The sequence below is a fragment of the Dryobates pubescens genome, chromosome 8, assembly GCF_014839835.1.
Source record: "Dryobates pubescens isolate bDryPub1 chromosome 8, bDryPub1.pri, whole genome shotgun sequence".
NCBI lineage: Eukaryota > Metazoa > Chordata > Aves > Piciformes > Picidae > Dryobates > Dryobates pubescens.
Window position 1 is genome coordinate 31,034,337 of NC_071619.1, and position 134,886 is coordinate 31,169,222.

Genomic DNA, 134,886 nt, shown 5'->3' on the forward strand with positions numbered 1-134,886 from the left:
GTGTGGAGGCATTGTTAATTAACAGAGGATACCCATTTGAGTATGCAGAACACCAGGTCTCAAGGATTTTTCAGCAAGTGGCATGATGCTAAAATGGAAGGCATAAATGTGTACAAATATTTCTGAAGTATTAGATCATTTGTTAAGTACTAGGTAATAATTTCCTACTTCTACAACACCTGCCTGGTGCATGCTGGTAGCTTTCTGCTCCACACCAGCAAGATTTCATGCTGCTCAGACTACAGCTGTGCAGGTAATTTTGGACTCTTAAAACAACCTTTCATATGCAAGACTAATACCAGGATTTGGTGGGGTTTGAGTGGCTGAACACTTCTCTTGGGTTCACACCTGACAGGCATGACCTGTCTTTTAGCAGTTGGCAGAACTATTTCAGGGCTGTCTGTTGGTAAACCAGAACTATTTCTTTGCTGTGTTTTAGTACCAGAGTGTGGGGTGATGTAATGTATATGTGTTTTCTGTTCTGAAGCATTATGGCCTTCTTTTCATACCTAGGTTTTAAAATATCTGAACTCCTCTGTGTTTTACTTTTTCAGTTGTGTACTACTAGATGTCTTACTGAATCTGTTCAACAAGCCTGCTACATTCTGTGGCAATTCTCCCACATCACATGAACTGTATCTATTTTAACCTCTCTAGACATTGGTTTGGGTCTCTGAAGACCTAGGGAATAAAAAAGACACCAAACAAATCACAAGTGTAGTGGGTTGAAGTTTCCCTCCAGCATTAACTTTGCCAGACCAACTCAGTTAGAAGCAAATGGAGCTGTGTTTACAAGCAAGATCTACACTCTACAATGGAATGCAATGAGTGTGTACAAAACATAGAGGATTGACCAGATTATACAGATATCTACAATTAATAAACAGCACAAGGACTCCCCTGGCCAAGGACCAGGGGAAGCTACTAGCTTCTCCCTCCCTACCTCCCTTACCCCCCTGTACAAAAGGGACAAGAGAAAGGAGCAGAGGAGTTAGACTTAGCCAAAGCCAGCTGACAAGCAGGTTCTCTCTCCCAAGTGAAGCAAAACAGCCAGAGATAAGAAGAGAACAGAAGAAAGGGAAGAATTGTTATGGTACAAGGTTCTTTCTGTGAAGAACTTCTTCCTAACATCCAGCCTAAACCTCCCCTGGTGCAGCTTGTGCAAAAGAAAACTCCATCAGCCCTAAATTTTTAGTTCAGTATGAGGGGTTAAGAAATTTGAGTGCCAAGGTAAATGTCTGTTACTGTGAAGTTTAGGTCCATTTCTGTGGAAGTCTCTTGGCCCTGGAGCAAAGGGTAAGTAAATAGGGTGGTTTCTGCCAGGAGCTGTCCATATAATAAAAAATCAGGTAGGAACTGTCTAGGTGTGTTACTAAAGAAACTTAGACTAGAGTAGAATTAACCAGGTTGGAAGAGACCTTGGAGATCATCGAGTCCAACCTATCACCCAGCACCGTCCAATAAACCATGGCACCAAGCACCCCATCCAGTCTTCCTAAACACCTCCAGTGATGGTGACTCCACCACCTCCCTGGGCAGCACATTCCAATGGCCAATCTCTTTCTATGAAGAACTTCTTCCTAACATCCAGCCTAAAACTGATAAATTCTGGTCTGGCTTTGCTTTCAAATGTTGGCATGGGAGGGCAAGAATGTCAGGTTGCTCAGCAGAGGAGGCTTATGCAGCACCAAGGTTCATGTCCTCATAGAATGGTAAATGTGTCTTTGGAGTTTACATGATAGAGTCCACAGTAATAAGCAGGGTGCATAAATATTGATTGGTTTTATTCCCCTGGAAAAATGTGCTGCTTCAGTCTGCTGTCCTAAGCTGAGTGCTGCTGAACTCTGTTGGCTTGCAGATGAGTGCATGGACACATCAGGCTGGGTTCTTTCACAGAGTATCTTTGGTTGGAAGAGACCTTCAAGTTCATCTGGTCCAGCTTTCAGCTTTTCCTGGGAGTGCTTTTCCAGCTGGTAATGAATAGTGGCTAGTGGAGCTAGCAAACAAATTGATGCCTATTAAAACCTTGCTCCCAAAACTGCAGCCCTTCTCAGTGGAGCAAAGACCTGCAGCTTTTTACAGTTAAGCACAGCAGTAGCTGGCTGTGTTCTGTGGCTTTGCTTCTGCACTTCCTGATGCTATCAGTGTGCAACATGGCTCTGTAAGAAGGTTCCCTGTGCAGCTCTAGTATTTTTGTTACAAGCTCTATCCAATGTGCTATTGGACTTCTCTCTCTCCCCACAGGCTCATGCAACGCAGAGAGGAGCTGGTACCAGCACAGCAAACAGCTCAGCAGCAGAGTCGATTTTTAATTATCTGTGTTCTGTCAGGCTGTCAATTGCCTGATTTACAAGTGCAGAGGCTTGTGAGCTGTCTTGGTTCACAGCAGCCTCACTTCTCTCTCAGGCACTTTGTACCTGGAAGAAGCTGCTTTTTGTTCCATGTAATCTGGAGGAAGTTCTCCATCCAGCACGTGGTTCTGTAGAGCTTTGTGCCTTATTTCAATCCTGCTGGGACAACTGGTTTTCTTCAGTGTGTTTTCTGTGCTCTTGCTCATTGACCTGGTTTAGTGGCCACGGTGGGGTTAGGTTGAAGGTTGGACTTGGTTGATCTTGGAGGCCTTTTCCAATTGCAAAGGATCCTGTGGGTCTGTGATTTTTGGTGTGCTTCCTGGGGCTAAGGAGATAGCAAACAGTTTGGAATTGATGTTCTTCAATTCATCATCTATTGTATGTTGTGTTCATCTTACCTTTATCTTTGGTCTCTGCCCTCTGCGTTCTTAGATCTTTTTCTACCCCCCTGCTAGTGGTTTATTTTAGGCTTTTATTTTCCCCTACTGCTCCATCTCCCCTTCACCACTGATTCCAAGTGACAGCAGCTTACCATGTGCTTTTCCCTGGTGGAGTCCCTGCCTGCTATTGAAATCATGGAACTTTCCTTGTGTGCTCTTTGAGTCTAGCAGTGGAGCCTTTCCTAACTCTGGGGTACAACAGGCTGTGGGATTGAGCTCTGACTCTTGGATGAAGTGCAGTTGATCATCCTTGGGCCATGAAGCTTTTCTGGAACCAATTCCCATGTAGTCATTGTCCTCCCCCCGTGCTGAAAACAAGACAGCCTTATAGATTTGGTTGAAGGGTTCGTGTGGAGATGGAAGGAGAGGTCTCTACTCCTTTTTCTCAGAGTCTATTGTTAGGAGCCAAAGATCAAGTATTTGTAGGCAACTGCTTAGTTCACACACACACACAAAATGCTTTCAATCTTGCAAAGCTGGTTTATATTTAAACTCCTCCATCCATTCCCATCTGGTTTCTTCTGAGATCTTCAGATTTGTTCACTGTCTGAGCAGGCTTCCTTCCCAACTCTCTCAACAGCTTCCCTTCTGTAGCATGATGACATGGGACCAGTCTGCTAGCATTGTGTACCCAGGGACACTTTCCTCTCTCTGTAGCACTCACATTCACCTCTCTAGCTCTCTCCAGCCTAGATCCTGGCCAGACTAGATCTATGAGCTGAAGTCAGTTGTATGAGGTTTAACAAAGCCAAGTGCTGAGGGAAAGGCACCTGCCTGGGATGGAAGAAATCTGGGTTTACCTCCTGCAGAATTTCAATACTGCAGTGCAAGCTCTGGCTTAGCTTTAAAATTGGCTTGCAAACTTGGCCCCAGTCTAGGCAAGAAGTCTTAACGGCAGTAGGAAATGTTCAACCTGGTTGTATCATAGTGGCAAAACTTGAACCCAAAGCTGTTAGGCTGATAGCTGCTCCTTGGCACAACTGTGAGTAACAAAAACTTCTAGTGTATGGCAGCAGCAAGGAGGAAGGTACAGAGGATCCTGAAGCATGTTTGGGGATGATCTGAAGTATCTTTTCAGTCAGTACACAACTCTAGTCCTAAGCACAGGGTGGGTGGGTGAGATACAAACCTCTGGGGCATTTAGGGACCAAATCAAAGACAATACAGATTACTCAGGAATGGGCATTGCCAGCCTTGTTGCTTAGATGGACTTGGAAAGCACTGCTGGCTTGCAGGGCTCCAAAACATCTGTTCCTTCTAAAGCTCTGCACCATTAGTCATGGTACTTGGGTGATGGCTGGACTCTGTGATCTTAAAGGTCTTTTCCAACATTAATGACCCTCTGATTAATGAGTTCTTGAGTGTTTGAGAAATGTGATGAAGGTGGCTTGCATGTTCCCCATTGCAAGGTAAGAAGTCTCAGGAGACAGCCAGTGCAGTTATTTGCCTGGGGGCTTTTCTGACCCCAAATGCTCTAAGGAGGGGGTGCAGGGAAAGGGGGATCTGCATCATCAGAGCCTGAAGAAACTGATAGGAGTAGATGAGTTACAGGTTTTCTTGGCTAAGCTGCTGTGGTATAATAACTGACTGCAGCTTTCTTTTCATGTAATTGACTCTCTTCTAAGCTCAGTCTGTGGCTTGTCACTTAATACCCACTGAGTAAATTTTGTAGAATCCTATTCCTCTGTACCAAAGGGATCTTTACCCTCTGGGCCACAGAGATCTTGGTCCACTGGGCTAGTGGGATCTTTAGCCTCTGGGCCAGTGGGATCTTTAAGAGGTTTGGAGAACGTGCCTGAGGAGCAAGCACCTCACACTTCTGGGATCTCCCCCACAGCAGGGATGGTGGCCCTGGATTTACCCTTTCCATGAGAGAGCAAACACTGGGTGAGTTTACTTTTTCTTCAGAGCAACTGAGCTTACAATATGGTTTAGGGTTCTGCACTGTATTAAGTTATTAAAAACTAATTTTGTGAGCAAAGCAGCTGTTGGCTTGGCTCAGTCCTCCTTCAGAACCATCTCTCTGGGTGTATTATTTGCTTGTCTCGATACCCAAGCTTTGCCTTTCTGTTGTGTTTCACCACACAGCCAGAAGGCCATGCAAACCCTGAAGGAAATCTAAAGCTGTTGTCATTTACAAATCCAGAGGCTTCTGCTGAGCCCTGGGCTGGGGCTGGGAATCCAAGGCTGCTCAGTTACCATGTATTGTTTTTAATCTTAGCTGGAAAGTGGGGGCCATTTCTGCTTGTGTGGCATATCAAGTGCCTTAATGGCTTCTCTCTTTAATCTCGGGTTTATTTTTATCACATACCTAACAATTAGAAGTTAATCTAAGCTTGAAAAGAAGCCTGTAATTAGCTTTCTTCTGTTCAGGATGTGGCGAATCAATACAACTTCTCTGTGGCTTTCTAAGGCAGCAGGAAATCTGGAGGAGCTTTTGTGTACCTTTCAGTGTCAGTTTAATCACAGGGGCTGGAAGGGACCTCTGGAGATCAAGTCCAAACCCCTGCCAAAGCAGAATCACGTCAGGCAGATCACTCAGGAATGTGTCCAGGTGGCTTTAGAAAGTCTCCAGAGGAGGAGACTCCACAACCTCTCAGGGCAGCCTGCTTCAGGACTCCAGCACCCTCATAGCAAAGACATTTCTCCTCATGTTGGGGTGGAACTCCCTATGTTCCAGCTTACACCCATTGCCCCTTGTCCTGTCACGCAACACTATTGAAAAGGGACTGTCCCCTTTTCCTTGACATCTGTTCCTCAGGTATTTATTGACAGGAGATTCCCTTTCAGCCTTCTCTTCTCAAGACTAAACAGCCCCAGCTCTCTCAGCCTTGCTTCACAGGAGAGCTGTTCAAGTCCCTTCATCATCCTTATAACCTCCATTGGACTTTCTTCAGTAGATCTCTGTCTCTCTTGAACTGGGGAGCCCAAAACTGGCTCCAGGTGTGTTCTTACCAGGGCAGACTAGAGGGGAAGAAGAACCTCCCTAGACCTGCTGCACACTTTCCTTGATGCATCCCAGGATACCATTGGCCTTCTTGGCCACAGGGGCACATTGTTGTCCCATGGATAACTTATTGGCCACCAGGACTCCAAGGTATTTCTTCATGGAGCTGCTTTCCAGCAGGATGGCCCCTAGTCTGTACTGCTGCCTGGTGTTCTTCCTCCCCATATGCAGGACTCTGCACTTGTCCTTGCTGAACTTCATGAGGTTCCCCTTTGCCCAGCTCCCCAGCCTCGTTGAATGGCATCACAGCCTCTCGGGTATCAGGCAATCCTCCCGCTTTGGTATCACCAGCAAACTGGCTGAGGGTGCGCTAAATCCTCTCCAAAATGATTTGCCTCCACAGCAAGAAGCTCCACAGAATGTGCTTCAAGGTTTTATACTGTTGGCTTTTGTTCTTCAATGACTAAAGAAGTGCCTCTGTGCCTTTCACTGGCAAGAGCAGAAGTTGATTTTGTTGGGGGAGGGGGTGTTGGACACGCTGGGGACCAGCATCCATGTGAGGCTGCTGTCACCCCTTCACCTGTTTAATGTCTGTGGCTGCAGTGCTGGGTATTTTTAGGCACGGTGTGCTTAGAGAATGCAACCTTTGAGCTGACTGCTGATGCATGCCTACCCTCCAAGGTGACATTTCTGCCTTGGAGAGGTTAACTGGCTGCTCTGTAGAGTGCCAGGGTAGAGGTTGCTCCTGCCTCTCAATCCATCAGCAGAACGTGGCTGCAGCTTTAACTCCTGACACACAGACTGTTTCTTGACCTCTGCTTGAGCACTTGGGTACCTCTGGGGAGCTTTTGCCCATATTTAGCTATTACACATTAGATATTTTCTGTTCATCTGTATAGCATGGACACATCTCCAATACTGGGTTCAGTTTTGGGCCCCTCCCTCCAACAAGGACATCAGGGTGCTGGATTGTGTCCAGAGAAGGGCAACAAAGCTGGTGAAGGGTCTACAGAACAGATCTGGTGAGTATCAGCTGAGGGACCTGGGCTTGTTCAGCATGGAGAAAAGGAGGCTCAGGGGAGACCTCATTACTCTCTGCAACTCCCTAAAAGGAGGTTGGATCCAGGTGGGGGCTTTCAGCAACCTGGTCCAGCGAGAGATGTCTCTGCCCATGGCAGGGGGGTTGGAACTAGATGATCCTTAAGGTCATTTCCAACCTAAAGCATTCTATGATTATATGATATGCTTTCTGCAGCTCCAAGGAATGGTTCTTGCTGAGTTTGACTGCAGCCCTGGCATGCAGTACTTCGATGTGCTTCTTCTCAGCCTTTTCACATGCAGATTTGTCGTCTTGGTGGTCCCCAGTGACAGGACAAGAGGCAATGGGCATAAACTTCTGAACATAGGAAGCTCCATCTAAAGGAGCTTCTTTACTTTGAGGGTGATGGAACCCTGGGGCAGGCTGCCCAGAGATGTGGTGGAGTTTCAGTTTCTGGAGACTTGCAAGACCCATCTGGACATGTTCCTTTATGACCTGCCCTAGGTGATCCTGCTTTGGCAGAGGTGACCTCTGGAGGTCCCTTCCAACCCCTACCATTCTGTCATTCTGTGAAATCAGGGGGGTTCATCCTAGTTGCATAGAAATCAAAACAGTTGTGGTGGTTGCATGTCTAAAAGTTGGTGTGAGTGGCTTGCTTGCCCTCGCCCAGGTGCTTTGTGTGGCATCAGTGATTTGGTAAGGGATTCATCTTTCTTTCTCCACTTGTGACTCACATAGAAGGCAGCTTCTGCAACAAATGCAGACAGCAGTGTCTCCTTCACCACCTGACTTTGCTTCCCTCCCCATGCAGGCCCATCTCATACAGAAGGAGGCAGAGCCCCCAAGGGAAAAATAGCATCGCAGCAGAGCACTTATGCAGGCAGGTGCCAGAGCAAGGTCACACAGCCTCCCAGTTTAGTTCTATTTCTGAAGACTGGAGTACTCAAAATTACATTTTTCCTTCCCCTTCTGCTCCTAAGCCTTGTTTATAATAAATTTAACTACTCAAGGCCTGATGAGAAACTGTCATGTTTATTCATAAGTGGGTGAGCAGAAAAGATTCAAGCTAGACCTCAAGTGCAGATGCAGTTTGATTAGCTTACCAAGCCTGCACACAAGGAGAATTGCTAGAAGCTCCAAAGCCTTTTCATGGAATCAGAGAATTGTTTTCATTAGACCTTAAAGATAAGTCCAACCATCAACTTAACACCACCATGGCCATTAAACCATGTCCCAAAGTGCCATGGCCACACATTTCTTGAACACCTCCAGGGATGGTGACTCCACCACCTCCCTGGGCAGCCTGTTCCAAACTGCAATTTCCAGAGCTCTTACAGTCCAGCCATGGACAGCCAGAGCACTGGGGTTTGCCCAAGCAGAGAACACAAGATGTGCTGGTTACAGAAACTGGGGTGTCCCCTACAGGAGGACCCTACAGGAAGGCAGGAGGGACTGTTTAGAGGGGCTTGTAGTGTTAGGATGAGGGGCAGTAGTTTGAAACTGGAGCAGGTTAGATTTAGGTTGGACATTAGGAGGAAGCTCTTTACAATGGAGATGGTAGAATATTGGAACACAAGTCTGACATTAAAGTCAGACTTGATGTGACCCTGGGCAGCCTGATCTAGTTGGAGGTGTCCTTGCTGACTGCAGGGGGATTGGACAAGATGACTTTCGGACAGTCCCTTCCAATGTGAGGGACTTGTGAATCACCTCCCCAGAATGTTTCTGTTTCTCAGAACTTAAGGTGGAAAGTGAATAGAAGAGAGACAGGAGGAATGGCACTAATCTTTGGGAAGCATTTTTTTTATTCACTGCAGTGCTGAGGTATGATAAAAACTTTACATCAGATAGTTAAAAGCTTGGCATTAATCTCTGTCTGTTGTTTGGTGATAACATTATCCTGGCCTTCTCCCAGGCTCATTAGATGTTGTCAGTCTTGGGCCAGTCTAGCAAGGATGTGTGCTTGGAGGAGAGCTCTGATTCTATGATTCAGGATATGGTTTAATGGCCATGGTGGTGTTAGCTTGACAGCTGGACTGGATGATCATAGAGGTCTCTTCCATCCAATTCCATGATTCTATGACTTGGTCTAACAGCTGTGTACGGGGAGATGTTAGGTTATGATTGGTCTCGGTGGTCTTCAGGTCTTTTCCAGCTAGGTGATTCTATCCATAATTCTCCTATTGTGGCCTTCCAGGATCTGAAAGGGGCTACAAGAAGGCTGGGGAGGGACTTCTCAGGCTCTCAGGTAGTGATAGGACTAGGGGGAATGGAATGAAGCTGGAGGTGGGGAGATTCAGGCTGGACGTGAGGAGGAAGTTCTGCACCGTGAGCGTGGTGAAGCCCTGGAATGGGTTGTCCAGGGAGGTGGTTGAGGCCCTATCCCTGGAGGTGTTTAAGCCCAGGCTGGATGAGGCTCTGGCCAGCCTGATCTAGTGTGGGGTGTCCCTGCCCATGGCAGTGGGGTTGGAACTAGATGATCCTTGTGGTCCCCTCCAACCCTGACTGATTCTATGATCATCAATTTGTATTCATAAGCACCACTATTTACTATAAAGCAATGCTTGCTGCAAGTCCTTTTTGGAGTAATCTCTGCTACTTGGCTCAGTTCTTTGCCTCATGCCTGTGCTTCCTCCTTGGCAATGTTTTCCTCTCCAAAAAGGGTGAGGCAGGATGTGTTTATTTTTACCCATTTCAAAAGGGATAAAGTTTAGATCAGGTCTGGGGCTGGAGAGCAACACTTGGGTAGCAACACTGCCAGAGGCTGATCTAGGCAAGTGAAATGGGATTTTGTTATCTTGTGTTAAAGATACAAGCATGCCAGAGCCTTTAGAACATGAAAAGCTCAATGTCATCAGGTCCAAGATCCTTCAGGCCAGCAGAGTGTCGATGTGAGTGCTAGCCACAAACCTATTTTTGTAGAACCACAGAATGGTTTGGAAGGGACCTTAAAGATCATCTCTTTCCAACTGCCCTGCCATGGGCTGGGATATCTGCCACTAGACCAGGTTGCTCAAGGTCTCACCCAACCTGATAAGAATTACACAATCAGTCAGTTTTAGTTCAGAGGCTTTGCAGCCAATTACATTTTCAAAGAAGAATTTTCAAAGTGGTTTTTCTTTGCCTGGAGAAGAGGAGGCTCAGGGGAGACCTTATTGCTGTCTACAACTACCTGAAGGGAGGTTGTAGCCAGCTGGGGGTTGGTCTCTTCTCCCAGGCAACCAGCACCAGAACAAGAGGACACAGCCTCAAGCTGTGCCAGGGGAAGTTTAAGCTGGAGGTGAGCAGAAAGTTCTTCCCAGAAAGAGAGATTGGCCATTGGAATGTTCTGCCCAGGGAGGTGGTGGAGTCACCATCCCTGGAGGTGTTTAGGAAGAGACTGGATGGGGTGCTTGGTGCCATGGTTTAGTTGATTAGATGGTGTTGGGTGATAGGTTGGACTTGATGATCTCCAAGGTCTCTTCCAACCTAGTTAATCCTATCCTATCCTATCCTATCCTATCCTATCCTATCCTATCCTATCCTATCCTATCCTATCCTATCCTGTCCTATCCTATCCTATCCTATCCTATCCTGTCCTATCCTGTTCTATCCTATCCTATCACCTCCAGGGAGGGGGCACCCATGACCTCCCTGGGCAACCTGTTCCAGTGTCTCAGCACCCTCCCTGTCAAGAATGTCTTCCTTATACCCAGTCTGAATCTCCTCTCTTCAAACTTCAGTTCTTTGGCTGTATAAACACCCTGAAAATCATTTTTCAGCCCCTCAAAGACACGAACACCTCGCCTGGGAAGCATGTTGGGAAATGTTGCTGCACATTGCTGTTGCATTTTTAATAACCCTGTTGAGCACAGAGAATATTGGCTGTTAGATAGCCTCAAGTGGGTCGATAAGTGGGTAACAGCTGCATGTGACACGCTGGGACGCCACTCACCAAACAACAGCCAAGGTCACCCTTCTGTCATCCCTGTAGCGTGTGGATGAGCTGTGGGGCTGTATGTCCCTCACCTACCCTTCCACCCAGGAGAAGTGTAAGCTCCTCATCACAGCTCTGTGTGTGAATTGGCTGCAGAGGAGAAGGAAGGCTGAGTGGCAGGAGCTGGTTACTATGGCTATGTGCATTGCTCGCTCGAGGAGGAGAAAGCCAGCCAACAATCTCTGTGTACATTAACTAACTGTGTGTGGGAAGGCAGCTCACTGCTGGCAGCTGTGTGAAGGTGCAGGGCTGAAAAATCCAACTTCCTTCATTCCTCTCAAGGACCTGGCGTCCTTCAAGCATTTAAAGCAGCATGTAGTGGAAGCAGCAAAACTTAGGCACTGTGTGGTCAAGCCCTTGGCTGCCCTTAAGTCACAGGATCACCAAGGTTGGAAGAGATCTCAAAGATCATCAAAAGTTCTTGTATTGCTCTATGCCAGTGACCTCAGGTTCCTCACCTGTGTGCTCCTTGTGATCATACAATCACAGATTGATAGGGGTTGGAAGAAATCTCCAGAGATCATCCAGCCCAACCCCCCTTCCAAAGCAGGATCACCCAGGACAGGTCACACAGGAGTGCAGCCAGATGGGTATTGAAAATCTGCAGAGAAGGAATCTCCACAACCTCTCTGGGCAGCCTTCTCCAGCACCCTCACAGCAAAGAAATTTCTCCTCATCTTGAGGTGGAACCCCCTGTGTTCCAGCTTTTACCCCCTGGTCCTTGTACCAGAGAACAGCCCAGCTTCAAGAGGACCTTAAAAGATCATTTCTCATCCAGCCCTTCCTGGGAAAGGGAGCCTAGATGAGATTATCTATCACCTTGTCAAATTACATCCTAAACCTCTCCATGATGGGGGCTCTACCATGTTCCTGGGGAGGTTGTTCCACTAGATGGAAAGAAGATGCTGGCTTGGAAGTTATGGAGGTGCTAGCTGGCCAGGCTCTGGTGCACAAAACATGACAAGAACAACTTCTGCCTGTGTTGGCTTCAGAGTTCAGCTTCTAGCCAGCTACTGACTTGTATGACTGTCACCAGAGCCACTTCACCTCTGCCAAGTGTTACTGGACTTGATCAGTGAGCACAAAAGGGTGAGAGTAGTGCAACCACAGCCTGGTTTTCTTTGGTTACAAGGTGAAATATTTTCTCTTCCCTTTTTTGAAGCTGTCCACTGAAGGTGCTGTTTCTGTGGGGTACTTAGCAAACCCAATTCCCCTTATTTTGTGACAGAGAGGCTGTCAGAGCTCTGCTTTGGTTTCCTTCTTGATGCAGTGCTGCACAAACAAGAAAGCTGGGGAGGGACCTTTTACAAGGGCTTGTAGTGATAGGACAGAGGGCAATGGCTTGAAGCTGGAAGAGGGAAGGTTTAGACTGCATATTAGGAAGAAATTCTTGACACTGGAACAGGATGCCCAGGGAGGTTGGGGATGCCCCCTCCCTGAAAGTGTTCAAGGCCAGACTGGGTGAAGCCTTGAGCAAGCTGGTCCAGTGGGAGATTGTCCCTGCCCATGGCATGGGTATTGGAGCTAGATGATCTTTCAGGTCCCTTCCAACCCAAACCATTGCATGATAAGTTTGGTAGGTGGTGGGGATTAACCCTACTAAAGGCTGTGGCTGAAGCTCTTTGTTTCTGTCTCCAATGCTCAGGCTTTCATGCCAAGCAGGAGCAGTGGGCTTGGGTACTCTTGAAAGATGGTTTGTGTCTCAGAGCCCAAAGAAATGGAGCTCTTCTACCACCTGCTCTCAGCTGTAATCTCTGATGATAAGGTTTAAAAGGTTTTTGCACCTAAAGTAGGGGCTGAATCTTTAATCTGGCTGGAAGATACAGCATATTTGCTGTAGATTTAATGGCTTGCCTTTTGAAAATGGACTTAGCTTGTTGCAATCTGCAGATCTTTATTTAGCCTGGGTTCAAGTTAATTAACTGTCACTTAAAGAATTATGTGCTTGTGGGTTTTACTGAGTTCTGAATTATCTTAATGGAATAAAACAGGCTCTTGGAACTTTCCAGATAATTAAAACTAATTGAAATATTCTGCCTGCATGTATATGAAGAAATCAGCTAATAATGAAGCCAAGTCATCAGAGATGGGTGGCTTTAATGTTACATATGCAGCACAGCACTACCCTGCTGTGTGACCCTGCTTTGGCAGGGGGGTTGGACCTGATGATCTCTGCAGGTCCCTTCCAACCTCTAATGTGCTGTGGTACTGTGACAGAGCCAGGCTAAAAACTCCTGAAGTAGAGCCACTGTGATTTTGAGGGGTAATATAATTTACTATAATATAATTTACTATCAGCCTATTTACTAGCAGCAGCTGAAATGCCAGTGGTGGGGGGAATGGCACACACAGATCCCCACTGGTGGGTTCACTGTGTCACTTAGCTTTAGCTGTTAAAGGTTAAATGGCTTAATGGTTGAGTGGCTTGCATGTTTCTGCTTGGGATGTGCCCCACACCACTGAAACCTGCTGGTGGGTATGAGGGAGAAACACAGAGAACACCAGAAGTGTGGTGCTGGTAGGACCCCAGAAAGTAGGATCTTCCCACCACGGAGTCACAGAATGCCAGGTTGGAGGGGACCTCAAGGCTCATCCAGTCCAACCTTTCTCAGTGATAGTGTAGGTGAGATGGGATGGCCCAGCACCACTTCTTTGTATGCCTTCTCCCTTTCAAAAGTAAAAAAGGAAAAGCCCCAAGCCAGTTCTTCTGCTGTAAATAAGACCCCAGAGGTGGGAGTGGAACAGGCTGCTTTGTGAGGCTCCAGCCACCCAAAAGAGGTGCCAGCCTCTGCAGAGGACTGGTACCCATCGGTTGTCTCGTGCTTCTCCAGCAGCTTTGCCCTTAAAATAGCACTCTCCTGCTTGGCACTCTGCTCCTCCAGAAGGCCAGAGATCTTCTGCAAGAGCCCCAGCTGGTGCTCCTCATTCAGTCTCACACAGCCAGATGGAAATGGGAACTTTCTGAAAGGGAGTGAAGAAAAGCAGCCTGATAAAATGAAGGGATGCAGTGGTTGCTCCTTCCCTGCATTCAGACAGGTAGAGTCCACTTTAAAAGAGTTTGCAGGGACACAGACCTTCATATCCCTCAGTCCCAATCTGTTCTGGGCATGCAGCAATATTGAGACTCTTTGAACTTCCAAGCAGTGCATTTCTTATTTCAGTGTAGTTGGGTTTCTTTTTATCTCATCTCTTAATTTCCTGGCTCAGTGATGCTTGGTTGGAGGCTAATGGTAGAATGTTCCCCACAGCAATTCTGTCCTTAATATCTGTTTTCATTCAGCTATGGAAGAAAATAAACACTGAGCCTGGAATTAGCCTGGGTCATCAGAAATCATGTTGTTGCATGTAAGTGCATATTTGATGATCTTTTCCTGTCATTGATTCATGCAGAATTATCAGAGCCTTTCAGCTTTGCTTTCATGTCAGAATCTCTTATTGGCTTTTATTTTCCTTTCATTTACATTTTATGATTTCATGGCTAGGAAGACACTCTCCTAGCGAGTGCAGGATTCCTAGTTTGCTATTTCAGATCCCTAAAGAAATGTTGATAGACATGGCAAGTGCTGAATCCTGAGAGCAGTGAGTTAGGGGACAGCGTTTGGTCAGGCTCCAGAGAAGGGCAGTGAGGCTGGAGAGAGGTCTGGAGCACAGCCCTGTGAGGAGAGGCTGAGGGAGCTGGGGTTGCTTAGCCTGGAGAAGAGGAGGCTCAGGGGAGACCTCATTGCCCTCTACAACTCCCTGAAGGGAGGTTGTAGCCAGGTGGGGGTTGGTCTCTTCTCCCAGGCCCCCAGCACCAGAACAAGAGGACACAGTCTCAAGCTGCACCAGGGGAGGTTTAGGCTGGAGGTTAGGAAGAAGTTCTTCCCAGAAAGAGAGCTTGGCCATTGGAATGTGCTGCCCAGGGAGGTGGTGGAGTCACCATCACCGGAGGTGTTAAAAAAATGGCACTTTGGGACATGGTTTAATGGCCATGGTGGTCTCAGGTTGAAGGTTGGACTCAATGGTCTTAAAGAGCTTTTCAAACCGGAACAATTCTATGATTCTGTGGAGGTCACATTGCTGGAGACATTCAAGGTCAAACTTGATGTGGCCCTGAGCAATGTGATCTAGTTGGAGATGTCCCTGCTGACTGCAGGGCAGGGTGGACAAAATGACCTTTGAGGGTCCCTTCCAACTTGATGCATTCTGTGATTAGATGGTGTTGGGTGATAGGTTGGACTCGATGACCTCAAAGGTCTCTTCCAACCTGGTTCATTCCATTCCATTCCATTCCATTCCATTCCATTCCATTCCATTCCATTCCATTCCATTCCATTCCATCCTGTTCTGTTCCATCCTGTTCTGTTCTATCCTGTTCTATCCTATTGCATTCTATTCTGTGAGGCTGTGTGGTAGGAACCTGGTGCAGTGAAAGGAGGGGAGTGTGGGGCTGGTGGAATGTACCAGGACTTGGCTGCAGTACAGCACCAATTGGTAGGATCAGTTCAGCAGGTCTCCAAGGGAGATGTTCCTTTTGTCTAGCATTGAGCTGTAAGCTTGGAGCTTCAGAGCTGGGAGGGGAGAGGTTAGGAAATAAACTTGTGTTCACATCTATAAATATTTCTATCTATATGTTTAGACACACACAGACACAGACACAGAAACCTATGTGTGCATATAGATGGGTTTTCAAAAGCACACAGCAGCCAGTCCCTCCAGAAGGCTGCTGCAGGAGGGAGAGAAGGATGTCATTTCCATTTTTGGAGGTGTTTAAATTAGTCTGATAAGAAGCAGCAAGTCATTAGGCTGGGTGAGAAGCACAGACGTGCTTTTTTGAGCTCGTGGCTCAAAGTAATACCTCTGGAAATAGATTTTCTTCCCAAACTGGCCTTATTTTTACAAAGAGCTCTGCTGACTGAGTTTCCTGGTGGAGGTGACAAGCACAGCATAGCTCTGCTTGGAAAGAAACATGTAATGGAAATGCTGAAAGCTAATGCAGTGTGATGCTTGCAGTGCCTTCTTCCTGTTTAGGAGAGTGGCAATCCCATCGGGGGGCCTACGGGCAAGCTGGGGAGGGACTTCTTACAAGGGCTTGTAGTGATAGGATGGGGAGGATGGCTCTGAGCTGGAAGAGGGAAGATTTAGGCTGGATATTAGGAAGAAATTCTTTGCATTGAGGGTGCTGAGACACTGCAACAGGCTGGCCAGTGAGGTGGTGGATGCCCCCTCCCTGGAGGTGTTCAAGGCCAGGTTGGATGAGACCTTGAGCAACCTGCTCTAGGGGGAGGTGTCCCTGCCCATGGCAGGGGGGTTGGAACTAGGTAATCTTCAAGGTCCCTTCCAATCCAAACGACTCTGTTTCTTTGAGCCTGTTAAGATTTGCAATATTGACAGAGTCCCCCCACTCCATGGCAATTATTTCCCCAGTTCAAGTGTTGCTGCATTTTTTTAGGCTCATTAAATCATAGAATCATTTAGGCTGGAAAAGACATTCACGATCATTCGGTCCAACCACGGACCCTGCTCTGTGAAGTCCACCACTAAGCCATACCCCCAAGCACCACATTTACACAGGTTCTGAACCCCTCCAGGGATGGTGACTCCACCACCACCACCCTCCAGGCAGCCTGTTCCACTGCCTGACAACCCTTTCAGTGAAAAGAAAAAGCTTCCTAATGTGCAGCCTAAACCTCCCCTGGTGCAGCCTGTGGCCGTTCCCTCTTGTAGTCTAGTTTGCAGTTGGCATAAGATAAACAAGAGGCAGAAAGCAATCCTTGGCAGAAAGTTATGAGTTACAGCAGCAAAAAATTGAAGAATCCCTTTTGACTAAAAATATTTCCTTTTCTTCCCTCCTCACTTCCTCTGAAAGATAAACCCCCATGGCAGCAAAGCCAGGTGCTCAGTAAGGGCTGCACCCAACTTAGGCCATACCTGAGGGGCAATCTCTGCATCCTTAGGGCTGGAATGTACAAAAAGGCCAGGAAAGGCACATTTGTTTGCAGGAGCCCAGTGCTGGGAGCTGGAAGCTGTTGTGTTTGAAGGCCTCAGAAGTTTTTAGGGCAGTGCTGCCTATTGAAATGGAAATGTGATTTTTCAGGTTGCTTGAGCACAGAAAGTGAGTGACAGTCACAGGCTGAAGTGTAGGGGATGAAGTGGCTTTGAAGCCAGGCTGTGGAAGCCAAACCCTAGAGAGAGGTTTATGGACTTCTTTATTTAATGTATTTTTTTCTGTGTTGATCAAGGCTGAAATACTTCTGACTGCTGTCTGCAGAAGGGCATAATGGAGCTGGTGAATGGGCTGGGGTGGTTTTAATGAAGTGCTGTGCAGAGAAGTGCTGAAAAGATGAGCCTGAACTACTCCCAGGCTTCATTAGGGCTCTTAACTCCATGCCTTTCCCTGGTGAGTATGGATAATGCAGAGTCATTTAAGGGGGGGGGGGGGGGGCAGGGAGGGAAATCCTAATCACTGATAGAGACTTTGGGGTCTCTGGAAGTAGGGGGAAGGATGCACAGCAGCTCTGCAAACATGCCATTGCATACTCCCTGCCCTGAGGAGCAGAGAGGCTCCAGAATATTGTCATTAACTTTGGAGAAATCTTAATCATATGTTAAAGAGACTTAGTGCATATGCTTTGCTGTATTTTACTCCCAAATGCACATGAATGTGGTTAATGTGAGGGGAGACCTCGTTGCTCTGTACCACTCCCTGAAAGGAGGTTGGATGAAGTGGAGATCAGTCTTTTCTCTTTAGTATCAGTTGATACCATGAGAGGCAGCGGCCTGAAACGGTGCCAGGGGAGCTTTAGGTTGGATGCCATGAAAATGTCTTTCCTGCAAGAGTGCTCAGGCATTGGAACAGGCTGCCCAGGGAGGTGGTGGAGTCACTGTCCCTGGAGGTATTCAAGAAGCCTATGGCCATGGCACTGTGGGACATGGTTTATTGGCCATGGTGGTCTTAGGTCGATGGTTGGACTCAAAGATCTTAGAGGCCTTTTCCAACTCACACAATTCTGTGATACTATGATTGGAGAGCAAAAGCTTCTCACAGAAGGGGTGGAGGAATGTCAGCTTTTGGAGAGAGAAGGCATGTGACAAAAACTTTCCTTTTCCCAAGTGCATTTACAGCTCTGAGGAGCTGAGACCATGCCTTTCGTTAGGCACATGTTTTACTCTCCTCACCTTCCTATTCTTCTGCAGGCTGTGAGTCAGGCTGAGATTGATTTATCAGGGCTGCTAATCTGCTCTCAAAGTGCTGTCAGTCTCGCTTCCAGGAGCTGAGCTCTCCCATTAAAGCCCTGACCTATTTAAACGTTCTTCAGATACCATAATGATTGAATGTCAGCAAGGGAGAGGTAGCAGTGACAGTTCTGAAATGTTTATTACCCTAGCCTGGGTTAGGAGGAGCTGCCAGTGCAGCCCAGAGCTGGGCACTTGGCTGGGGATGAGAGGCAGGGGCCTGCTGGCAGCTTGGCCAAGGGATGGATGCTGCTGAGAGCTACCAAACTAAGGAAGGCTGCTCCCTCTCATTGTTCCATGTGTTAATTCTCCACAGCCACTGGTGAATCCAGGCTGCTCAGAGGGTGAAGAGGTGTTCTGTTTCAGGGCTCTGCGTGCTAGCAGCAGTAGATCATGGATTTCAGTGGCTTAAAAGGCACTTAAAACATTTTTGGTGGCTTAGAAGTTCTTTCCCCAGGCATGTTTGTATGAGAGCAGATGCCTTCCATAGAGAAATTTGCATTTCCTCTGTGCCATCCCACCACACAAGAGCTATCAGCAAAGAATTAATTAGAGGAAACTATCTTAAATTACCTTGAAAGGAGCATGAAAAGAAGCTCCTGATACTTCAGAAGGCACACTTGTGGCCCCTGCCTGCTCTGGGCACTGCAGCAGGGGGAGCACAAAGGCTTGCAGGAACCTGAAGATTTCTGGTTCCAATAATGTGAGTCTAGTTGTCACAAACACATTGTAAAAGTACTGGTTAGAGCAAATTTTCTCATCCTTCAGAGATGTTAGCAGAACACAGCTATTTTTAAAGCTAAGCTTCTCTGCCTCTTCAGTTCCTCTTTGGGGCATCCACGGCTCAAAGAATTAAGCCATCTTTCCTTGCAAGAGAGGATGCATCCACTCATAGAGGATGGACCTGGCTTTGCTGCTGGGTATGATGTGCACATTTCCCTTCTGCCAAAACCATTTCCATGTGGATCACCTTTCTCTTTCAAAGAGCATCCAGCTAGATCGTTCTGCCTCTCTTCCACTTGCCATTGAAATGGAGACTGCAATAGCAGCAGGGACCAGTGCCCCAAAAACCCACCTGAGGTAAGGAGCAGGTTCTCAAGCTCTTTAGATACAGTCACTGAGTTGCACGTTGTGGAGAGATAGTCTTTTCTGCTTGCTTACAAGGAGCCTGACTCAGAAGACACTTTCTCCAAGCAGGTCAAGGGAGGTTCTCCTTCCCCTTTGCTCTGCCCTGGTAAGACCATCTGGAGTGTTGTGTCCAGTTTGGGGCTCCCCAGTTTAAGAGGGACAAGGATACACTACTCCAGCAGAGGCTGAGGACAATGAAGAGACTGGAACACCAGTCTTATGAGGAAAGGCTGAGAGACCTGGGGCCCTTTAGCCTGGAAAAGAGAAGCCTGAGAGGGGGTCTGATCAGTGGTTACAAATACCTTAAGTGTGGGTGTCAGGAAGGGGCCAGGCTCTTTTCACTGGTACCCAGTGATACGACAAGGGGCACAGGACACAAAATGGAACACAGGAAGTTCCTCCTCAACACGAGGGGAAATTTCTTTGCTGTGAGGGTGCTGGAGCCCTGGGACAGGCTGCCTGGAGAGACTGTGAAGTTTCCTTCTCTGGAGACTTTCAAAACCCCCCTGGACGTATTCTTGTGTGCCCTGCTTTGGCACAGGTGATGGACTCTGTCTTCAGAGGTCCCTTCCAACCCCTACCACGCTATGATTCTATGAAAGACAGGTCAGGAGACATGGGTGGGAAACCCTTTTGCTTGGTTTGCACTGCCAGGCAATTCTCTGGAGGTCCCTTCCACCCCCTCCCATTCTAGGATTCTGTATCTTGCCCTGGTGTTCTCCCATCTCCCTGCTCTTTCTTTCCAGGAGTGCCAGGTTAGTGCAGTGCACATTTTTGTTATGAGCAGTCTCAAGCTCAGCTTTTGTCAGAACCCAGCTGGCTGGTCAGCCCCTTCTCTAAGAGAATAGAGGTGGTTGATAAGTGAGCTTTTACAGACCCCAGATGCCAGCTTTTCTATATAAGCTCACAATATTGACACTATCTGAGTCTAGAGCTGATAAACCTTATTGCATTCCTTTCCAACATGTAATGTTATTAAAAATAGGTTAGGCACAAGGGCTTCTTATCAAAGTCCCTTGTTTCCCTAGAAACAGTGACCAGCCTTAACCTTTCTAAAAGTAGCCCCTGCCAGAGACAAATGTCTTTGGTTGCCACTGCTGCAGATTTAATCGAGGGGAAATGTGCTGCAAATTCTAGTTCATATCACAGGAAAGTGAATAAACTCCAGAAAGGCAGGAGGAACATGGGCACTATCAACTCACATCAGGCCAGCAAGGAAAAGCAACTGACCAGTCTTGAACCAGTGCTGGCTGTGTCTCTTTGTAAGCGACGTCGGTGCTGAAATAGCACTGGCATTAGCTACAGGACAGCAAAACGGCTACAGACAGTTGTTTGCAGCCCCCAGAAAGCAAAGGGAGGAGTGGGAGTGGGATGGGAGTGTTGATGCAGGGCTGAGGGAAGCTGAATGTCTGCAGAACAGAAAAAGAGAAAATGCAAGTGATCACAGCCTGTTTGTGACAAGCAAAGGAGGTGGTAATGGAATATTGTGTTTGGAAGGAAAGCAGTGTGAGAGAGGAGCAGGAGTAAGACTGGATTGGCATGTCCTACCCCCATGGCATGAAATAATCATCATGAAAGAATCAGTCTGCACAGCAGAATGACTGCATCCATAGCTCGTGGTGATGCTTGCAACTGACCTTGTTTCAGATTCTGTGATCAGGGGTGTCTGCTTGAGCTTCACATAACCACTGTTCACCTGAGCAGCTGAGAGAATCAGCTGCTTTCTTTTTTACCACACATGAAAGCAAAGAGGTGATGGGCTGGACCCGACAGCAACACACATCCATGCTGTGGGACACTGAGCACCTCTAGAGCAGCAGGCTAGGAGGGGTGGGAGGAAGTGATGGTTTAAGGACACAAATGAGAAGAACACAGCAGCCAGCTGAGTGATGCAGTGTGATACACACCAAACATCTTCAGCTCAAGCACAGGCTCCTTCTACAGATCCATGGAGACCTGATCTGAAGCTTGAGGAGGGTAGATTTAGACTGGATATTAGGAGGGTGGTGAGATGCTGGAACAGGTTGCCCATGGAGGTCATGGGTGCCCCCTCCCTGGAGGTGCTCAAGCAGGTTGGATGGGGCCTTGAGCAACCTGGTCTAGTGGGAGGTGTCCCTGCCCATGGCAGGAGGGTTGGAACTAGGTAATCTTTAAGATCCCTTCCAACTCAAACCATTCTATGAATTGATGAGACCATGACTGAAAACTTCACCCTGAGTTTCAGCAGAAGACCCTCTCCTTAACTTAGGTCTGTCAGCAAAGCAGTAGTGATTCTCTGTCTCTTGGTTGCATTCTCCAAATGCTAAAAATATCTGGTTGCTAAAGCACTCAGATCCTCAGAGCTGCCACATCAATCTCCCATCTCTGAGTCTACCACTTCCACAAATTCCTCTCTTTCTTACAAACCTACTTTGTCTGTGCAACCTGTCGCTGTCCAGCCATCAGGACAACAGCTTTAAAAATAGCCCACTTGGTATGCAAACATTTTTCTTCTCTGATCACAACCCAAACCACTTGCTACTGTGGGTACCTAAGAATCCAGTGAAGCTGTGGATAAGCTCCCTCCCTGCTCCCTCTTAAGTTCTTGGCATTGAGTTTTCTGAAGCCCTAATAAATTGTCTTCCTTTGTAGTCAGCAAGCACTGAAGAATGGCATGAAGGCTCTTCCAGCTCCAGCTGTTCTATGATTCTCCACAATATAGATTCATACATTCATTGAATGGTTTGGGCTGGAAGGGACCTTAAAAATCATCTAGTTCCAACCCCCGCTGCCATGGGGTGGGACATCTCCTCCTAGACCAGATTGCTGAAGGTCTCGTCCAGTCTGGGCTTGAATGGCTGCAGGGAGAGGGCATCCACAGCTTCCCTGGGAAACTTGTTCTAGAGTTTCACCACCCTTTAGAGCAGGTTGAGGTCAGGCCATTCTATGGATATCCACATTACTCATTTTCCTTTCTCCTTTTATGCTCAGTTCATGCTAGAACCAGAGGAAACCTCTCTCTTTCCACCCATGGTGGGAAAAACAAATCAATCTGGATGCGTCAGTTGTTTTGCTATTGGTGAGCTGAAGCGAAGTGAGACCTGAGTTGCTTATGGTACTTGTTCTACAAGCAAAATGAGGGTGTGAGCAGAAGGATAGAGGTTGCCTAAACTCAGTTTCATAAATGAGTTACCTGGAGAAAAGCCCTCACTGGAATTGGTGCCTGCTTCTTTTCACTGCCTGTGATTCACTTCCCAGGCAGAATCAATGTATTCCTAAACTCCTTCACTGCCTTGTCTTGTTCCTAAACTGGGAGGTCCCTGTGTATATACCAAAGCTGAGCCTTTAGGATTGGCTTTCAAGAAAACCATTTAAGAAGGGGATTTGAAGTGGTGTTTGGCTGGGATGTGAGAACTCACATCATAGATTTGTTGCTTGAAGGCAGCTTGGCTCACAGATCCAGATTCCCTCTATAATCACTTGTCCCTTGTCCATGAGCTGGGATTTTTGCACTGTAGGGCAGTTACAGAATAATAGTCTTTGTTTTCACACACCCCCCCATGCCTCAAACCCATGGTAATTAAGTTCTGAGGCGCTTGGAAAAACAATCCTTGCCCCTGTGAAAACACAGGAGCAGGAAAAGCTTCTTCCATGAAGTCATGAAGCAAGAATGGTGTGGCGAGGAGCACGCTGCTCCCCACTGACATTCCTACCCCCCTCCCTCTCACCAGCCACACATGTCCCCTCCTCATGCATTGTCTCCTCACCCAGGATCCTCTGGACAAATATAGGCATGGAGGAAAACTGCTGATGCCTTTAAACAGTTATCACCAGTGACCTTGAGCTAGGGGCATATAAAGTGTGGAGCAGGCAGAGCGGTGACGCTTTCTGTGTGCTCTCCAGGGTGAGTACCAAACTCTCTCACTTCTAACTGTGTTATGGGTTGATGTGACTAGGGCTGTCCTGTGGCTTAAGGTTTTAGTAGTGATATCACTAAACATGTAGTGCTACTCATCCTGGGATGCTGCTTGAATGCTGGAATGGCAAATAAATGTCTCTTCTCTAACATCAGAAAGAATAACCTCTTAGAAAAGTGTGTCCCTTGTGAGCATGCATCTGGGTGGACTGATTAGCCAGCTCCTGCAAGTTAGATTTTCTGGCTTCTCTATCAGCCACAAATCTGGCTGATGCAGTTTGTAATTGTAAGCAGCTTGTTGGTACAAGGAGTTTTTTTATTCCAACCTGAGTTACAACCCCTGGAGAACTGCTGAGCTGCCTGGCAAAGCCCACGGGTGCCCGCTGGTGCTGCTGCTGTGGATGAGCCCTCGACGATACAGAAGCTCTCCCAACAGTCCCAGCAAGGACCAATTCGGTCCTTTCTTTCCCCATCTGAACACATCACCAACTTGGTGGTGTCACTCAAATTGTGCCAGGGCAAGTTGAGGTTGCTGCAGGAGCGGTCAGGCATTGGAACAGGCTGCACAGGGAGGTGGTGGAGTCACCGTCCCTGGAAGTGTTCGACAAATGTGTGGCCATGGCACTCTGGGACATGGTTTAATGGCCATGGTGGTGGTAAGTTGATGGTTGGACCTGATCATCTTAGAGGTCTTTTCCAACCAAAACAATTCTATGATCCCCTGAGTGCTAGTTTCCTGCAAGGACTCCGTGTTTTCAAGGATTTTCCCCAAGTTCATATACAGAGGCTGACTCCTCTTGTGGTTAGCTAGGCCAGGTCGAACAGAAAGCAAATCTTTTTCTCTCTGCTTTGTCTTTCCCATCTACACTGTCTTTTAAAAGTGTTCTTATGGCCATAAGTTAAACAGCATTTCCAGTTTCTCACATCTGGCAATGGATTTGCCTCACTAAGCTCCCTGCATCCCCAGGGTGCACACTGGACTCTGTTGTAGCTCCAAGAAGATGAGACTGCTGGAAAATACAGAATTCTCTCCCAGCTGCCATAATCATCATAGAATCCTAGAATGATTTGGGTTGGAAGGGACCTTCAAGATCATCTGGTTCCAACCCCTCTGCCACGGGCTGGGACATCTTCCCCTAAACTAGGTTGCTCAAGGCCCCATACCTGCTCTAGTGGTTCCCCCTAGAAGAATGTAAATTGGCTAAGAAGGTGGTAGCTGAGTAACTGCAAGGTTGCACAGAAGTGGGTTAGAATGCTTCAGTATTCATCAGGGCTTGTGAGACTCTGTCCTGAGTTCTGGAGATCAGCACTAGACCGTCTCCTCTGGCACTGCAGGTTTAATGTGAGATGACACTGACATTCTCTGACACTGCTCTCTTTACATGTATGAGCTGATGTCATTTCACTGCTCAACCAGAGCTGAGACACACTCCCCATGGGAGAAAAACTTCACCATGCCAGCTTTGAGTTGAGTCTCCAGCTGGGAATTTTGGTCAGTAGGCAATATTAAAATAATCAGTGACAGTTGTGCTTCTGTAGGCTCTTAATCTTTAAAAAGGGGGAAAGTTAAGGCTAGTTCTGAGGAAAAAGAGATTTTGCTCTGCAGCAAAAAGACAGAAGGTCTCAAGCTTGTACTGTGGCAGCAAGAGAGGGCAGAAGGGCAACAAAGCTGGTGAAGGGTCTAGAGAAAAAGTCTTATGAGGAACAGCTGAGGGAACTGGGGTTGTTCAGTCTGGAGAAGAGAAGGCTGAGTGGAGACCTCATAGACCTCATTGCTCTCTCCAGCTCCCTGAAGGAAAGTTGGAGGAAGGTTGGGGTCAGCCTCCTCTCCCTAGTATCAGGTGACAGGATGGGAAGAAATGGCCTGAAATTGTGCAGGGGAGGTTTAGGTTGGAGATTAGGACTGCTGCAAGAGTGGTCAGGCATTGGAACAGGTGGAGTCACCATCCCTGGAGGTGTTTGAGAAACACATGGACATGGCACTGTGGGACATGGTTTAATGGCCATGGTGGTCTTAGGTTGGAAGGTTGGAAGGGGCCAGAGTAGGCCCCCATGAAGTGGTTTTTAAAATTACAGCTTGAAGTGACTACTTTATCTCCTGCTCTTAAGCACCACTGGTGCCACGAAGAGATTAAATTCTCCTGTGGAGATAACTGTGACCCCATGTCAAGGGTCCAAACCACCCAGGAGCTGGCTGCTTTAAATAAGCTGAGCCAGGAAAGGGTTTATCTGAAGATGCAGTGCAGCTCCAAATCTGTGTTGGGTGTTTGTGTTTCAATCTGATCATTGATTTGATCAGTAGAAGGTTGGACTTGATGATCTTAGGCATCTTTTCCAACCTTAGTGATTCTGTGGTGGTTTTATGATCACTTTGATCAGCTGTTGTGCTGGTTGTTTTGTACTGTCTCAAGTCACCCACAAAAGCAACTGATGGTTGGTTTGGTGTTGTCTTTTTTCTCCCCTCCTTTGGTAGACCAGGTCCCTTCCTTTTGCCTCACTGACCTGTGCCACCTTAAACCGCCACCATGATGATGGACATGTCGGAATTCGGGGAGGCTGCTCCCTTCCTCCGCAAGAGCGAGAAGGAGCTGATGATGGCACAGACCGTCGCCTTCGATGGTGAGTTGCAGCACCCCTTGTGCTGCCAGGGGCTGGCTGAGAGGCATCACAGAATGGTTTGGGCTGGAAGGGACCTTCAAAGGTCATCTTGTCCAACTCCCCTTCAGTCAGCAGAGATGTCTGCAGCTAGAGCAGGTGGCCCAGAGCCCCAAAAAAGCCTGACCTGGAGTGGTTCCTGGGAGGAGGTGGTGGAAGCCCCAGTGCCCACTGATAGCTTTCAGATGCTGACACCTTCAGATTCATAGATTAAGAGAACAGTTTGGGTTGGTTACAACCTTAAAGATCATCTAGTTCCAGCCCCTCTGGCATGGACAGGGACACCTTCCACTAGACCAGGATGCTCAAGGGCTTGTCCAGCCTGGCCTTGGACACGTCCAGGGAGGGGGCATCCTGAGGTGCAACAGTGTAAGTATAAACAACCACAGCATCTCACCATAGCTGCTCATAGCTGCTGTAACTGAAGACTCTAAGCAGCCACAGAGATAACTCAATGTGAATTATTCATATTGCTGTTTTTCAAGGCAAACCTCAGAAGGTGGTGCAGGAAGAAGGCTAAATCTGGTTAAATCTGGCAGCAAAATAATGTGGGCTGAATTCCTCACCCAGACTGCAGTTTTTCTCAAAATGCCTTAATTTGGGCTTGGATCTCAGTTTTTCCATCTGCACACTGGTGATGATAGCAATGGATTTCCCATGCAGGCTAAGGCTTAGCATTTTTGAAATCATGGACTCATATTTTGACACCTTGTGCTGGGAGGATATAGAGGAAGCCAAGTGGTAGTTTCAAAGGTGAACCAACATGTAGGAGCCCTGCTTTGGCAGGCAGCCCCTCAGCACTGCCCATCTGCTCCAGTGCCAGGGCATTTGTGGTCATAGAATCGTGGAATGGTTTCAGTTAGAAGGGATCTTAAAGCTCATCTAGTTCCAAGCCCCCTGCCATGGGCAGGGACACCTTCCAATAGACCAGGCTGATCAAGCCCTTATCCAACCTAACCTTTCACACCTCCAGAGAGGAGGTGTCCACGACCTCCCTGGGCCACCTGCTCCAGTGTCTCACCACCCTCACTCTCAAGAATGTCTTCCTAATATCCAGTCTAAATCTCCCCTCTTCCAGCTCAGAGCCATTGCCTCTCATTATATCACTACAAGCCCTTGTAAGAAGTCCCTCCCCAGCTCTCAGGTAGCCCTCTTCAAGTACTGGAAGGCTGCTCCAAGGTCTCCCCAGAGCCTTCCCTTTTCCAGGCTGAACAGCCCCAACTCTCCCAGCCCTTCCCCATAGCAGAGGTGCTGCAGCACTCTGATCATCTTCATGGCCTCCTCTGGACCCACTCCAGCAGTTTCATATTCTTCTTGTGCTGAGGGCACCAGAACTGGACACAGTGCTGCAGCTGGGTTCTCAGCACAGCAGAGGAAAGGGGCAGAATCACCTCCCTTGTCCTGCTGGCCACACTTCTTTTGCTGCAGCCCAGGACATCGCTGCCTCCTGTGCTGCCAGTGCACATTGCATGTTGCTTGTGCAGAAGAGGTAACCCAGCAGCCTCCCATAGCTGGGCAGGGTGGTGCTGTCTGCTGCAAGGCCACGAGCCCTCTGTCTCCTTGACTTCACAGGGAAGAAGAAATGTTGGGTTCCCGACGAGAAGAAAGCTTACGTCGAAGCCGAAATCACGGAGAGCAGCGATGGCAAAGTGACCGTGCAGACGGCTGACGGAAGGGTACGGCAGCAGTTTTGGCTGATCCATCTTGACAAGGCTGGAGCAGCAAGCTCCAGATACTGCCTGTCCCAAATTAAGCCCAGTTGCTGGTCTCATGGTATGGGCTGCAAACGGGAAGCCCCCAGTAAGAGAGACCATCTCAGACCGGCACATGAATAGCCACCAACGGAAAGGCAGCAATGACGTGGTGGGTAAGAGACCACCAGCCAGCAGTGGGCCGTCTGTCAGCAGAGGTGTGCAGCCAGCTAGCTCTGGTTTGGCCCCCAGAGGTTTGGCCCAGGCTGTAATTAAATCCCATGGCTCCCTTTGCAGCAATGCCACCATGAGCTTTACTTCTATCATCTCAGACTCCCCCCATTCTTCTGAGAGCTTTAGAGGGAAACAGTATGATGGAACCATGGAGTCACCTGGGTGGAAAAGACCATCAAGTCCAAGCATAACCTAACATTTCCTTGTACCCAACTCTTAAAGAACGTCCCTAAGCACCTCATTCAGATGTTTTTAAACATCTCCAGGGATGGTGACTCCACCACCTCCCTGGGCATCTTGTTGCATCCAACCTAAACCTCCCATGGTGCAACTTGAAGCCATTTCCTCTCATTCTATCAGCTGATTCTAGGGAGAAGAGACCAACACCCACCTCATTCCAACCTCCTTTTCAGGGAGCAATAAGGTCTTTCCTCAGCCTCTCTTTTTCCAGATTAAACAACCCCAGCTCTGTCAGCTTCTTCTCCTCTCCAGACCCTTCATTATCTTTGTTGCCCTTCTCTGGACATGTTCCAGCACCTCAGTGTCCTTCTTGGAGTGATAGAGACCCAAAACTGAAGCCAGTATTTGAGATGTGGCCTCACGAGTGCCCAGCAGAGGGGCAAGACTTCCCTGGTCCTGCTGACCATGCTGTTGCTGACACAAATGATTGTGTACATAGGTTGGGTGTGAGCAGAAGGCTTCACGCTGCAGAAGCTTCCCTGTGAGGGATGGGAAGCAGCAGGAAATCCCAACGTTTTCCCACTCTTGCTGTATGTGCTTTTTCTTTGCAGACCTTGACCATAAAAGAAGACGACGTGCAGTCAATGAACCCTCCCAAATTTGACATGATTGAGGACATGGCCATGCTGACACACCTGAATGAGGCCTCTGTGCTGTACAACCTGAGGAAGCGCTACAGCAACTGGATGATCTATGTAAGGGTCATTGCAAGGAGGGGGTATTCAGAGAGCTGCCTTTCAAGTTCAGATTTCATATCTGAAAGTGTGCTCTTCACATTCACTTTAGAGCTTTGGTGAGTCACAGAGCTGAGAGTCTTGCTCATCTTTTTAAGAAAGAAGTTGCTTGGAGTTGGCTTGTGTCTGGACACAGGCAGACAAAACTGCATGAACAAGATGCATCTGGTTCTTTCACAGATTCACAAATGGCACCAGGTTGGAAGAAACCCTCAAAGGGACACTTCCAACTAGATCACTAAGTGCCTCATCCAGTCTCTTCCTAAACACCTCCAGTGATGGTGACTCCACCACCTCCCTGGGCAGCACATTCCAATGGCCAATCTCTCCTTCTGTCAGGAACTTCTTCCTAACATCCAGCCTAAACCTCCCCTGGTGCAGGTCCTGCTTGTTCAACTAGGAGGTTTTTTACTTATTCCTTCAGCAGGTTTTTTTCACTCATGTTTTGTGTTCCTCTCCAGACATATTCTGGTTTGTTCTGCGTGACTATAAACCCTTACAAGTGGCTGCCTGTCTACAAGTCAGAGGTTGTGGCTGCATACAAAGGCAAGAGGCGCTCGGAGGCTCCTCCTCACATCTTCTCCATTGCTGACAACGCGTACCACGATATGCTGCGGAGTAAGTGGCACGCTTTGCTTGCACACTGGGGTTTTGCTCTGTTCAGCTCATGCCATTGGGTGGTGAGAGCTTTGGTTGTGTGCAATGTGAATAGGAATAGGAACGGAATAGGAATAGGAATAGGAATAGGAATAGAATAGAATAGAATAGAATAGAATAGAATAGAATAGAATAGAATAGAATAGAATAGAATAGAATAGAATGAACCAGGTTGGAAAAGACCTTTGAGATCACCAAGTCCAAGCTATCACCCAGCACTATCTAATCAACTAAACCATGGCACCAAGTGCCTCATCCAGTCTGGTTTTAAACACTTACAGTGATGGTGACTCCATCACCTCCCTGGGCAGCACATTCCAATGGCCAATCTCTCTTTCTGGGAAGAACTTCTTCCTTACATCCAGCCTAAACCTCCCCTGGCACAGCTTGAGACTGTGTCCTCTTGTTCTGGTGCTGGTTGCCTGGGAGAAGAGACCAACCCCCTCCTGGCTACAACCTCCCTTCAGGTAGTTGTAGAGAGCAAGAAGGTCTCCCCTGAGCCTCCTCTTCTCCAGGCTAAGCAACCCCAGCTCCCTCAGCCTCTCCTCACAGGGCTGTGCTCCAGACCTCTCTCCAGCCTTGTTGCCCTTCTCTGGACATGTTCCAGCAACTCAACATCTTTCCTAAATGGAAGTGCTCTACAAGCAACAGGGGCCTGGAAATCTGCATCAGCTTTTTTAATAGATTGGTTTGGTCTGATTACATTTGAAGCCCCCTGAATTTAAGGTCCCCTTTGCTCTTGTGAGGACCCACCTCAAATACCACGTCCAGTTCTGGTGTCCACATCATAAGAAGGACACAGAACTGGTGGAGCAAGTCCAGAAGAGGACCACAAAGATGATCCAAGGACTGGAGCAGCTCTGTACGAGGACAGGCTGAGGGAACTGGGGTTGTTCACCCTGGAGAATATTCTGGTGGGACCTTACTGCTACCTTCCAATGCCTGAAGTGATACTAGGAATAATTTCTTTGCTGCAAGAGTGGTCAGGCATTGGAACAGGCTGCATAGGGAGGCAGTGGAGTCACCATCCCTGGAGCTGTTCAAGAAATGTGAACATGGCACTTTGGGTCATGGTTTGATGGCCATGGTAGTATGAGGTCAATGGTTGGACTTGATGATCTTGGAGGTCTTTTCCAACCAAAACAATTCTATGATTCCAGCAGCGTGGCCAACTGAAGAAGCATACATATGCACAGTGAGGAACAGCCTGTGAACAAACAGCAACACTGCTTGGGTTGGTCTAGTAGTGGAGTAGCAGAAGGGTCAGATGTCTACTCAGGAGGAAGAGAAGAATCATGATGATGACAGGATGACTTTCTTTGCTGGCTTCTTCTCCCAAGGAACAAGTGACGGGGCAAGAGAAAAGAGCCTCGAGTTGCACCGGGGAAGGTTTAGGTTGGACATGAGGAACAATTTCTTCCCCAAAATGGTTGTCAAGACCTGGCCCAGGCTGCCCAGAGCAGTGGTGGAGTCCCCATCCCTGAAGGGGTTTCAAAGCCATGTAGATGTGGTGCTGAGGGACATAGTTTAGTGGTGTGCTTGGCAGTACTGTATTAATGGTTGGACTTGAGGATCTTAAAGGTCTCTTCCAACCTTTAAGCCTGTGATTATCGTTTCCAAGACACTGGAAAGGAACATGCATGACAGGCAGCTCTTTAGTACCAGCTCAAACAAAACACAAGAGGAGGATTCAAGGCAGGGCTAGAACTTTCCATGTTCTGCTCCATGTGATTATCTCCTCTCCTTGCAGGACTATTTTGATATAGTTAGTACTCCTTTGCAATTCTAATGAGCAATTTGAACAGTCTGCTAAGTTTATATCTCTTTTTTCCCCCTCCACAGATCGGGAGAATCAGTCCATGCTGATCACGTAAGTGCCGCTTTTTTGACTGGTTTGAGACTCTGTTGCTGCAAGAAAACCAGAAGAAGGGGGAAAAAATGGACTGAAATACAAGTTGACCCTGAAAAACTTAGCTAAATTGCCTGGAACTAGATCCAAGCCAAGCAACTGGCAATTTGGCCACCTGAGAGCTGCCTTGAGCCCCATGGGAAAGTAGCAGCTGGGAGTTTGAGGGAGGCTGGCCCATTCCTAATCCCCATCTGGTGTTCATTTCAAGCAGGCATGAGAGCAACTCAGCAGACCTTTTTTAAACACTTCCTCCAGGTTTAGCCTTCCTGTGGCTGTCCCCTTTGAACATAGAAGACTTCTTTTCACTGTGGTGCTTCTTGCTGCAGATTATATTTAAGAATGTTTTGTAGGCACACAGAGAGGGAGATGACCAAGGCAGAAAAGGAGATATGGATGTATGCCAGGAGATATGGACATAATGCCAGGTTGGAAGGGCCCCCAAGAATCAAATGGTCCAACCTTTCTAGGTATTAATATAGTTGAAATGAGATGGCCCAGTGATGATGATGATGGTGAAGAAAGAGTGGTCAAGCATTGGAATAGGTTGCCCAGGAAGGTGGTGGAGCCACCACCCCTGGAGGTGTTCAAGAATCCTGTGGACATGGCACTTTGGACCATGATTTCATGGCCATGGTGGTGTTAGGTTGGTGGTTGGACTTGAAGATCTTAGAGGTCTTGTCCAATCAAACCAGTTTTATGATTCTATGATGATGACTGCACATCATTTACTGGAAAGCAGAAAAGATGGAGAGCTGGGTGTCTCTCCTGGCAGTTCACATGTGCTGCTGGATAATTCAGGCAGATTAATGCAGCTTTTCTGTGCATTATGTAACCCATTAGCTGTGTATAGTTGTTCCTCAGATTCTCAGCCTGGAAGTTTATGAGAAAACTTCATGCTTTTGCAGGAAGCTCAGTGTAGAGTGGGTTTGTGCTAGAAGCCACAGGAAGAATGAGTTGCTGCTCTCTTCAGCATTCACCTCTCCATTCAGTCAGTTTAGGGTGACTTCCACACAAATGGCCAAAAACCAGTCAGTGATTCTGAGCACAGCCTGTGTGCAGGAGAGGAGGATGGAGGAGGATGGGTTACAGCTGTTTGACCATTGCATTATCTTCCTCTTTCTTCCAGCGGAGAATCTGGTGCTGGCAAGACTGTCAACACGAAGCGTGTCATCCAGTACTTTGCCACTGTGGCAGCCCTGGGGGAGCCTGGTAAAAAGAATGTAAGTCTGCTGAGGGCTGTTTCATTTTGGGCTTCCAAGGCTCATCTGTTGTATACAACCAACTTTACCAGTCCTCACCACACAGCTGGAAATCAACAGGCATGGCTAGCAAAAGAAACCATTGGAAGAAGGTGCTGATGCTCCTACGTGGCATTATTGAGGGCATGCTGTTCTGAAGGTAGAAAGGCAATGGTCACCTAACCTTGCCACCCTGAGGAAGCAGCAGCAAAACCCTTCCTGGTTCTGAGCAGCTGCTTGTGGCTGCTTCTTTTTCCTATGAATTTTAGTTTTAGTTTTAGCCTTCGTTTTAGCTCCAGTTTTAGTTCGTGTTAAGGATCACAGTATCACAGTATCACTAAGGTTGGAAGAGACCTTGAGGGTCATGAACATGTTAAAGCTGGTCAGAAGATGGGGAGACCATGAAGATTAAGATTTTGGGTTGGTTTGGGTTTTTTGGGTTTGTGGGAGTTGGGTTTTTTTTGGGGGGGTGGTGTTTATTTTGTGGTTTTGCTTGTTTTGTTTTCTACATGGGAAATAGTCTCTAAAAAGAGTAAGATTGTCAACAATGCCACACCTGGAGTATTGTGACCACTTCTGGGCTCCCCAGTTCAAGGACTGGAAAGAATCCAGTGGAGGCTACAAGAATGATTAAATGACTGGAGCATCTCTTACAAGGAGAGGCTGAGAGACCTGGGGCTGTTTAGTCTGGAGAAGAGCAGCCTGAGAGAGGATCTTCTCACTGCTGATCAGCAGAATAAAATCTAAAGATCATGAGGATGAGGCTGGACTCTCCTCAGTGGTGGCAAATGATAAGACAAGGGTCAATGGAACAGGTTGCCCAGGGACCTCATGGATGCCTCCTCCCTGGAGGTGTTCAAAGCCAGGTTAGATGGGACCTTGAACAATCTGGTCTAGTGGAAGGTGTCCCTGCCCATGTCAGAGGGCTGGAACTAGGTGATCTTCAAGGTCCCTTCCAACCTAAAGCATTCTGTGATTCTATGGAAGTCCCCCTGGAGTGTCAGTGCCCCTTAGATACCTAAACGTGCTAATCTCTACCTTTCGTGATGCCTTTCATGTTAGTACTCTCATTCTGTTGTTTGTTGTGGGTTTTTAATCCATTGTGTTCCTCTTTTGACAGCAACCAGCTACCAAAACTGGGGTAAGTCATAATCTTTGCCATTTTATCCTTTCCCTGTGAAAACTGTACTGGGCTCTGTCAGTTCATGTCATGAACCTCAGCATTTCGCTTCGTGTGGTTCTCCCAGAGAAGGATCCCTGGAGCCCAGGCAGTTTGCTTCAGCAAACTGGAATTTGTGCATGTGACAGTTAATGCTTTTCTCAACTCCAAACCCCACAACCATTACAAGCTCTGACTGCTTTCAAACCTAATGCATTTTAGTGCTTGTCACTGTCTCCGCTAGCCCCTCTCCTGCGTGCATTCCCTCGGATGTCCTCACACGCTTCACAGCACATGGCGAGATATGGTGATTTGTTTCCTGTGCAGATGGCATAAAATATCCAAGCTACAAAGCACAACAGTAGAATGCAGCAGATTGTTTGAGGCCTTTCAAAGCCTCAAGCTCAGCACTGACTGAGGACTTTGCTGTCGTGCCAGTCACACTGTGCCACCCCTAGGGTGGAGCAAAATCCCTTTGCTAAGGAGGCTTCTGCCTTGTACGTGAATGCATGGCTGTGGTAGAGTTGAGTTTGTGGCCTGTAGGGTCCTCACTAATATTTCAACTTTGATTTTTAGGGCACCTTGGAGGATCAAATCATTCAAGCAAACCCAGCCCTGGAAGCTTTTGGCAACGCCAAAACCCTGAGGAACGACAACTCCTCACGCTTTGTAAGTTTGTGACATCAGGTAACGATGTCCCCTTTGACAGCTCTGGAGTAACCCCTTCAGAAGCTGCTGCTTCTTTTGTCCACTGAAATGGTTGCATTCCCACACAGTGGAGGAATAACAAAGTGGGGCCCAAACAGGAAAGACTACTGGAAAGATTAAAGATTAAAAAGAAACAAAGATCCACTCTGAGAAACGGTTTAAACTGCACAAGATCAGAGAAGCACTTTCAGCAGCAATGGCAGAACCTCCCCAGGAATATGATAGATTAAATGAAAACTACTCCATTTTTTAATGAGATTTGGAGGAATTAATATGCAAATTTAATGGGCAAAGCAATGGGAAATCAGAGAATTCTTCTGACTTAAGTAGTTGCATATAAATTAGGACTGCAAATGAGGAGTCAGAGAAGGAACCTGCGTGTCTGGTGCCCAGGCTTCTTGCTCTGAGCCCTGCCTTACAGTGAACCTGCCTCTTGAAATGAAATTGGAAGCATTCCCACAGCTCAGCCTGGCACATAAGCACCCTGTGATCCTAGTCCTACAGGCTGGTTACAGAGCTGTGTGCATCAACAGAAGAGACTTAGGGAAGTTTCATATCATTGTTGGGTATCTGATATTTTACAAGAGTTTGTAGTGATTGGATGAGGAGGAATGGATTGAAGCTTGAGGAGGGGAGATTTAAACTTGGTGTTATGACAAAATTCTTGACAATGAGGGTGGTGAGACACTAGAACAGGTTGCCCAGGGAGGCTGTGGATGCCCTCTTCCTGGAGACATGCGTTCATGGCTGTGTGGATGAGGCCTTGAGCAACCTGATCTAGTGGGAGATGTCCTTGGCCATGTCAGAGGGGTTGGAACTAGATGACCTTTAAGTTCCCTTCCAACCCAAACCATTCTATGAATCTGTGAATTTGTCCCTGAAAACCTGTCTGTGCAAGGACAAAGAGCCAGCATGAGCTGGTTGTCTGGGCCAGAGAAAAGGAGGCTGGCAGGAGACCTTCTGACGCTCTACAACTCTCTGAAAGATGGTCAGAGCAAGGTGGATGTCTCTTCTCACAAGGAACAAGCCATAGGACAGTTGGAAACTGCCTCAAGTTGCCCTAGGGGAGGTTTGCACGTGAGGAAACCCTGAAAAGGCTGTCAAGCCCTGGCCCAGGCTGCCCAGTGCAGTGGTGGAGTCCCTGTCCCTGGAGGGGTTTCACAGCCATGGAAATGTGGTGCTGAGGGATGTAGTTTAGTGGCAGTGCTGGGATAAGGGTTGGACTTGATGATCTTAAGGGTCTCTTACAACCCAAATTACCTTCCAACCACAATTGCCTTCAAGCATCATTCTTTTGTTTCCCTCTGTGTATCCCATGTGCACTAACTACAATATTCTCCTGTGTGAATTAGGGGAAATTCATCCGAATCCATTTTGGAACCACAGGCAAGCTGTCATCTGCAGACATTGAGATTTGTAAGCACCAAACTTTCTTCCTTTTTAAAAGAAAACAAACAAACCACCAAAATCACTCATCTGAAAGAGTGCAGGGCAACTTTCACTCATTTTTCCTTTGTGCACCTAGATTTATTGGAGAAATCCCGAGTGATTTTCCAGCAACCAGGTGAAAGAGACTATCACATCTTCTACCAGATCCTGTCAGGAAAGAAACCAGAACTACTGGGTGAGTATGACATGGATTGAGAGCTTTGAAGAAGCTACCCTAAGCTGAATATGTCTCCATGGGAACAGGCTGGGAGAGTTGGGGCTGTTCAGCCTGGAGAAGAGAAGGCTCGGGGGAGACCTTAGAGCTGCCTTTCAGAATCCGAAGGGGGCTACAGGAGAGCTGGGAAGTGAGTTTTTACTAGGGCTTGTGATAGGACAAGAGGGAATGGATTGAAGCTGGAAGAGGGGAGATTTAGACTGGATATTAGGAAGAAATTCTTTACAGTGATGGCTGTGAGATGCTGGTGGATGCTCCCTCCCTGGAGGTGTTCAGGACCAGGTTGGATGAGGCTTCGAGCAACCTGCTCTGGCAGGAGGTGTCCCTGCCCATGACAGAGGGGTTGGAACTAGGTGAATTTTAAGGTCCCTTCCAACCCAAACCATTCCATGAATCTCTGAGCTGCTACAGTGCAATGTTCAAGGTTGTGCTGAGGAAGATGCTATTGACCCAGGCAGCAGCACTTATGGCAAATCTTCCCTTGTTCCTGGTCATGATTCTGTGAGCAGACAGTGGCTGAGGAAAGGGTCAGTGAGCAAACCTGTGCTCAGAAGAAAGCTTTATGCTTCTGTTTGAGAAAACTGAACCTCCACTTACATGCTCTTTTAAAGATATGAAATATCTTTTCAAATACACTCTTTTCAAGATGCTGCTGCAATGGCAGCAACAGAGACCATGTTTCTGTGCTATGATGCTGCAGGTACCCTACAACTGTGTGGTGCTATTACAGCTTAGACCCTGCCTGGGTCTCAGGAACCATCACTTTGAATTTGTGTAACTCACAGCCTCAAAGCATCTGGAAAGTGCTTCAACTCCAAGAGCATTTGGGAAGATAAAAATTTAATTGTCCAGATTTTCACATGAGGAGATTTGCTCACAGGTCCATGAAGAAAAGCCACTTCCCTCTTTCTGCCCCAGGTGCCAAAACTGGCACCCTGGGAGGTTCTGTAGCAAGGGAGAATATGCAAAGCTGCATGCTCCTGTTTTCCCTGGTTGATTGTGGTCTCACAGACCTACTGGAGAAGAGCAGAGAGCAGGTGAGGTCTCTCTGCTTCCTTTTCCTAATACTTTGAAGAAAACCTTTGCTATCTTCTTTTCTTCTTGTTCACTTTTCTCAAGCATGGCCAGCAGGCTGAGAGAAATGATTCTGCCCCCATGCTCTGGTGAGACTTCACCTGGACTACTGTGTTCAGCTGTGGGACCCCCAGCACAAGAGCTCTGTACTTAGATGGGATTTTTACACCTACAGGCTTACAAGGCAGAAAGTAGGGCTCTGTGGCAAATTATAGGTTGTGGGTGCTCCTTCCCTGGAGGTCTTCAAAGCCAGACTGGACAAGGCCTAGTAGAAGGTCTAGTGGAAGGTGCCCCTGCCTATGGCAGGGGATATGGAACCAGCTGATCTTTAAAGTCCCTTCCAACCCAGATCATGCTATCACCCTATGGTTATGAACTCAGTGTAAAGCATGCTTAGTAGATGTGGGTGCAATATTCCCAACTTCTTTCTAAAAAAAACAGCCCAAGCTCAACATGATAAACAGTTGTGCAGAGAGAAGTGCATGAGTTGACCTCTTAGTCTGTGTTGCTTTGGGATCTCCTGAATGAATGGTGCTTTTGACCTTAGCAATTCTTTTACAGATATGCTCCTGGTATCTACCAACCCATATGACTACCACTTTTGCTCCCAAGGAGTAGTTACAGTGGACAACTTGGATGATGGAGAAGAACTGTTAGCAACAGATGTAAGCTAATATTGATTTGACTCTGTTCTTCATAATTAGGTACATGAGGGGAGAAAAAGTGCTGGAAGGAGTCTAGCTTTGGTCACTAAAGCTACTAGACTAAGGTGAAAGCCAAAATGGATCTTAATTGCATTCACACCGTGAAGCATGAGGCCTGATGGACTGTTCTACCTCTGGATCTGGCCTTGCTCCATGTAATGCCCATAGGCACAACCTTCTCACAGCTTTGATATACAAAATGCAAGATAAAGGGAGCTCTCCTGCTCCCCAGCCATTGCTGGGACTTCAGGATGTTAGAGTGGCTGCTTTGTGGGACAATGCCCCAGTCAATATCAGTCAGCAACATCTGCCACGCCAGGCTCATTGTGTATCTGCAAAATGTTACTGCTTTTTGGATACAGAAGTGACCAAATACCTGTTTCCCTTTCACAGCAAGCCATGGACATCTTGGGATTTGTGCCAGATGAGAAGTCTGGTTCCTACAAGCTCACAGGAGCCATCATGCACTTCGGGAACATGAAATTCAAACAAAGACCCAGAGAGGAGCAGGCAGAGGCTGATGGCACTGAAAGTAAGAATGACACCTAAAATGAATCATTTCCTTCAGAAGTCTGCTGTGTGAGAAGTTATCATGCACTGTGCTGAGGAAGAAGCAGCCTGTTTGCTTTGATCTTGCACAGTGTAGCTCCTGCTCAGCTAAGAGTGCTGTGCAGTGGTTCATTCAGTGGTGGGTTACCTTACCTAGTAGAAGGTGAAGAGACACAGTCAGAGTAACCTAATGAAATCCCATTTTTATGACTCTTTGAACAATATAGATGCAAGAAGTTGTTGCCTCAGCATTCTCTTCCATGTCTTCAGGTCTTCCTTCCTTACTTTCTCTTGCACCTGAACATGGTTTAGCGGTTTTGGACATGGTTTACTGGTAGTAACTTAGCAGCAGTGGTGGGATTGAGAGCTCTAGGTGAGTGGTTAGACTTGCTGACCTCAAAGATCTCTTCCAACCTCAAAAGTTCTATGGTTCTATGAGATGTTCTGAAGAGTTTCTCAAGTGTGATTCTTGCAGCAATTGCAGTGTCTAGATGACCTTCTCTATCACAAAAGATTCACATTTGTTAGGCACACCAAACACTAAGAGACCAAGGTCTTGATCCAGTTTCTCTTTGGAAATGGATGTGCTCAATATTTTTTTCCTTGGCTAGGCATGTGTCCATGTAGAACTTCAAAGCAGCTGAAATCATGTTTCTCTTGACCAGGTGCTGACAAAGCTGCCTATCTAATGGGAATCAACTCCTCTGATTTGATTAAGGGTTTATTGCACCCTAGAGTGAAAGTTGGCAACGAATACGTGACCAAAGGTCAAAGTGTTGAACAGGTAAGGAGAAGCTCTCAGGTTGTTTGACACTTGTCCTGCAAGATTTGTGGATTGATCTGTAACTTCTGAGAGCTGCTAGAAACATTAACCTGTACCTTTAGTACATGTTGCCATTTCAGATCACCAAACTTGGGGGAACAGACACTGAAAGTGAGGGAAACTGATAGAGAGTGACAAAGGACTAGTGGCCATCATTGCCTTTGAGAGCATTGTTTTCCTGATGTCTTAGTAGCAGCCACTGGAGGAAGCCAGGTGCAATAACACCACGTGGGTATTGAGATCTAATTCTGGAGGAGAACAGTTACCTAAAAGAGTTGAACCATGAATTATTCATTCACTCATTCATTATTCATGCAATTTTAAGCTCTGTGTGACCTCAGTCAGCTAAAGGTAACATCCACTTAAAGGTATCTCTTGGTTTGGGAAAAACCCTTGAGCTAACACTGCTGCCTCCATAGCAGCATCGTAGAAGATGTTGCAGCTTTTTGAGGACAATTATTAGGAAACATTTCTTTGCTGCTAGAGTGGTCAGGCATTGAAATAAGCTGTGCAGGGAGGTGGTGGAGTCACCATCCCTGGAGGTATTCAAGAAATGTGTGGACATGGCACTTCTGGACACATTGGGGTTTCGTTGTGGTTGGACTTGATGGTCCTTAGAGGTCTCTTTCAACAAAAATATTCTGTGATTCTATGGAAATTGGTGGTGGAAGACAGGCTGTGGCACAGTCTCAAGAAGTAGAAAACTGCTGAAGAGAGGTCTCTCCAGCCTGAAGAGAGGCTTTTGTCAGTCTTTTCCTGTCACCTGCCATAACAGCCCTCAAAAACTGGAAGCAAATGGCCCTGAGCAGCCTGACCTCCCCAGAATATTAGCAATAGCTCTGGACACCATGGCTGCCATTTGGCCCCTAACTTCTAAAGCTATGTCAGGGATTAAAACACGTGCCACTTGCTGTCCAGTTGTTTCCCAAAAGGTGCTTTACTAGCACTTTATGTAGATGTTAGCATGCATGTGCATGCTCAATGTGAGGAAAAGTCAGCATAGATAAGAGGAGAAGCTGGGTGCTGTGTCAAGTTTCTCTCAGTGGTTGTAAACCCTAAGCAGGGATTGAAATCAGCTGCTACACTCAAAGCCTTGAGCCCACAGTGAATTCTGTCCCTCACAGTGGTGCTTCGAACCATGTGTTTTAGGTTTTGTATGCTGTTGGAGCCTTATCCAAGGCAGTCTACGATCGGATGTTCAAATGGCTGGTGGTCCGCATCAACAAGACCTTGGACACTAAGCTACCAAGACAGTTCTTCATTGGAGTCCTGGACATTGCTGGGTTTGAAATCTTTGATGTGAGTACTAATGTGTGAGGACATAGAAGATATCAAGTGACAGCTCTGGGTGGGTATTTCTAAGCAAACAGAAGGCGAAGTCCTGAGAAAGCCATAAAGCAAACAGCATTTGTGACTTTTTCCACGTGCTGATGTAGAACACATTCAGCATTTAGCATGACTGGATATGCTGCTGGTAGTTCCTGGGGAGGAAGAGGATGGCAACTTTTTGCCCAGGTTGTTGGTGGAGTCTCTGTCTCTGGAGGTGTTCAAGAAAAGTGTGGTCATGTTACTTTGGGCCATGGTTTAATGGCCATGGTGGTGTTAGGTTGAAGGTTGGACTCAATAATCTTAGAGGGCTTTTCCAACCCAAGCAATTCTGTGATTCTTTAGCAAAGACAACATCTCACATGCTTTGAGGTGTGTTCTAAGGTAATGTATTTTCCCTGCTCTTTCTCTTTGAGAGGAAGCATATTTTATCAAGGCTATTTCTTTCTCTTTATGCCTCAGCATACAAGGATCTATCTCCATCTCAGTTTAAAATAGCCATTTGTTTACAATGAGCACAATCATTCACAGGAACAACCTCCTCAGGGATTTCAGAGTCCCTGTCACTGGAGGGTTTTAAGATATACTTGGGCAGAGCTGTAGACAATCTCATCTAGGCTCCCCCTCCCACAAAAGGTGGACCAGCTGATCTTTTGAAGTCCAGTCTAAACTGCACTATTCTGTGATTCTATCACCACTGTAAACAAGTGTGTGTGAGGAGAGCACATCACAGCTTCTGTTGCTCAGGATCTGTTCCTAAAGTTTGCTGCTGCTGCCTCATTTTGCTTTCTGTACACAGCACAGCACAATGTTGGCTCTGCTGTCAGGGCTGGTGTGGCATGCATGCTGCTGAAGGAAAGGCATGTCCATCCTGAGAGACCTCAGCAGATCTGGGCATCCTCACACTCCAGAGGACAGTTGCTGTTTTCCCCCCTCCTTTGCCTTTGGTGTTATGCTCAGCAGTTTCTCAACCAAGTATTGGTTAGGTTTTAGATGCAAACAGCTTCCTCTTTGCTGTTCCACCAAGCCCTGTGGTGCAAATGCATCTCTTTATTTTTCTTTTTTTGTTGTTGTTTTGGCTTTTTTTGTCTCCTTCTGCAGTTTAACAGCTTTGAGCAACTCTGCATCAATTACACTAATGAGAAACTGCAACAGTTTTTCAATCACCACATGTTTGTCCTGGAGCAAGAAGAGTATAAGAAGGAAGGCATTGAGTGGGTGTTCATTGATTTTGGCATGGACCTGCAGGCCTGCATTGATCTAATTGAGAAGGTAGGTCCAGGAGTGCTAGAGTGTATTTACTGGATTGGGTTTATTCATGGTACTCCCCTGGAGGTGTCCTCAAGGCTCACTGAACAGAGTGGCATAAACAGCCCAGCAGGTTTCTTGCCTTTCTACATGCAATACAGAATGGAAGGAAAAGCACTGTTGGTGGTATCTGTGTCTTCTTGGCTTCACCTCCATAAGTCTGCTCTGCAAGCCCAAGAGTAACCACAAACTGTAGCTGAATTTGTATGGCTGCCCAAGATTCTTTGGGGTTTTACTTTTCACAGAATCAGAACCCCAGAATATCATTCTCTGTCCCTGCTGCTCTTCCATTTACTTTGTTCCATGTATGCCTGACATCAAACTCACTTCTCAGCTTCTCAGGGCAAATGCTACATTTCAGTCACCTCTCCCCAGGAGGTTTCTTTTTCTTCCATTACATGTTGATGTGCAAGCTCCTACTGGTTCTCTCTCCCCACTTCCCCAGCATGGCATGCATGCCTTTCCTTTTCTCTTCTCTGTGAGTATAATATCATTGTGGTGGAGACAGCTGTCCCTTGCTTTATCTCTTGTTCTGCCCCCTCCTGTGGCATCTAACCCTGCTGACCTGTGAGGAAAAATGAATTTTTGAGTATTGTTTTAGTGGGACATTTGGAACTCCTGGAAGAGAAAGGATAATTATTAACTGCTCTTCTGCTTGATCACTTTTGTGTCCAGAAGAGCAGGCTATCTGTGCATGATTCTAGCCCCTCAAGCACTCTGTCCACTGCTAGAAAGTTAGTTCATCTTTTCCTAGTCCACCAGATAGCCAAATGGTGGTTATGTGATGGACCAAATCAATGCTGGACCAAAATATGGTCCAACTGCCCTGAAAGGTGAATCACACCCTTTCTGGAAGCCATCATAAAGCAGGGTGGACATACTGAATAGTCAAAGGTGTGGTTACTGTTTTAACAGAACAGCCAAAGGCTCCCTCCTCAGCATGAGAGGAAATTTTGCAGGCTTAAAACTCCATCAGATCAAAGTCAAAGCCTGCACAGCTCTTGAAAGCAGGCAGCCTAAGCCTTGTCCCACAAAGATGTTCTTAAATCCACAGCCACTGGGAATCCTGTCTATCCTTGAAGAGGAATGCATGTTCCCAAAAGCTACAGACATGACATTCAAAGCCAAACTCTATGACAACCACCTTGGAAAGTCACCTAACTTACAGAAGCCCAGGCCTGATAAGAAAAGGAAATATGAAGCTCACTTTGAACTTCGTCATTATGCCGGTTCAGTAAGTTCCTTTGTTGACTCTCTGTTAGAGGTCTTCCAGGTGGGGCTGGGCCCACAGCACACAAGGGAGGGCTGAAAGGATGGAGAGGGGAAGAAAGAAACAGCAGGGAATAAAAGCAGACTACTCTCTCTGCACAAATATTGCAACACAGCAAGTTGCCACCGGACTCCAGGACATCTGGTCCTTGGATGCGTAAATAAAAGGGAACAACAGAGGAAGGCTAATGATGATTTTGCTGAAAAGAAGCCTTTTCTTCATCACTTTCCTCTAATCAGACTCAGACTGGTGATTAAACAGCAGCAGCATCCAACTATTAATCTTGGTTCCCTCTATAAAGGATCTGAGTAATTCCTGCCTAACTTCAGGGATGTGAAAAAAAAAGAACAGCTTTGCCATTGCTCTTCACTCAAACCATGACCAGCTGTCATGCCTTAAGACAGCAGTCTGACAAAGCAGCCAAGGGAACTGTGGTTAGCTCTGCTGTGAAGGTTTAGTTAACAGGCATGATACTGATGATGGAGTAGGTGAGAATGTCATCCAGGACTGTGATATCTGAGCCCAAGCTTGCCCAGTTTCAACAGTCTGTTTTCAGGCCTGATAAGCAGAAAATCTGAGAGGGACACAGGCAGTTTATGAGCAAACTAGAACTGATATGAAGGCTCAACACAGAGGAGCTGGGACCTACCTGGTGCTATTAATTTCAGGTTAGAATGGAGCATTAAGATAATGTTATGTTTACCACGAGAAATAACGCCCAGCTTGCTCCTTATCTGTAGCTGTCAGTGATTGGGCAAAGAAAATAAGACTTTCTGTCCCCTTGTGGGGTTAAAAATGGGACATATCCCACTAAATGGAGCTGCAGCCTACTCCAAGAGTTAGATTTTTAACCATTACATTTGGGAGAAAATCTTTGATTTACTCCAGTGCAGCATGCTGCTGGGAAGTGAAATGATTGAGGTGTTCAAGAGGGGACTGGATGTGGCACCTGAAGCCATGGTTTAGTTAGTCATGAGTTGTTGGGTGACAGCTTGGACTTGATGATCTCTGAGGTCTTTTCCAACCTTATTGGTTCTATGATTTGTACATTTTATAGCACAGCACCTATTAGTGGGGTTCCTGGGACAGTGATGACGTGGCATCTCCACAACCTAACTGCATGGGGTCCATGAAAAGATGGAGGGTCCAGCTAGCTTGGAAGGGAGTATGTGTGGGATTCAGATGGTAATTATTTGGAAGAGAAAACTGGGAATTAAGAAGCAGAGAATTGGAGGGGAAGTGATGAAAAATTAGGTGGCAGGTGCTGCTCTGAGAGCAACAGTTCATTGGCTTCAAGCCAAACGATGAAGAACAACTCTGAAGGAGAAAGCTGGGGAGGGTCTTTTTATAAGGGCTTGTAGACATAGGATGAGAGGGAATGAGGGGAGTGGAATGGAATGGAATGGAATGGAATGGAATGGAATAGATCAGACCAGACCAGACCAGGTTGGAAAAGACCTTCTAGATCATTGTGTCCAACCCATCATCCAACACCATCTAATCAACTAAGCCATGACTGGCTATTAGGAAGACCAGGTTGGTGAGACACTGGAACAGGTTGCCCAGGGAGGTTGTGGGTGCCCACTCCCTGGAGGTTTTCAAGGCCAGCTTGGTTGAGGCCTTGAGCAACCTGATCTAGTGGAAGGTGTCCTTGCCCATGAACTACAAGATCTTGAAGGTTCCTCCCAACCCAACCCATTGTATGATTCTGCGATTTGCAACCTCTGATTTCTTTTCAATGCCTTGCTGCAGGTTCCCTACAACATCATTGGGTGGCTTGAGAAGAACAAGGACCCACTCAATGAGACTGTGGTAGGCATTTTCCAAAAGTCATCCAACAAACTCCTGGCAAGCTTGTTTGAAAGCTACGTTGGTGCTGAGAGCGGTAAGCAGAAGCAGCTCCTGTGGGGTTTCTTTCATTCCTGGGATGCATGCTTGGGAATACGTTCAAGAAACAAACCAATTCTCTCAGCTGCAATTTGCTCAACACTAAATGAGGCAGTGACTAATTATTTAGATGTGCACAGCATCTGTAGGAGTTTGCCAGTTATACCAAGGAGCCATTAGCTCAGCTAATTTGAATGCATAATAACTCTGAGCAATGTTGGCGAGGAAATCGGAGCCTTGTCAGCACTCTGGTGGGAGTTGGAGCCTGCAAGTGTTCAGATAGGCAAGTGTGGCACACAAGCTGTTGGACACAAGTATCTGTGAAAAAGAGTAGCTCTTATCTCCCATGCTGTTAGTCCTCCTTGCTTGTAGTCCACCCTGAAACCAATAAGAGATACAGAAGAATGGTTTGAAATGTTTTGTTGGACTATAAGTCCCATGAGAAACATCCGAGGTAACCAGAAGAGAAGGCTTCTACAACTGCCCCAAAGGAGTTTGGAGCAAGGCTGGGGCTGGTCTCTTCTCACATGCAGCAAGTGACAGGATGAAAGGAAATGGCCTGAACTTGTGCCAGAAGAGGCTCAGCTTGGGAATTAGGAAGAATTTCTTCACAGGCAGGGTTGTCAAGCATTAGAACAGGCTGCCCAGGGAGGTGGTGGAGAACTCATCCCCGGAGGTGTTTTAAAGATGCATGGCTGTGGCGCTTGGGGACATGGCTTAGTGGTAGTGGCTTAGCAGTAGTGGTGGAACTGTGAGCTCCAGGTGAGTGGTTGGACTTGATGATCTCAAAGGTCTCTTCCAGCCTCAACAGTTCTATGATTCTATGATTAGTGGCAAGTAGACACTGAAAGTACTTGAACACCACTCCACATTGGCAAGGGTAGAAGAACTTGCCAACACATCTTGCTGCTGGTGTTTGTTTGTTTGCCAAGACTACACATACCTCCCCCTCACTGGAGGTGTTCAAGACCAGCTTGGATGAAGCCTTGAGCAGCCTGGTGTGGTGGAAGGTGGCCCTGCCCATGGCAGGAGGGGGGAACTGGATGATCTCTAAGGTCCCCTCCCATCCAAACCATTCTGTGATTCTTTGAACATATTGAAGCTGTCTGCATCGCACAGAGCTGTTTTATTTCTGAGAAGACAAGTAGCAAGCCCCAGGACATTGATCTTAAGTAAATAAGACTGGCATTCATTACAAAGATGTAGCTTTTATGTCCTGAAGTTGCAGCCAGTTGCAGCCTATTTATTAGTAACCTCATTTCCATAGTTGTTGTCATTAATCATGAAACACTTGCTGAGGAAGTGAGCAGGCTGCAGACTTCATAATGTGAATAAGAGCTGGAGCTGAATGGAAATAACAAAAATCCCGCCACTAGCAAATTCTTGCAAGTCACTAACTGCCTATTTGCCTGTGGGTATTCCTGTCCATCAGAGCACCACCTTGTTTCTCCTCAGTGTCAGCCTGCCCAGCTCAGCCTTTTCCAGTCTGGGCAGTGTCACTGTCAAGAAGAGGGAGAGGCTGTGGATAATCCCATCAAGCCCATTGCACTCTTCACTTCTCCTTTTATGTTGAGTATTGTTGACAGGTGACAAAATGCCAGACCTCCTGGTGATGACCTAATGGTCCAGTGCTTAGAAAGCTGCAACAATTGCTGTACATTTTGGGGTCATGTTTGGCTCCTGAGAAACTTCATAAAGGTCACATCGGAAACTAGCACTCCTTTGGAAGAGCTGAGTGATTTTGGCTCTGAAGCTTTAGGCACAATTCAGGGGATGCAAAGCTACTGTATTCCTTTCCCTTGAATCTAGGCAAATGTTACCTGCACCAGCTCAGTGTCTGCACAGGAGGCACATGAGAGTCAGTGTCTGTACAGCACAATGTGCAGTGGTGGTTTTCCATCAGCATGACCTTTCTTTCCCTTTAGCTACATCACCACACCCTACATGCTTTCCAGTAAACCACAAACCACTCTGCTTTGTGAAAAATTCTGTTTACTGGTGCAGGTTCCAGTTGCTCAGGGAGGTTGTGGAAGCCCTCTCCATGGAGGTGTTCTAGGACAGGTTAGACAGGGCCTGGAGTGACCTGGTCTAGTGGAAGATGTCCCTGCCCATGGCAGGGGAGTTGGATCTGTGTGGTGTGCAGGTGGAGAGAGGTGATTCTGACACTCAGCTCTGGTGAGACCTCACCTGGAGTACTGTGTCCAGCTATGAACCCCCAGCACAAGAGGGTCATGGACCTGCTGGAGCAGAGGAAGGCACAAAGAGCATCTAGAGGGCTGGAGCACTTTCCCTATGAAGAGAGGCTGAAAAAACAGGGGCTGTTCAGCTTGAAGAAGAGAAGGCTCCAGGAAGCCCTTAGAGCTATGTTTCAGTGTCTGAAGTGAACCTACAGGAAGGCTGTGGAAGGACTGTTTAGAAGGGCATGGAGCGATAGGAGCCTTGAGGGACAATTGTTTGAAACTGGAGCAGGGTGGATTTAGGTTTGGCATTAGGAGGAAGTTCTTCACAACGAGAGCAGTGAAATAGTGGAACAGGATGCCCAGGATGTGGTTGAGGCCCCATCCCTGCAGACATTCAAGATCAGACTTGATGTGGCCCTGGGCAGCCTGGCCTAGTTGGAGGTGCCCCTGCTGACTGCAGGAGGGTTGGACAAGCTGCCCTTTGAGGATCCCTTCCAGCCCAATGCAACCTGCAAATCTGTGAACTGGACGCTCTTTAAAGTCCCTTCCAACCCAAACCACTCTATGAGAAGTCCTTTTTCTACCTTATTCATATTGATGGACTTCCTGCATCACAAGTGATGCTGTGAAATGCAGATGCAATGCAGAAAGCTGACAGCAGTCCTTGACAGAAACCCCAAGTGTGGACAGATAGCTACAAACCCGCGACAGATCCCACTTGGTGTTCCGAAGGTTTGGGTTAATATGTGAGCAATCAGAGCCATCAGGTTATTAGCTGTGCCTTTCATTCCAAGGGATTTGTGCTATTAGAAGGATGTGTCTGTCCCCATGCCCTGTGTGCAGCCCTTACTGAGGCACAGAGAGGGATTTTAATTTCTCTCTTCTCATGTGTTTTTTGTCCCCTCAGGTGACCAGGGTGGAGAGAAAAAACGTAAGAAAGGTGCTTCTTTTCAAACTGTGTCCTCCTTGCACAAGGTTTGTTCACCTCTTGCCATCTGATGGCTTGAGTTCAGACAATTTACTGAAGAGGAATGTTAAGGGTTCTAATGGGTTCTAAACAATTCAAATCCCATCTGAACTGGAGGTAGTGAAATACTGGAGCAGGCTGCCCAGAGAGGTAGGGGAAGCCCTATTCCCTAGGGGCATTCAAGACCAAACTTGATGGGGCTCTGAGCAGCCTGATCTGGTTGTAGGTGCACGTGCTGACTACAGGGAGGCTGGACAAGATGAGCTTCCAACACAAAACATTCTGTGATTCAAGTGTGCTGATGGCATTGCACCACCTCTACTAATCTCTCTTTTCTAAATGTCTAAGGTAGTGGAATTTCTGAACTCTACTAATCCCTATTGTTTACAAGACAAAATACATTCTGCAGAGCTTGGTGACTGATCACTGGTAGGCACTGAATTACCTTATTGCTCTCTACAACTCCCTGAAGGGAGGTTGTAGCCAGGAGGGGGTTGGTCTCTTCTCCCAGGCAACCAGCACCAGAAGAAGAGGACACAGTCTCAAGCTGTGCCAGGGGAGGTTTAGGCTGGAGGTTAGGAAGAAATTCTACACAGAGAGAGTGATTGGCCATTGGAATGTGCTGCCTGGGGAGGTGGTGGAGTCACCATCACTGGAGGTGTTCAGGAGGAGGCTTGATAGGGTGCTTGGTGCCATGGTTTAGTTGATTAGGTGGTGTTGGATAATAGGTTGGACACGATGATCTTGACAGTCTTTTCCAACCTAGTCTATCCTATCCTATCCTATCCTATCCTATCCTATATAGGAACTGGCTGGAGGGCCGAGCCCAGAGAGTGGTAGTGAATGGTGCCACATCCAGCTGGCAGCCAGTCACCAGTGGTGTGCCCCAGGGATCAGTACTGGGCCCCTTGCTCTTTAACATCTTTATTGATGATCTGGACGAGGGCATCGAGTCCATCATCAGTAAATTTGCTGACGACACCAAGCTGGGCGCAGGAGTTGATCTGCTGGAGGGTAGAGAGGCTCTGCAGAGGGACCTCGACAGGCTGGGCAGATGGGCAGAGTCCAACGGCATGAGATTTAACACATCCAAGTGCCGGGTTCTGCACATTGGCCACAGCAACCCCATGCAGAGCTACAGGCTGGGGTCAGAGTGGCTGGAGAGCAGTCAGGCTGAGAGGGACCTGGGGGTGCTGGTCGACGGTAGACTGAACATGAGCCTGCAGTGTGCCCAGGCAGCTAAGAGGGCTAATGGCATCCTGGCCTGCATCAGGAACAGTGTGGCCAGCAGGAGCAGGGAGGTCATTCTGCCCCTGTACACTGCACTGGTTAGGCCACACCTCGAGTACTGTGTCCAGTTCTGGGCCCCTCAGTTTAGGAAGGAGGTTGACTTGCTGGAACGAGTCCAGAGAAGAGCAACAAAGTTGGTGAGGGGTTTGGAACATAAGCCCTACGAGGAGAGGCTGAGGGAGCTGGGGTTGCTTAGCCTGGAGAAGAGGAGACTCAGGGGTGACCTTATTACTCTCTACAACTACCTGAAGGGAGGTTGTAGACAGACGGATGTTGGTCTCTTCTCCCAGGCAAGCAGTACCAGAACAAGAGGACACAGTCTCAGGCTGCGCCAAGGGAGATACAGGCTGGATGTTAGAAAAAAGTTCTATACAGAGAGAGTGATTGCACATTGGAATGGGCTGCCTGGGGAGGTGGTGGAGTCACCATCACTGGAGGTTTTTAGGAGAAGACTTGACGGGGTACTTGGTGCTGTGGGTTAGTTGCTTGGGCGGAGTTGGATTGGTTGATGGGTTGGACGCGATGATCTTGAAGGTCTCTTCCAACCTGGTTTATTCTATGTATGTATGTATTCTATCCTACTGCCTTCTGAGTTAGCCTGGGGCCTGTGCTGGGAGATCTGATCAAGATCAGTGAAGGGAAAACATTTGGCCAGGAGAGCAACCACCCAGCTTTTGTGAGGAACAGATGGGAAAGGTGAACTCTCCTCACTGAGTAGGGAAGTGACTAGGCAAAAATGCAGCTGGCTTCACAGAAATGCTCCATAGGAGGATGCTGCATCTTGCTGCTCCTCTTCTCTCTGACATTTCTGAGGCTGCAAGTGGCATGTGTCTTCTTAAGACTCTGCTAAAAATGATGTGGGTTTCTGTGGCTAAGTTTTTCATATTTTGGTTTATTTGGACACATTTCTCAGTAATAATTTTGTATTCCTGTTGGAGGCTATTTAGAGGGGTGGCATTAATACACATAACAGCCTACTGAAGGAGCAAGGGATTGCAGTTCCACTGAACAGCTAAAATTAATTGTGGTTTTCCTGTGTCTGTCCTAGGAAAATTTGAACAAGCTGATGACCAACTTAAAATCCACAGCCCCTCACTTCGTACGATGCATTATCCCCAACGAGATGAAAACTCCAGGTATGGAAAGCACAGCACTCTGAGCACTGCAGGGTATTCGAACTATGTCATTCCAATCATTACCTCCAAGTCACCAGTTTGTACTTAAATACTGTCCTTCTGCCTCCCCTACTCTGCCCTAGTGAGGTCTCACCTGGAGTATTGTGCCCAGTTCTGGGCTCCCCAGTTCAAGGGAGACAGGGAACTACTGGAGAGAATCCAATGGAGGCTGATGAAGGGACTGAATGATGAAGGGACTGGAACATCTCTCTGATGAGAAAACGCTGAGAGACCTGAGGCTGTTTGGCCTTCAGAAGAGAAGGCTGAGAGGGGATCTGATCAATGTTTATAAATACCTGAAGGGTGTATGTGAAGAATGTGGGGCTAGACTCTTGGCACTAGTGCCCAGTGATAGGACAAGGGGCAGTGGGCACAAAATGGAGCATGGGTAGTTCCACCCCAGCATGAGGGAAAACTTTATTCTGAAGGTTCTGGAGCCCTACAGCAGGCTGCCCAGAGAGGTTGTAGAGACTTTCAAGACCCATCTGGATGCATTCCTGTGTGGCCTGCCCAAGGCGATCCTGCTCTGGCAGAGGGGTTGGGCTGGGTGATCTCCAAAGCTCCCTTCCAACCCCTACCATTCTGTGACTGCCTGCATTATTCACCTTATCCAATGGTGTTGCTCTTTCAGATGCCAACTCACATCTCACGTGGTGGAATGCAGATGAACCTCCACTAATGTGGGTTTGGTTTTGCCCCTGTAGGTGAAATGGATGCTTTCCTGGTCTTGCATCAGCTCCGCTGTAACGGTGTCCTGGAAGGCATCCGCATCTGTCGTAAGGGCTTCCCCAACAGGGTGCTTTATGCTGACTTTAAGCAAAGGTAATGCAAAGCTGTGTTGTCTGCTGTCCTGACCCATCAGCCAACATCAGCAAAGCATGTCTGCTCATTTTTATCTGAGGTCTTTTATTCCATTCAACTTTGTTTACTATTCAGTTTGCCTGAACACGAAAGTCAGAACTCTACTCTTGCTTGTCTCTGTGTACATGAACAGAGGATGCAGGCTGATTTCTCTTAAAGAACTGTGGGGGTTGGGTATTTATTTATTTATTTTAAGCTTTGAGGGAAGAAGGGGGGTGGGGGGGAAGGCAAAATCTAGGCCACATTTACTCATTGCTCATCTGTTATTAACAGGTACCGCATCCTGAATCCAGGTGCAATCCCAGAGGACACATTTGTAGATAGCAGAAAAGCTGCTGAAAAACTGATGGCATCTTTAGATGTTGACCACAACCAGTACCGGTTTGGACACACCAAGGTAACTAGAAAAGACCAGCACTGCTTATGCAAAGAGGAAAATGAAGGTCCAGAGGAGGCCACAAAGGCAATCAGAAGGCTGGAGCAGCTCCCCTTTGGGCACAGGCTGAGAGAGCTGGGGCTGTTCAGCCTGGAGAAGAGAAGGGTCTGGGGAGACCTTATAGCAGTATTTCAGTATCTGAAGAGGGCCCACAGGAAGGCAGGGAGGGACTGTTTAGAAGGGTTTGTGATGATAGGATGTGGGGCAGTGGTTTGAAACTGGAGCAGGGTAGATTCGAGTTGGACATCAAGAGAATGTTCCTCACAATGAAAGTGGTGAAATACTGGAACAGGTTGCCCAGAGATGTAGTTGAGGTCTCATCCCTGAAGAAATTCAAGGTCAAATTTGGTAGGGCTCTGAGCAGCCTGACATAGTTGGAGGTGTGCCTACTCACTGCAAGGGGGTTGGGTAAGATGCCTTTTGAGGGTCCCTTCCCACTGCGACACATTCTGTGGCTCTGTGACTGGAATAAAAGAATTCATTATGGTGCCATTCCATCTGTGCATGTACCAGGTGTTCTTCAAGGCTGGTCTCTTGGGCCATCTGGAAGAAATGAGGGATGAGAGACTGGCAAAGATCTTAACGATGATCCAGGCAAGAGCACGTGGCAGGCTGATGAGGATTGAGTTCCAGAAGATAGTGGAGCGCAGGTATACAGACCCCCCCTTAAGCCTCAGCAGAGGTCATTCTTATTTAATGATGTGTTGAATTGAGCCATTATCACAAACCCCAAGGCTATAGATAGCCCTAAATTAAAGGTTTAAAGTGGATGTAAGATAAAAGTAATAGCAGCTGGGTATTAGCTGTCTCCAGCTCTGGGAAAAAATCAGGTTTGGAAATGGTTCTTGCTCCTGAACTTCAAGAAATAAGGAGAAAGTCTCTTGTATACATTGGAACCTAGTACAGGCTCCTCATGTTCCTGACAACAAAGCCATAAACCAGTGTGAGAATGAAGGGGAAAAAAAAACAAAACCAAACAACAAATCTCACTTCCTCAATTCAGAGCAAGCCTCAGAAATGTGGTTTGTTTCCTTCCTAAACCAGGGATGCCCTTCTTGTGATTCAGTGGAACATACGTGCTTTCATGGCTGTGAAGAACTGGCCCTGGATGAAGCTTTTCTTTAAGATCAAACCTCTCCTGAAGACTGCAGAAACTGAAAAGGAGATGGCCAACATGAAGGAAGAGTTCTTGAAACTGAAGGAGGCCCTGGAAAAATCTGAAGCCAGGAGAAAGGAGCTTGAAGAAAAACAAGTCTCTTTAGTTCAGGAAAAAAATGATTTGCTTCTCCAGCTGCAAGCTGTGAGTAAAACTGTGTTCCTAATGGGCATCAGGAGGAAGTTGTTCACAGTGAGGGTGGTGAAATAATGGAATAGGTTGCCCAGAGAAGTGGTGGAGGCCCCATTCTTAGACATAGTCAAGATCAAATTCGACCTGATCCTGTTGGAAATGTCCTTGCTTACTGCAGGGGGGTTGGACAAGATGACCTTTGAGAGTCCCTTCCAACCTGATGCATTCTCTGATTTTATCCATTACATCTTCTCTGAAACTCAAAGACTTACAGACCAGCATGCTAGTGAACTTCAATTAAGTAAGGTGTTGGTCTTGTCAAAGTCTTGCCAAAAATCAGAGTGGATAGAAATTCTCATGTTATAGCATATGGGCCAGAAATGCAAATCTTAACAGGTTCTGTCCATGGCAGTTAGAGATGGAAGTAGTCTTGTACGTGACCAGGCATGCTCACTACTGTCCCTGCCCATGGCAGAGAGCTTGGAACTAGATGACCTTCAAGGTCCCTTCAATCCAAACCATTCTATGAACCTATGAATCTTGCTCTGTTCATTACTTTTCAGTCTTGTCTTCTGACACGAGGAGTAGGAAGTTTTTCTTACATTGGATCAGGCTTTCTGACCACTTACAGGAGAGGTGACAAGTGAGGAATAGGGAAAAACAGGCAGTCATTGCTGTCCTCTTCCTTGTGCCCCACCAGGAGCAAGACACCCTGGCAGATGCTGAGGAACGATGCGACTTGCTGATCAAATCCAAGATTCAGCTGGAGGCCAAAGTCAAAGAACTGACAGAGCGGGTGGAGGATGAGGAAGAGATGAACTCTGAGCTGACTTCTAAGAAGAGGAAGTTGGAGGACGAGTGCTCTGAGCTCAAGAAGGATATTGATGACCTTGAAATAACACTGGCAAAAGTAGAGAAAGAGAAGCATGCTACTGAGAACAAGGTACCTTTAGAATGTCACCATGGACTCAGGAGAGGTTGGGCATAGATTACCTTTGTGACAAGTTCTGCTGGTATTCTGCTGGGTTTATACTGTCTGCTGCACAGGCCACACGAGGGAGCAATAGGTACAAAGTTATCTGACCTTGGGAGAGAAATTTTGCCATGTCTGAGCTTAGGTTTCCCATTTTCTGAACCATTTCCTGCAGTTCAGCTAAAGAATTTTTGAGTAAGCCATTTTCTGCTCTAGCCTTGTAACCAGGGGAGGTTTAGGTTGGATGCGAGGAACAATTTCTTCCCAAAAGGATTGTCAAGCCCTGGCGCAGGCTGCCTAGGGCAGTAGTGGAGTCTCCATCCCTGGAGGGGTTCCAAAGCTGTGGAGATGTGGTGCTGAGGGACATGGTTTAGTGGTGAGCTGGTAGTGCAGGGGTAATGATTGGACTTGATGATCTTAAAGGTCTTTTCAGAACAAAACTATTCCATGAGTCCTTCGAGGTTTTCTTCTAGGAGTCTGTACATGTAAAGCTGTAGATGTAAAGGTGACTTGTTGATAACATGTACTTGTTAGGGGGCCTACAAGAAAGCTGGGGAGGGACTTTTTGCAAGGGCGTTCAGTGCTAGGATGAGGAAAAATGGCTTTGAGCTGGAAGAGGGGAGATTTAGACTGGATATTAGGAAAAACTTTTTGACAGTGAGGGTGGTGAGACAGTGGAACAGATTGCCTAGAGAAGTTGTGGATCTCCCTCCCTGGAGGTGTTCAAGGCCAGGTTGAATGAGACCTTGAGCAACCTGCTCTAGCGGGAGGTGTCTCTGCCCATGGCAGGGGGATTAGAACTAGATGATCTTGAAGGTCCCTTCCAACCCAAATCATTCTGTGATTCTCCCAGAGAGAATCAAAGGCTGGAGTTCCCCACAGCGAGAGTCACATTGAAAATAATTTAGTCCACTTGAAAGAATATTCTAATCCCATAACAAGAACTGTGACACATTGGCTCCCTTGGTGGCAATTTGACTCCAAAGGCTTAAGGAGCTGCACAGGGAGAGGTCTCAGCCCCTTTCTTTCCCTTGTCTCCTGCATACACATTCACTTGAGCCAGGCTGTGATGATCCCTCATTTCAAAGCCTTCCAAATACCTCTGTCTTTCTCACACAGGTCAAAAATCTGACAGAAGAAATGGCAACCCTTGATGAGAATATCAGCAAACTTACTAAGGAGAAAAAGTCCTTGCAGGAAGCTCACCAGCAAGTTCTGGATGACTTACAAGCAGAAGAGGATAAGGTCAACACATTGAGCAAAGCTAAAGTGAAACTGGAACAGCAAGTGGATGATGTAAGCTGTCTCTGCCCTCATTTCCCTAAGCTTATTTGTCCACCACTTAAGAGTTTGCATGAGTCTGAACCAGTGCAAAGTTTTGAGAGGTATTCCTGTCTTTTTAGAAATGATCAAGGATTTAGAAATGTAGACCTTGCACTGCCTGTGAAAGGCATAATAACTACAGGAAGGCTGTAAAAACTTCTCTGTGTAGTTCAGCCTTTTGAAGGAGCCAGATAACAAGGGGAAATACACTCTTTGTCTTTGCAATTCAGCTGGCAGGAAGTCAAACAGAGCTGGCTACAAAGAGAACTGTCCTGCTTGCACTAATGTAGAGCATGGACTAACCCTGATGATACATTTCTTTAGTCTGTATGCCCACTGGCTGCTAGAAAACAGAAGACTTAGCACAGGATCACAGGAGGTGACCCTCAAAGGTCATCTTGTCCATCCCCAACAAGTATGCTTGGGCTAAGTATTTATGGTTGTAAGTGTCCAGAGCTCAGCACAAAACTGGGCTCAGCATATATCTGACTGCTGTAAACCATCTGTCTCCAAGAGATTTAACAAGTTGTTTTGTTCCTGAAGCTTGAAGGTTCACTTGAACAAGAGAAGAAAGTGAGAATGGACCTGGAAAGGGCAAAACGCAAACTGGAAGGTGATTTGAAGCTGACCCAAGAGAGTGTCATGGACTTGGAGAATGATAAGCTGCAGATGGAAGAAAAGCTCAAAAAGTAAGAGACTGATTCTGATGTACAAAATAAAGCAGCACAGTTCCCATTGGCATTTCAGAGCCTTCAGGTGTGTGGTCCTGCTCTGATGGTAGCTGAAAGGAAATTCACAGAACCACAGAACTGTGAAATCCTAAAATCAGATAATGGCTTGAGTTGGAAGGGACCTTAAAGATCATCTGGTTCCAATCCTCTGAAATGGGCAGGGACGCCTCCCACGAGACCAGGTTGCTCAAAACCTCATCCAGCCTGGTCTGAAACACCTCCAGACATGAGACCTCCACAAATTCTCTGGGCAACCAATTCCTCTGTCTCACTACCCTCAGAATAAAGAAATTCTTCCTGATGTCCAATCTAAATCTACTCCACTCCAGTTTCAATCCATGTTCCTTTGTCCTAAATTCCATGAGGAGAGATTATGTAGCCAAGCAGGGAGAGAAAACCACTCTTGTGCACAAGAAACTTCAGAATTCATTACACTGTCCAGCACTGAAAAAAAACAAACCAAACCAAAACAAACCCCAGCACCAGAACAAGAGGACACAGTCTCAAGCTGTGCCAGGGGAAGTTTAGGCTTGAGGTGAGGAGAAAGTTCTTCCCAGAAAGAGTGATTTGCCATTGGAATGTGCTGCCCAGGGAGGTGATGGAGTCACCGTGCCTGGAGGTGTTCAAAAAGGGATTGGATGTGGCACTTGAAGACATGGTTTAGTAGTCACAAGGTGTTGGGTGACAGGGTGGACTTGATGATCTCTGAGGTCTTTTCCAACCTCATTGATTCTAGGATTCTATGAAAATCAATCAACCAACCAAAACCCCACCCAACACCCCACCCCACCCCCCCCCCCCAATCAAAAAATGACTTCCTTTTTTCATTGCTTAGAAGAGAAAGTTGAAGAAAGCCCCTGAAAAAGTTGCTCATCTTATCTAGCTAGGCCAATTTTGTTGAAAGACCTGACTCTGTTGGATATGTTTCCCACCCCCCTAAGGCTGAAAATAACTTTGCTTTTGTAGCACACAAAGAAGCAGAAATATAATTGCACGAATGCATGCAGGGTCCTGGCGTGGAAGCTGCTGCTCAGAGGAAGATGTGTTCTCATGCAAATTGCAATAGATGAGGATTGCTTTCATTTCCAGCATTTGTATTGATAAGACTAACTTGAAGCCAAAATTGTCACAGTGGTATTTTCCTTTCCATGGCAGGAAAGAATTTGAAATGAGCCAGCTGAATTCCAAGATAGAAGATGAACAAGCTATAGTGATGCAGCTACAGAAGAAGATCAAGGAGCTTCAGGTCAGCTTACTTCTTTCTCACGTACCTTAGGGTCAGTTTCTCTTGGTGCCTCACTGAAGGGCTTTGCAGAAGCTTTTCATGGCTAGCTGCAGCTGAGTTTTGAGACTCAAAGTGGTGAATCATAGAATTGTTTTGGTTGGAAAAGACCTTTAAGATCATTGAGTCCAACCAGTATCTCACTCTACCGAGTCTGAGGCTAAACCACGCTCTTCAGCATCACAACACTGCACATTTTGACACTTCCAGAGATGGGGACTCCACAACTACCTTGGACAGCCTGGTCCAGGCCTTGACAACCCTTTTGGGGAACAAATTGTTCCTCATGTCCAACCTAAACCTCCCCTGGTGCAACTTGAGGCAGTTTCATCTTGTCAAGACCTCCACTTTAGCCTGTGTCGAAGTTTAATTTGGAGCAGGCAGGAGTGAAATAAAAACACCCCACATAGAACTGGAAATCCAAATGGTGATTCTATTTAATCATAGAATCATGGAATTGTTAGGGTTGATCCACAAGGATCAGCCAGTTCCAACCCCACTGCCATGGGCAGGGACACCTCACACTCAGAGCCACATCCAGTCTGGCCTTAAAAGCCTCCAGGGATGAGGCCTCTACCACCTCCCTGGGCAACCTGTACCCCACTTACCTAGCAGATACAGGGTTTATGAGATACAATAACACAGCTGATGATTTCTGGTGGCTATCTAGTCCCCTGGAGGACTGTCACCTCTTTGATTCTTAAAGGCATCTAGCCTTAACCCACAACATCCTCTGAAGACCCCCACCTGAACTTGGTGGCTTCCCACAGTGATCCCTTTTCCCCTCAGGATGTTCATTTTATAGTGGTTCCTTCCCAGTGGCAAAAGGAGAGAAAGAGAAGCATGCTACTGAGAACAAGGTACCTTTAGAACCTCACCATGGGTTCAAGACAGCTTGGGTATAGATTACCTTTATGAAGAGAGCTACTGGTCTGGTGGTTTGAAAGGACATACTAGTGTCTTCAGGCAGGGCAGGAAGGATGTAGTATATTGTTTTAAGCAAACAATATTATCCCAAATGATGGAGCTGAAGGTGGGTGCTGGGGAGGAGCTTAAGAGTGATAAGCATGGAGCTAAAATTTAGGGGAAGCTCTCAAATGCACAGGAAATTCTCATCAGAAGCAAAAAGGAAGACAAAAATGTCCTTCCCCAAAATATCAGCTCTCTTTTTTAATTCTTTTTCCTTTTTTTGGTCAGTAAGATACATTTGCCTAGCTTGGCCATGAAGTGTAGATCAGGCTGAGTAACTGTTTCATTAACAAAAGACTGTTCCCAAACAATAGTCACTGTGCATGGAATTCTGCTGGGCTTGAAATCCTCTCTGAACACCCTAAGAAAGAAGCTTCATCAGTCACAGAGCTCTTAAAATGGGCACAAAGAGTCCCCTTACAATGACAGTTTGTTGCTGCCACCGTCAAGCAGTTTCCTCATGTACTTCAGCTGAATGTCAAGTACATGAGTAGAAGGTCAATGCACTTGGCCTAAATGTCTTGAACTGGAGCTTGTAGACCAAACTACCATGAGGAAGATGTGAGTCATCATCTGTACTACAGCTTGAGATCTGATTTACTGGGAAAGTCCTTTAGCTGCTCTTCTTCCATCTCTGTTGTAAAATGTGGGCTGGCAGAGGGCTTAAAAATTACTAACATGCTTCAGGGTCTTCTGGTGAGAATAATAAACTTCCCACCTGGGGAGGTTTAGGCTCAAGGTGAGGAGAAAATTCTTCGCTGAGAGAGTTGTTAGCCATTGGGATGTGCTGCCCAGGAGGTGGTGGAGTCACCATCATTGGAGGGGTTCAAGAGGGGATTGGATGTGGCACTCAGAGCCATGGTTTAGTCATGAGGTCTGTGGTGACAGGCTGGACTTGGTGATCTTTGAGGTCTCTTCCACCCTTGGTTGACTTGCTGGAACGAGTCCAGAGAAGGGCAACGAAGTTGGTGAGGGGTTTGGAGCACAAGCCCTAGGAGGAGAGACTGAGGGAGCTGGGGTTGCTTAGCCTGGAGAGGAGGAGACTCAGGGGTGATCTTATTGCTCTCTACAACTACCTGAAGGGAGGTTGTAGACAGACGGATGTTGGTCTCTTCTCCCAGGCAGCCAGTACCAGAACTAGAGGACACAGTCTCAGGCTGTGCCAGGGGAGGTTTAGGTTGGATGTGAGGAAGAAGTTCTATACAGGTTTAGGCTGGCAATTAGGAAGAAATTCTACACAGAGAGAGTGATTGCCCATTGGAATGTGCTGCCTGGGGAGGTGGTGGAGTCACCATCACTGGAGGTGTTCAGGAGGAGGCTTGATGGGGGTGCTTGGTGCCATGGTTTAGTTGTTTAGGTGGTGTTGGATTGGTTGATGGGTTGGACGCGATGGTCTTGAAGGTCTCTTCCAACTTGGTCTATTCTATTCTGTTCTATTCTGTTCTATTCTATGTGATTCTGTGATGTTTAATAATGGAGGTGACCCAAAGATGCTTGTGTCTCTTCGGTAGGCTCGTATAGAGGAGCTGGAAGAGGAGCTGGAAGCAGAGAGAGCTGCTCGAGCCAAGGTGGAAAAGCAGAGATCGGATCTGGCTCGGGAGCTGGAGGAATTAAGTGAGCGACTGGAGGAGGCTGGGGGAGCCACGGCTGCCCAGCTGGAGATGAACAAGAAGCGCGAGGCAGAGTTCCTGAAGCTGCGACGGGACCTGGAGGAGGCCACGCTGCACTACGAAGCCACAGCTGCCACCTTGAGGAAGAAGCATGCAGACAGCGTGGCTGAGATGGGTGAGCAACTGGACAACCTGCAGCGGGTCAAGCAGAAACTGGAAAAGGAGAAGAGCGAGCTGAAGATGGAAGTGGATGATCTGTCATCCAACATGGAGCAGATGGTCAAGGCCAAAGTAAGCCTCCCCAGGCTTCCCAGAGGCCACCCATTGCTAAGCTGGTCTGAGGGTTTCCCAGGACACCTGGTAGGGCTGGAGTTAGAAGGGGCTGACTTTCAGTCTGAGGTTGCTTATGTTGCACAGTGCCCACCTTCCTTAGCTGGTGGTGTGGCACTTCTGACCTGGAAAGGGACAGCAGTTGAGATCAGACAACAATTCAGACGGGCTGTCTAAAACACAGAGCGCACCCTCAGCCCCAGCCATGTTGCTTATCCTTGGATCTCAGAGCACAAAGCTGTCTCACTGAAATCACGCTCCACCAGGCTGGTGATGACAGGGTGATGCCACCAGAGGCAGGATATCTTCCATCCTCAGAGTCCTCTCAGATCCTGCCCTTGATTCACAGACTGCAGTGCAAAGCCAAGGCTTGCATGACCACCCTGGGTATTTTTGCTTCCTTTGGGGGAATTGCGGGGCCTGTTTCCTGAGCAGATAAATCCTGGCAGCTTTCAGAGCTCCCTAAAGAGTTCTTTCAGTGCAAGTGATGCACAGAAATGTCAGTATTCTGAGAGTTAGAAAGCTGTCATCAAAGGCAATTTATGATGAATGGCAATTAAAGCAGAATCAGTCAAGCAATTCTCATTGGAGGTGATTTTCCCATCTAGCAATTATGATGAGGCTATGCCTGAACTTCACAGGCATGTGATTGCTTTTGATGTTCTTGCAGAGTCTTTACACTGATACTGCTGTTCAGAAGGCAGATGAAGGCAAACAAATGTGGAAGGTGCTTTGACAGGGAGTCTCCTGGCCTGGGGCTGTGGGCACAGGGCTGCCATTCCCTGCTCTACTGCAGTGGAATTTGTGTCTTTGCTATCTGCCATTCATCGGGCTGGAAGGGACCCTCAGAGGTCATCTTGTCCAACCTCCCTGCAGTCAGCAGCGATGCCTCAGGCTGCCCAGGGCCACACTGAGTCTGATCTTGAATGTCTCCAGAGATGGGGTCTCAACCACATCTCTGGGCAACCTGTTTCAGCATTTCACCACTCTCATGCTGAAGAGCTTCCTCCTGATGTCCAATCTACATCCACCCTGCTCCTGTTCCAAACCATTGCCCCTCATCCTATCACCACAAGCCCCTTCTAAACATTCCCTCCCCAACCTTCCTGTAGGTTCCCTTCAGATACTGAAATGTTAGCTGTAAGTTCTCCCCACAGTCTTCCCCAAGATGAACAGGCCAAATACTTTCAGTCTGCCTTTCTATAAGAGGTGCTCCAGCCCTCTGATCATCTCCTGATCATCATTCCTCTGCAAGCATGCATTTGGAGGTCTCCAGCTTCCAAATGACTGCCTGCCACCTGCAGTTTTGCTCTTTATCCTCATTCCTCTTAGGCAAATGCAGAGAAGCTTTGTCGCACCTATGAAGACCACCTAAACGAGACAAAAATGAAGCTGGAGGAAATGACACGCCTCATGAATGACCTCACCACGCAGAAGACAAAACTTCAGAGTGAGAATGGTATGTGTCTGTGTGTCTGTGTGTGTTCAGCCTGAGTAGACTGTGTCCCAGTAAGGTTTCAGGCATGCCTCAGCACAGTGCTGGTGAGATGTATCATGCAGCTGCATCTGCTCTGATTGGGATTGCTGACTGGGATAGCTTTGTGTCTTCTAACATTCCTGCCTTCAAATTGTTATGGCCTTGGTGTGGGCACTTTACCTCAGACTGGTTTTTAAAATAAACCTGGAACCATGTTCATCAGCACACCGTGGTACCACCTCCACCAGCACACCGTGGTACCACCTCCACCAGCACACCGTGGCACCACCTCCACCAGCACACCGTGGTACCACCTCCACCAGCACACCGTGGCACCATCTCCACCAGCACACCGTGGTACCACCTCCACCAGCACACCGTGGTACCACCTCCACCAGCACACCGTGGTACCACCTCCACCAGCACACCGTGGTACCACCTCCACCAGCACACCGTGGTACCACCTCCACCAGCACACCGTGGTACCACCTCCACCAGCACACCGTGGTACCACCTCCACCAGCACACCGTGGTACCACCTCCACCAGCACACCGTGGTATCACCTCCACCAGCACACCGTGGTACCACCTCCATCAGCACACTGTGGTACCACCTCCACCAGCACACCGTGGTACCATCTCCACCAGCACACTATACCATATCTTGTTCTGAAATGAGTGCTGACTAGGTGCCCAGTTTCAGAAGCAAGGATGTGTGCATCTGTCTTGCAGTGCTAGAGGGAAGACGAAGGATTTGGCATAACTGCTGCTGCCTGGGTCAATAGCATCATCCTCAGCATGACCCTGAGCACTCTAGAAGATCACAGAATCATAGAATGGTTTGGGTTGGAAGGGACCTTCAAGATCATCTAGTTCCAAAGTCCCTGTTATGGGCAGGGACACCTCTCACTAGACCAGGCTGCTCAAGGTCTCATCCAGCCTGGCCTTGAACACCTCCAGGGAAGGGGCATCCACAACCTCCCTTGACAACCAGTTCCAGTGTCTCATTCTGTAAAGACTTTCTTGCTAATATCCAGCCTAAATCTACCCTTTTCCATGTCAAAGCCATTGCCTCTCGTCCTGTCACTACAAGCCCTTGTAAAGAGTCCCTCCCCACCTTTCCTGCAGGCCCCCTTCAGGAACTGGAAAGCCACTCTAAGGTCTCCCCAGAGCCTTCTCCTCTCCAGGCTGAACAGCCCCAACTCCCTCAGCAGAGGTCCCCATAGCAGAGGTGCTCCAGCCCTCTGATCATCTTCATGGCCTCCTCTGGACCTTCTCCCCAACAGTTCTATGTCCTTCTTTTATTGAGGACACCAGAGCTGGACACAGCACTCCACGTGGGGTCTCAGAAGAGCAGAGCAGAGGAGGAGAATCAGCTCACTCCTGCTGGTCACATCTGACTAAAAATATCTGCTGTCCTCTGCTATCTGCTTGAGATACCTTTTAGCCAGAGCAGTTCTGTTTCTTCTCTGTATCCTCCTCAAATAGCACTGCTCTGTGTCTTTTCAAAGGCACAGCTTTCATTTGCTTTTGTTTGACAGTTTCATGTTGTCCATTACTCAGATAGAAGGCTGCAGTGTCCACCCTCCAGTGCCTCCCTTTGCTTCTGATGAAAGAAGTTGTCCTTAGGTAGCCCTCTGCTCTGTGAGTTGGTCATTGTGAGGTTCTCAGGGTGCTTTGCAGCCCTTTGAGAAGTTGTCTGGGGAAAAGCAATGTCAAGCAGTTAAGGAAAGTATAAACAAGACCATGACAGTAGGAATCAGTCTAGTCTGATCCAGGAGCTAAACAAAAAGTAACAAACCCAGGTAGCAGCAGCACAAAACAAACCCCAAAGGCCTAAACAAAATGAAATCAAAGCAAACAAACAAAAAGAAAGCAAGTAACAAAGAACAACCCAAACAAACAAAACCCCAAAAGAAACATACACACAGACTAAACCAACCAACCAAACCCAAAACCAAAAGGGAAAACCAAACCAATCCAAACCAAACCAAACCAAACCACAAAACCCCTCCCAAACAAACCAAGCCCTAAGGAAAACTCTTGCCCTAGCAAAGTGTCTGATGGTTGGAGCTTTGGGAAGAGTGTCACAAAAGGCCAGCCACAATCACTGCCAGCTCCTTTCTTCAGCAGAATTGGACAAGCCAGACTTGGGTTCTGGTTGGGACTCTCTCATTGCAGCACCTTACTCATCCTGTTTGCTGTGAAATCCTCTGGCAGGTGAATTTACGAGGCAGCTGGAGGAGAAGGAGTCACTGATCAGCCAGCTGTCCCGGGGCAAGACTTCATTTACACAACAGATTGAAGAGCTTAGGAGACAGCTAGAAGAGGAGACCAAGGTAATGCTTTGGCTGCTGGCTTTGATTTACAGATTCACGGACTGCATCAAGTTGGAAGGGACTCTCAGAGGGCATCTTGTCCAACACCCCTGCAGTCAGCAGGGACATCTCCAGCTAGGTCAGGCTGCCCAGGGCCACATCAGACTTGATCTTGAATGTCTCCAGGGATGGGCCCTCAACCACCTCACTGGGCAACCTGTTCCAGTATTTCACCACTCTCATAAAGAACTTCCTCCTGAAGTCCAACCTAAATCTACCCTGATCCAGTTTCAAACCATTGCCCCTTGTCCTATTGCTATAGGCTGTTCTAAAGAATCTCTGTCCTGCCTTTCTGTAGGTCCCCTTCAGATACTGAAATGTAGTTATAAGGTCTCCCTGGAGCCTTCTCTTAGCCAGGCTGGAGAAGAGAAGGCTCCAGAAAGACCTGGTGTTTTCCAGCCTCAACAGTTCTATGATCACAGTTCTGTGACTGTTCCATTCATTGAAATGGAATGGGGGAAAGGTTCATGTTCATTAGTGACTTGGATAAAAGCTGAAATGAGACATGAATTTCTTTCCTGAAAGAAGGTGGTCTTAGGTTTAAAGATGTACTCAATGACCTTAGAGGGTTTCTCCAACCAAAACAACTCTGTGATTCGCTAGGTGTGAGAATGCTTCCTGCTGATTGTACTGATCTGAGTATCTGCCCCTGGGGCAAGTCACAACTGAAGAGAACAAGCAGCATCCATCATTGTCAAACAAAACTTTCCCAGTGGGATAATCAGAATCTCAGGTCTTGCACCTTAAAAGTTTGGGTGATTCTCCAAAGATGTTAAATGCTTTTCAGTCTGAATAGCTTCTTCAGCAAGCCACCACTTAGGGATGACTTCTAACACTTCTTACCTCACTTGACCTGGGCTGTTCAAGGCCAGAGGCAAAAAGACAAAAAAGGTTTAAGCTTTCATTTGACTTTCTAGAGGGGTTTTGTTTGAGTGCTGCTGTAGCTGACCCTGCAATGCTTCTCTCCCTGCAGTCCAAAAATGCCCTGGCCCATGCCCTGCAAGCAGCCAGGCATGACTGTGACCTCTTGCGGGAGCAGTACGAGGAGGAGCAGGAAGCCAAGGCAGAGCTGCAGAGGGCTCTCTCCAAGGGAAATGCAGAGGTGGCACAGTGGAGAACCAAGTATGAGACTGATGCCATTCAGAGAACTGAGGAGCTGGAAGATGCCAAGTAAGTAGATTGTGTGGGATTCTTCACACCCTTGTCTGGCAGGACTGACCAGCAGAAGGAGTGAGGTGATTCTCCACCTCTACTCTGCTCTTGTGAGACCCCCACCTGGAGTACTGTGCTCAGTTCTGGTTCCCCCAGCACAAGAGGGACATGCACAGAAATACCTGCCACAGGTCAGCATTCATAATTCATGATTGAATTTGGGCCCCTCTCTACAAGAAGGACATTGAGTTCCTGGAGTGGGTCCCAAGAAGTGGAACAGAGCTGGGGAAGGATCTGGAGAACAGGTCTGGTGAGGAGCAGCAGAGAGATATGGAGTTGTTTAGTCTGGAGAAGAGGAAGCTGGGGGGAGACCACATTGCCCTCTACAACTTCCTGAAAGGAGGTTGGACACTGGGGGTCAGTGTCTTCTCACTAGTACCAGGTGGTAGAAGGAGAGGAAATGACCTGAAATTGTGCCAGGGGAAGCTTAGGTTGGAGAGTAGGAATCTTGTTTTTCCTGCAAGAGAGGTCAGGCATTGGAACAGGCTGCCCAGGGAGGTGGTGGAGTCACCATCCCTGGAGGTGTTCAAGAAATGTGTGGCCATGGCACTTTCAGACACAGTTTAATGTCCCTGGTGGTCTTAGGTTGGTGGTTGGATTCTGTGATCTTAGAGGTCCTTTCCAACCAAAACAATTCCATGATTCTGTAATGTAAGATGGGGTTCACCTCTCATAGTCCTTCCTCTCTAGAGGATTGATTTCCCCTCTCTTTTCCCCTTGTCTCCACAATTTTCCCTTTCAAAAGTGATTTACTGAGCTGCTGCTCTGGTGTGTATTTCTCTGGGTGACACAGCAGCAGTGGCTCTGTCATTTCACTGCCTCTTCCCACCTGGTAGGAAGAAGCTTGCTGCTCGCCTGCAGGAAGCTGAGGAAGCAATTGAGGCAGCTAATGCCAAGTGCTCCTCTCTGGAGAAGACAAAGCACAGGCTGCAGAATGAGCTGGAAGACATGATGATTGACCTGGAGAAGGCCAACTCAGCAGCTGCCTCCCTGGACAAGAAGCAGCGTGGGTTTGACAAGATCATCAGTGACTGGAAGCAGAAGTATGAAGAGTCACAGGCTGAGCTGGAGGCTTCCCAGAAGGAGGCTCGTGGTCTTAGCACCGAGCTCTTCAAGCTGAAGAATGCCTATGAGGAGACACTGGACCATCTGGAGACACTGAAAAGGGAAAACAAGAACCTCCAAGGTAGGGCTCATGCAGACCCTGCATCCAGCATGGGAAACACACCACAGGACGGCAGGAGGGGTGCAGGTGCCCTGTAGCAGCTGTGGGGAAAGGTGTTTGTGTCATCCTTCAGACTAGCTTTCAGAGGTGCTTGGAGCCACTGAGTGATGCTGGCAATGAAGGTTTAGAACTTAGAAATTGCTAGTGCCAGAGGACAGCAGGCTTCCCTCTGCTCACCTGAAGATCACTGGCAGAGGTGCCAGTCTCAGGTGACAGACAAGGAAGAGGACAGAGGTGCAGTGAATGAAGCCTAGAGAGCTTGCAAAACAGAGCACAGTGTTGGTAGCCTGCAGATCACAGATGAAAACTAAACCATTGACAGAATCATCATAGAATGGTTTGGGTTGGAAGGCACCTTCATGATTACCTGCCATGGGCAGGGACACCTCCCACTAGCCCAGGGCCTCATCCAGCTAACCTTTCACACCTCCATGGAGGGGGCACCCATGACCTTCCTGGGCAACCTGTTCTAGCATCTCACCACCTTCACTATAAAGAATTTCTTCCTAATCTCCAGTCTAAATCTCCCCTCCTCCAGGTTAAAGCCATTGCCCCTTGTCCTGTCACTATAAACCCTTGTAAGAAGTCCCTCCCCAGCTCTCCTGTAGCTCCCTTCTGGTACTGGAAGGCTGCTCTAAGGTCTCCCTGGAGCCTTCTCTTCTCCAGGCTGAAGAGCTCCAATTCTCTCAGCCAGTGCTCACAGGAGAGCTGCTTCAGCCCTCTGACCATCTTCATGGCCCTCAAAAGGTGTTCACCAGCAAGTCTGTGCTCTTGAGTTGGTAAAAGGTAAAGGAAGTTGCTGCTCCTGCATGCAGATGAGGTCTCCAGGCAGCAGTCTGAGGCATGGCTCCTGTGTTCACACTCCACTGATTGCAGGATGTTTGGGGCACTCTGCTGGCTAAAGCCATCCATCCTTTCTTGTTTCAGAGGAGATTTCTGATCTCACCAACCAGATCAGTGAAGGAAACAAGAGCCTTCATGAAATAGAAAAGACCAAGAAACAGATTGAACAAGAGAAGTCAGAAGTTCAGCTGGCTCTGGAAGAAGCAGAGGTAAGAAAAGCTCACTCGGAGGAAGAGGAAAGGGTGGGTTTATCAGGATTTTCCTTCCTGGTTCATCTTCTGAGCAGCACAGCCAATGTGTTGATTGTTGGCAAGTGCAGCCTCAGCTCTTCTGGCCTCCCTAGCTAGGGTTTTCAAGGACTGGTGACTTTTGGACATGCCACCTCTGAGACCATCAGCTGAAGTGCTTTCAAAGGAGGTGCTTTGCAGGGTTTGGTGTTTTGCTGTTGGGTTGGTTTTGCCACCTTTCAGGAAGCTCAGGAAAAGCTCCTGATAATCCAGCCCTCTCTCACTTCAGCAGGGAATAGTTTGGTCTTTCAGGAAACAGGCACTGCTGAGAATTATGACCTTAGACTGTTTTATCAGTGTCTAGTTTCCAACCACAAACTCACCATTTCCTGGTTTTGAAAGCAACAAAACCACCCTCCTGACAGCTTCAAACTTGATCATGCCTCACATGCTGTGCTGGATACTGCTTCCAAAGCATGGCAGCAGTGTCAGAAACCAACTGAAAACAGGACAGCTAGAAAATCTCTGACTCCCAGTAGGAGTTTGGTCAAGACATTTAGCATTAATTTCTTCAGTCACAAGTATGCATGGATTCAAGAGGGCTGGAACAAGCCAACTGGAAGTAACTGGAAGGGCTTAGCTGTTAGTTCTGAAAGTGCATTTCAAAGCTGAGAAGGGGGTGTGGGTGTTGCTGGCTAGAAGAAACACAGCTCATAGCAAGGGGGTTTTTAGTGAAGCATTCCTTTTGAATGGTCCCCTAAAGAACAGTAGGTCTAGGGAGGTTCTGTTCCTCCTCTGCTCTGCCCTGCTGAGAGCACACCAGGAATACTGTGCCCAGTTTTGGGCTCACCAATTAAAGAGAGACAGGGAACTAGTGGAGAGAGTCCAGCAGAGAGCTATGGGAACAGAGAGAGTAGAGCATCTCTCCTATGAAGGAAGACTGAGAGAACTGGGACTGTTTAGTCTTGAGAAGGCTGAGAGGGGATCTTACTAATATCTGTAAGTATCTGAGGGATGAGTGTCAAGATGACTGTGCCAGTCTCTTTTTGGTGGTGTCCTGTAATAGGACAAGGAGCAACAGGTATAAGCTGAAACCCAGGAAGTTCCACCTCAACATGAGGAGAAACTTCTTTGCTGTGAGGTTGCTGGAGCCCTGGAACAAGCTGCCCAGAGAGGTTGTGGGGTCTCCTTCTCTGGAAACCTTCAGAATGCACCTGGCTGTGTTGCTGTGTGACCTGCCCTAGGTGATTCTGCTTTGGCAGGAGGGTTTGGCATGATCTCTAGAGGTCCCTTCCCAACCTCTAACGTTCCATGATCTGCTAAAACAAACATCACCCAGTGAGGGCTCCATGAAGACCTTAAATGCTGTGTGACTTCTTTTGTCTCCTACAGGATGCTTTATACATTGCAGGGATTTCACAGCCAAACAAGCAGGTGTCATGATCAGAGCAGAGGAAAGGGCATGCCCTTCTTCCACAGCTCTGAGATGTGGCGAGTGATGCTGTGCTCTGTCAGTGAGAAAGAATACATCAGTGCTTGAGGGATCTCAGGGACACACTTTACTTTGTTGGACTGTGTGAAATGGCTTCCTGAAGCTCAGTGATCTTAGGAAATAACAAAAGTAAAGTGGTGATGTATCATAGTTGAATTGTGAAAGAAATGGCTTCATACAGATTTTTTTTCTCCCTCCCTGGTGAATGTGGGGCTCTGGCAGTCACCAGCTGGTGACACAGTACTTCTGCCTGCTGCTCCCATTGATGTGTTGTGGCTCCTTGGCATGAAGTGTGCATCCAACTAACCTGTGGCTGCTGCATGATGGCCAGAGGTTACCAAGGATTTTGGAGAGCTCTGTCTTCACAGACTCAATTCTGTTTCCAACATCTCTCCAGGGAAGCATAGTTAAGCCTGTGCAAGCTTATCCTGCAGGCAGCACTTCTAGAATAGATGGTTTAGTCATGATAGATGACAGTAAAGGAGTTCCTCACTCTGAGGGTGATGAGACACTGGAATAGGCTGCCCAGAGAAGCTGTGGACACCTCAGCCCTGGAAGTATTTAATACCAGGCTGGATGAGGTCTTGAGCAACCCCAGGTGGAAAGTATGCCTGCCCATGGCAGAGGGGTTTGAACTAGATGATCTTTAAGGTCCCTTCCAGCTGAACACATTCTATGATACTCAGTTTTGTGCTTCCCTTCCCTGTTAGGAGCTAGGGTACCACTGGGTCTGGCTTATGCAAGACCTGGAAGTCAGAGTCCCTGTTACATCTTTATTGTCAGTTTAGTTTTTGACTTCCAAGAAATGTAAGAATAAAGCCATGGAGGCAACTTTTCATTGTCTTCAAGTTGACTGGGAAGAGCAGGCAGAGTGATGTGTTGTCATGCAGAGCTGGTGTATGTTAGTGCTTTCATCGATTCATGCATTCAGAGAATGGTTTGGGTTGGAAGGAGATCTTAATGATCACCTAGTTCCAACCCCTGGCCATGGACACCTCCTACTAGAGCAGGTTGCTCAAAGCCTTATCCAACCTAGCCTTGAACACCTCCAGGGAGGGGGCATCTGTGACCTCCCTGGGCCACCTGTGCCAGTGTCTCACTGACTTCCTTGAAGTTATATTGCCTGAGAAGATTGTATAATTGGGAGCCTTTCAACATTGCATGATTTGGAGAGATCTCTGTGAGCTGGGGGACATGTGGACCCCTTCACTCTCCCAACAAGCAGCTTGTTTAAGTTTTGGTCTGTCCCTTTGTTTAGTTCTCCTTTTCACACCCAACAGTGATTTGTTTATATTTTTCTACTTCTCTGCTCAAAATCTGTAAGGAAATTTTAAAGGCAAAGCCTAAAACCACCACACCCTTGCAAGCCCATGGATTTCCAGAGGGTGTCTGTGCAGAGGTGTGGAGTGGACATCACCTTGCTGACAGCAAAGCCATGCAGGCAAGCCCTAACACGTTGGGGTTTTCTTTGTGAGCTGTGGACTGGTTGACAATCTGTCCTCTAAGGAGCTTGCTGCTCAGTTTTCCAGCTGCCAAGTGGCATCAAAAGGCAAATAAATGCTTTCCCCCCCCCCCCCCCCCATATAAACTTCTCATGTCCTTGCCCAGAGAAAGAAAGGTAGGGAGGAAACCATGCTATGGGGAATGGATGGAGAAGTGGGCAGGCTTCATCTGCCTGCAGCAGTTTCTGATGTGCAAAAAAAAACCCCACAATAAAAACATGGACTAACTCCTGGCCTTGGTGCTTTCCATTTCAGGGAGCTTTGGAGCATGAAGAAAGCAAGACCCTTCGTTTTCAGCTGGAACTCTCACAGCTGAAGGCAGACTTTGAAAGGAAACTGGCAGAAAAGGAAGAAGAAATGGAAAACATAAGGTACTGGGCAGGAAGCAGCGTGGTTATTTTGAAGGGGAAAACCTCAAAAGATAAAAAACAATCTCAAGACTCAAACCAGGCAAATGCACCACAGCCTGCAGAAGAGAAGGCTCTGCAGAGACCTTAGAGCAGCCTTCCAGTACTTGAAAGGGACTACAGGAAAGCTGAGGAGGGACCCTTTACAAGGGCTTGTAGCAATAGGATGAGGAGCAATGGCTTTGAGATGGAAGAGAGAAGATTTAGACTGGATCCTAGGAAGAAATTCATTACATTAAAGGTGGTGAGACACTGGAAAAGGTTGCCCAGAGAGGCTGTGGATGCCCCCTTCCTGGAGGTGTTCCAGGCCAGGTTGGATGAGGCACTGGGCAACCTGGTCTAGGGGGAGGTGTCCCCTGCCCATGTCAGGGGGGTTGGAACTAGGTGACCTTTTAGGTCCCTTCCAACCCAAACCATTCTATGATTCTATGATTACGTCAGCACAAGCTGATGCCTTCTGTACCAGTAACCAAACCAGCTCTTATCATTTACCCAGTGCTTCAGAGGTGTCTCCTCTTACACAGTTCCAGGGATGGTGACTCCACCACCTCCCTGGGCAGCACATTCCAAGGGCAAATCTCTCTTTCTGGGAAGAACTTCTTCCTAACCAGTGTGGCCTAACCAGTGCTGAGTACAGGGCAGAATGACTTCCCTGCTCCTGCTGGCCACACTATTCCTGATGCAGGCCAGGATGCCATTGGCCTTCTTAGCCACCTGGGCACACTGCTGGCTCATGTTCAGCCCACTATCAACCAGTATCCCCAGGTCCCTTTCTGCCTGGCTGCTCTCCAGCCACTCTGACCCCAGCCTGTAGCACTGCATGGGGTTGTTGTGGCCAAAGTGTAGAACCCAGCACTCAGAAGTGTTAAATCTCATGCCAGCCCAATGGGATTATTTAGACCTTATCATTATTTTCCCTTTCACATCCAATGGTAGTTTATTTGCATTCTATTACTTTCTGTTCTATCTGTGGACAATTTTCTAGGCACAGCCTACAACTACCACATTTGTGCAGCTTTTCATTTAAGTTAATTTATGCAGCAGTTACATCTCCCCTGAGTGTGGGAGGATGTGAAGAGCTTGCAGAAGAGTTGGGTAAGCAGTGAGAATTGCAGAGGTGCAGAAACTATGGATAGAAAATGAGAGAAGCTTGCAGGAGAAAGGCATAAACAAGGAAAGGAAAAAAAGGGGGGGTGGGAAGGAAAGCATTTCTATAACAGAAGGCTGATGGCTTTTGTCTGTTCTCTGCCCCTGAGGACTAGGTCTAGGCTAAAGAGGTGCACTCTTAAAGAAGAGTTCTGCTCTTAAAATGCTGCTAGGCTGGGGCAGATTTGAGAGGAGAGCTCATTGCTCTCTACAGCCCTATGAGGAGAGCCTGAGGGAGCTGGGGTTGCTTAGCCTGGAGAAGAGGAGGCTCAGAGGAGACCTTATTGCTGTCTACAGCTACCTGAAGGGAGGTTGTAGCCAGGAGGGGGTTGGTCTCTTCTCCCAGGCAACCAGCACCAGAACAAGAGGACACAGTCTCAAGCTGTGCCAGGGGAGGTTTAGGCTGGAGGTGAGGAAGAAATTCTTCACAGAAAGAGAGATTGGCCACTGGAATGTGCTGCCCAGGGAGGTGGTGGAGTCACCATCACTGGAGGTATTAAAGAGGAGCCTGGATGAGGCACTTGGTGCCATGGTTTGCTTGATTAGATGGTGTTGGGTGATAGGTTGGACTTCATGATCTCAAGGGTCTTTTCCAACCTGGTCCTATTCTATTCTATTCTATTCTATTCTATTCTATTCTATTCTATTCTATTCTATTCTATTCTACCTGTCTACAACCTCCCTTCAGGTAGTTGTAGAGAGCAATAAGGTCTCCCCTGAGCATCCTCCTCTCCAGGCTAAGATCTCACTGCCTGGATTACAGACAAGCTATCATCAATATTTCATGTCTCAGCTTTGTTACCATAGAATTGTTTTGGTTGGAAAAGACCTCTAAGCTCATGGAGCCCAACCATGTTTTGCTGCTAGCTTGTGCAGCAGGCACACTGTTGCTCCCCTGGGAGTCTAGCTCAGTATCTTGCTGAAGCAATAAGGCCCTCAAGGTTCTCCTTGGTGACTTGGTGGTTTCCCAGCCCCTTTTGGCAAAACTTGGTGAGCAGTGAGATAAATATTTCCCTGTGTGAGTCATGCTCATATCTTCAGCTTGTAAACCAGAGAAACTTTCATCACAGGACTTGACTATTAGATAAGCAAGAAAATGAAGCACAAAGCACCTGTCTCTGTCTGCTTTGGGATCTTTACAGTGACACCAAGCTGCCTTTCACCCAGGGGGGGTGAGGCTGGTCATTAGGGTGAGCTTAATCTCTTCTAACTTCAGATGTCCAGAGCACAGATTGCCTTTGCTGAATTGTTTCTTTTTCAACTGACCTTAAGAAATGTGGTTCAACATGCACTTTAAGACACGATAAATTATAGTTCAGGTGTGCCATTTACTATCAAGAGCACCTAATTAGTTTAGAATGCAGCTGCCTACCCCTAGTTTGATTAATCCCTTCCAAGAACACCTTCAGAAAAAGGCTTGAGATGTGAAACATCCCAGTGAAGGGTGATGAGGCACTGGAACAGGTTGCCCAGAGAGGTGGTGGATAACCATTCTCCTGGTGAGAGACTGCTAAGCTTGTAGTGCTTCTTGTTAGTCTCAAAGCTGCACTTTCTTGAGTTTACAAGACATCTGAGAGGACTCTTTGCTCCCATGCCATCAAAGGAAGGGCAGCAGAAGGATGCTGTAGCTGCTTACAGGTCAGGAGTTAGCTGAGGGTGTGAAGCACACCAGCCACTTAGAAGTGAGGCACTGCAAACCCATATCCATGCCATCCAGAAGTACACTCTCATTCCTGGGAATGAGACACTTCCAGGAAGTGCCATTGCATACAGTTCTGCACTCCTGTGTAGAGATGAAAGTTGCTCCATCCACCCTTCCTGTGTCCTCCTCAGGAGAAACCAGCAGCGTGCCATAGATTCACTGCAGTCCACCCTTGATTCTGAGGCCCGGAGCAGAAATGAGGCCATCCGGCTCAAGAAGAAGATGGAAGGCGACCTCAATGAGATGGAAATCCAGCTCAGCCATGCTAACAGGCATGCTGCAGAAGCCACAAAGTCAGCACGTGTCTTGCAGACACAAATAAAGGTACTGCAGGAGCTGCCAGTCCCAAGCCCCCTGGGGCAGTTGTGGGCCAGGCTTTACTCAGCACAGGGCAAACCCACAGTGCTGATGTAGAGTGGGGTGTCCCTGCCCATGGCAGGGGGGTTGGAACTAGATGATCCTTGTGGTCCTTCCAACCCTGGCTGATACTATGATGTGTGATTTGAGAAGCTGCTCCTGAGCATGTGCAGGGAAAGCTGCTAGTGATCACATCTGCTGCAAGAGAGTGCTGGAAAATGGATTTCTTCCCCGACTTGTGTACAAACAGGCTGAGATCCTGGCATTAAACCCTTGCTGGCTACAACCTCCTGCAGGGGGAAAAAAAGCCTCACTGAGCTCTACAATTCTGGAGTGAGGTGGGGCTAGGTCTCTTTTCCCTAGCATCAGGTGACAGAACAAGAAGAAATGGCCTGAAATTGTGCCAGGCAGGTTTAGATTGGATGTTAGGAAAATTTCTTTGCTGCAAGAGTGGTCAGGCATTGGAACAGGCTGCTGAGGGAGCTGGTGGAGGCACTGCCCCTGGAGGTGTGCAGGAAATGTATGGATGTGGCACTTTGGAACATGGTTTAATGGCCACAGTGTTGTTAGTTTGAAGGTTGGACTTAGAGGTGCTTTCCAGCCAAAACAATTCTATGATTCTATGATTCTAGGAGCTTCAGGTGCAGCTGGATGACTCAGGCCACGTGAATGAAGATCTGAAGGAGCAGCTGGCAGTCTCTGACAGGAGGAACAATCTTCTCCAGTCAGAGCTGGATGAGCTGAGGGCTTTGCTGGACCAGACTGAACGAGCAAGGAAGGTGGCAGAGCATGAGCTGCTGGAAGCCACTGAACGTGTGAACCTGCTGCACACTCAGGTTGGCTTTGTTGTGTGTGTGCTCTCTCCCTCACTGGCTTGAACTGGGACTTGTCTGTTAGGCACTGCCACTCTTTGCCCATTGCTGCCATAAGGCAGACACACCTTGCCCTCCTTCAAGGAAGAAAATGAGGGAGAGGAAGTTAGTCACTCTGTAGATACACCACCTTCCCTCCCTTTAAGTCAGCTGGAACTGTGGTCCAGCTGACTGTTCATCAACAGTTTCCAAGAAAGTGATGATGGAAGACACTAGGAATAAGTTTGATCTCTTTCCTTCTTCCATGCTGCAACACCAGTTTGCTGCAAAACCAGTTTGCTGCTCTAGTCAAGGCATGGGTGGGCTTTGGACATTAGGAAGAGGTTCTTTACAGTGAGGGTGGTGAGAGGCTGGAACGGGTTGCTCAGTAAACTTGTGGATGCCTCATCCCTGGAAACATTTCAAACCAGGCTGGGTGAGGCTTTGAGCAACCTGCTCCAGTGGAAGGTGCCCCTGCCCATGGCAAGGGGGTTGGAACAAAATGGTCTTTAAGGTCTTTTCCAACCCAATCCGTTCTATGACTCTATGACTCTGTCACAGTGCACACTACAGTTCTTTCAGGGCCACGTCCTGACTCACCACCATTTTTGCTACAATCCCAAAGCTTCTCTTCACCAAATGACCCTCAGAAAGAAATGTAAATGGGGTACAGGCACAGTGGTTTCTCCAGCCCATTGATGACATGGGGCTTCTGGTTCAGTCTCCTCATTGCCCAACTGATTATGGACTGTTGGTTTTCTGCACTGAGCTGCCTTAGTCATTTTTCTCTTTCAGCCTACTGCTTATTATTCTATTGCAATATTTGCAGCCTTGTAAGGATTTTAATTATTCCCTTAGTCTGAAGCCTCACAGGTCAAGGTCAGCCCTCACCTCATACCTTGACCTCCTTGTCCAAGGACTTCTCTGTGTAATCCAGGAGTGGGGAAAAACCAGTAAGCCTTGGTGTGCTACGCTGTTTAGAGGAGTTATGTTTCTAATCATCATGTTTCCCCTTTTCCCACTGTTCCTTTGGAAAAAACTTCACAAAAGAACACCAGCCTGATCAACCAGAAGAAGAAGCTGGAGGGTGACATTTCCCAGATGCAGAATGAAGTGGAGGAATCGCTGCAGGAGTGCCGGAATGCAGAGGAAAAAGCCAAGAAAGCCATCACAGATGTAAGTAGGATGCTGCTCCCTTGGTCACTTCTTTTCAGTACCATAACCTCCTAGGACAGCCAAGAAAATATTTCCCTAGTCTCCATTCCTGTGCTTGTTCCAAGCTCATAGATCCAAAGCACTCCATGGAGGTAACTGATCAAACTACACAATAGAAGCTAGCAGTGAGAAGAGAGGAAGGACTTTTTCCTGATATTTAGGGTTGGGGGTTGGTTGCTTTGTTGGGGTGTTTCTGCCCCAGGAATGGAGTTTCCATTTGCAGATTCACAGATTGCATTGGGTTGGAAGGGATCCTCAAAGGTCATCTTGTCCAACCCCCCTGCAGTGAGCAAGCTTAGGGCCCCATTAATCCTCAAAGCCTCAGGTCCTGTCACCTTTGAATCAGGGAAGTCATACACCTGGACAGAATAAACCAGTTCACACTGGACTAGCCCTAACCAGTCTCCTGCTGTACACAGAGTCTGATGTGAGGAACAAAAGCACTGAATACAAGTCCCCCAAGCCTAGTCTGTCCCTGGGCTTTTTTGGTCTCAGCAAGATATGAGCATACAAGGTATTCTCTGAAGCTTAGGGTACAGGGAGTGATCCAAATAGGGGACAGTCCCAACAGATAGATCTTCCATCATTCCATATTAACCCAACACCCCAAGAGAGCTGCTGTAAAATGTGGTTGTCCTTCAGGCAGCAATGATGGCTGAGGAGCTTAAAAAGGAGCAGGATACTAGTGCTCACTTAGAGAGAATGAAGAAGAACATGGAGCAAACCATCAAAGACCTCCAGAAACGACTGGATGAAGCAGAACAAATCGCCCTGAAAGGTGGCAAGAAGCAGATCCAGAAACTGGAATCCAGGGTAAGTCTGTGATCCAACTTTGGCTTGCTGTCTCCTGCTTACTGAACCAGGAACAGGCAGGTGCTGTAAGGCTGCCTGTCAAGCTCATAGAGGTCAGTAAGGGATAGTGTGAATGCTTTCCTCTGCTCCACAAAATGCAGTTCTTGGAGGCATGCTTCCCCTTCATCATTCAGCTACAACCATCTGTTGTAGCCACAGCAAATCACAAAGCCTGTGATTTAAAGAACCAACCAAACAACACTACATGTAAGAAAAACAACTAAAAGCAGCAAAAAGCTTCTCCAAAGCTTGCTTCAGTTGAGCTTTTTCATCTTTTTTTGGCCTTTGCATATGTCTGCAGCTTGGAGTGCAAGTGCAGCTTGAGAAAGGCAGCATGGAAAGGTGACATTCTGATTGGCTCCTGCAATTCAGCTTTATGGAGGTGTGTCCTGCTTTGAGGCCAGGCAGATCCTCTCCTGCCCTTGAGAGGGGCAAGAGAATGACGCTCACACAAATGGATTGCAAAGTGATGGGAAGTTTAAACAGAAAAGCGGCAAGTGTGTTGCAGAAACTGCAAAGCAATAGTGCAAAAGAAACCCAGAGCATACAGAGTGCCTTACAGCACAACCAAAAGCCTCCCAACATTTCCCTTCTCCCCACCTGGGGGTATACCCCAAACCCCCAGGGCTCCTTCTTCCCTTCCCACTGCTAGGCTGGTCTCAGGCTGGCCAGGTCTGAGAGTGCCCCTCCCCTGGCATTAGCCCTAGCCAAGCCTAAGAGCCTTGTGACACTCCCCCAGCATTACCTGATAGGGAGCATCTCCCATGGGAGCAGAGAGGGAAGAAAGAGGCAGAGAATGACTTTGCAGATGGATTTATAGGGTGCAGGATATTCTGGGTATGAAACACACTGTTTCCTGTGTCCACCCACTGGGCTGGACACTCGGGACACCGGAGGTGTAGCTTGTGTGGCAGTGACTTGTGTGACTGGGTGTGGGAGGCACCCAGCCTAAACTGCCACGAAATGAGAGAAAACGAGCGTGTCTCGAGCTGTGAAGCAAATTCTCTGCACAGCTTGACGACACAGAGGGGTTTCTCCTGGGTTCTTGAAGGTTCGTGAGCTGGAGAACGAACTGGAGGCCGAGCTGCGCCGCAATACGGATGCCCAGAAGGGAGCGCGCAAGTTTGAGAGGCGCATCAAAGAGCTGACTTACCAGGTATGGCCAGGGATGCCGTGACCAGCAGGGCTCTGGGGACAAAGGGATCCTCCCCAACAACATCTTCAGGTGCTTCAGAGGAGGATGAAGGATGGCATTTCCCAGAGCTTTCTGATTCTTTCTGGATTGTTTAGTCTGGAGAAGAGGAGGCTGAAGGGAGACCTCATTGCTCTCTACAGCTCCCTGAAAGGAGGTTGCAGTGAGGTGGGGGTTGGTCTCCTCTGCCTGGTATCAGGTGACAGGATGAGAGGAAATGGCTTGATATTGTGCCAGGGGAGATTAGGAAAAATGTCTTTGCTGCAAGAGTGGTCAGGCATTGGAACAGGCTGCCCAGGGAGCTGCCCAGGGAGCTGGTGGAGTCACTGTCCCTGGAAATGTTCAAGAAATGTCTGGCCATGGCTCTTTGGGACATGGTTTAATGGCCATGGTGGTGTTAGGCTGATGGTTGGACTTAATGATCTTGGAGGTCTTTTCCAACCAAAACAATTCTATGATTCTATGACTGCTTTCTTCTGAAATCAAACACAGAGCAAGTTTTGCTCTCAGTTGTGTTTACAGGATCACAGGATGTTAGGGGTTGGAAGGGGACTACGAAGATCATTGAGTCCAACCTCCCTGCCAGAGCAGGACCATAGCATCCAGCACAGGTCACACAGGAACACATCCAGGTGGGTCTTGAAAGTCTCCAGAGAAGGAGACCCACTCTTACTTCAAAAGATGACCACTTCAAGTTAAAAAAGAGTTTAAAAGTAGGAGGACTGGGGTTTTTTTGATTTTATTACATCTACTTTCCTCTTATTACACACTGGAGTTCCAAAGGACAGGCTGGAGGGTGGACTCCATGATCGTAAAGGTCTCTTTCAACTGAAACAGTTCTGTGATTCCATGATTATAGGACGCTTTAGAGCTAGGAAAAACATCTCCCTAAGGCTACCATCATCCTGCCTGACTCACTGTGAAAGCCTTGGTTGCTGGGATTTGGACAGTTTTAGCACAGCATTAATATGGAGCAGGCTCAGATGACTACTCACACTGCAAGAGAAGAAAGGGCCCAGCTGTCCCTCAGCTATGCTGATGCTGCTAAAAAGAGCCAGAAGGATTCAGTTGGCTCCAATGCATCACTCAGTGGAGGGTTGCCCAGTCCCAGGGCTCTGCTACCTATTGCTAAAGTCTAAAGCCTCGGATTGCTAACAGCTGCTTGCCTTTCAATAAATCTCTTCAGCACAGAGCACTGATCCTTTTGCTTTCAACAGCATCCTTAAGAAGATAATCCCATCCATCTGCTTTAGGAGATTATGTAGCTTCCTACCTGTTGTTTCACTCAGTTTTGTAAGCAGAGACCAAAAATTGTTTCCTTGGAGTACACAGCTCCAGCCCAGGCAGATAGAATCGTATGTTCATAGAATGGCTTGGGTTGGAAGGGACCTTAGAGGTCATCTAGCTCCAACCCTGCTTCCATGGGAAGGCACACCTCCCACTAGACCATGTTGCTCCAGGCCCTCTCCAACAATTGTACACCTCCAGGGAGGGGGCAGCTGCTCCTTCTGCTTATGCACTGTGACAGCTTAAACCTGGCTCCTTTTGCCAGAAATGGCCCCAAACAAGATTTGTGAGTATGGAAACCACAGTGTTTTAGGCACACCCATGGGTCTGCTTCACAGATCGGAGCGGGTTGGAAGGGACTCGGAAGGCAATCTTGTCCAACCCCCCCTGCAGTCAGCAGGGACATCTTCAGTGAGAGCAGGCTACCCAGGGCCACAGCAAGCCTGATCTTGATTGTCTGCAGGGATGGGGCCTCAAGCACATCCCTGGGCACCCTCTTCCAGCATTTCTCCACTCTCATTGTGAAGAAATTCCTCCTGATGCCCAGCTGAAATCTACCCTGCTCCGCTTTCCAACCACTGTCCCTTGCAATATCACTACAAGCCTTTCTAAACAATCCCTCCCCAGCCTTCCTGTAGGTCACCTTCAGATATTGAAATCCAGCTCTAAGATCTCCCTGGAGCTTTCTCTTCTCCAGACTGAACAGCCCCAGTTCTTCCAGGCTGTCTTTGTAGGAGACACGCTCTGTAATGACATCATGCTCCTCATCCCTGAGCAAGGAACTCCTTCTCTGTGCTTATACTTCTGAAAGTGTGTGCACAGAGAGGTGTGTGTGTATGTATATATATTTACATATACAGATATGAATGAGAGGGCACTCCCCTTCAGTCCTCAGCCTCCAGGCTTACCTACATCTTCAATCAACCCACAGACATCTTTCTCATCTACACAGGGTGATCACTGTATGGTTTGTTTGCATTTTGAACTCTAAAATGCTGCCTGTGGCAGCCATACCTATTTCAGTGTGGGAGGTGCTTTAGGCCCTTTTACATCCTCAACCCAGTTAATGTGTTTCCATGCAGTCAGAAGAAGATAAGAAGAACCTGGCCAGGATGCAGGACCTGATTGACAAACTCCAATTAAAAGTGAAGAGCTACAAGCACCAAGCAGAGGAAGCTGTAAGTAACCATTCAGGCTTTGTGACTTTGGAGACATTTCTTGTCCTTTACCCCACAATCTTTGCTCCACAGAAGCTTTTAGTACACACATTTTGTACCTCAAGATTTGTATTTAAATTCCTAGAATCCTTGTGTGCATGCTATGCCACCTATTTTAGTTTATAATATAAAACATGTGGCATGCTTGGGTGACACTGGAACAGGTTGCCCCCTCTCTGGAGGTGCTCAAGGCCAGGTTGGATGAGGCCTTGAGCAACCTGCTCTAATGGAAGGTGTCCCTGCCCATGGCAGAGGGGCTGGAACTGGATGATCTTTAATGCCAACCTAAACCATTCTATGAATCTGTTGGTTATATGAAAGAAAAAGTGTTCCATCTTAAGATTGCAGTACAATTTGCACAGGAAGGGCAGTAGCAGGAAAGACTTCTTTCCTCCTAGTCCCTCAGGAGGCATGTTGAGAACCTCCAAGTTCACTTCCCATAGAGAGTGGCACTGGAAATGTCAACTGCAAAATAACCATCCTGGTTCTCCAGGAGGCAAGTGGGTCCCATCCAGTGTCACCTAGCCATGCTGGGCACTTTCCATCCCACTTGAAATGGAAAGCTTTTCTTCATGTGGACAGGAGGAAATCAGCTGCACTGTTTTCTCTCACCAGGAAGCTCAAGCCAATCTGTACCTTTCAAAGTACAGAAAGCAGCAACATGATCTGGATGATGCTGAAGAAAGAGCTGAAATAGCTGAATCTCAGGTTAACAAGCTGAGGAGCAAGTCAAGAGACATTGGCATGAAAAAGGTAGGGTTGTACCCCATGAGGTAGATGTGACTGTTTCACACACTGCATGCAGGAAGATCTGTTGCATCTATCAAAGCAGCATGGGCTAGAAGAAATTCTTGCTTGCTACATCTTTAGTTTCAGTCTACTCTTTATTTTATCATTAAGGTAAGCCTTTAGGACAGCAAAATGAAGTCTCTGTCCTCTTGACATGGTCATTGAACCTCTGTGCTCAGCAGCCAGAAGTTTCCAGACCTGGTGATTTGGTGTGTTGGTTTGGTTGGTTTGTTTTGCAAGGGATGTTTACAAACTCCACTTTTTTCTTCTTCTGATGGTGTCAATTTCTGTGTCTGTAATACAGCCTGGCAGATGGCCAGACACTTTAACATTGCTCTTCCAGCCAGCTGAAGACAGACAAGCTTGGCTACATTTATGCTAGTCTGTTTCAGGTAGAAAACAGAAACAGCAACAAGCAGAAGCATTCCTGGAAAAAGCTTTTGTCATTTATTTGTGACTTTACCTTAAACCACCCTCAACACTTCCATTTTAACCATCCCAATTGCATTTCAGGTTCATGAAGAGGAGTAAGCATGTGAGAAGATGCTTGACATAATCAGGCACAACTCATGCACCAAAAACAATTAAAGAAGAAAAAAAAGGCACTTAGAGAAATAAATATCAAGTGAAAACTCCAAGGCAGTGTATAGTGTTTGCCATTCATGTCTGGGTTTCTATTTGCCAAGCCTCAGGGATCAATAAAAGATGAAATCCTGCCCAACAGCCCACTTCATGATGTCAGAATAAATCCTAAGTGGCAGATCTCTTGACAAAACTCAAAACCAAGGGTAACTCCAGTCATGCTTCCAAGTTTCATGTGTTAGGTGCAGATTGTTCAAGCAGCACAAATTAAACCTGTGCAGGGCAGCTTGGATAACCCAACTCCCATCTGTCCTGCCAGAGTCTGTATGAGTTTTGTAGGAGAGCAGAAAGTGAACTTCTTCACATGACCAGTCAGTTTGGAAGCTTCCCCTGCTCCCAGCCAGTTTACTTTTGTTCACCAGCTGCAGGAGAAACACAGGAGATGCTGTGGAGAGACACGTCCCACCTGGACTGGCTGTGGCTCAGAAATAAGGTTCTCTTAGATCTTTTCCACTTTTAAACAGGGAAATTGTCTTTGCCTAAAAATAAAATACTAAATGAAGAGGGCAACAGCAAGCCCTCTCTTTCTCTCATCCTAAAAACATTAAACAATCTCTCAAACCTCAGCCCCGGGGTACAGAATTTCTCACCGTGCCTTTAATATGCCCATGCTCCTCACAGGCATCAATTGCTTCACTTTTTTTCCTTAACAGATCAGGTCTTCTGTTACTATGGCTCAGATAACCACAGGCTCACAGGATGTTAGGGGTTGGAAGGGACCTCTGAAGATCATGGAGTCCAGTCCCCCCTGCCCAGGTCGCCCATTTCCATGGTGTTAGAACTTGATGAACAAATTGGATGTGACTCTTCAGTATTTTCAGTAGGAGTTCTGCTTTCAGGGACGTTTCTTGCACTTTTCTAGTGAAAACAAAAACATTTATAACAATTACTGAAGTGTAAAATCAGACATCTAGTGGAGACAGAGCAAAATAGATTCACTATAAAAATAGAATAGAATTAACCAGGTTGGAAAAGACCTTCGAGATCATCAAGTCCAACCTATCACCCAACACCATCTGATCAACTCAACCATGGCACCAGGTGCCTCATCCAGGCTCCTCTTTAATACCTCCAGTGATGGTGACTCCACCACCTCCCTGGGCAGCACATTCCAATGACCAATCTCTCTTTCTGGCAAGAACTTCTTCCTAACATCCAGCCTAAACCTCCCCTGGCACTGGAACAGGCTGCCCAGGGAGGTGTTGGAGTCACTGTCCCTGGAGGTAGTTAAAAGAATCATGGACCTGATACTCTGGGACATGGTTTAATGGCCAAGGTGGTGTTAGGTTGAAGGTTGGAGTAGAGAATCTTACATGTCCCTTCCAACTGAAACAATTCTGTGATTCTAAGTTAACATTCTCATGACCAAAAGACTATTGCATAGATGCACCAAAGAAGGCCTTCTGGACATAGAAATAAAGCAAGGAGGAGGACAAGTTATTTAATCTGAGACTTATCCTACAGCTTCAGTCTTTTTTTATTTGCTTTAATCTATGAAAAAAAATCAAACTTACATGGTAGTCAGACATTCAAGACCTGAATTTAAGTCTAACAGTACCTTTAAAAATGAATTCCTTAGTGACTGTACATACCTTGTAGCAGCCACAGAACATAACAGCAGCAAAACAGATCACCAGCACCACAGCCATGCTGACCACAGCTATCCCAATATTCCTCCTGTTGTTTGAGTTCCCTTTAAAATGCAAATGCCAAAAAGTTTAACAGAAGTGCTTGATGTCACAAATTAGTGTTCATTATTGTTCAATAATTACACAATTACAGAATTAACCAGGTTGGAAAAGACCTCAAAGATCATCGAGTCCAACCTATCCTCCAACACCATCTAATCAACTAAACCATGGCACCAAGCGCCTCATCCAGGCTCTTCCTAAGCACCTCCAGTGATGGTGACTCCACCACCTCCCTGGGCAGCACATTCCAATGCCCAATCTCTCTTGCTGGGAAGAATTTCTTCCTCACCTCCAGCCTCAACCTTCTCTGGCACAGCTTGAGACTGTGTCCTCTTGTTCTGGTGCTGGTTGCCTGGGAGAAGAGACCAACCCCCACCTGGCTACAACCTCCCTTCAGGTAGTTGTAGACAGCAATAAGGTCTGCCCTGAGCTCCCTCAGCCTCTCCTCACAGGGCTGTGCTGCAGATCCCTCCCCAGCTTTGTTGCCCTTCTCTGGATGCCTTCCAGCAACTCAACATCATCTTTGTTGAATTTATGTCTATGGAATCTATGTCCTTATGATGACTGAAATGTGAACAGAAAGCAGATTATTTTACTTGATTGTGCTGATACAAAACTCCCTATGTGCTCACAGAACATGCTTGGAAGACTGCTTAATACAAGTTTCATTTTAAAACATATCCAATATGGTAAATATGTCTACGACAAAGCTGGAGAGGGACTTTTACAAGGTCTTGTAGTGATAGAAAGTGTCCCTGCCCATGGCAGGGGGTTTGGTACTAGATGATCCTTGAGGTCCCTTCCAACTCTGACAATTCTCTGAATCTCACCTCCTCCAGCCTGTTCCCACAGGGGCAGATAATTGACAGATAAAATAGGTAAGAGTGGCAACTTACCAACTTGCAAAGTTCTCACAGTGAGCTTTGTATATTGAGGTGTTGAAATATTGCACAGATATTCTCCACTGTCCTGGGCAGTAAGATGTTCCAGCATCAGTGCAAAGTTACTTTGGTTCATGCGCGCTCGAGCTGGGGGTGAGGGAAATGTCCCATGGAAGGCAGCCAAGACTGAAACCATTGCACCTCTGTGTAACTCCCAGACAACGCTGAAACCTTCAGTGCCTGCAGTGGTGTTGCTGTCATCACAAGGAATTACAGTGCTGCCTCCTTCTACGACAGACAGCTGCTCTGAAAAGAGAAAAATGAAGAGCTCTCTTCAAGATTTTTTGGAGCTTATTTAGAGATGGGGGAGGGGAGGGAGTTGGACTCTTCTCCCTAGTGTCAGGTGAGGGAACAAGAAATAGTCTGAAATCATGCTAGGGGAGGTTTAAGTTGGATATTAGGAAGAATTTCTTTGCTGCAAGAGTAGTCAGGCATTGGAACAGGCTGCCGAGAGAGGTGGTGGAGTCACTACTCTTGGGGATGTTTAAGAGACATCTGGATGAGAAGCTTAGGCACATGGTCTAACAGCTGTGTACAGGGAGATGCTAGGCTATGGCTGTACTCAATGATCTCAAGGTCTTTTCCAACCAAACAATGCTGTGATTCTATGATCCCATTTCCATGGCTGTCCCCCCTGCAGAACTCCTGTCTTTAATTTGGCTCTGAAAGCATCTGTGACGCTCAGCAACAACGAAGGAAGACTCTTCCTTTCATTCCTACCTTTCATCCTCCATTCAGCAGTCCAGTTTTTGTAGGGGTGATGAATATGACAATAGTATGGATCAGCTGTGTTTGTAATATTCTGGCCACTCCTAAGAGAATAGAGGACTCCATTGCTGCTTTTCTCTTGATGCGTCTCTTGGATGGATGCATTGCCTCGTAGCCAAGAGACATGAGGTTCAGGGTAGGTGAGAAAGGCACAGCACATCAGCGTTCTTTCTGTCTCTCTCTTTTTGTACTCCAGGGCATAATAAGGGGAAACTAGATTAAAAAGAAACCAAACAAAAACCCATGAATCCTACTACTTTGAAAATCCTTTTTAACTTGAAGTGGTTATCTTCTGAAAGAACAGAACTGAGAGCAAGATGTAATCTCGGTTTGATTTCAAAGGAAAGCATAGAGTCACAGAATTGTTTTGGTTGGAAAAGACTAAGATCATCAAGTCCAACCATCAACCTAAGACCACCATTAAACCATGTCCCAAAGTGCCATGTCCACACATTTCCTGAACACCTCCAGGGATGGTGACTCCACCACCTCCTGGGCACTCTTGCAGGAAAGGAAATTTTTCCTCATCTCCAGCCTAATATCACCTGGCATAATCCCAGAATCATGGGATGGTTTGGGTTGGAAGGGGCCTTAAAGATCTCCTTAGTATCAGGTAATAGAACAACCCTGGTGTTGAAACTAGGGGCTCAACCTCCACCTCACTCTAACCTCCCTTCAAGGAGCTGCAGGGAGCAATGAGGTCTTTCCTCAACCTCCTCCTCCCTTCATAGCAGCATTTACTGTCATTACCAGGGTGTGCACTATTCCAAGCAGTCACAAAATGCTTTCAAACTCCAGTGTACCACCTAAATACCCCTTAGGAACCACATTACAGTAGGTTGTGAGATTAAGTGCTGCATTCTCATTTCTCAACTTATGCTCCAACATTTCATGAGAGAAAATTAATTGATTGATTGCATCATCAGGATCAAAAGGTGCTCTGTAGAGTTGGAGGGTATTGATTCCCTGCAAGAAATAGGACCAGAGAATCTGATTGTGTCAACCCATTTCCACTGCCGTGATCCAAGCACTTTTGCTGTTGTACTGACCTCTTACCCACAGCATGACTTTCACTTCTGTGCTATTTTCCAGTGTTCCCACATAGCATGTATAATTGCCCTCATCAGTCACAGTCAGGTTACTAAGTTTCAAGGAGGCATTTCCATTAGGAATGTCCTGGTGGAAAAGATGTGTTCTGGTTTTGTAATCCGGGTCTTGCCGCTCCAGACGATCGCCCTGGTTGTAGTAGCTGTGGACAGTTCTGTTCCCTCTCATCCAGTGAATTGCTGCTTCATGTCCAGGTGAGAAAGAGCAAGGGAGGATGCAATCCTGGGAAAACTGCCCCACTATTGTCTTCTGCTCTGTAAACCCTAAGGGCAAGAATATAGGTGAAGAAATCGAATCTAGACCTGACACGAAACAGTCTGGGCAGGCAGGACATTCCTACCAGGAGTGCCAACAGCTCCTGCAGGGCTTTTCTGTATCATGAGTTTCAGGGACAGCACAAGTCTTTGTTCAGCTTGATCAACATGGTAACACACAGCTCTGGTCATTGAACTTAGAATCACCTACAGGTCCCAGGCAGCACCCCCCACCTGAGCTTCAAATTCATTTTCAACAGCACCACTTAAACTTCAGTTAGAATAGAATAGAATAGAATAGAATTAACCAGGTTGGAAGAGACCTTCAAGATCATCGTGTCCAACCTATCATCCAACACCACCTAATCAACTAAACCATGCAACCAAGCACCCTATCAAGTCTCCTCCTGAACACCTCCAGTGACGGTGACTCCATCACCTCCCCAGGCAGCCCATTCCAATGGGCAATCACTCTCTCTGTGTAAAACTTCCTCCTAACCTCCAGCCTAAACCTCCCCTGCTGCAGCCTGCGACTGTGTCCTCTTGTTCTGGTGCTGGTTGCCTGGGAGAAGAGACCAACCCCCACCTGGCTACAACCTCCCTTTAGGGAGTTGTAGAGAGCAATAAGGTCTCCCCTGAGCCTCCTCTTCTCCAGGCTAAGCAACCCCAGCTCCCTCAGCCTCTCCTCATAGGGCTTGTGTTCCAAGCCCCTCACCAACTTTGTTGCCCTTCTCTGGACACGCTCCAAAACCTCAAACCCTTCTGAGCTACAGCTTGCTGCATGCTCCAGTGCTCACAGTAACATGTTGCAGTGACCCAGGTTCCCAGTAACCTTCACAGGGTTATTATTGCACCATCACCAGTGCAGACAGAATGCCTTAAAACAGCTTTCTCCCCACCCAGTGTCAGGGAGCTCTGTCTCTGCACCCCAAAGTAATTAAGGTGTGGATTCCTCAAAATCAATTCACACAAGTGGTAGCATCTGATTTCAGCATGAACTGAGAACTACTGCTGCTGAAAGGTCACACAAGGCACCCCATCAGCAGAGCCATGGGGCAGAAACATTGGCAAGCAACAGTTTGGATGCTCAGTGGCCCATGGCCATTGATTCAGCCACCTCAAACAGATTCTTTACCATTAATAAACAGTGTTTGAATTAATTAGTTCCCCAACCTTGCCCCCATTAAAATATTTGTAACAATTATCTTACTATTTCTCATAAGCAATAGAGCTAAAACCTACCCCAAACTGTAGCACCCATGGGAAATAAATAGATGAGAAGAAATAGGATTCTCTGTCTCTTCATGTCTTCCTTGGTTCATTGCAGACTCACTTCAAACTGACAACATAAAAGGAGGGAAGACAAATCTGTTTACATACAGGGGTGTGCTTAAATGATGTGGCCAGGAGACCACATCACCCCCACCTTTTTCAAACAGTCCATGCTCCACAAAGTGCCAGCATCAGCAGAGGAATGCTGAGCAGCGTCAGCAGACACTAATTCCTTCCCGAGATGACAGTTGGGGGGGAAGGAGGGGGCGTGCTCTTCTTCTTGTTGTTTTCTACTGTAAACCAAGTAAAAATCACGGCACCTCTTTCCTCCTGGCCTCCCCCTCTGGTTTTTAAGGGGCTCGGGCAGAGAGAGGGACTCCAGGGTGAGTCAACTCCCATTTAGGTCCCCTCTGGGCTGAGGGAGGTGCAGCGGTGCCGGTTCGAAGATGACTCACCTGGCTCAGGCATCGCAGCAGGAAGCCCAGCTGAAGGCAGAACATTCTCCAGAGAAGCGAAGCCGGGCAGTCATAAAAAAGTAAAACCAGGCAAAAAGGGAAATGTCAGCTGTGGGGAAGCCCCAGCTGTCTATCCAGTTTTTCTCCTTTTACTTCCCCCTCCACCCCGGATCAGACTACAGGAGACTGTATTAAAGGACCCGGCGGGGAGAGGGGGGTGCAGCACGAGGAGATTTTATTTCCAGCCTTTAACTTGATGCTCCACAAAAAACACTTTCTCTTTCTAAATAAAACACTTTCATTGCTGGCAAAGAACTACCCAAATAAGAGACAGTGTCAGCTGTTCATTTGCCCTTCCCCCCTTTCTTTGTTTGTTTGGAGTTGGGGGAAGGAAGGAAATAATAAAGAGAAAAAGGAAAGTTCAGAACCTTTTCCCATTCTTCTCAATAATCCCTTAAAAGCTTTTAAATGAAGGGGATTTTCTGCCTGTCTGATGTTTTCTTGGGCTCTGTGGGCATGAGGGATCCTCATGGGGAGCTGGGACTGCAGAGTTCCCACCCATGGGATGGGAGGGGGATGCAGGGATGTGTGAGGTCACAGAATCATAGAATGGTTTGGGCTGGAAGGGGGATGCAGGGATGTGTGGGATCAGAGAATCATGGAATGGTTTGGGCTGGAAGGCGGATGCAGGGATGTGTGAGGTCACAGAATCATAGAATGGTTTGGGCTGGAAGGGGGATGCAGGGATGTGTGAGGTCACAGAATCATGGAATGGTTTGGGCTGGAAGGGGGATGCAGGGATGTGTGGCATCAGAGAATCATAGAATGGTTTGGGCTGGAAGGGGGATGCAGGGATGTGTGGGATCAGAGAATCATGGAATGGTTTGGGCTGGAAGGGGGATGCAGGGATGTGTGGGATCAGAGAATCATGGAATGGTTTGGGCTGGAAGGGGGATGCAGGGATGTGTGGGATCAGAGAATCATGGAATGGTTTGGGCTGGAAGGGGGATGCAGGGATGTGTGAGGTCACAGAATCATAGAATGGTTTGGGCTGGAGGGGGATGCAGGGATGTGTGGGATCAGAGAATCATGGAATGGTTTGGGCTGGAAGGGGGATGCAGGGATGTGTGAGGTCACAGAATCATAGAATGGTTTGGGCTGGAGGGGGATGCAGGGATGTGTGGGATCAGAGAATCATGGAATGGTTTGGGCTGGAAGGGGGATGCAGGGATGTGTGAGGTCACAGAATCATAGAATGGTTTGGGCTGGAAGGGGGATGCAGGGATGTGTGGCATCAGAGAATCATAGAATGGTTTGGGCTGGAAGGGGGATGCAGGGATGTGTGAGGTCACAGAATCATAGAATGGTTTGGGCTGGAGGGGACCTTCAGGATCGTCCGGCTCTGGCCCCGTGCCATGGGCAGGGATGCCTCCCGCTGGCCCAGGTTGCTCAAGGCCTCACCCAGCCTTCCTCCAGGCTTTGCCATTAATAAACAGTGTTTGAATTAATAAATTCCCCCCCCCCCCCAATTAAAAATCTTGTAACAATTAGCTTATTATTTCTCATAAACAATAGAGCTAAAACGTACCCCAAGCTGGAGCACCTGTGTGAAATAAATAGATGAGAAGAAAGAGGATTCTCTGCCTCTTCATGCCTTCCTTAGTTCATTGCAGACTCACTTCAAACTGACAACATAAACAGGAGAGGAGAAAAATCTGCTTAAATACAGGGGGAAAGACATGCTTTAATGACATCATTTCCTTTCTACAGCTTATTAAGGCTTTGTGTCATGGTTTGGGTTGTTTTTGTCTTGACTTCCTGGGGTGGGAAATTTGCCTGCAGTTGCAAATGCACTTCCCACACTTTACTCTTCAGCAGGTCAAAAGGGCATCCTCAGCTAACCTTCCCAAAATGTATATATGGAAGTCTAGGGTAGAAACGCAGAGGAGACCTTATTGCTGTCTATAAATACCTGAAGGGAGGTTGTAGCCAGGTGGGGGTTGGTCTCTTCTTCCAAGCAACCAGCACCAGAACAAGAGGACAGTCTCAAGCTGCACCAGGCGAGGTTTAGGCTGGATGTTAGGAAGAAGTTCTTCCCAGAAAGAGAGATTGGCCATTGGGAATGTGCTGCCCAAGGAGGTGGTGGAGTCACCATCACTGGGAGTGTTTAAATAGAGCCTGGATGAAGCACTTGTTGCCATGGTTTAGTTGGTTAGATGGTGTTGGGTGAAAGGCTGGACTCAATGATCTCAAAGGTCTTTTCCAACCTGGTTAATTCTGGATGCTATATTCTAAAATAAATGATAGATGATTTTGTTTGTGTTAGCAGTGATTTCTAGTATCATCTCCACATCTCCTGCCATTGTATCACATTTGATTGTATTCTTTGCTCCTTTGCTCATTTGTCCATCACTTCCAACTCGACTGACACAATATATAGCACCATAGAATCATTTCAGTTCGAAAAGACCTTTAAAATCACTGAGTCCAACCATCAACCTAACACCACCATGCCCATTGAGCCATGTCTTGGGCTTGAGGTTTGGATTACAGAAATGGTAATCAATGACAAATTTGATGTGATCTACCACATTTAATGGTCAAGTTCAACTGGCAGTGATGCTCTGAGAGTAACATGCTTCCAACAGTACCTCAGCAATGCTTTGGGGAGCTGCATCAAGGAGTAAAGCCTGGACAGTGCAGGTTGCCTTGCATCTTCCAGCTCTGCTGTTAGTAGCTATCTGAAAATGCTCATGTTCAGCACAAAGGTTAGCCTCATAGTCTGTTGAGAAAAATGTTTGTGGCTCTCTCGAAAAACCTGGCAAGTACAGGCTGGCTTTTTTTTTAAACAGGTCTGGAGTCTCACAGGCACAAAGTAGATTTATGGTGACAGTCACAGTTCAATGGCCCAGAGAAACATGGGTTTCCTGTTTGTCACAGGTCCAACCAAGACACCACACCCTAAAGCTTTGTAGTGAAATACTAAAATGAAAGTTTTTTATCCAGACAGCATACAGCTGGAGTTGTGATTACTGTGGTCCTGTCAAGTACTGATGCTCTAGTTTTCAGGAGACTTATTTCACATGGAACCATCATGGGCTGTTGGGCAGAGTTTCTGAGAGCAAGGCAAGGGACTAAAATGCATCTTTCAAGACAGGCTGCAGTTGCTTGGGCCATAGTAGGAAACAAACATCAAACAGCACGTGATTTTTTTAGCTAATCAACAACCAAACCACATGCCCTTTGAACTGTCCAGCAACGTGAACCCTGGTAAGAGCACTGGGATCAGTCTCTGCTCTGTGAACTTTCCTGTGATGTACTCTGAGAGCAGCCATACATACAGTAATATTTGTCTAACCCTGTCAAACAAAGCAATTCCTTTACTTAGTGTAAAGGATGTTGATCAAATCCTTTTCAAGGTAACTTAGCAACACATTTCGAGCACACACACATGCCAGGACTGGAAATGGCCCCAGGCAAGCAAGAACAATGAATGTGCAAAGTACATGGGCTGGAAATGCCCCCCAGCAAACATGAAATACAAGTTTGTGACGTTGTGAAAAATCATGGTAATCACAATAATGCTGAGCCCCCATCCCAGCCACACCCCCACCAGCTTTCCAGAATCTCCCTGCTAAATCTTCACACATTCACAGAGCTGTCAAGATTGGAAGATCATCTCAAAGATCTTCTAGTTCTAAGCCCCCTGCCATGGGCAGGGACACCTCACACTAGATCAGGTTGCTCAGAGCCACATCCAGCCTGGACTTAAAAACTCCCAGGAATGAGGCTTCCACCACCTCCCTGGGCAACCTGTGCCAGGCTCTCACCACCCTCATGGGGAACAACTTCTTCCTAACTTCCAATCTCAACCTACTCATTTCTGGTTTTGCTCCTTCCCCCCAGTCCTATCACTGACACGGACACATTTCTCCAGGTGGGGTCTCAGCAGAGCAGAGTAGAGGGGAGAATCACCTCCCTCGACCTGCTGGCTATGCTTCTCTTGAAGCAGCCCAGGATGTGATTGGCTTTCTGGGCTGCAAGTGCTCACTGCTGGCTCCTGTTGAGCTTCTCATCCACCAGCACCCCCAAGTCCTTTTCTTCAGGGCTGCTCTTGAGCCAGTCCCTGTGCAGCCTATATTGGTGCTTGGGACTGCCCTGTCCCAGACTTTTCAGGAGACTTTTTCTATAGAGGAAAAGAGAATTAATTCTCCACCTCCCTGCAATGAAATCCCTACAACCAAAATTCTAACTCCGTACTTCAGTTGTTAAAAGACTCTCCTGAAAGAGGGAAGTTCACACATTCTAAACATTCTCAAAAGAAGAAGGTGCCCACATTCTAAACATCCCAAATTGGCTTAGGAAGTAGATCAAAAACATACACATAGCATGTTCCCCAACTCCCCCACCCTGTATGCTCAGAACACCATGCAGCTGTTGTAAGAATATAAAGGGAGGTTTACCTCTTCTGATTTCACAAGGAGACAAAACAATTCGGTGTTTCTTGTAGGCAGGTGTTTCTTGTAGGCAGGGTTTATATCAATATATAAAGAAATAAATGTACAGCTCTCCTGAAGCCTGAAACTTTGTCTCTTCCCTGCTCTAGTCCCAGCTCATACCTCCTATGGTGACATATTTCATGATTGTGCTGACTCACAGCCCATAAATAGCTTGTTTCTCTAATGTGAACCACACCTCTCCTACAGGAGAATCATAAAGGTTGGAAAAGACCTCAGAGATCATCAAGTCCACCCTATCACCCAGTACCTCATGACTAACTAAACCATGGCTCCACGTGCCACGTCCAATCCCCTCTTGAACACCTCCAGGGATGGTGACTCCACCACCTCCCTGGGCAGCACATTCCAAGGACCAATTACTCTTCCTGGGAAGAAGCTTCCACACTTTGTCTTTCTTTCATCCTAACAATTTTTCCTGCACCTTTTAACCCTTTCTTTCCCCTGCTTTTGCTGAACAAACTCTTTAATGAGAACTTCAGCAAACTGTAAGTTACAGAAGACATCATTTATGGTTAGAGTTGTGATTTCTACAGTAGTGATGATACCACTTTGGGGCTGTGGGAGGGAGCAGGGTAAAAAGCAGTACCAGAACAAGAGGACACAGTCTCAGGCTGCACCAGGGGAGGTTTAGGTTGGATGTTAGGAGAAAGTTCTATACAGAGAGAGTGATTGCCCATTGGAATGGGCTGCCTGGGGAGGTGGTGGAGTCGCCGTCATTGAAGGTGTTCAGGAGACTTGATGGGGTGCTTGGTGCCATGGGTTAGTTGTTTAGGTGGGTTGGATTGGTTGAGGGGTTGGACACGATGATCTTGAAGGTCTCTTCCAACCTGGTTTATTCTACATATTCTATTGTATGTATTCTATGTATTCTAAATTCTATAGGGGCACGAGGCCTAACAAGCTTAAGGTACAAATCATCATGACATTCCTCTCAGAAACAGGGAAACATGAATCAGTAGGTGTCCTGGGCAGTCTGCAGGGCTAGGTAATTAATTTCTATTAATATTTCACCAGTGCTTAATTTTCTCTGGAAGGATGAGGTGGTTCTTTTCTAACAATATTTCACCTGTGCTACATTCTCTCTGGACGCTTCCAGCCTCTATGTACCATTTATTTTCTAGTAACTGAAGAAACTGATCAAGAAACTGACAGGATTCAAGTGCTTTAGGGAAAAGCCAAAGGAAGCGCAGGAGGGAAAGCAAAGAGGTGGTGTCTGCGCTCAAAGATCACATCTGGTGTTAGCATCATACAGGTAAGCTGTGCCTCCTACATTCCTGGGAGATGCAGCTTGCCCACTGATCTCCCCCACCACCACCTCACATCAGTCCACAGACTGATAGAAGGGTTTGGGTTGGAAGGGACCTTGAAGATCATCTCGTTCCAAGCCCCCTGCCATGGGCAAGGACAGCTTCCACTAGACCAGGCTGTTCAAGGCCCCATCCAGCCTTGCCTTGAACACCTCCAGAGAGGGGGCATCCACAATCTCCCTGGGCAACCTGTTCCAGTGTTTCACCACTTTTACTGTAAAGAATTTCTTCCTAATATTAATTTCTTCCTAATACCCTCTTCCAGCTTCAGTCCATTGCCTCTCATACTATCAATACAGGCCTTTCTAAACAATCCCTCCCCAGCTTTCTTCTAGGTCCCACTCAGATATTGAAATGCAGCTATAAGGTCTCCTGGAGCCTTCTCCAGGCTGAACAGCCCCAACTCAGCCTGTCCCCACAGGAGGATCTCCAGCCCTCTGATCACCTTCGTCGCCTCCCCTGGACCTGCTGCAGCAGGTCCTTGCCCCTCTTGTGCTGGGGGCCCCATAAGAGGACACAGCACTCTAGGTGAGGTCTCACCACAGCAGGGTGACAGAATCACCTCTCTCCACTCGCTGTCCACGCTTCTTTTGATGCAACCCAGGAAGACATTGCCCTTCTGGGCTGCAGGTGCACAGTGCCAGCTCATGTCCAGCTTCTCACCCACCAGCACCTCCGAGCCCTTTTCTGCAGGGCTGCTCTCAATCTCAGCGTCTCCCAGCCTGGACATCCCTGGAGACATTCAGGGTCAGACTTGACGGGGCCCTGGGCAGCCTGATCTAGTGGAAGGTGACCCTGCAGCCAGGCGACTCTGTCCCGGTCGCAACTCGTGGAACGCTGTTTGGAGCCAACTCGCCATGGCGCGCCGCCATTGGTGGCTCGCCCCGCATAGGGGCGGGTTCTGGAGCGTATGATTGGGCAGAAGGCGGGCTCGTCGGGCTGGTCGTCTTGGTTACAGGCGGCGGCGTGGCGGCGGCTCCAAGATGGCGGAGGAGGCGGCAGGGGGCAGCGGAGCGCGGCGCGGGGCGGCGGAGCGGGATGAGGAGGGAGCGGCAGCGGAGCGGGGCCCGGGAGCTGCCTACCACATGTTCGTGCTGATGGAGGACCTGCTGGACAAGCTGAAGCTGCTGAACTACGAGGAGGAGGCGCTGCGGCGCCACAACATGCGACCGCTCTCCAGGTGCCCCTCGCCCGCTCCACCGGGCGGCCGAGGGGGGTCCCGGGGAGGGCAGAGGCGGCGGCTGGGAGCTGGGGGCCGCGTCGTAAGAAGCTTCACGCGTCAGCGGGTACAGCGGGAGCCGTCAATCAGACACGTAGCGAGGCCATCAGAGCGAAATCCCAGAGGTTAGGGCAGGAAGGGTGGCACTCCGATGGCCAGCTTCTGGGGCCAAGTCAAATCCAGTCAGTTTCATTGAGGCGTAGGTTTGTGGAATGGGTTGGGTTGGAAGGGACCTTAAAGATCATCAATATGTAAGGAGTGGGTGTCAGGAGGATGGGTCAGTCTTGTTACAGTGGTGCCCAGTGACAGGACTGGGGATAATGGACACAAACACAAAATTTCATGTAACCATGAGGAGGAACTTCTTTAATTTAAAGGTGGTGGAGCACTGGAGCAGGCTGCCCAGAGAGGTGGTGGAGTCTCCGTCTCTGGAGACATTCCAAACCCACTTGGACATGTTCCTGTGTGACCTGGAGTCGACGACCTCCAGAGCTCCCTTCCCCTTCAGTACTGTGTGAAATGGATAAGCTGCATGTAGAAAGCATAGTCTGCTGTGGTTATGTGTGAAACCAGACATCTGAATGTAGCTCATAGGGGTCACTTACTGAGAAAGGCAGTTAAAGACTTGTATACGTTTACCTCCCATACACATGAACACAGACATACATAGACTGGAGTCCTGTATCACAACATTTATGTCCCAGTAGGTATCAGAGTATCTAATAAGAGCAAAGTCCTGCTTTGATTTAAGCCCATGCCTGACAGTTTTTAATGATACTGTAGCCATGTCCAAGCCAGCAGGCCCACCAGGAAGGCAAGTGCCAGCAGAAGAACCGTGTCTTTTCCTCCAAACGTTCATGTGATTTACTGATACTTTGATCTCACTACTTAGAAGATTTAGCCTCCTTTCTGGTTCCAAGTTTCCTAGGAGTGACACGAGAAGAGATTCATTGCTGTTGGAAACCGCTGCTGTAGTAACACTGTTACATGTTCATCTGCAGCAGGATTAACTCAGCTGTTAAGATGTGCTGTGAGTGAAGGTGCTTAAACCAGGTCACTAAGCGCTGTTCAGCAAATGTCAATGATGAGCTTTGCTGTCACTTGTGCTGGCCTTCAGGACCTCAAAACACTGACCTTTTCCCCCTCTTTTTTTAAACAGGCACTACTTTGCACTGCCCACTAACCCTGGTGAGCAGTTCTTTATGTTTTGCACTCTGGCTGCCTGGCTGATCACCAAAGCAGGACATCCCTTTGAGCAGCCCCAGGAGTACGATGACCCCAACGCTGTGATCTCAAACGTGCTCTCGGAAGTGCGCTTCTTCGTAAGTCCTGGCCCTGCTGCTTCCCCAACTCTGTTTCAAGCTGGTGCATCACTCTCAGAAATGAGTCATGCCATCCTTCCTCTCCTTTCTGATTACCTTCCCAAGGGCTGGGCACACTTCTTCTGTCTACGAGTTTGTGCTATGTTAATTAGTGTTTGGTCTATGCCTGCTTGCTAAGTTTTTGGCACTACAAAAATAGTGTTATTATATTTTAGATTATTCCAACTATTCCTCTTCCTATTATTCCTCTTCCTATTCTTCCACAATCTATAGAATGGATTCAGTCATGCTTCAGGATAGGGACTTTTCACAAGGGCTTGTAGTGAGAGGTAATGACTTTAAGCTGGAAGAGGGTTAATTTAAATTCATAGAATCCATAAGGTTAGAAAAGACCTCAGAGATCATCAAGTCCAACCTGTCACCCAAGACCTCATGACGTACTAAACCATGGCTTGAAGTGCCACGTCCAATTGGATATTGGGAAGAAATTCTTCACAGCAAGGGTAGTGAGACTCTGGACCAGGTTGCCCAGGGAGGTTGTGGAAGCTGTGTTCCACTCCCTGGAAATGGTCAAGGCCAGTTTGGATGGAGCCTTTAGTAACTTGGTCTAGTGTAAGATGTCATTGCCCATGGCAGGGAGTTTGGAACTAGATGATCTTTGAGGTTCCTTCTGACCCATCAATCTACAAGAAAGGAGGATCCGGGAAACTATAGATCTGTTAGTCTGACTTGGATACCAGGGAAGGTCATGGAGCAGGTCATCAAGCACTATTAGACAACATACACAGAACAAGCAGGGGGTCAGGCCCAGTCAGCATGGGTTTATGAAGGGCAGGTCCTGCCTGACCAACCTGATCTCCTTCTATGACAGGATGACAGACTATTGGATGAGGGAAAGTGTGGGTATTGTCTACCTAGACTTTCAAAGAGCCTTTGACACTGTGCCCCACAGAATTCTCGTGGACAAACTGGCTGCTCATGGCTTGGATGAGCACAGGCTCTGCTGGATAAAGCACTGGCTGGGTGAGCAGCCCCAAGAGTGGTGGTCAGTGGAGTTAAATCCAGCTGGTGGCTGGCCACAGCTAGTGTTCCTCAGGGCTCAGTGTTGGGACCACTTCTGTTTAATATCTTTATTGATGACCTTGATGAAGACACAGAGTGTGTTCCCAGATGACACCAAGTTAGGTGGGAGTGTTGATCTGCACAAGGGCAGGGAGGCTCTGCAGAGGGACTTGGATAGATCGGGTCGATGGCCAACATTAATGGGATGAGCTTCAACAAGGCCAAATGCCAGGTCCTGCTTTGTGAGACTGTGTTAAACCAGCACAATTATAGAGAGCTGGGTAGAGTTACAGAGAATATAATAACATCTTATACACAATGGGCACTTGGATTTAGTGTAAAAAAATCTTCCTGAGAGGGTACTTGGATTGATGGGTAGCCATTAGTAATCAGTATGTCTCTTTGTTTTAGGGAAGGCCTGTGGATTTTCCTCCCTCAAAATTAAAGGCAGGCTGTGGAGAGCAAGTGTGCTATGTTCTTGATTGTTTAGCTGAGGAAGCCCTGAAATACACTGGCTTTAGCTGGAAAAAGTATCGTACACTTTTAACCATCCTGCCTGGTGCATGTTTTCCACAAAAATGTAAAATGTAGCTGTAAAGACAAAGCATAGTGGTAACTACAAATGTTCTGCTTGATGCTCCATGAGAGGAAAAATTCAGCTGGGCTGGAAGCAGTTATTACCAGCAAGGATTCACAGAATGGTTTGGGTTGGAAAGGGACCTTAAAGATCATCTAGTTCCAACCTCCCTGCCATGGGCAGAGGCACCTTCTGTTAGACCAGGTTGCTCAAGGTATGAATGGATGACTTTGGGCCATCAATAGACCTAGCTCATTAATAGCTTTTGCCTGATGACCTTTTTTGGGTCATTTTCTTATGCATAACTGCTTGTTAATCTCACAGTTGAGACATTCCATGTTCTTTTAGATCCTAACATGTTGCCAAGGGGGCTTGTGGCTGCCCCCTCCATGGAAGTGTTAAGGCCAGGTTGGATGGGGCTTTGAACAACCTGATCTAGTGGGAGGTGTCCCTGCCCATGGGACTAGATGATCTTTAAGGTTCCTTCCAACCCAAACCATTTTATAAATCCATGACTAGCTAATTTATTTGGAGGTGTGCACAGTGTGTGACCATGTTACAGGTAGGCTACAGCAACTCTTGAGTATTTAAATCCAGAGGAAAACTTAGGAGAAGTTGGATGAAAGATAATTCCAAGTAGATTTCTTTAGTAGTGTTATTGATTTCATTCCTTCCCTCTGATGGGTTTTGAAATGAGTACAGCAAAGTAATTTGTGCTTTGGAAATATTTCATTGTTGCTCCTGTTTAGGACAGAGATTCCACTGCAGGCTGAAAATCAGTCTGTGGTGACTTGCACGTGGATTTTAAGGGATTAGACCAAAAGAGAGAAAAGAAATCAAAATGTACTCCCCAGATGTAGTATGACTGTACTGTACTGCCTGCCACAACAACTTAGCCTTGCTTTTCAGACAGTCCAACATAAATAAAGACTTTTAAGGCTGTTAATTTTGTTTAAGTACTTGAGACACTAATCACTGTCTAGTCGTGTTCCACATTATCCATGCTTCTCCTGGAATGCTGTGTTTGCAATGCACAGAGCTGTTTCCAATGTGCTGTGTTTAGAAAGCTCTGCTCTTCATTGAACTGATTTCAGGCCAGCATACCCAACAGAAGAGCTGGAAGAAGAAGAAATAACAGAAGATGATGCAGAATTAACACTTAGTAAACTGGAAGAAGATGTTGTGGTAGGTTTACCTGACTGGTTTTGGTTGTGCTAATATTGTTCAGCTGTGAGCAAATTTTCACTTGCTGCTCATTTGGTTTGGTTTTGAGAAGCCTTTTCTGTTAGCTGTTCAGTCACTCTTTTGCTTCTCTGCATAGCTTTTTGTTTCCTTTCAGATCAGTTTGACTCTTCAGGCCAAAGGATATCTTCTTATCTGCATTTATAATACCAATTCATTTGTATACAGCCTGAGATCTCTTCCTTTAATAGTCACAGATCCCCATCATGGTGGGGGTTGGAAGGGACCCCTGGAGATCATCCAGTCCAGCCTTCCTGTTAGGGCAGGGTCACCCAAAACAGGCTGCCCAGGTTCACAATGTCCTGGTGGGTTTGGAATCTCTCCAGAGAAGGACACTCCACAACTTCTCTGGGCAGCCTGCTCTAGGGCTCCAGCACCCTCACAGCAAAGAATTTTCTCCTCATCCTCAGATGGAACTTCCTGGGGTCTGGTTTCTGCCTGTTACCCTTTGTGCCGTCACTAGGTACCACTCGGAAGAGTCTGGGCCCATCCTCTTGCCCCCCACCCTTTTGCTGCTGAATGTTGAGAAGGTCTTCTCTTGGGCTGTTCTTCTCCAGGCTTTCCTCCTCACAGAGATGCTCCAGGCCCCTCAGCCTCTTTGTAGCCTTTGCTGGACTCTCTGCAGTAGTACCTTGTCCTTGAAGTGGGGAGCCCAGAACTGGACCCAGTAACTCCAGATGTGGTCTCAGTAGGGTAGAACAGAGAGGGAAGAGAACTTCCTTGACCTGCTTTCCACACTCTTAGTGCACTCCTGGAGACCATTTTCCTTCTAGGCCATGAGGGCACATTGCTGGCTCAGGGGGAGCTTGTAGTTAATGTAAAGTGCAGTGGAATCTAACTGTACTTTTTATAGCTACTAATGGTTCTGCAGGAATTAATTATATGTTGTTGTAATTTTTTTCCCTAGTCCATTGTTTCTGCCAATACATCAATATGTCCTGGGTGTATTAGCTCTATCTGGAATTGAATTTAGCAGTATTTCCAGTAGTTAAATGCTAATGGTGAGGTTCATTGATTATTCTTCTGGGTTTGATTCTGGAATGAAATTTGAGGCTGACAGAGGCAAGCCTAGTTCTGTAAATGTTGGGGAATTGAGTAGCCAGCAGCAGCCAGTAAGGCTGGGTGTGCACAGCAGGGTTCCTCAGTTCTGATAGCTAATTGTGGTGGTGTTCTGGTAGTGTTGTGGTATGCTTTTCTAATATAATAATCTTTAGCACAAGGTAGTCCCAAGCCTCTCACCATTTGTGTCTTGGAAATATTCAGGGAACTGGGGGCCAAACATGCCAGAAGAAAATAAAGTGGTCTCTGTTATTAGAAACCAGGGAGGGCAAAGGAGTAAGCTCCCAGGTTTTCACTGTGTCTTGTAGGGCTCTACAGTGAGACCTGTGATGTTGCAGCTTTCATGATTTGTCTGGAAAGGAGGTGGGTGATGAAATTTGACTTTGGTGGAAAAGGTGGGTAACAGAAGAGGTACAAGAAAGCTCAGGAGGGATTTTTACAAGGCCTAGTAGTGATAGAAGAAAGGGCAATGGGTTTGAGCTGGAAGAGGGTAGCTGTAGACTGGGTATTAGGAAGAAATTCTTGACAGTGAGGGTGGTGAGACATTGGAACAGGTTGACCAGGGAGGTTGTAGGTGCCTCCTCCCTGAAGGTGTTCAAGGCCAGGTTAGATGGGGCCTTCAGGAAGCTGGTGGAAGATGTCCCTGCCTGTGGCAGGGGGTTTGGAACTAGATGATCTTGAAGGTTCCTTCCATTCAAAGCATTCTATGAATCCACTATTGCAAACTCTTCATATCTTCTTTTGTTCTGAGACACAGAATTTAATGCTTCTTGCCCTGTGCTCCTGCAAAATGAAATTCTGCTGGAAGATTGTGCACTACTTACTGATGTCTTACTTTGCAACTTTCCTTCAGGAAGAAGAGTCAGACAATGAAGAAAATTTTCTTGACCTGGATGTTCTGAAGGCACAAACATACAGATCAGTGAGTTGCTACTGAGGGGTCTTCTCTTGAGAGATGTTTGCACCTGTAACAGCAATTTATTTCTGTGGGATTCAAACCTGAAAATCCTTTTATAGTCTAAGCTTGAAAAACAAAAAAGCCAACAATCCAATTAAATTGAATCAGCTTATTTTAAAAGAGAAATGTGCAGGCAGATTCTAAGCTGATACAACTGTGGGGGTGCTGGAATCATTGGCAAGAAGTATTTGCAGAGGCTTTTAGGGAAACATGGTGTTAATTTCTTGACTATTTTAATCCTCCCCTGCTATTTCTGGAATATGTTATCATTTAGGGTAGACTTAGACTAGATATTAGGAAGAAATTCTTGACAGTAAGGGTGGTGAGGTACTGGAACAGGTTGCCTGGGGAGGTCATGGATGTCCCCTCCTGGAGGTGTTCAAGGCCAGATGGGTTGAGGCTTTGAGCGACCTGCTCTAGTGGGAGGTGTCCCTGCCTGTGGCAGGGGGTTTGGAACTAAATGATCTTTAAGGTCCCTTCCAACCAAAATGAATCTATGAAATTCTCACTACATACATTTCATTCTTTTCAAATTTAAATGGGTTGAGAAGATAGATTTATTTGAATTCCCAGTATCTTTAACTTCAAAGCAAACCACTGAAGACATCTGTTACATCTGTAGTCTTGATCATTCTGGGTACAATTTTTCTGAGTATGAGCCAGCCATTGTAACATGATTTCTAACAGTTCTCACTCTGCAATAGTGATTTTATTTTGTACATAATCTTTGTGCTTTTTGGACAGGACATGAGTGACACAGCAAAGCAAGAAGAGATTTTACAGTCCACGACAGATGCAGCAGAGTGGAATCTGGAAGTGGAACGCGTGCTTCCACAGCTGAAAGTTACAGTCAGGACTGACAACAAGGTGTGTAAGATTTGCATTGCACATGTGGTGAATGAAGTGTGATTTCAGTCACTGGTGTTTTCTTTCCATTTACAAGGTTTTGATCTTTTGTTATGTCAAGAATTGTCAATCATGGGCACTCCTGTGCTATTTGTATGAACCCTAGGACTTTCAGTAGGGCTTTTTTCCCCTCCTGATATTATCATAGAATCATAGAATGGTTTGGGTTGGGAGGGAGAATTGAATTGAATTGAATTGAATTAACTTTTGGCAAAGTCCTGGGTCAGATAATTGTACTGATAGAAACATTTACACCCCACATGCCCTTATCCAATATTGTTTACTTCTTGTTGCTGCTTCTGTTACTGTCTTTCAGTCAGCTTTGTGCCTCTCTGTTTTGCTTCCCATCCTTTTTGACAAGACCCTTGATCAGATAGTCTTACTGAAGCAATTTTTCAACTTCCAAGTATCCTTAGAGTACCTATTTTACAAGCAAATCTCCTAAGGTTTGGTTTTAAGTGCTAAAGATTCATTAATGTCACTTTTTTTACCACCTAGACCAATACCAACTTGGTACAATGCCAAAAGCTTTAAAAATGTTTAAAATATTTTTTGGGCTGGTCAGAAACCTGATCCTGAAGCAGCAGTATTTCTGCAGTGCTGCTGCTCTGCTTCATTTTGAACTTAAGAGTCTGTCTGCAGCTGTGTTTTGCATCTGGGGCACGTAAAAAGTTTGCATTGATATGGAAACATTTGTGCTAAAGCTTAGGAGCTGAAGTCGATTTCTGAATAAAAGTTACCAGCTTGTCAAGTTAGACCAGCACTTTTTCTCATCCCACATAGAATCACAGGATCATTAAGGTTGGAAAAGATCATCAAGTCCAGCCTTTACCCAACATCTTCATGACCATTCGACCATGTCCCAAACTGCCACATCTACTTGGTTTTTCAACACTAGATTCCATGTATGTTTTCCATCCTAATTAAAAATCACTTCAAGCATTTCTCCTCTTTCATTTCTTTCTTTCTGTTCTCCTGATAACAGTAAGGGCTAGATCTGATAGTAGAAAGGGAAGATCTGACAGTCTGGAACTGGTAGGTGTTGGGCATTTGAAGCACTCTTTCTGTCCAGTGAGCTGTAGGTAGTGCAGCTATAATCAATAGTTTCAGTATTTGTGCCCACAGGTTTTTTTCTAGCAGAAACAGTTCCATGGAGACAGACTCTAAATGTCTAAAGTCTCTAACAGTTCCATCAAACAGACTCTAAAAAGCACAGCTACTGTGGGATATCAGTGAGGATGTCAGGGCTTGTTTATGGATCTGAGTGTCACATGTGACATTTAGGAGGTTTATAAATTGAGTCACATTAAGCAAGTGCCTCTGGATATGAGCATGGCAGTGGCAGAATGATACACAGCAGCAGCAGAACAGAGAACAGCCCCTGCCTTGCTACTGGCCTTGGTTTAATGACAAGAGGAAAGATCAAAGTTGTACTTACCTCTGGTTTACTTACTTTTAGGACTGGAGGATTCACGTAGATCAGATGCATCAGCACAAGGATGGAATTGAATCATCTTTGAATGAAACTAGGGTATGTCTTGTATGAGCAGAGTACTTGACTGACCTATCAGCATTTTCATTTACTTTTTGATATTAAGAACTATTTTTTTCCCTTCATTTTATTTGTACAACTAAAAAGGGAAACATATGACAGTGATGGTTAGGGACAGAGGGACTGGGCAAAATATCTTGTGATAAAGAGCTGGGTAAAATATCCTGAGATAAAGAGTTGTACAGGTGGGGACTAACAGAGTTCTTTAACTGTAAGTTAATTATGTGCATTATCATAAGTACATCCTGACTACAGAGGGCAAAACAGAATAATACAATATACAAGCTCCCCCTCCCCCCCAAAAAAAATACAACACCATCTGAAAATTAATGCTGATATAACCCCCAAAATCTTGTCAGATGCTGTTGTTAGAATAAATTACTAACATTGACATTTGTAATTAATTGAGGGGAGGAGAATGGTTCATAGACTTACAGAATGGTTTGGATTAGAAGGGACCTTAAAGATTGTCTAGTTCCAACCCCCATGCCATGGGCAGGGACACCTTCCATTAGACCAGGTTGCTGAAGGCCTCACTGTAATGGAAGCAATAAAGGTGGAAATAAGTGTTTTGGAGGTGGGCAAACACATTAGTTTTGGGGGGTTTTGTTGGTTAAATGTAGCCTTTCTGTACTATTTGTCTCACTTATAGGTTTCCATCCCCTTTCTTAATTCCAGTACCATTTTAATGCTCTTTGCATACTATCCACTTACTACCAAACTACAGAATATGATTTTCTAGGGTTACCTTGACAAACTCCATAATGAAATCAGCAAAACACTGGAGAAGATCAACAGCAGGGAGAAGTACATCAACAATCAGCTGGAGCACTTGGTCCAAGAGTACCGTTCAGCACAAGCCTTGCTGAGTGAGGTAATGAACTTCTGATGTTGCCTTCTCTACTGTGAACTGGCTGTGAAGTGAAGATGAAGGCAAAGCAGACTTGGAGGAGTTCTTAGAATCATACATGAGTTTGGGTTGGAAGGGACCTTCAAGATCATCTAGTTCCAACCCCACGTTACATGGCCAGGGCCACCTTCCACTAAGACCAGGTTGCTCAAGGCCTTGCCTAACCTGGCCTTGAAAACCTCCAGAGAGCATCCACAACCTCCTTGGGTAACTTGTTCTACTGTCTCACCACTCTCACTGTGAAAAATTTCTTCCTAATACCCAGTCTAAATCTACCCTCGGTGGATTCTGCTGTTGGATATAAAGCAGAGGAAATGTTGATTGGCTGTCAAATTATGTAGTTCTCAAGCTAAGCTAGCAACTTTTATTCAACTATTCCACAGGGGAAAGTAAAGGGGTTTTTTTTGCCTGATTATTATGTAAATCCATTGCCAATCTTCAACAGCTAGTAAATTGCTCGTTCTGCTCTCCCTGTGAATTTCACACATCTGTGGTGAGTTGAAAACTACAGTCTTAGTCCAGCATTCATCTCTTATATTGATCACTCCTACTAATGTGCACAAAGCACTGTGATTACTTCTCTGCTTCTCTTAGGTTTTATGCCAGCAGAGTGCCATTTGAGAAGCTTTTTGATCACAGAATTGTTTTAGTTGCAAAGGCTTCTAAGATCATCAAGTCCAACCATCAACCTAACAGCACCATGGCCATTAAACCATGTCCCAAAGTGCCATGGCCACATGTTTCTTGAATACATTCAGGAATGGTGACTCAGGCACCTCCCTGGGCAGCCTGTTCTAATGCCTGACCACTCCTGCAGGAACAAAATTTTTCCTGATATCCAACCTAAACCTCCCCTGGCATAATTTCAGGCCATTTCCTCTTGTTCTATCATCTCATGGTGGGGAGAAGAGACCGACTTCCACCTCACTCCAGCTTCCTTTCAGGGAGTTGTAGAGAGCCATAAGGTCTCTTCTCAGCCTCCTCTTCTCCAAACTAAACAACCCCAGTTCCTTCAGCTGCTTCTCCCCACACCTATTCTCCAGACCACTCTCCAGCTTTGTTCCCCTTCTCTGGACACCTCAATGTCCGTGTTGGAATCTCCACTCCAACTCCAACACTGAACCCAGTGTTGGAGGTGTGGCCTCACCAGTGCCCAGCAGAGGGACACAATCACTTTTCTCCTGCTGGCCACACTATTGCTGTTCCAGGCCAGGATGCTGTTGGCCTTCCTGGCCACCTGAGCTCACTGCTGGCTCATGTTCAGCCAGCTGTCAACCAGCACCCCTATGTCTTTTTCTGCCAGCCGCACTGCCCCGAGCAAGGCACATTCACAGGGTTGTTATGACCCAAGTTCAGGATCTGCTAGTTAGGCGACCTATATAAAACTACCATTTGGCTAGCACTCAGATCTGTGACCATGACATTAAAACAAGGCTAACAGGTTTGATCCCTGTGCTTTCTATTTATTTAATGCTAAACTTTAGGAAAACTTCAAAACAGCAATTTGTTGACGAAGGGAAAATTGCAGGTTTGAGGATTCAATTCTGTGCATTCTGGCAAGGTCTGCTTGTGTTTATTTCCTCATGTAAATCATTAGAAAACATGCCTTTTATTGTGTACATGTTAATTTTTTGGACTGTTTTAAATTTTTGTGTAATAAATCATTACAGGGGATTTTGTGGGAGAGGTTGTGCAAGTGGGATGTACAAGAGCAAGTTCTGGTGCTCTCCCTGAGCTATATGAACATATTTCGCAAGCTTTGTCATGACAACAAAAAACTCTGTTTCTTTCCAGGCCAAAGATAAGTACCAGGAGGGAAGTGGAGGAGTAACTGAAAGGATCAAAGTGCTTTCTGAGGTAAACAAAGCTTCACATATTTTCTTTTTCTCGTGTTAAAACAATCTCCAAAAAGCTGGCATTGAGGTTTTGCAGTTTTAGGAACCCAGTTCTTTCTGCTTTGTTTTCATGTTAAAGATTAATCTGCTTAGTGGAGCAGTCTAGTCCAGTCCCTGAACTTAAAAATCAATCACAGCCTAGGTTGGGTTTGGTTTTGTTTGCTGTGTTTGGTTGGTTTTGGGTTGGTTTTTTTTTAACTGGTGAATCTGAGCAAGTTATTGTGAGTTCTTCCATTCCCCAGTTTATTAAAGAGAATAGATGTTCTGTATTTAATAACCTGTGTCCTGGAATTGCTGAGGATTAATCAAGTCATGTTCATAAATTCTTGGCACAAGAAAAGCTTAGTTCTTAATTAAAGTTAACAATTTGGGGTGGGTGGTGGGGTGGTGGAAGGCAATATCTGACTAACTGGTAATTTTTCCAGGCAAGGCAAATTATCTTAATACCTAAAACTGTTTTTCTGTGTTGTGTTTTTTTTTCCCCCTTTAAATCAGAGAGATACAAAGAAAAATCCCCTGACTCCTAACTGCCTCAACTTCTTGACTGTTTCCTGGCTTTTTTAACCTCCTGACTCCTACTGCCTCAACATGTTGAATGATTCATGGCATCTGATTTGGAAGTGCTGCTTGATTTGCATACCTTGGGCCAATTCAGAAATTAGTTGTTTGTAATGGCTTTGTTGTTTGGGTTTGGAAAAAAACCCACTTTATTTATTAGATCATAAAGTATCTGAAATAGTCACATCAAAGAGATCACATGCTGGAAAAATCATATAAAAAATATATAATCATATAAAAACTGGAAACTAAACTAAGTTTGAGATGTTTTAGAATAGAGTAGGTCAGCTGGAAGGGATCTCCAATGATCATCTAGTCCAGCAATTTAAGGAGAGCTTTCTAGCTGAGTGTATGGATTCTGCAGGATAAGAGCTGCTTTTTATTTCACTGTCAAAGGAAGGAAATTTGAAAAGGAGAATACTTTATGATGACTTCAGATTCATCATGTGCCTGCTGTAGGTATGCAAGAACAATGCAGGGATGCTGCTTTTATATTACTGAAAAGGCTTGTTGAAGCCTTAATGAAGAGCTTTTTTTGTATTGTAGACAAAAATACTGAATTGTTACCTGGACTGTACCTTCGAATCATGAATTTGCATTTTCTTCGTTGTCAGCAAAGGCAAACTGCTCAGCAGAGATTCAGTGCTGAAGTGCACTTTTATTCTTTAATCCCTGCATTTCTGGTCTCACCTGCTGAAGTCCTGACACTTCCAGGAGGGCAGCTGGCATGTGGAGGGGTATTTTTCAAGGGCTTGTAGTGATAGGATGAGAGGGAATGGAATGAAGCTGGGAGAGGGCAGATGTAGACTGGGTATTAGGAAGAAATTCTTTAGAGTGGCAAGACACTGGAATAGGTTGCCCAGGGAAGCCATGGATGCCTCCTCCTTGGAGGTGTTCAAGACCAGGCTGGATGAGGCCTTGAGCAATGTGGTCTAGTGGAAGCTGTCTCTGCCAATGGCAGGGTAGTTGGAACTTGATGATCTTCAAGGTGCCTTCCAACCCAAACCAATCTATGATGTGGGGAGTCTTGGTCTAAGGGGACACTTGCTCCCATCTTCCATCCAGCACCATGCTGCAATGCTTACGCTGTTGTTCTTACTCGTTTGGGATGCACATAGCCTCAGTAACACAAGTGGCCAACTTGTTTTCTTTTTGCTGTCATCTTTACATGAATTTCTTGAAATGAATTTTTTTTTTCCTTAATGTTTGCAAAGTTCCTCCCTATGCACAATCCAGGCAGATGGCTTCAGATTTTTAACTCATGCAGATGGTCAGCAGAGATTGGTTCAGTTTGGTTTACTTTGCTGAATAACTGCATTCCTTTAATAGAGGTGTTTGTTTGTTGTTATCTTGACGTTCATCTGGTTTAATTAAGGGAAAAAAAAACATCTCTTTTTCAGATTACAGAAGTATTAGAGAGAGTAAAGCAAGAAACTGAAGAGAAAGGAAGCAGCATGACTGATGGTGGTGAGTACGATTTTTGCCTCAAACCCAACATCCATTTTCTGAGCGGCAAGCAGATGATTTGCCCTTTCTTAAGGGGAAAAAACAAAACAAGACCCCAGTGAGTGACTGGTTTAAAACAACAATATTAACATCTTAAAAGATACCTAAGAAAATCTGGAGCTTAAACCTCTTTGAAAAGGATATCTGCAGAAGGTAGAGATTCAAGATTTCCTCCTTTGGTAGATTATTAGTAAAAAATCTTTTAAAGAAAGGAGAAAAAAAGGGGGGGAAGGTTGCTTCAAGCCCTTAGAAGGAGGCTGATTTTTTTAATTATTTGCAATATTATTTATGCTTATTGGCAGTAGCTGTTAGATTCCCCCACTAAGGCTGGCTGGAGTCTGTAAGAAAATTGATTTTGCTGGTTTGATGTCTGGATTTTGTTAATATTTCACTGGAATGGCAATTTAAATTTGTCTCAGAAACTGAGATCTGTTTGGTTTTTTTTCTCCTGGTAACTGAATTCTTTTGCAAACCTAGAAGGAGTATGGATGCAGAAATAAATTGCTGCATGTTCCAGCAGGGCTAAATATGCAAGCTGCATCCATATTTAGCTGTATCCATCTTTAGCTGTACCCATTCCAAGCTAATTTACTTAAGGAGTTGTAAGTGTTATTGTTTAAGGAACTTTTGTGCATGCTTGCTTTGGCTGTGAAGAAGCTGCTTTCTTCCCTTGCAATCTCTTTTCTCTATTGTGGCATGGCTAAGGGTCAGGATAAAATCCAAAGGCCAGAATTAAAAAGAGCAGCATCTCGAGGGTGATATTGGTTGGAAGTAAGGGATTAGACGTAAAGTATGGAGCACAAAACAGCTCTTCACAGATAAAATGGCATCCTGCTGAAGGTGTCTTCTGTTCTCTACCAAACCCCAGGTGAGGTATTGCCATGAGGCTTTAAGATGAAAAAAAACAGATCATTGACAAACCTGTCTTAATGTTGGTGCACCTGTTTCTATCTGTGAAGTGTCTTGCATATTAAAAAGGATGTATCAGTACAATCAAGGCTTCAGAGCAGAACATCCTTCTGTGCATTGAACTCCTCAACTCTAAGGAGTGGATTTGTGGTGGGTTTAGGCTGTGCCTTTAAAATTCAGTTACAGATTTGGAGCAGAAAAGTAGAAAAATATAAATCACTCACTCTTGGCTGTGAAAAGGGAAACAAAAGATTATTCTAAATAACTTCACTGGGTAAATATCTGGAATAAGCAGAGCTGTACCATAACAATTCTTCCCTTTTCTCTTCTCTTCTGATCTCTGGCTGGTTTGCTTGGGAGAGATAACCTGCTTTTGGCTGGCCTTGGCTAAGTCTGACTTCTCTGCTCCTTTCTCTTGTCCCTTTTGTACAGAGGGGTAAGGGGAGGCAGGGAGGGAGAAGCTAGTTTTTCATGTTGTTTGCTGATTGTAAATATCTGTACAATGTTATAAATCCTGTTGATTTTGTACCTATTCCTTGCATTCCATTATAGAGTGTAGATTTTGCTTTTGTAAATACAGCTTCATTTGCTTCTAACTGAGTTGGTCTGGCAGAGTTAATTGTTGGGAGGAAACTTCAACCCACAGGATTATAAAAATAATGCTTTTGTGTGGAGCGGATGACACAATTGCACTGTTTGTTTCTTTTCTTTGCACAGCTCCTCTGGTGAAGATCAAACAGGCCTTAACAAAGCTGAAGCAAGAAACAGTTCAGATGGACATCCAGATTGGTGTAATGGAACACACATTACTCCAGTCAAAGCTGAAGGAGAAATCCAATATGACTAGAGATATGCATGCAGCAACCATTCCAGAAGACATAGTAGGTGTCTATTAAAACTGTTTGGAGCTCACTTGGTTTGCCCCAAATGCCTTTTTCTACCATTTCCTTTTTTCTTAGTGTATAGGTTTGCTTTTGGTTGGTTTTGGCTTTGGTTTTTGGTTAGTGTTTTGGGGGGATGAGGGTTGGGGGGGCCTGTTGTAAGGTTTGGTTTGGTTTGGTTTTTAACAAGATGTTTGTCATGCACTTCTAAGGGAGTAACAGGAATCCTTGGGACTCAATGGGGAGCCATGGCTAGTTTTGTGATGTAAAGATTTACTGCAGAGCCTTTCCAAATACATGAATAAATTCTTTTTAATAGTCCTCTGATGAATAATTCTTACTCAAATCTCCACTTCATTGGAGAATGTCATGCAGTGTGAAAGTCCAGAGAGTGATCCTGACAGCCCTGTAACTTGAGGTTCAAAAGTCCTGAAAGGAAATTACTTGCAAAGGGCATGAAAGGAATTTAAAATGCCTATTACTGCCTTTTATATACATTTAGCATAGAAATGTGTATACATTTAGTATAAAGTCTTGAATTGATGACCCTGAAATAATACAGCATTGCTCTTTCTAAAACACTTGGTCAAAACTGGTGTCAGCTGCAAGCCAGTTGTGACTTTGAATTGAAGTTTAAGAATTAAACAACAAATCAATGTTGCCATACTCCTGGCACGTTTCTAGGGCAGCCAGTTTGAGTGGACAGCCACGCTATTCCTCACTCACTTCTTGGTGTTGATGGTCCTCTGGACAGACTGGTATGGATGGGGTTTTGGTCATTGTTTTTATTTTTACATTGCCTCTTGCAGAAAGTACAAAAATTGAAGGGTGCAGGAGGCCTGGAGCAGGCTGCCCAGAGAGGCTGTGGAGTCTCCTTAGCTTTCCAAACCTGCCTGGATGTGTTTCTGTGCAGCCTGCCCTAAGTGATTCTGCTTTGGCAGGGGAGGTTGGAGTTGATGATCTCTGGAGGTCCCTTCCAAACTCTACCATTCTGTGACTGATAGACTTCTAATGGTTTTTTTTTCCCCCCCATGTGCCTTCCCTGTTTCATAGTCACTTTGTATTAGCATTGTGTCAAGTACTGCATTCTTAGAATCACTGAATTATTTCAGCTGGAAAAGACTTCGAAGAACATCAAGTCCAACCATTGACCTAACACCACCATAGCCACTAAAATGTGTCCCAAAGTGCCACATCCACACATTTCTTGAACACCTCCAGGAATGGGGACTCCCTGGGCAGCTTATTCCTAGGCCTCACCACTCTTGCAGGAAAGAATTTTTCCCTGATCTCCAACCTAAACCTCCCCTGGCCTGATTTCAGGCCATTTCCTCTTGGTTTATCACCTGATGTTGGGATAGATAGTCTGTAGTAGAGCTCTGTGGGCATCATTTGGATTATTCTTGTTTTCTGTTCTTGTGTCAGAACACCTAATTTTAATCTCTGCTAAGGAAAAAAATGTTGACAAATCTAGTTGTGTAATATAGAATGAGGAGGAAAATGTAGGAGGAAGGGGTTGGAAATGTAATGGCAACAGAGAGCTGCCTTTGTCTTGGTGAATGTGTAGGCAGGGGATGATTCTAGATGTTACTGGTAATGAAGGAGTGGGGGACAAAGAAATAATGCTATTTCATTTCTTTTTGAACACCCCAGTCTGGTGTTCCCTGGTTCAAGAAGGACAGGGACTTCCTGGAGGGGGTGCAGCAACGGGCTACAAAGATAATGAGGGGACAGAAACATCTCCCTTGTGAAGAAAGGCTGAGAGATTTGGGGCTTTTTGGTCTGGAACAGAACATCCTTTGCCTTACCATTGTTGATAAGCCACAATGTTGGTACAATTAGAAATTCTTTACAGTGAGGGTGATGGGACACTGCAATGGGTTGCCCAGAGAGGCCATGCATGCCTCCTTCCTGGAGGTGTTCAAGGCCAGCTTGGATGAGGCCTTGAGCAGCCTGGTCTTAGTGGAATGTGTTCCTGCCCCTGGCAGTAGGTCCCTTCCAACCCAAACCATTCTCTGACGACTTTCCAAGGTGTGCATTATTTTGCAGGATCAGTGGATCAGGTCTGTGAAAGTCAAGACACAGTTTTTATCATGAGCCAGTTTCTGAACTTTGTGCTTCAGTCTTTCATTTACCAAAAAGCCAAAGCCCTAAACCCATAAATCTGTGTGGAAAGCTAGATGCAAATGCCAACTGTTGCCATTTACCTGTGCAAGCAACTGCTGAAAATCTCTATGAATCATACTCAAAATGGGTTTCCAGCTTCTTTTGCTGCCTACCTCAACCCTCCCACATTCAGCTGAAATTAGCAAAGTGATTATTCATGTTCCTTTTGTTAGGTAGTGTTGCTGCTGCCTATTTACTGTAACAGTGGGTTTACTTCAACTGCAGCTAAAGCAATCCCCTCCTGCATTGCCTGTCTAGTTCTCAGTGAGGCTTTTGGATTGCTGGATAAATGATGTTTGTGTAAATAACTCCCCAAAACCCTCCTCCTTCATGCTTCATAACAAACACCATTAATCAAAACCATTCCCTTATCTCCCAAGCCTCTCACTCTATTAGAAGTTAATCTGTTGAGACAAGCATGGCCAAACCCCCTCTAATGTGGCGGGAGACATCTCCAGAAGAAAAGCTAGCCTGCTTTATGGCAAAGTAATTCTGTAATAGTCTGCTAATTAGGTGTCATTAATCCCCATTATTTTTCACAGTACTGGCTGAAACTGCATTAATCTAAACACAGGACACTGCTGTTGTCTCAAGAGTGACATGTGGCCCTTAATTGGCACATGGCAAAGAATGGCTTTTGCCCACTCAGACAGAAAAACCACTTGACCCTGCTTTGAAAGCCACCTTACTACTCCAGCAAGTGACCACAGTACCTTCCTTAAAAGCCTGAGGAGAGAGAGCAATTATCTCTGTCAGAAGCAGCGTTATTATTCCACTGCTGGATCAATGAGGGAGTAGAAGCCACACTGGAATGCAATCATTTAACCCCACTGTTTCACCCATGGTTCATTGTCTAATGGAACGGCAGAGCCCAACATTGAGGGAAACAAGGTGCGCCTAAGCCAGCGGCACGCATGGGAAGCTCTGCTGTGCTGGAAGACTTTCCCTCTTCTGGAGGAGAGTCAGGGTCACAGAATTGTTCCAGTTGGAAAAGACCTCCAAGACAATCAAGTCCAACCTTCACCCCAAGAACACCATGGCCATTAGTCCATGTCTCAAAGTGCCATGCCCACACGTTTCGAAATGGTGACTCCACCACCTCCCTGGGGAGCCTGCTCCAATGCCTGACCATTCTTCAGTGAAGGAATTCTTCCTAATATCTAACCTAAACCTCCCCTGGCACAATTTCAGCCTATTTCCTCTCGTCCTATTACCTTAGACTAGGGAGAACAGGCTGAGCTCCACCTCACTGCAACCTCCTTTGAAGGAGCTGTAGAGAACAATGATGTCCCCTCCGGCCTCCTCCAGGCTGAACAACTCCAGCTCCATGAGCTGCTCCTCACCAGACCTGTTCACCAGACCCTTCACCAGCTTTGTTGCCCTTATTTAGGGTAGAAGGACTAGTCATAAGAGCAACTTTTACACAGAGCTCTCCTTTTCCCAGGTTTCTTAACATTTTTACTTCTCCCTGTTATCAGATGATAGAACAAGAGGAAATGGCCTGGAAGTGTGCCAGGGGAGGTTTGTGTTGAAGTTAGGATGACTTTTTTGCAACAAGAGTGGTCAGGCATTGGAACAGGCTGCCCAGGGAGGTGGTGGAGTCAGTGTCCCTGGAGGTGTTCAAGAAACATGTGGCCATGGCACCTTGGGACATGTTTTAGTGGTCATGGTGGTGTTAGGTCAGTGGTTGGACTCGATGATCTTAGAGGTCTTTTCCAACATGAACCTGTACTGGGCTCTGGTGAGGCCAAAGACCTCAAACACCAGGTTTGGTTTGGGGCCTCTCACTCCAGCAAGGACATTGAGGTGTTAGAGCCTGTCCAGAGAAGGGTGACAGATCTGGTGAAGGGTCTGGAGAACAGGTCTGGTGAGGAGCAGCAGAGGGACCTAGGGTTGTTTAGTCTGGAGGAGTGTCATATGTTGAGTTTTAATCAGCTGTTATGCATACCATCCTGCCTCATGCCAGCTTCACAGTGAAAGTGCTGGCTGCAGCAAAGTGCCATGGGGCTTGAAGTTCAGATTGTACCAAGGGAAACTTTTTGTTCTGGTTGCTGCTTTTAGTTTGTGGGGTTTGGGTGTTGGCATTCTTCTCCTGAGATGGCAGCAGGACAAGGAGGGATGTGGGAGTAGCTCCCTGGCTTGGGTTTTTGGCTCACTGCTTTCTGCTTGCTGCTGCTTTCTGCTGTGCTCTTTCTGCAAGTAGGCTAAGGTATTGTGCATTCTGTTATTGCATTTATATCAAACTCTTGCCTTATCTCAACCTAGGGGGGGGGTGTGTGTGTAACTTTCCCTCACTTCTATGTTGTAGGGAAAAGGCTGTGCTAAACTAGCACAGGGAGGCTGAGGGGAGACCTCATTGCTCTCTACAACTTCCTGAAAATAGGTTGGAGTGAGGTTGAGGTTGGTCTCTTCTCCCCAGTGTCAGGCGATATAATGAGAGGAAGTGGCCTGAAACTGCCAGGGGAGGTTTAGGATGGAGTTCAGGAAAACTTTCTGTGCTGCAAGAGTGCTCAGGCACTGGCACAGGCTGCCCGGGGAGGTGGTGGAGTCACCATCCCTGGAGGCGTTCAAGAAACCTGTGGCCATGGCACTTGGGACATGGTTTAATAGCCTTGGTGGTGTTGGGTTGATGATTGAACTTGGTGATCTTAGAAGTCTTTTTCCAACACAAACAACCCTGTGAGATTATCTGACTTTCAGTGCCTGTGAACTTCAGTAAACAGAACATAAAATCACCAGCTCTTCTACGTGAGTACTGCTGACAGGTGGGGAGTTTCCACGGGAGGGAGGCTCTGAGATTGCAAGAGTTCTTTTGGCTGCCATTTCCTCTTCCCTCCCTTCAGCAGGCACCACACCCAGGGCTTTCTCAGGAAAGGTGTTGCTCCAGGTGTCTGCCTTTCAGCCTCCTGGCCTTTGCAGCCCTACTATTTATCAAACAATTATTCCCAGGCAACACAGGTATGGGCAAGGCTGGGAGGTTTTTCTACTGAAAGTAAACAACCCTTTGACTAATGCTAGTCTTGCACTTACTGGCTAGTTTCACCCTGCTCTTTTTCATTCCTGATCTTAAGTAATTCCATGGGGCTGCATTTCAGTGGACCCCTCAGCAAGTTTGCTGATGATACCAAACTGGGAGGATTGGCTGATACACCAGAGGCTGTGATACCATCCAGTGAGATCTGGACAGGCTGGAGAACTGAGCAAAGGGGAACCTCATGAAGTTCAATAAGGACACATACAGAGTCTTGCACCTGCAGAGGAACAGCCTCATGCAGGGTTGACCTGCTGGAAAGCACCTTGGAGTCCTGGTGGACAATAAGTTATCCATGGCACAGCAATGTGCCTTTGTGGTCAAGAGAGACAGTGGAATCCTGGGGTGCATCAAGAAAAGTGTGTCCAGCAGGTCTGGGAAGGCTTTCCTTCCTCCTATTCTGCCCTGGTGAGACTACACCTGGAATAGTCTATCCACTTTTGGGCTCCCCAGTTCAAAAGAGACAGGGATCTGCTGGAGAAAGTACAACAGAGACTACAAGGACGACTGGAGAACTTGAGTATCTCTCCTGTGAAGAAAGGCTGAGAGACCTGGGGCTGTTTAGCCTGGAGAAGAGAGGGTTGAGGGAGTCATTTGAGGGTCAAAAGTACAGAGTAACTATTTCTTAATAATAGTCCTCTTGCTGACTCACTAATTGCAATTGTTCATTCAGAGTATTTCCTGCTTTTGTGGCTTTCAAAGGATGGAACTACTTCAAATAACCTTAGTGTTAGTAACATGTAGAATTAAACTCTGGATTAAAGGTATCCCCAGGACCAAACATTTCCCACCCTTCCTCTAGTTTAGGGCTGAAGTTTCTCACTCTGTCTTGAGAGGGATGCTCTTGTAAGGGTTTTTGAAGTTCTCTCTCTTCTTTTCTCAGCATTGCTGGTCCACAAGCAGTTTACCTCCTTTCACCTAATCACAGAATGGTAGTGGTTGGAAGGGACCTCTGGAGATGATCATCAAGTCCAACCTCCCAAAGAATCCATTTGGGATAGAAGACAAGCCAGTAGTCAGAGCAAGGGAGACAGACTGTTTGTGGAACTCTGCTGTAAACTAGTGCCAAAAACTGGCGCAGGAGGAGGTTTGGCAGCATCTGTTACTTATTGTTTCCTTTGTTTTAGGAAGTGCTGAAGTTCCCAGGAAGATGGCAGGATGGATTTCTGCCAAGTTTGACAAATGCTGTCAAACAACACTAAAAATCACAATGAAAACTGGTATCTTAAGAGTGTCATTCACTACTTTTGTACTAATCTGACTAGCAGCCATTTCATTACAGCATTGCTGTGTTACCACCTCAAGTAAAACACACTTGGAGTTTTTCACCATCTTTAGTGGCAATGAAGAATGAAAAATACTGTTCTGAGAAGACTTTATTCCTGGGGCAGAATTGTCTGGCAGGTTGGGAGAATGTTTTTGCTGTAAGCACCCCAGGACTCTGCCAATTCTGTGTGAGTAAGAATGTGCTTAGTGCTGTTATTTAATGTACTCAATGCTTTTGATAAGGGCTTGTAGTGATAGGACAAGGGGCAATGGCTTTGAGCTGGAAGAGGGGAGATGTAGGCTGGAGATTAGGAAGAAATTCTTTACAGTGAGGGTGGTGAGACACTGGAACAGGTCCAGGGAGGTTGTGGATGCCCCCTCCCTGGAAATGTTCAAGGCTAGGCTGGATGAGGCCTTGAGCAATCTGTCTAGAGGTAGGTGTCCTAGCCCCTGGCTCTAGAACTGGAACTGGATGATCTTTAAAGTCCCTTCCAACCCAAACTATTCTATGAATCTATGTTTGGTTATGTGAGGCCTCTGCTGAAAACCAGTCTGCAGGTGACTGTGTTAGAGAAGATAAACAATGGAAAGTCAGATTTTCTTTCAGTCATGACCAGCATTCATTTACAGGTAACAAACCCAGAATGCTAGAATGAAAAGGCTTCCTTTAAAAGGCTCTTCCATTTTATCCTTGCATCTACAGACAGAAGACAAACACCATGGTGCTTTGGCACTCTTCTGCTGAAAGCTGCTAATCAAAACTCAGCCTCTGACTGATTGCTCTAATCAGGGGAAGGAGAAAGTGGTGACAAGCCAGGTGGTAACTTCTGTGCTCAGAATGAATCAAACAAAAAAGCAGAAAACACACAAACTGCTGACAAATTCAGGTCATCTCCTGGTAGCCTTGGTCTCACAGCTGTCCTCAGGGTCAGGCTAAATGTTCTTCTGAGTCCTGACTCAGAATTAGCTTTCCTGTCTTACCTGTTTTTTCAGATCTTTACCATCTCCCTCTTCATGATCTTTACCACCTGTCTATGCATCAAGCATCATAACTCTGGATGACTGTGCTTATCTCTTTATCTGGAGGAGAGACATATTTCTGCTGCAGCTCTCAAAACCCTTTATACTTCAACCACCTGCTTCTGCAGAGAGATTTCTTTCTTCTCTGCCTCTTGAAGAGCTGTGTTGATACCCAGAGTTTCAAAGCAGCTTTATTTGACCTTTGTCAATGTATGTTTTGCCTAGGAGGAAGGAATCTTTCGTTTGTGGGGGAAAAAGATATTCTGCCCAGGTGTGACAGAAGAGGAGAACTCTGAGAAGATAGAGTGTGGGAGTTTTAGGCTATGCCTTTAAAATTTTTCCCAGATCTTTAACAGAAAAGTAGTAAAATGTAAATAAATCACTACTGGGTGTAAAAAGGAAAACAAAGGTAATTCTGAACAATCTACCATCAGAGTGGTTGTACCAAAACAATTTTTCTTCTCTTCTCACTTCTTCACTCTGCAGAGATACTAACTGGCTTCTGCTTGACCTTGGCTGCATTGTTTTGGTATTAACTTCTCTGCTCCTTTCTCTCACCCCTTCTTTTGTACAGGGTGGGTAACGGGAGGCAGGAAAGGAGAAGCTGGTAGCCTCCCCTGGTCTTTGGCTGGGGGGTCTTAGAATTAAGAATTAACCAGGTTGGAAGAGACCTTTGAGATCATCAAGTCCAACCTATCACCCAGCACCATCTAATCAACTGAACCATGGCACCAAGTGCCTCATCCAGTCTCTTCCTAAACACTTCCAGTGATGTTGACTCCACCACCTCCCTGGGCAGCCTGTTCCAATGCCTAACCACTCTTGCAGCAAAGAAAGTTTTCCTAACCTCTAACCTAAAGCTCCCCTGGCACAATTTCAAGCCATTTCTTCTCATTCTATCACTTGATAGTGAGGAGAAGAGACTGACTCCTACCTCACTCCAATTGCATTTCAGGGAGTTAGAGACAGAAGATCTCACCTCAGCCTCCTTTTCTCCAGACTGAACAACCCCAGTTCCCCCAGCTGCTCCTCACCAAGCCTGTTCTGCAGAGCCTTCACCAGTTCTGATGTCCTTCTCTGGACAGGGATTGTTTCTCTGTATGGGCACATCCAGTCATTTCCTTGATTCCTCAGCTTTTGTCTTCCAAGTCTGGCTGCCATGAGCACAATCACAACTACCATGTCCTCACCCTTGCCTTCCTCCTCTTTGCATGCTGGTACTGTTGCAGATGCCCATAAGGTCTTGGTTCTGTGATCAGCAGTCTCCAAGGCAGAGGCACTGGGTGTGAAGTCTGTGAGTTGGACAGTGACTTTCTTTGCCTGAAGCAACCCTTCATGGAAATCTGCAGTCACTTCCTCCTTGCAGGGCCACAGGAACATGGTTTCTGGGAAAGAGCAAGGTCTGGCTAAGCAGCATGAGTGATGTAGCTGCCCTGGCTGTCAGTATGGTGGGAATGGAGATCAGCAGGAGAGCTTAAATACCTTGTTTCCTGAGTGCCCCGGTAAGTGCAATGCAAACAGTGACTCAGAACAGCAATTGTCACTTGACAAACATGACTCATTTTGACACTTTGGGCTGTTTTAACCCTATGAGCCATTTGCAGGCTCTCATTTTGAGAAGCTGTCTGCACAGCTTATGAAAGGGAAGGTCAGGCCTAGAATTAGCCCCAACCCAGTCCACCACAGGACTTCCAGGGAAGTGGTCCTGACTGAAAGAAGACCCTGAGCACTGGCAGCTGTATTCCAGCACAGGGTGAAAAGCACCAAGAAGTGACTTCCAGTACTAACCTGACCAGCCACTGGGAACAGAGGCCTTTTTGTTTGGCTTTTGTTCTCATATGGCCAATAAGGACAGACCAGCACTGGCACCATTGTCTGTAGTAAATGTGTTTGCACCCAGGGGAAGACTGTGGCACGTTGTAAACAATGATGGCACTGAGTACAGCAGAATCGATCCCAGAAGGTCCACAAAGGGTGCATTGGCCAAAGCAGGGTTTAAAGATGAGGTTCTGTACAATGGAGCTGGCAGAACACTTAAGACAGTGAAAATGAGGCATCACCATGCTCTGAGATGAAACATAAAATGGAGTGTCACAGAAGGCTCTGGGTTAGAAAGGACCTTAAAGATCATCTAAAAAGGCATCGCAGCTCTTTGCCATTGGTGCATTTTCTGCATCAGAGGAAAGTTCTATCTTCTGCCTGTCAGCAGGTCCCACTCTCGGCTAAACTGGTGTTTTGTTTGCTGAGTAACTATAAAATGAGTGCCTTATTGCTTCTCAGATGCAGACTTGGATCTTTTTGTGTGCCATGGGTTCTGTTCGCTGATAGATTCTTGAGGCTTTATGTTGAGCCCGGTCTGCTCAAATCAGGAGTGGTAAATTTGGGTGTGTGAGAGGGGCAATGAAGCTGGTGAAGGGTGTGGAGAACAGTTCTTGTGAGGAGTGGCTGTCTGAGCTGGGGGTTTAGTCTGGAAAAGAATGAGGGGAGACCTCCTTGTTCTCTACAACTCCCTGAAAGGAGATTGGAGTGAGGTGGGGGTTGGTCTCTTCTCCCTAGTATCAGGTGATGGAACAAGAGGAAATGGGGTATAGGCTGGGGATTAGGAACAATTTATTTTCTGCAAGAGTGGCCAGAACAGGCTGCCTAGGAAGGTGGTGGAGTCACCATCCCTGGAAGTGTTTAAAAGATGTCTGGATGAGGTGCTTAGGGACATGGTTTAACGGCCGTGGTGGTCTTAGGTTGATAATTGGACTATCTTGGAGGTCTTTTCCAACTAAAACAATTCTGATTCTATGAAAAGGTAGCTGTGGAAGAAGCCAGCATGGAAACAAAAGCACTGGAGCAGGTATATTTGCTATGGGAATGAGCAGAAAGTGAAAAGAACAGTGGACAGGAAAGAGAGGCATTGAGGGCAGGGAGAACAGACTGGTATGACACTGGAATTCACCACAGCCTTAACATAAGGTGCCATAAGTCACAGTAGATTTTCCCCAGCAGCCAAGCACACACAAACTCCCCAAACCAACCTTACATTCACCAGCACCACTTTTGGTGTCCCAAAGCCACAAGGGAAGGTGAAAAACCAGGGAGAAGTCAAAAGGTTAGGTGAGGACAGAAGCTGAGCAGCTTCAGAAGAGGGTACACAAGCACAGGAAATTGTCAGCGGAAGGAGGAGAAGAGGGGGAGGAGGAGGAAGGCAGAGCCCAGTGTGCTGAATATGCTAGAATGAGGCTGGGGTTTGCATAGACCTCCTTTGTTAGCAGCTCTTCCAGTTCTGCTCTCTGAATAGCTGGAGCTGTGCCAGCTGTTGGTCAGGGAGATGTGACATTATCTGCTGCAGCCACAGAGAAACAGTTCAGCACAGTGCCAACTGCTGCAAGAGCACCCGCAAGACCCTACTTGGAACAGCTACAGGTCCATAAATTGGCACTGTTAGGCTGCTGCCTTGAGGGGAAAAGGTAAAAAAATCCTGGCACTAACCCTTTCCCAGAGCATTGTTTGCCTCTTGCCTTTTTTTTTCTCCCCTTCCTTTTTGTGGAGATGAGCTGCATTTATCTGCTGTTACTGAGCAGACAAACAGGATTTCATCCTTGAATGGTCTACATCCAGTAGAATTTTTATAAGCAGTAGGGAAATGCCACCAAAACTAAAGCCATTTTACAGGTTTTTCCAGTCCACCAGTGGAGTTCCTCTTCAACACTTCATCTTTTTCCCTATTTGCAAGTTCAAATTCGGTGTCAGGGGGCAGAACCCACAATTAGCACTTCAAGTTGCACCAGGGGAGGTTTAGCTTGGCTAGCAGGAAAAATGTCTTTCCTGCAAGAGTGGTCAGGCATTGGAACAGGCTGCCCAGGGAGCTGGTGGAGTCACCAGCTCTGGAGATGATCAAGAAATGTGTGGCCATGGCACTTTGGGACAGGGTTTCATGGCCATGGTAGAGTTAAGTTAGTGGTTGGACTTGATCATCTTAGAGGTCTTCTCCAGCCAAAATAATTCTGTGAAATCTCCATGCTTCCCTAGGAGCACAGAAAGGAGGGTTAACTACTTAGACTAAGTAGCAAACAACTGTGTTGCTGTTGATGTTTTTAGAGGTCTTTGCCACACAAAATAATTCTGTGGGTTTTGTGATCCAGCTGCAGCCTCCAAGGCCAGATACCCCATTAGTCATTAAAGGCTTTACCAGCACTGGAGTTTCACCAAGCAGGCAGGCCAGCAGCACATCAGAACTCAAACCAAAACACTCTGCTAATTACTCTGGTATGTAATGTTTCTTACATTTGATCTGGAGAAGTCCTCTCAGAGAAGCAATTAAGTGATCCCACCTCCACCCTTACAAAGGCTTTTCATTTCAAGAGAGATGAGATTTCTTGTGTTCCACCCCCTTCCAGACTCTCTTGAATATAAATTCAGAGGAGACCTTCCTGGCTAAATGAACCTTTGGACAAGGGAATAGCAGAATGCCAGATGCTTTATCTCAAAATATTATCATAATGAAATTCTTCTCTAACATTGCTACTCTTTTATACTCATCCTGGCCTTTTCCCTGTCATCTCCAAACATCTCTTTTGTCATTCATTGACTTTATTCTTACCAGCAGCATTACTCAAACACAGGCTGGTCTGAGGCTCATGCACACAACCATACAAGGAGGCAGAGCAATCACATTCACCCACGGTGCTCTTCAGTGCAAGATCTGTTGTCTTCAATAAACATTGCACCTCCTCTCCCTTTTCATTGTGGGCTCCAACATAGACAGAAAGCAGGAGCTCAGGGATTCTGAGCTAAAAAAGAGTGGAGGCTGAGGAAGCAAGTAAAAGCTGCCATATATGGCTGTCCTCTTCCTCAGGCATCCACATTTGTCATCAGAGGACGTGGGGCAATGTCATGACATACAGGACGTGAGTCAGCAATGTGCTCTCATGGTTAAGACAGGCTAAGGCATCCTGGGGTACACTAAGGTGGCAAGCAGGTCCAGGAAGCTTCTCCTGCCCCTCTATTCTGCTCTGGTGAGGCCACATATGGAGTGTTGTGTCCAGTTCTGGGCTCCCCAGTTCAAGAAGGACAGAAGCTTGCTGGAGAGGGTGCAAAAAAGGGTTTGAAAGATGATGAGCAGACAGGAACATCTCTCTTAGGGGGAAAGATTGAGGGATTTGGGGCTTTTTAGTCTGGAAAAGAGCAGACTGAGGGGGGCATCTCATCAATGCTGATCAATACTTAAAGTGTGGGTGTCAAGAGGAGGGGATCTGTCTTTTTTTAGTGGTGTCCAGTGACAGGACAAGGGGTAATGGGCACAGACTTGAACATAAGAAGTTCCATCTAAAAATGAGAAGGAACTTCTTTAGTTTCAGGGTGGTGGAGCACTGGAACAGGCTGCCCAAGAGAAGTTGTGGAGTCTCCATCTCTGGAGGCATTCCAAACCCACCTGGACATGTTCAGGTGTGATGCTCTCTAGGTGACCCTGCTTTAGCAGGGCAGGGGTTGGACTCGATGAGCTCAAGGTCCATTCCAACCCCTACCATTCTCTGTGATTCTGGAAACGGTTTATACAGCAGACCCAGCACAGCCAGTTTCATAGATTCTACAGCACCTGCATTTGGCTCTGGGAAGTGGTTAAGGATTAAAATCTGCATCTCATGGAATCTTTGCCATCAACTGAAGCTTCATGATTAGCAAATGCTACACCACCACAGCTCACATTGTGCAGTCACTGGGGAAGCATTCCTCAAACAGCTCCATTCCCTTGTCCAAGTGGCTTTATGTGCTCTTTATGACACTGTATAGAAATGGCATACATGACATCACATGCACATTAAAATTCTCTTTAAAAAGCCCCAAAACAAAACACTTGTGGGGACATTGTGCTGAAAGTGGTGCATCCATCAAAAGAAAACCAAATTCCATTTCATGCAAGCTCATCAGGAGAACCCACACAATATGCAGCTACTTCACAGCTGCCAAAAGGCATCAGGCTAACTTCTTTATTTAGCTAGAAGGAGAAATCTATCCAGGCAAAGCTGTTGGGAGCCAAGATGACAAGAAATACCCCAAGCAAAAGAAGCAACTAACCTCCTCCCCCAAAAAGCCCAACCCAACCCAAACAAAAAACCCCACAAGTATCATAGAATCATAGAATTGTTTGGGTTGTAAAAGACCTCTGAGATTGAGTTCAACCATAGACCTCTAATACCACTATGGTCATGAAACAATGTCCCAAAGTGCCCTGTCCACAGGTTTCTTGAACACCTCCAGGGATGGTGACTCCACTACCTCCCTGGGCAGCCTGTTCCAATCCCTGGCCACTCTTGCAGCAAAGAAAAAAAGATTCCTAATCTCCAACCTAAACCTCTCCTGGCATAATTTCAGGCCATTTCTTCTTGTCCTATCACCTGATACTAGGCAGAAAGAGACAACCCCCCCCTCCCCCACTCCAATCTCCTCTCAGGGTGTTGTAGAAAGGAATGATGTCTCCCCTCAGCCTCCTCTTCTCCAGACTAGACAATCTTATCCCAAATTTAGCCAAAGGCAGAAGAGTTTATCAGTGAAATGTGTGCACTGGACAAGTGAAATATCAGTGGCATTGATGTGGCTGCACATAAGCCATGTCAGTTAGGGGATTTGTTGGCCATGTTGTAGTATAGAGCTCCTAAAAACCATTTGGTGCAGTTGTGTTTCTGGTATTCATCTGACCTGCTCTCTCCCATCCTCCTCTCCTCTCCTCTCTCCTCCCCCCCCCCCCCCTACAACAACTGGTTCCAGCTAACAATATTTCTCTTTGTGCCCATGAAAATACCATTAGATCCAAACATAGCCCATGAAATTTGAGGTTATCATCTGCTCACATGTGCTGGGAAGTCAACAACTTCCACAAGATACCCATTTTCCTCACCCAGCTTTCATTTCCTTAAAGATAGGTCAGGGATGGTATGAATTGTTTCAATGCTTTGAATTAGTAGCAAATGAAGCTCACCCACTCACTTCCCCAGCTGACCCCAACCCCCATGGAACCCATTCAGCCCAAGGAGAGGCCAGATATTAAAACCATTTGGAACTAGATGGTATTTGCAGAGTGGGCAGGGTTGTCCTGCCCCACTGCACAATGACAGCCATCTCACACTCAGCAGCTAACCCAAGATGGAGAGAGGGCAAGGGATGCAAGGTCCTTGCCTGGGGTCTGACAGGACACGGGGAAAAGGTGTGGGGCCTTTGTGGCGTGGCATGTGAGCTGTCACACGGAAGATGGCTCTGGGAGACTTTGCACCTTGAAGGTTCACCTCAGAAACAAACTTTTCCACTCTCTGGGGGAGGACAGTTGATGAGTTTACTCCAGGAAGAAGTGATTCATGTTAGCTTTTGGTCCGGGTGCAAGCAACCCTCACGGACTCTGGGGATAGGCTTAATTTTTGTGTCTGTGGTCCAAGCACTCTTTCAGCCCACCCTGGCTTCCAGCCACTTAACTGAGCCCTTGGGACTTCAGTCACTGACTCTGAAGGGGGTGGTATGTCCCTAACTAGATGTTCCTCCGATGAAGACAGCCCAGAGCAGGGCCACAAAGATGATCAGAAGGCTGAAGCACTTGTCCTGTGAGGACGGGGTGAGGGAATTGGGTCTCTTCAGCCTGGAGAAGGGTCTATGGAAAACTTTTAGCAGCCTTCAAGTACATGAAGGGCTACAGGAAAGCTAAGGAGGGACTTTCTGCGAGGGTTTGTAGCGATAGGACAAAGGGCAATGGATTTACTCTAGAGCATGGTAGATTTAGACTGGATATTAGGAAGAAGTTCTTTGTTAGGAGGGTAGTGAGACACTGGGATGGGTTGCCCAGAGAAGTTGTGGACACCTCATCCCTCAAGGTATTTAAGACCAGGCTAGATGAGCCTTTGAGCAACCTGGTCTAGTGGAAGCCTAAAACTACCACAGCAGGTTTGGTGAAAAGATCCCCGCTGACCCCAGGGCTGTAATAAACATATCTGCTGCATAACTCCCTGGAGCTGGGGGGTCCATGTCTGCAGACCATCTCTGTGTTTCCACAGCCTGGCTCTTCAGAGGAAGGCCCTGTGTTCCCAGCAAGGATGCTAAATGGCTTTTAGCTGTATTTTCTCGGGGGGGAGCTTGTGTGACTGTGCTGTCTGCCATCTGTCCACGCCGAGAAGTTTTGAAGTGCCGCAGCCAATGGCCATTCCTTCCAAAGAGGAGAATCGCTGGAGGCAGACATCTCCAGGACAACTCTGCTCCTGTGGAGGTCATCAAAGGCTGCAGCAGCCCAGGTTGGAGCTGGGGAGGAGGAGGGAGAGGACGGAGCACAAGACCACACTGAGAGTGTGCCACGTCAAGGAAGTCTGAGAGGCCTCAGCTGATCCTGGATTCGGTGTTGGGCCTCTCACTCCAAGAAGGACATTGAGGTGCTGGAACATGTCCAGAGAAGGACAGTGAGGCTGGTGAGGCTTGTCTTGAACACAAGTCCTGTGAGGAGTGGCTGAGGGAGCTGAGGGTGTTTGGTCTGGAGAAGAGGAGACAGAGCAGAGACCTCATTGTTCTCTCTAACTCCCTGAAAGCAGGCTGGAGTGAGGTGGGGGTTGGTCTCTTTTCCCCACTATCAGGTTAGAGGATGAGAGGAAATGGCCTGAAATTAGGGCGGGGGGGTTTAAGTTGGATATTAGGAAAGATTCCTTTCCTAAAAGAGTGGTCAGGCATTGAACAGGCTGCCCAGGGAGGTGGTGGAGTCACCATCTTTGAGGTGTTTACAAGATGTCTGGATGAGGTGCTTAGGGACATGGTCCAACAGTTGTGTACAGGGAGACATTAGGTTATGGCTGGACTCAGTGATGGTCTTGTCCAGGTGATTCTGTGATTCTATGATCCTCAGCCTCTCCTGGCCAAAGGCAGACAGCCAGTCTGCAGTCACTGGAGCCCGTTGCCATGGGTACCTCTCCAAAGGGTTTGAAAGACATTCTGCCTTTTGTCTGTGGGTGTTATTTCAGAGGGTATGTCACTGTGGCTGCAGAGGAGCAGGAGCATGCACAGACCTTTTTCCTGCTGGCTGTGACAGAGGGAAAACGTTTTGTTGGTTTGATGCAGGCAGTGGAACTATTTTCCCCTGGGCTTGTACTGGCAGGCTGCAAAACCTGGATGGTGGCTGGGCTGGGCTTGGCTGGTGCTGGGCTGGTAGGTGAGTCCAGGGAGGATGGACTGGCTAAGCACTAGGCATGGTCAGAACATGCTCCATGGGGGAACTAACTGAATAATAATCATAGAATGCCTTAGGTTGGAAGGGACCTTAGAGATCATCTACTACAGCCTCCCTGCCTGGATTTCTTCCTAAAATCCTCCCTGGAGTTTAGGAAGAAATTGTTTACAGTGAGGGTGGTGAGACACTGAGGAGGTGTTCCAGGCCAGACTGGATGAGGCCTTGAGCAACCTGTTCTAGTGGAAGGTGTTCCTGCCCATGGCAGCAGGGTTGGAACTAGATGATCTTTAAAGTCCCTTCCATCCCAAACCATTCTAGGCTTCTGTGATTCTCTGACTGGCATGTTGGGTCCAAGGGCTGCAAAAGCAATAGGTGACATACTTTGAAAACTGCATGATTTTGTGATCAAGAGTGTGCCTCATTTATGACTTCCAAGGCACACTTTTCATCTTTACATGAGGCAACTGTTTTATGAGCACTTCTAGGCACAGCTCTGCAATTTCATAGTGGTTTCCTGCTCTTTGGAGCATCATAGCTCTCTCTCTGGGGTCAGCAAGCGAAGCTGTGACAGGCATGAATCACACATGTGAGGCAAGGCGCAGGGCAGTGACTGCTGTGGCTGGCAGGAAGATGCTGAAGAATGACATAAAATCTGCATGCCTAAAGCAAGGGGTTTCTGTAACTATCATTTGTCAGTTTGGACTGAGAGATGTCTCCTTCAGCAAGAAGTGCAATGGCCAGACCTCCATCTGTGTCCCTGGACTCACTCGACCTAGATTTCCTAACACAGAAGTCAGAGTGCAGCAGCAGCAGCAGCATGGCTGGTAACTTATTCTCCTCCCAGCACCACCAAGGAGCCTGTTACCCTTTTCTCTTTGGATCTGCAAACCAAAGCATGCCGAGGTTAAATGAACTGCTGAAGGTTGCACCATTCGCCAGTGGCAAAGCTGAGAATAGACTCCAGATCCACTTCTCTAGGCTGAAGACCTAACTCTCAGACCCTTCTTGGGGGCATAGGCAGGCTACCAGAACTGTACATCACAGCTCTATAGAGTGTGACAGTTCTAGAACAGGCTCAACCCTGAACTTCATATAGTTCTAGGAAAAAATAAGAAAGGAAAGAAAAGTAGAAAAGTAGAAAGAAAAGGGAAAGGAAAGGAAAGGAGAAAGGAAAGGAAAGGAGAAAGGAAAGGAAAGGAAAGGAAAGGAAAGGAAAGGAAAGGAAAGGAAAGGAAAGGAAAGGAAAGGAAAGGAAAGGAAAGGAAAGGAAAGGAAAGGAAAGGAAAGGAAAGGAAAGGAAAGGAAAGGAAAGGAAAGGAAAGGAAAGGAAAGGAAAGGAAAGGAAAGGAAAGGGAAGGAGAAAGGAAAGGAAAGGAAAGAGAAGGAAAAGGAATGAGGAAGGAGAAAGGCAAGAGAAAGGGAAAGGGAAAGATAAAAGGAAAAGAGGAAAACAAAAGCAAAAATAATTTATTCTTATGAAAGATCCTTCCAGAACAAGAGGACAAAACTGGGATTCAAGTTACATTTATCAGTGTTAATGGACTTCTAAGCACTAGCACATTCAAAAATTTCCCAAAGACCAAAGCTTGAATTAACTTTTGAGTAATAGTTGTTGGAGATCTGGTAAAAAATAGAGCAGTGCTGTGGAGAAACTGTAAACCATTCACAGTGGTTTGAGAGGGCTAAAATGCAGTCCTTTCCCCTTCATTTCTTACTGGTTTAGGGCAATAGTGCTTCTTTCATGCTCCTCCCTCCCCATCCCCACTTACTCTCTTTCTACTCTTTCACCCTCTGTGTATCTGAATGCCTTTTGTTTTGTTTGTTTGCATTTCTATTTTCATTTTGCATTCCCTGCTCACCTGCCATTATAGCTGCTGCCATAATCATGCAACTTACCCCTTTAGTGACGCTGGCCACTGAAAATCCAGCCTGTTGAAACCCAGCAGATTTGCAGCTGAGGTAACCAAACACCTGCTATGGGCCACTGCCTGAGACAGCTAGGTAGGACAATTGTCTTGAGTGTATCTGCAGCTGTCCTCCACTTAAATGAGACTCTTGGAGAGCTGTATCAGATCATCAACAAGCTTACAGAAATTAGATGTTGTGGGTTGTTTAAGCATGCTGCAGCAGGATGCCCAGAGAGGTGGTTGAGTCTCCATCTCTGGAGACATTCCAGACCCACCTAAATGTGTTCCTGTGTGACCTTCTCTAGGTGAGTCCTGCCTTGGCAGGGATTTTGGACTGGATGATCTCCAGAGTTCCCTTCCAACTCCTACCATTCTGTGTATGTGGTAAGGATGGTGACCTCCTTTCAGCCTACACAGCTTGCCCCTTCCAGGCTAGTTCTGTAATGGTGAAAATGGTTTGTATGATTCCAGGGAATGCTTTGGTTAAACAAAAAACTGTCCTGTTCTCACTTAGTTCTCAAGGGCAGTTCTCAAGGGCCGTTCCAGAAGCCTCTCATTTCACTCAAGATTTGCTCTGACAGAGTGTCAATTCTTCTAAAATATTTAAGAAGAAAGGTTCATAGCTTGAAAGCTGTTTCAAGACAAGACTACCCATGTGGTGTAAGTCAGAATCCCTTTGGATGTCAGAGAGAATTAGGCTCTACCTATCTTCAAAACCTTGGCTCAGTCACCTAAATGTATTTACAGACCTGGCCTTAGCAGCTTCCATTAGCATGTCTCTGAGCACAGAGAACATGTTGTCCCTCACAGCACAAGTACTTGTTAACAATGACCCTAGGCTGCATCAAGAGGAGTATGGCCAGGTCAGGAGAGGGGATTGTTCCCCTTTACTCTGCTCTTGTGAGACTCCACCTCGAGTACTGCATCCAGTTCTGCTGTCCCCATCATAAGGACACAGAACTGTTGGAGCAAGTCCAGAGGGCCACAAGGATGATTCAAGGATTAAAGCATTGCCAGTCTAAATCTCCCCTCTTCCAGCTCAAAGCCACTGTCCCTTGTCCTATCACTACAACCCTTCTTAAAAATCTTTCCCCAGCTCTCCTGTAGCCCCCATTAGCTCCCATTAGGTACTGGTACTGCTTCCCAGATGTATTTTGGAGCATGCATGGACTGAGTGAAGAGACCCACATGGTACTAAAGGCAAAAGGAGAGAGAAATGGTCACAGTGATGGTAGAAAAAGCTCTTCTACAACTGAAGCAGACATGTCTCCTTGCTATAGAATCCCAGAATGACAGGTTAGAAGGACCCCAAGCATCATTTGTTCTGACCTTTCTAGGTAATAGAATCATAGAATCATGGAATCATAGAATGGTAGTGGCTGGAAAGGACCCCTGAAGACATAGGTCTTCTATTCCAGCAGGGTCTCCTTAGCATACGTGGCTCAGAAAGGAAAGCAGAACCTTTCTCTCAGTAGGCATCAGAAGTGCCTTGTGATACACAATCCTGCTTCCTGAAACCAACAGCAAGCAGAGGCATTGCAGACCCCTCTGCGCAGCAGAAAGCAGAATATGCCAAGACAAAGTATTGCAGAAGCACACCTGGCTGGGTGACACAGCTACCTCCAAAAAACCCAGGTGAACTGCATTCAGAGAGATCCTTCAGGGGCTTGTAAAGCCTGGCTCAGCAGCCAGCGCAAAGCAGCTCTCGAGCAGGGCTCCTGGATGCATGGGATTTCCCACGTGTGCTGTTTTCCTTTCAGACTGGCGTGGGTGTGCTACATGCTGCCCTAGCAACAGCCACAAAGACATGTCTTAGCTGTATCCCTCTCCTCTCCAGCAGAGAAGAGCATCCTTCATTTTCCTACAGACAACACACCGACTGTGCAGCTCCCCACAGAGCTGACCCCATCCCTCGGTGCCTGCCTGTGGCTCTCAAGATGCTGCCACTCAGTCTGGGCACAGATACAGGAGCTACAACTGAAGCAGACATGTCTCCTTACTACAGAATCACAGAATGCCAGGTTGGAAGGGACCCCAAAGATCATCTGGCCCAACCTTTCTAGGTAATAGTATCATAGAATGGTAGGGGTTGGAAGACACTTCTGAAGATCATCTAGTCCAAACACCTCTGCCAGAGTAGGGTTACCTAGGGCAGGCCACACATCCAAATGGGTGTTGAAAGTCTCCAGAGAAGGAGACTCCACAACCTCTCTGGGCAGCCTGTTCCAGGGCTCCAGCACCCTCAGAGCAAAGAAGTTTCTCCTCATGTTGAGGTGGAACTCCCTGTCTTCCAGTTTGTTTCCATTATCCCTTGAACTATCACAGGGCACCATGAAAAGAGACTGGCACCTTCGACACGCACCCTTCAGGTATTTATAAACTTTAATAAGATCCCTCTCAGTCTGCTTTTCTCCAGTACAACTGAAACGAGCTGGCCCAGCACCCTGTCAAGATGAGTCTTCAAACTGTCCAGTGTAGGGGACTCTACTGCTTCCCTTGGGAGGTGATTCCAATGTCTAACTGTTCTCATGGGGAAATAAGTTTCTTCTGGATTCCAATCAGAATCTCCCCAGGAGTAACTTGTCCCCAGTACCCCTTGTCTTTTCCTTGTAAAAAGGGAGCCTCCATCTTCTTGGTACCCACCCCTTTATGTAGTGGTCCATAGTAATAAGGTCTCCCCTGAGCCTTCTCTTTGCAAGTCTGAACAAACCCTGTTCTCTCTCTCAGCCTTTCCTCTTCTCTGATAATTCTCATGGCCCTACCCTCTGCTCCAGCCTGCTGCTTCTGGCCTCCAGAGAACATCATCTGAGTCAGCCTGGCAGGAGCAGGCTCAGCTGCTGCTTTGTGCCAGCCTCCTCCATCATTTCTGGAGTCAGATGGCTCCCACTGCTGAAGGCTTTTTATTAAACATGAGTGCTGGAGGATGTCTGAGTGCTTGATGAATATCTGGAGCAAACAAACGTAGTAGTGAAGGCATCCGTATCCATTAGTCACTTATGGAGGGCTGGGGAAGAACACAAGTCTCGCAGGAGTGGGGGTTGAACCAGCCAAGCCAATATTAATATGGCGGGGGGGGAAATTAGTAGTAAACCCATGAAAATAGAGAAATTCACAGTTTCTCGCAGAATTTTGATCTTGCCCTGGCTTTGTTGGACTTTGGGACTGGTTTAGGGTGGGATTTTTCTGAGGGGGAGACTTTTAAAAACCACTAATACATATATATACTCACACACACATATATAAAACCATGCAGTATCTATACAATAACATCTTATATATAGAAAAGGTGCTAAAGAGAGCTACCTCTGGAGAAAAGTCCCACATTTATTGAAACAGTTGTGAAACAGTGACATGTGTGTTACTGCAGATGCAGGAAGGTGAAGAGAGTCTTTATGTTAGGGTTTAATTGAAGGGCAATAACAGACTGCCTACAAATTCTTGTGCTTTGTGCTATATTTAAACACTTTACATTTCCGTTGTAGATAGTGTCTCATCCTGTAGCATACAGCAAGGCTCAGAGGTTCGCAGGGGGGTGCTTAGCAGGGTGGCAGAGCCTGGGGGGACAGGAACATGGCACGGGTTTTAATTTATGCCAGAGGAAAAAGTGCCAGGGGCAGGGTTTCCATGGGGCTTTTAACGATCAGGACAAACCCTTCCGTCCGTCCCTGTTCCCTCCCCCTCCATTACCAGTGCAAGCCCGGGTGATTAACAGGGAGGAGAGAGAGACAGAAACCGAAAGCGCCCGTCCCAGCCGCCGCCCTCGCCGACCCCGCTTGCCGAGCGGGGTAAAGAGGGTAAATGGGAAGGGAAGCCTCCCCTCCTCCCCCACGAAACAGGTTTTGGCCGCGTTCACAATCAATAAAGCGATCGTGGATCGTGCCAACGCTTCCCCCTCGGCCCGGCGCTGGCCGCAGCCTGTGCCGTGCCAGTCAGCCATTTTACTGCGGACACCACGTTCCCTCCGTGCGTGCCGGGCAAAAGCAACCACCCGCGCTCCGGAGCGCCAGGGAAACACGGCAGAAGGATTACTGCAAAACCGTGAAACAACAGCGAAACTTTATTGAAGCTGTTCCCGCGGGATGGTTTAGACAGGAGGGCGGGAAGCGCGGGAGCTCCCGGTCCGTGGCTCCAGGCTCGTCCCCGGCCACACGCTTTGAAGCTGTTTCCGCATGCTAGTTTCGCCAGGAAGGGGGCAAGAAGCGGGGCAGCTCCTTGGCCGGCCCGGGCCTTAGCCTGCCCCCGGTCCGTGGCACGGGCCCCTCGTCGCCGCACCCACGGGAGCGAGGCTGCGGAACGGCCGCTAACGGACAGCGCCCACCAGCCTTTAACGGACTGCGCCCAGCGGCCCTTAACGGACAGCTTCTCCGCCACCGCCGTCTCACCGCCCCTTCCACGGCGGCCGAAGCCAATCAGCGGCGGGGCCTGCCCCCGCCTCCCCCGTGTGCACGCCCCCTGGCCGTTGCGCCGAGGAGCTGTCGAGGCCGCTGCGTTTCTCTCTCGCCGCTGCCGCTCCGCTATGTTGGTGCTGGCCGTGGGCGTGCTGCTCAGCGCTGCGGGCACAGGTGAGTGCTTTCCCCCCACCTCCTCTCCGTCCTTCCCTCTCTTCCTTCATTGTCGTCCCGACCCCCGCGGTAACCGGGTTCCGAGACCCTTTCCGCCTCTGCCACCATCGGGCTCTGCTGCAGGCGCCCTGCGTACCGCGGAAGTAGTCGTGGCGCGGCGGCTGTGGGCGAGAGAAGGTGTGAGGGGCGGCTGGCAGAGCTGCTCCTCCTGCCCTGTGCAGTCGTTGGGCACCCGGGAAGAGGGTGCGGGTGTTGTGGCGGCGGAGGGTGGAGCGTGGGGCAGAGCGGCCGCTGTTGAGAGAGGCCGTAGCTCCCTGCACCCGGCCTGGGGCTGGCATCGGCCCGGCTCCGAGCTCCTGGTTGTCAGGGGTGGCCGCCGATCAGCGGCGATGGCAGCAAGCGTGTGGGAGACTGCAGGCTGCGTAGCGATCGCTCGCCATCCTCTGGCTGGGGAGGGGGCTGCGGGTGTGCGGTTCTAGCACTCTGCCTCGCCGCCTTCCTCATCGTCCCCCTGCTATGGGCAGGGACGCCTTCTGCTGGACCAGCTTGCTCAAGGTTCTGTCCAACCTGGCCTTGAACACCTTCAGCGTGGGGTCCTCCATAGCTTCCCTGGGCAATTTATTCTAGTGTCTCA

General features: G+C 47.0%; 4 protein-coding genes across 5 annotated transcripts in view; 3 read left to right on the top strand and 1 right to left on the bottom strand.

Moving 5' to 3' along the window:
* The first annotated feature begins 25,516 nt into the window (after positions 1–25,516).
* Positions 25,517–83,100, top strand: MYH15 (myosin heavy chain 15). Its single transcript, XM_009896986.2, has 42 exons — positions 25,517–25,610; positions 27,219–27,322; positions 28,363–28,506; positions 29,007–29,163; positions 31,045–31,072; positions 32,238–32,331; positions 33,470–33,490; positions 34,085–34,177; positions 35,569–35,632; positions 35,742–35,840; positions 37,515–37,618; positions 38,051–38,189; positions 38,872–38,990; positions 40,179–40,328; positions 41,457–41,627; positions 42,718–42,897; positions 44,686–44,818; positions 47,908–47,975; positions 50,306–50,393; positions 51,137–51,254; positions 51,567–51,690; positions 52,243–52,379; positions 52,774–53,029; positions 53,718–53,960; positions 55,110–55,286; positions 55,857–56,002; positions 57,200–57,290; positions 59,807–60,196; positions 61,568–61,694; positions 63,933–64,051; positions 65,064–65,260; positions 66,139–66,488; positions 67,455–67,579; positions 70,847–70,962; positions 73,978–74,170; positions 74,836–75,039; positions 76,105–76,230; positions 76,912–77,082; positions 78,173–78,277; positions 80,683–80,778; positions 81,433–81,570; positions 82,120–83,100. Exons 1-42 carry the CDS (start codon positions 25,517–25,519, stop codon positions 82,135–82,137), a joined length of 5,817 nt encoding a protein of 1,938 aa, XP_009895288.1. The 3' UTR covers positions 82,138–83,100.
* HHLA2 (HERV-H LTR-associating 2) lies at positions 82,978–88,805 on the bottom strand. The gene is made up of 7 exons (XM_054163895.1): positions 88,737–88,805; positions 88,252–88,348; positions 86,698–87,018; positions 85,601–85,861; positions 84,836–85,126; positions 83,841–83,941; positions 82,978–83,106 (listed from the first exon to the last, which is right to left on the bottom strand). Exons 2-7 carry the CDS (start codon positions 88,313–88,315, stop codon positions 82,978–82,980), a joined length of 1,167 nt encoding a protein of 388 aa, XP_054019870.1. The 5' UTR covers positions 88,316–88,348; positions 88,737–88,805.
* A 6,735-nt stretch (positions 88,806–95,540) lies between these two features.
* IFT57 (intraflagellar transport 57) lies at positions 95,541–111,248 on the top strand. Its single transcript, XM_054163208.1, has 11 exons — positions 95,541–95,743; positions 96,942–97,104; positions 98,578–98,696; positions 99,838–99,928; positions 101,898–101,966; positions 102,747–102,869; positions 104,368–104,439; positions 105,203–105,334; positions 107,165–107,227; positions 109,224–109,290; positions 110,956–111,248. The coding sequence occupies exons 1-11, from the start codon at positions 95,547–95,549 to the stop codon at positions 111,132–111,134; spliced, it is 1,275 nt and encodes a 424-aa protein (XP_054019183.1). The 5' UTR covers positions 95,541–95,546; the 3' UTR covers positions 111,135–111,248.
* Positions 111,249–134,099: 22,851 nt separating this feature from the next.
* The window catches only part of CD47 (CD47 molecule), a 22,711-nt gene continuing 21,924 nt past the window's right edge, over positions 134,100–134,886 (top strand). For both annotated transcript variants that reach the window (XM_054163206.1, XM_054163207.1), the window contains exon 1: positions 134,100–134,252. In XM_054163206.1, coding sequence (XP_054019181.1) covers positions 134,207–134,252 — 46 coding nt within the window. In that variant the 5' untranslated portion in view covers positions 134,100–134,206. The remainder of the gene's footprint in view (positions 134,253–134,886) is intronic.

Bases quoted from the DNA above. Each gene is read 5' to 3' on its own strand.
- MYH15 (XM_009896986.2), top strand. From the start codon at position 25,517: ATGATGATGGACATGTCGGAATTCGGGGAGGCTGCTCCCTTCCTCCGC. The intron at 31,073-32,237 runs GTAAGTGCCGCT...TCTTTCTTCCAG, and splicing joins AATCAGTCCATGCTGATCAC to CGGAGAATCTGGTGCTGGCA. The intron at 51,691-52,242 runs GTAACTAGAAAA...TGCATGTACCAG, and splicing joins ACCGGTTTGGACACACCAAG to GTGTTCTTCAAGGCTGGTCT.
- HHLA2 (XM_054163895.1), bottom strand. From the start codon at position 88,315: ATGAAGAGACAGAGAATCCTATTTCTTCTCATCTATTTATTTCCCATG. The intron at 87,019-88,251 runs GTAGGTTTTAGC...TCTTGCCCTTAG, and splicing joins CATGGGTGCTACAGTTTGGG to GGTTTACAGAGCAGAAGACA. The intron at 85,127-85,600 runs GTAGGAATGAAA...TTCTCTTTTCAG, and splicing joins TGCTGAATGGAGGATGAAAG to AGCAGCTGTCTGTCGTAGAA.
- IFT57 (XM_054163208.1), top strand. From the start codon at position 95,547: ATGGCGGAGGAGGCGGCAGGGGGCAGCGGAGCGCGGCGCGGGGCGGCG. The intron at 98,697-99,837 runs GTATCGTACACT...AACTGATTTCAG, and splicing joins ACTGGCTTTAGCTGGAAAAA to GCCAGCATACCCAACAGAAG. The intron at 109,291-110,955 runs GTGAGTACGATT...TTCTTTGCACAG, and splicing joins AAGCAGCATGACTGATGGTG to CTCCTCTGGTGAAGATCAAA.